This window comes from Chinchilla lanigera, unplaced genomic scaffold, assembly GCF_000276665.1.
Source record: "Chinchilla lanigera isolate Chin_1 unplaced genomic scaffold, ChiLan1.0 scaffold00028, whole genome shotgun sequence".
NCBI classification, from domain to species: Eukaryota; Metazoa; Chordata; class Mammalia; order Rodentia; family Chinchillidae; genus Chinchilla; species Chinchilla lanigera.
Window position 1 is genome coordinate 18,655,902 of NW_004955429.1, and position 140,111 is coordinate 18,796,012.

Consider the following 140,111-nt stretch of genomic DNA (forward strand, 5'->3'; position numbering starts at 1 on the left):
GTTGCAGTGAGCCTCTTTTCTAGAGCCTTCCCCAACCCTTAACAGATATGATTTGGCTAGAGAGAGACATTTCTTAAAGCTCATTGGTCTGAAACAGTAGCATATTCTGTATGGCTCCCTTGGTTTGCAAGGTCTTTCATTTTTAAGGGAAATTTGAACTCTTGATTTTCAGGTAAAGTCTACTGATTGCTATCTGTTGCAACTGGTTAAAAATTTAAAACATGATATAGACCAAATAAAACATCTGTGGGGTAGATATGGTCTGAAGATGCCAGATTGTGGCACTTGCTTTGTGTAATAAGGGCACAGGGTTATCCTTTGAGGGCTGCCATGATTATAAAGCAGGACAGACAGGTTGCTGTGGAAGTGTCTGGACAAAGACAGTTGATGTGCTGTGAACTTAGGAAATCATCATAAGGAGGTTGTGAGAGCGAATTGAGACGTTAGGAACTGGTTATTGCCTGTATACCTTTCTAGTCTGTGTCTCTGTCTCAGGTATGGGAACACACTCACCTCTCCTATGCCCCTTGAGCAAAGGTAGACTTTGCCTGAGAGGCAATATGAGGCATGGAGTCAGAGCTGGGAAGATTGGATCAGGTGGGTGCCAAGCAGATTTCCTATTCTCCATTTTCCCATCTGTATATTAAGGAATTTCCCCCTGTGGGCAGTTAGCAAGTATTTATTGCAGGCATTCTGCAGGCAGAGTTGCCAGACCATTCCCCCAACTGTGGGGAAGATAAAGGGGAACCTGTCTGATGTGCTTTGAACTCCTCAGGAAGGAGAAGGGACTTGAAGATGCGACATTGCTCCATGGTCTCCCCAGGTGACAGCCGTGACATATGAGCTTTAAGAAATATGGCTCGAGAGGGAAATAAACACCTTGTGTTATTTATTATTTATTAAAAAAACAAAGCTGTTCTCAGTTGGGAGGTTTCAGATCACTGACAGTGTCAGGGCCAATTTTTCCCCATTAATAACAGATTGGCATGCTGCCGCGTGTGTCGGCAGCCTCTGTCACATGTCTGGTGTGCCTCCACTGTTCGCTGGCTGCTAGAGAAGACGGTAATGGCTGAGTGCGAGCCCTGTGCCTGAGCCCTTGCCTCCCTCCTCTCATGCCACCCACTCCATGATGGGGAGGATAGGGTAGCAGGTAGGAGCTCCAGTGGTTGGGAGTGAGATGGCCATGTCTTTGGGTGGGGGGTGGACTCAAGGTGAGACTTGGCTTGTAAGAGTCGAGTGGAATCCAGGGATCAAGAGCAGTTGTCACAGTGGATAGGGGAAGTAATGGGAACTGGACTGGAGATGGATGGAGGAGAAGGGGATGAAGTGAAGGCCTCAGCTGAAGTGAGGTCTAGGTGACTTGGGGGCTACCACCTTTTGACCTGAGTAACTGTAGTATTGGTAAGGACAGTGGAGTGCCATGCAAGGTTGAGTATGAGTCTCCTCATTGAGCCACCTAGCAAGTAGGTAGGGAAGGGCAGAGCAGATTTTATTTCTGCTGAATTTAGGTAGGTTCAAGAATGTAGGTTTTGAAGCCAGACAGATCTGAGTTCATGCACAGCCTTGGTACCTTGACTCATCTATTTAACCTCTGAACCCTACTTTCTCCATCTGTTCAATGGGAAAACCAACACTTACCTCTCAAGGTATTTTGTAAGGTATAAAAACCTGAAATGTTTTTGGTACATAGTAGACACTGACTAATGAAGAGCAACTTCTGTTTGTCAGTACAGACTAAGAAACTGAGATTAGAAAGGCCATGTGTCTCACCTGAGCTCACCTGGCAACTAGCCTAGGCCTGAGCTGAGCTTGCGGACTCCTTAGGCCCTGTCCTCCCATTCTCTGAGCATCCCTGGGCCCTTCCCGCCCCCTCCCTGGTCATCAGGATGCTCAGCAGATGTTGGCAGGCAGGCAACACTGCCGTCCAGTATGTGTTGGTGCCTGAGCTGTACGTACAGGCTGTGTCCCACATGATTATAGGGTGCTGAAGGAGCAGCATATCCTGATAAAAGTGGGAAGTGAAAATGAACCAGTGCTTTTGTACACCCGAGCGAATCCATTGTGTCTTTCTCCCCTTCTCCACCCCTCCCTTTATCTACTTAAAAAAAAAAAAGAAAGAAAGAAATGGAAAAGATGAAGGGCTGTCAGCACTGGATCACAACATGGGCTCCAGGAATTGGCGGCTTTTCAGTGCCTGTAGAGTTCCTTCTTACTTTCCTCAGCTAAGTCTGATTAAGATAAATCTGAGCACACTTAGACGTGCAGTTTCCTATGTCCCTGTCTCCCACTGAAGCAGGTCCCTTGGTTAACACCCTGTCCCGTGAATGCCTCAAACAAGAACTATTGAAGTGGTGCCCTCTTGTCCACTACTGTGGCTAGGACATCGTTCCTCCGGCACCTCTTGGGTCATGTCACACTCCTGCTCTGGAGCCTTGAGTGGCTCCTCTCAAGGCAGTACTTCTCAGTGTAGCACACAAACCTCTCCAGAGTTGACCTCAGGCTGCCTTTCCTTTGTTATCCCCCACTGTGCCTTGTATAAAGCATATGCTTCCACTGTACCGGCCAACTTGCTATTTCCTGAACAGATCTGGAATTACCTGCATTTGTGCCTTTGGTCACGTGGCCCCTTTTGCTTGGAAAACCTTCACCCTGGTGGAATTAGGCCCACTTTTCAAGGATTAGCTGAAGTGCCAACTCTTCTGAAAACTGCATCTTGCTCAGGAGCGTGCTCCCACTTACCCTGGCACATGAGAGAGGTGGAGTTTGTGTTGCATTTGCTTATGGACCCTCTGCTTGTCACTGTGCTGGTCTCTTCCAGGGCCTCCTCAGAGCCTCGCTGTCTACGCTTCCCCTCCCCTCAAGCAGAGAGCGTATTTGCACTTTAATTGCACATGATCTAAGTTCATAGGCATTTTTCTTTTTAAATTTAAAGCTTTCTTACTTTTCCCATCATTGTCCTGTTTCTGAGCCTCAAAGCCTGGGGTGGCAGGAGTTCGTAGCATAGAGCACTGGGCTTGACTAGGGGCTCTGCCTTCTGCTCTCAGACCTGCCTCTGGCCAGTTGTGATCTTCGGTGAATAGTGTCCCCTTTTGGAGTTCAGTTCCCTACCTGTCAAGCAAGGGGTTCGACGAGCTGATCTTCAGGATTTATGAATGGAACTCTTTTTTGGGAACTGGGAATCGAACTCAGGACATTGCTCTTGCCAGGCAGGTGCTATGCCGCTGAGCTATATCCCCAGCTATGAATGGAATTTTTAAGATCAGAATTACTGACATATAATTCACATACCATAAACTCTCCTGTTGCTGTGGACTGAATTGTGTCCCCTCAAATTCATATGTTGAAGTTCTAATTTCTTGTGCCTCAGAGAGTGGGTGTATTTGGAGACTGGGTCTTTAAAGGGTCATTAAGGTGAAATGAGGTCATGTGGGTGGACTGTGACCCATTCAATATGACTGGTGTTCTCCATTCCACAAACGGTTCAGGATTGAGACATAAACAGAAGTATCATGTGAAGACAAAGGAAGAAGATGGCCATCTATAAGCCAACGAGAGAGAGGAAGTAGACAAGGTCTGTCCTGCTGACACCTTGACCTTGAATTCCTTGCCTCCAGAGCCATGAGAAAATAATTTCTGTTATTTAAGCAGCCAGGACTGTAGTAGTTTATGGTAGCGCTAACAAAATGATACAAATATTTAGTGTAGAACTCAGTGGCTCAATGTGTTTAGAGTTCTATAACTGTCACCATAGTCTATTTTTGAACATGTTTATCACTCCCAAAAGAAACTCTATACTCACTAGCAGTTATTTCACATTTCCTCCCAACCCTGACCCCACCCCTACCTCTGAACAGTCATCAGTCTACATTCTGTCTCGGTAGAGTTACCTATTCTGGGGATTTCTTACAAATGAAATCCTACAGTATGTGGTGTTTTGTGTCTGGCTTTTTATCTTATGTAATGTTTTCAAGGCTCATCCAGTTGTAGCATATACCAATTCTTCATTTCTCTTTATTACTGAATAATATTTCATGACATAGGTATATGCCACATTTTGTTTATCCATTCATAACTTTTGGAGGGACATTTGGATAATTTTAGTATTTTAGCTTTTATGAACAGGGCTGCAAACATTGGTGTACTGGGTTTTGTGTAGGCATGTTATCCTTTCTCTTGGCATATACCTAGGAGTGGAATTGCTGGGTTACATGGTACAGTACTGCCTGTTTAACTTGCTGAGGAGCTATCACACTGTTTTCCAAAGTGGCTGCGTTATTTGCATCCCTGCCAGCATTGTCTAGAGGATTCTAGTCCAGTTTCTCTACACTCTTGTCCATACTTACTGTATCTTCTTTTTTAAACCATCTTTATGGTTGTGAACTGGTATCTCATTGTAGTTTTGATTTGCTTTTCGTTTTGGGGGAATGATGTTCAGCATCTGTTCATGCACTTTCCACGTGTATATGGAAAGTAAATCTGTCTGAAAGTAAGACATTTCTTTCTTTGAAGAAATGTCTATTCGTATACTTCAGCCATTTTATGGTTTGTTGGTTTTTTTTTTTTTTTTTTTGAGACAGGGTCTCACTATGTAGTTCAGGCTGGTCTTTTTTTTTTTTTTTTTTTTTTTGGTTTTTCTCCGGTACCGGGAACCGAACTCACAACCTTGTGCTTGCCAGGCAGGCGCTTTTGCCACTGAGCTAAATCCCCAGCCCCCAGGCTGGTCTTAAACTATGCTGCCCAGGCTGGCCTCAAACTCACAGCAATCCTCTTGCCTCGGCCTCCTGAGTGCTGGGATTCCAGGTGTGTAACACCATACCCGGTGTACTTTGGCCATTTTAAACTGAGTATTTATTGAAAGCTTCATTACTGAGTTGTAAGAACTATATATATTCTGGTTGTAAGCCTCTTAATGCATGTGTGACTTGTAAATATTTTCTTGTATTCTGTGGGTTTCACTTTCTTGATAGTCTCACTTGCAATATGGAAGTTTTTAATTTTGATGAAGTCTAACTTACTGAGTTTCTTTTAATTGTACTTTTGATGTTATATCTAAGACACCATCACCTAACACAAGGTCACAAAGACTTAACCTTGTATTTTTTTCTGATAGTGCTATAGTTTGTGCTCCTACATTTGGGTCCATGGTCCATTTTCAGTTAATTCTTGGTTGTGGTGTGAGCTAGGGGTCCTCCTTCACTTCATGCAAGTGCATATGCAGGAGGCCCAGCATGGTTTGTTGAAATGGATGGGACCCTAAAGGATACCTGGAGCCCTTTAAACTCACCAGTCGAAGGGAAGGAGGCATGGAGAGTGCCTAGTGTGGGGCTGGCCTGGGGAAATGCTCTTGGCTGCCTTGCCCATTCCCCTGCAACAGCCTTGTGAACAGCTCCCCAGCCCCTGCGTGCTGCTTTTGTATTGAGATTTTATAATTATATGTTTGTTTAACTTGCTCTTCAACTCTCAGAATGGTGCTATGTGCGGCTGAATGCTGAATAATTGATCCAGGTGATGGTGAAAGTCATTACAAGGGGACACAGGGCTTTCATCACAGCAGGGTGTCCCTGACTGAAGACACTTGCTGGAACCAGCAACAGAGGGTTATCAATCCTTCTCCCACCTGGAGTAGTATTTGAGGGCCCCTGGGCCCAGGGGATGGGGCCTTTGCAGGAGCTTGATCAGGTTGGAGAGGAGAAGATGGTGACAGTTGAGACCAGAGGTGATGAATGTTTGGGATAAAAAGAAAGAGGAAATTTTCAGATTTTTGGCTCCTTTAATCCTGTCCTGCTTTAGGCCTTAGGAGAACTGTTTTCTTTTCTCTCAGCACTTTTTCAGAAGGACTAATAGGTCCCTCAGGTGGATTTAAGGGAAGTTAGTGTGACAAGTTACGGTTATTCCAGGCTCGGGGGTACGTGTTGCCCTTGTCTCCCCAGGCCTCTTGGGCTGAAGTGCAAGGAGCCATGCCCCCAAGATCTCAGGAATCGGGCAGCTTGCTGGCTGGAGTGCTGGTTTAAGCAGTGGCACCATAGAGGATGCAGGCCTTCTACTTCCTCTCCTGAATCTCTGGGAAGCAGAGGGTCTTGCTAGGCATTGGCAGATCTCCCTGGTAGCTCCAGTGCTCTTCTGCAAACCTATTCCCAAAATGGTTTGGCATTATCAATGGTTAGTGATAATGAATGAGGGAGTGAATGAATCAGTGAAGGAAAGAAAGGAAGGATTTTCCTCCTTGAGCACAACTTTTTTCTTTCACTTCATTCCCCATCACTCCTGGCTGTTATCAAAAGCCTAACAACTGTTCATGGACCAGGTTGAATATTTTTTCTGTCAGCTCCATAACTGGATATGCTGATCCATTCATCTGTCTTGTTTCTCCCTTTGTGTTTCTACTTCTGCACTCTGGTAAAATGTTGTTGTACATGTCTTAACCCCAGGATTGAGACCCCATATATGGGGTAGGGACCGTGGTGTTTTCAGTTTGTGTTTTACTCCATTCTCCTCCCTTCTACTCTGCCACACCTAGGATGGTGTTTTGTGGACATTTGCCCCCTAGGAAAGTCTGCTAACTACAGTGCCTGCGCTACAGTTCTTATGGTTGGCCTGTGACTCCCAGGTTAATATTCTGCCTGCAGCTTTTGTTGTCCAGAGCATCTGCACGGTTGTCACATGCTGGAGTGAGAAGTGTGTGAGAGATACATGGCGGTCCCTATGTATTGTGTGCAATCTGCATCTCTGTGTAGCTACTATAGCATCAACATGACTGTGTTGCTGAGGTGTTACACTTGACTTCTGGCAGAAAGAGCTAGAGCTGATAACATGTCCTGGTAATCTCGTACTCTGCCCTGGAGGATACAGAAACTCTTTAGTGCATGCTGCTGCCTATGGATATGAGAGACTCAGTTGATCTCCTGAACTGTGAACATCCTCGCTGGCCTCTCCCTCCAGTTGACACAGCCACTCTTCCCTGTTTTCTCCATTTCAAAGGCCCTACAGGTTGTAGGCCTCTCCCTCCATAGGCCTGGCCCAGAGGGCAATGCTATGTGGGAGGGTGGTGCTGGGAATGCCCAGTTGTAGAGGGCCCCTGGGGAGGCTAGTGGTGCTGGGGCTGAGCACCAGGTGGGTGCAGAGCCCCTGTGGAGAAAAGGGCAGGAAGGAACACTGGTTGTGTTTTATATGTGTAGGGGACTTGCTTTCTTCTGATGCACTTTCACATCAGGCCTCACAGCAGTCCTGCGAGATGTGTTTATGTTTTTCTCTGACACAGGGTCTGCAGAGCAGAGAAGATGGTGCTGTGTTAATGGAGTCAGTAGCAGAGGCAGAAGAGAGCTCACTTTCCAATGCATGGCCTATAGCACTGGGTCAGGAAGTTCTGCTGTCCCTGCACACAGTGGGCATTTGATGCATATTTATCTGATGAGTGCACAGTGGACAGTAAATGATTGACAGTTTGAAATAGAAGTGAAGTTTTCTGGATTTTGCTCTCAACTCCGTCTGGTCTTCTTCATTTTTCGACTCAGTCTCTTCTCTTCCTCATAAGGATACTATTTCTTCTTACTGGCTCTGTGCATTTCCTAGGCCTGCAAGGGAAGAATGACACCCAGGTATTTCTGGATCAAGGTTCTGGAGTACCCTCCTGGGATGAGATGCAGTGGTGTAGTGGCAGGTTGGCAAACACTAACTGTACAACCCTCATCCTTAGCTCCCAGTGGGTATTAATAATGGGTCACAGCTCTTCTGCTCCACACTTACCTAAGCAGTCTGCCCCATACAGCACTCCAGGCTGCCACTCCCATGGGCCAAGATGGTGTTTGGGGTGCAAGCGGGCTTTGTCTTGGGTATAGTGAAGGTCAGAGGACCACATGCTGAATCCTGGCATTTCCATTTCTGCTCTGTGACCTTGGGATATTCCTGGAAATTTCAGGGCCTTGAACTTGTTGGCTTCTCAAATCCTGTACAGCCCTGAAATTCTAGGATTCAGTGGTTCCTTCACTGGGAAGGAGTCTTGTCGTCTTGTGGCCCGGCTGTGGAGGGGTTGGATTAACCTCTGGGTCAGCGAGCTTGCCGAGCTCAGGAAATGCCTCTGTGCGATCCGTATTTGATCCAGAGACAGGTGGTGGAGCTAGAGCTGGAGGAGGGGAATTGCACTGGCAGCCTGAGGCCTGACTCAGCTGCTTGCTTCTAAGAGGATGGTCTTCAGCCTGAGTCCTCAGCGCAGACGGTCTTAGCAAAGAAGCTGGACCCTGTGAATTAACTCTCCCAACCCGGCTACTTGGGCACTACCACCGTCACTCAGTCTGGCAGCAGTTGCGGGTATCTTATTCCTGATGAATTTGGGCTTGCTGGGAATCAGGGTTCATTCTCTCATTTTTCAGTAAACTTTACAGAATGCCCACTCCTGAGGCAGGTGTTGGTCTGTGGGCTTGCAGCATGACCTCTACAAAACTGCTTCCTTTGAGCCATTATTTCCCATGCTTTCTTGTTTGGTGGAGGAGAAGGATTTAAAGTGTTAGCAAAAGAGCTCTTTTGTCACCACTGCCATGGAGGAGGGCCGTGGAGCATGTCTCCCCCTTGTACAAGAAGGAGATACTGAGGTCCAAAGAGAGACCCCCACAGAGTTGTAATTCTGCTGGCTGGCAGGAGAGAGGTGCCTGTGTTTATAAGCTCCCACGGCTGTGAATGAGCTTTGCTTGATCTGTTTGTATATTTGTGAGGCGCCCGTGAGATTAGCCACCGGGTAGAAGTTTTATTTATGATATGCCTAGAATTCCCACCCCACTGCCATCATCGGCCATGCTGAGCTCCCAGGAGTATCTTAATTCTCCATAGTAATCTGGAAGTAATCTGTGTGTCAGTCAAGTACGAAGCCACCTCCCGCAGAGCCTGGTCATCAGGCTTGGGGGACTGAATGCTTCAGTCAGCTGAGGGGGGGCAGGGATTGGGGCCGATAGATAGCTCAGTCAATGTGACCCTCACGAAGCTCTAATTTGGTCACTTCAAGTAGAGCAGATGTAATAATCAGACATTCATAACTCCTGGTTGAAAATGGTTTACAGGAGGACCTACCCTGGGTAGACACAGGATTTTAGTAATACTCAAGCAATTTCAAGTAGTGTCAGCTTAAAGTATTATATTTTTTTCATTAACCTCAATTTAGTAGACATTTAGATTTCAATTTGTAATGTGCTTAGTTCTTGAAACCAGTAACACTGTTAGTCTTTAAACAATGTTCCGTATTTTGTACTTTTCACTAATTTGGGAAGGATTTCTTATTACTGATTAATGAGGTTTTACTAAGAATAGGATCAGAGCATTATATTACCAAGAGCTGGGCTGCTCCTTAGAGATTACCTCATATTCTTCATTTTAGAGATGAAAAGCATGACTATTGCACTTATAGGTGATCGGTGACTTACATGAACAGCTCTGCTTCTTTCTGTGAAAGGGCTACAGGAGTAGATGAATAGAAGCAATATCATTCTAACCTTCTGTTGGAATGTTAGATGCATACAAAAAATGCAGCATTCAGTGAATTTTTACAAAGTGAATGCATTCATGGGGCCAGAGTAAGAAACAATATAACCAGCACCCCTGAAGTTATCAGCACACTCCTTTCCAGCCAACCAAAGTTAAGGGTATCCTCCATCCTGACATCTAATAACATAGATTAGTTTTTGAACTTCACATAAGTGACATCATGTAGTATGTTCCTTTTCTCATCTGGCTTCAAAAAGAACTTTTTTTTTTTTTAAATGAGACTCATTCATGCTGCAAGTGGCTATAGTTTATTAATTTTTGTGATTGCATAGTATTCTACCATGGATCTGTACCACAATTGACTTAGTCTTTGATTTGTTGATGCTCCTTCTAGATTTTGGTTATTTTAAAGAAATTGTCTATGAACATTTTGATACACCTCATTTTTTTAAAAAATCAGAACCTATTTCTATTGGTTTACAGCAAAGAGTGGAATTATTGAAAAAGAGATTATGGGCATATAGTATTCTACTTCTGTAAGTATCACCAGTTTTCCAGAATGGGCTTGCTAGGAATCAGGTTGTGCCAGTTTTTACTCACAACAACAATGTGTGAAAGTACTAGATGACCACTTGTTCTGTTTTTTTTTAGGCATTCTGGTGAGTGTGCTGTGATGTCTTGCCATGATTTCACTGATGACCAGTGAGGTTGAGTACTAAGAATGGGATTTTTAGCATCGGCTGGGGTTCTTAGCTCTTCCATCAAGGAAGCTACTGTATGCCAGTCAACAAGGACACAGAGATACTAAAACATACATTAAGGGTCATAAATACAGTGTAACTTTGGGGTCGTACTGGTCAGCTTAGAATAGGAAAATCTACAAGCTCCTAGACTAGATTGGGGTCAAATATTATGTACTTTGTACCCCTTTTTGTCCTAAATGTTCAGGTACCTTAGTGTCCTTAGTGTTAGGCACACAGGTGCTCAGTAAAGGCTAGTGGTGGGATCTACCCAAGGCTCAGCTGGGGCGTGATGATGGAGATGGGCTGGAATGGATATGGAGTAGGCTGATCCTGGGGCATGCACAGCCATCTCAATGTGGCTCCAAGTCCAGGTATCCATTGCCTAAGTGCTGTTAGTGTGGCTTCCTCTGGTCACCTCTGCAAGCTTGGGATGGCCAGGGCTAGGAGCTGCTGGAGCAGAGATGTGGCTGTCCATCTGGAAGGGAGGGACCAGGCCTGATTAATTTTCCTGCAGGGCCCTTGGACGTGTAGAGTTCCTGTCTGGGGCAGTGTGACCACTTGTACTGAGCATGGTCCTAGGCCCATCCCTCTGCTTCCTTTGAGAATCCTGGGCCTGATTCTATAGGGTCAGATCATGGGCAGCTCGCCAGGAGAGAGTGAAACCTGCAGGATTGAGGCCTTTGTAGAAGAAGATATGGTCTGGGGCCCAGGGATAGAGCAGCAGCAGGAGGCAGCCTTCATGTACACAGACTGTACCACAAAGTGCTCTGAAGCTCAGGCCTGGAAGACTCCACAACAGCACTGGCTCTGCTTGCTTTGAGGCATTGGCAGCATCAGACATCCATGTCAGAGAACCATTTCCTCGTTTATCGTAGAAAAATCCCCATGGCTCTATACTGCACCAACTCCTTCCATATGCTTCAAATCTATTTAGTTGATAAGAGCACCATAAAAATCACATCCCCCTTATTATGAGTCTTTGAATTCAAGATCAGAAGGAAAGCCAGCTTGGATGAATTCCTAACATGTGTCAGATGCTGCAGGGCCACTGGGTGAACAGGACATGGAACAGAACATGAATTTAGGTAACACAGTTAGGACTCAGTCTCCTAAGACGGTACGAGGACGGGAAAGAAGAGTGTCACATACTTGGAGTTGCCAGAGCTAGGGAAACACAACTTATTTTCTGTCTCTTTTCGCTACACCTCTTCCATGACCTTCCATGACTTCCCTTCTGTCCTCTAATCAGTAATACTTGCTCATGAGGTGCTATGTCCATCTCTTTATTGATGGCTATCTCAAGAGTGATTACAGGGACTTGGGAAGAACTGGGTTCTGGGTGGGGAGGACTTGGTAAGCCTCCATTCTCTTCGTGGGCCAGGCCCTGTCTCTCTGGGAAGCTGAGGCATCTGCCCACCCCCACCCTCCCCTCTGTATTTCAGTAAAGGACTGTTTGGGAAAATGAATAAGATGTGGTGCGCTGACATTCCCACCTCCTCTCCTGGCCAGCATTGATGTGCAGATGGATGAGCTCAGGTTTGGATGTGACTCAGGAGGAAGGTAGTGGGAAATGGAAGGTGGTGATCTCATGTGGCATTCAACAGAGCCGGAACATGAAGTGTATGTGTGCTTATCTTGTCATTTCTCTGCTCATTCCAGACCCTCTGGAAATAGACTTCCTGGACTCCTTACGAAGTGTAGTCAGAGAAGAGAAAGCTGGCTCAGTTTCCACCTGCTTAGGCGTTTTCACCGGGTGTTATAGCTCCTCCCTGAGGAGTGATGGAGAGGGGCAGAGACTCTCGCCACACAGGCTGCCTCCATTCTGCACAGGGCTGTCGCATGGCTGGGGTCAGGTTGGCCTTGAGACTGGGTGGGGTGAGGGGGTCTGTGTGCCTTTGACCCCACTAACAGGAGGATGAGAAGATGCTTCTGCTCTGGGAAATTGGGCAGAGGGAGGGTTTCTTCTGGTCTGTTAAGGAAGACTGTGGTCTGGAAATGAGAAGCTCTGATCCAGGTGTTAATTGGTGTCCTTGGAAAAGTCCTTTATTCTCCTGTGTTAGTCTGCTTTGCGGTACTGTAAGAAAATACTTGAGATAACCAATCTCATAAGGGAACAGATTGATTTTGACTCACAGTTTCAGGGGCTTCAGCCCATGGTTGGTTGGCCTGTTGCTTTGGGCCTATGGTAAGGCAGCACATTATGGTGAGAGTGTATGGTATGGTGGCTGAGATGCAGACAGAGATAGGATGGCCAGTTTGCAGTATTCCCTCAAGGCCACCACCCTCAGTGACTCAACTTCTTCCCACGAGGACCCACTTCCTAAAGGGTCTTCCACCTCAAAGTTGTGCCCCAGGCTGGGCACTGAGCCTTTACACATGGACGTTCAGTATCTCTGTATCCTGGTTTCTTTGCTTGTCCTTCTATTCACACTGGTGAGAAGGACCATGTGAGTTACCAGCATGACTGCCAAGAGAGGTGAGATGTGTCTCATGACAGTAATACGATGTCATTATTGCAAGTCCTGTGGGCACTCAGAGCCACAGGTACCATGCAGGATGTATGGGATTAAACTGGTGACTTCTGTAGGTCCAAGAGTTGAGTGTCTGCAGTGTAGACTCAGAATTTGGGAGGTACTCCTAAGCCCATTAGCTGTTTGGAAGAGGCTGAGCCAAGTGAACAAGTAGGTTTGGAAGACTGGTAAAGGAAGTGGTTTTGGATAATATTAGAAGGCAAGAAGATGACCATGTCAGCAGTCATGATAGGCAGGGGGATTTCCCTTCATTCCTGAGGCAGTGGGGAGGTAAAGGGTACCACAGAACCTTGGACCTGACGTGGGCCCAGGGCAGGGTGGTGGCAGAAAGAGCTCCAAGTTGCCAGTTGGGATGTCTTGGGCTAGGGTGGAGTGAGGGGCATTCTAAGCCCTGTCTCCACTGTTTTCTAGCTGTTGTGACCTTGAACAAGTAGCTGTCCTTCTTGAAGTTATATGTCCTGTATCTGAAAATAATAATTCCTGTCTCATGGGGTTGCTGAGAGAATTGAGTGCAGCAGAACAACTGGGAAATAGAAGGTGCTCAATAAATGTCACTTCAAGCTGAATTTCTCTTCCATTTGTCTCATTTATAATGTGCATAGGAATATTCTAGAGCCTTTGACAATGTCTGTATTGGTGGGGCTGGAGCTCAGTATTTTTCTTCTTTGCAGTTACTCTAGTTTTCTTCTTATAACCTATATTCCTGTGTTGGATACACCTATTTGTGTCCAGCTTGGATTCTGCATGTAATATATGTTCATGGAGAAAACCAGACTCCAAAGGCAACCTCTATGAAAACAACTTTTAAAAGCAGATGTTTCTCTGTCTTCTTGTCAGCAAAATGACATTGCTAGGAATGAATTCTTTTTTGGTAGCTCTGTGGGACAGAGAAGACGTCACTGAGCTCAGCGCTGCTGGCAGCCAGAAAATAGCCATGGGAAATCAAATGGTTTCTTCTGGCCTCAGACTACCTCCTCTGTAGAGTGGATGGCTGCATAGATCAGACCTCTATACCTGAGCTAAGTAGGAGTCCTGGGGATGGGGACCTGAACCCCTGAGTAGAGTAGAAGTAGGGCACCCTCCAAGGAGCTACCAGGTAAGGCTTTGGGGTCACTGCTGTATCACTGTCTGCTGGTAAGGACTCCTGCTTAAGATCCTCAGTGTCTCTTCATTTTAGAAGTTCTTGACTCAACATCATGGGATATACATTTCCACTTGGATGACTAGTAGATGTCCTAATGTGTTGAAAGCATACTTCTCATCCTCCACCCAGCCTGTTTCCTTTATAGATCAGCCTCCCTTTACTACTTCTGCTTCTGTGACCCCAGTCCAGCCACCATCCCTCTCCCTCTCTTTCTTTTTCTTCACTGTTGCCCCTGGGTCCTCAAATCAAAATGCAGGCAGTATGAGGGTGAGGGTTTGTCTTTTTTTTTTTCTTTCTCACTTCAGGTTTTATGTGCTGCTATAATCCCAGTGACTAGAACATATAGCTAATTCATAATCTTTAGAAACTGTTTGCCATCAGTCTAAGGATTACTATCCGACCTCTTGTTTTCTTCGATGTCAGCACTGATTCTAAGAATCCCCTGACCCTGGGTGTCCTGATAGTCCCTTACCCATTATACCCATTTTATTCTTTCTGTGTTGTCAGTTCTCATCCCTGTTTGTCTCTATGAGTAGATCTAGTAGATAAGATAAATGAGGATCGGTCATACTCTTCTAACCCCCTTGCCCAGCATAGATCTAATATGTGTAGTTGTCCTTCAGTATCCATTGGGGGTGGTTCCAGGAATCCCTGTTGGATACCAAAATTCATAGACTCTTAAGTCCCTCTTGTCAAATTGCATAGTATTTGCATATAACCTACACACATTTCCTTTACACTTTATTTTTTTTGTGGGGGGGATTTCCGGTACTGGGAACCGAACTCAAGACCTTGCGTTTGCCAGGCAGGCGCTGTGCCGCTGAGCTAAATCCCCATCCCCTCCTTTACACTTTAAATCATGTCTAGATTATTTATATTATCTCATACGATGTAAACATTATGCAAATAATCATTATACTGTATTCTAGGGACTGGTGACAAGAAAAAAGTTTGCATGTGTTCATTACAGATGCAATATTTTTCAAGCATTTTTGATCTGAGGTTGGCTGAATCTGTGGATGTAGAACCCAAGGATACAGAGGACTGACTCTAATAGACAATGCTCAATAAACCCAGCAGTCATTCATTTACTGGCATACATTTTAATGAATTGCTATTGACAGATGACTAAAATGCTCTGGGGCTTTGGATGGTGTGTTATGGGCCTGAAAAGGAGCAGTGATCAGATAGATGATGGTTTTACACTGGTATCGAGGGTGTGGGTGGTCCAAGTTCTGAGGTGAATTTCTGGGAGTGTGTCTGCTTCCATAGTAGCCAGAGTCCCCAGGGAATAGAGACTCCACCTGTTTCTTTAAATATCCATGGAGGGTCGAAGCTGCTCCTTGAGATTTTAAAATATGCTGCACAGTCCTGATGGTGTCAACTAGCTAGTTTATGGGTCCCGTCCTGGTTGTGATAACTCAGGCTAAGCCGGATAATAAACGAAAGTGGGGCAGAGCTGCAGGATAAATATTGCTACAGGGCATCTCAAGCAGCACAAATCAAGGGAAAATATCTCCCAGCCTTTTCATTTCTTCTTTCCCTCCCTGGCCTTCTGGTAGCAGCCGGCAAAGCAGGGTCCATCTATCAGTTGCCCTGCTTGCAGCCAGCCTCTGCTGTCAGCGCACTGCTGCAGAAGGCAGCATGCAGGTTGCTTCTGATGCAGGCTTTGCACTGCCTTCCTGCCCACCTCTGAGCAAGGCTGAGGAGCCAGCTGGACAGGATCGGGCTTCCCTTCTGCGGTCAGTCCTAACTGTGACACTGCCTGGCTCTGCAGACTTGCCTGTTCTTCTCCACAAAAAGAGTGTAGTAATTGATGTTGCCAGTGTGCCATGACCATTCCTGTCACCTGGGGAATTTAGCTTGTAGAGCTTACCCAAGTATATGGAATTCATGTCGTGGAAGTCTAGCTTTGAGGGTCTCTTGCTTGTTTCCTCTGGCTTCTGCTTTGGGGTTCCCATGCCCATTTCTGTGAACCACTGTCTTTCAGGTGAAGATTGTGAGACAGGCCATGGGCTAGGTAGTCAGACAGGCCAGTTTGTGGGGCTGTGATCCACTCTTGTACCAGACCCATCAGGACCATCACTTAAGAAGCTTTGGAAGCTTGCTTGTTCAGCTTTGGAAGCTTGCTTGCTTTGTAACCAGTCACCTGGCATTGATGGAGCCCATGGGGAATACAGATCTATCTCAGCAGAAAAGGGAAGGTAAGTAACCCCTCGTGGCAGGCGGGGTAGCACCCTGCCAGACCCTGCTGACTTGAGTAATGAAGCAGGCTTTACGTCCACCTCGTCTCTTAATCCTCCTTTCCCAGTTGAGGCATTCAGTGTGTCTTAGCTGAATACTGCAACAGCTTCCTAATTAGTGCCTTGCCATCATGCAGAGTGGCCGCGCTCACTGATCTGATCATCCTAACTCACCCTTTGCTGTCCTGCAAAGTAGCCAGGCTCACTGACATGGACCCCTGTGCTCACCACAACACTTGGGTGGGTTAACTTCAGTGGTCACCTGTCTCTTCAAGAGACAGCAGACTTGGTGTGGCAGTGGCTCTGCCCTGTGGCCCTTACAGGCTGTCTACACTGACCATGCTGCTCTTCCTGCACATTTGTGAGTCTTCTACCTGCTGTCAGTCCTCTATGTCTCACCCCTGCTGCTGTTCTCCCTGGGATGCCCTTTCTCCCCTGCTCACCACCAGGCCAGAGTGGGTGCCTCCCAGATGGAAGAATTCACCACTGCATGTAAGCCCTCATTGATTTGGAAGCACTTATCATATTCTTGTGCTATCTAAAAATGGGTAAGTTGTTGAAAACCTGCCCACCTTTTCTCCCTCAACCCCTAAAAATTATAAACTGATTAAAAACAAGGACCAATTATGTCTTAAGGTGAGCCACATGCCAAGTATAGCACCTGGCAGACCACTGCCTGATAAATGTCTGTCCAGTAAGTGGGGTGTAGTAAGAAGGCCATCGATCAGGGAAAAAGGAAACAGGGTTTTTTTGTACTTACTGTGTTACCATCTAGCTGGATGACCCCAGTGAGGTTAATTCCTCCTCTGAAACCTCATTTTCCCCTCATTTATAAAGAGGGTTTATGCCTGAATGATTTCTAGGCTGCCTTCTGATTCTGGCATCCTGTGCTCTGTGTTAGGAAATGAAGAGATGGATGTGTATCTATTGTCATGAGCCTGTGTGTCCTGCTGTGTTTGGGCACAGGGCCTTCCTGTAACTGGCCCAGCAGCCCAGTTGGTCAGCTGTGGTTTTCACTGATGGGACTGAGACCCATGGAATCCCTGATTTGATGGTGTAGAAAGGCTGCTTCCCATCTTTCCTTCCTTGTTTCCTGAGGAGATAGCCTGGAGGAACTCTTAAGGTTTTGCACTGGCTTTATGCCTTGTATGGTGTGGGGTGTTGGGGGCTATGCCTCTGACTTCTGTGGTCTGTCACTGAACTCTGTGCATGCTGCTCCTGAGAGACATAGGAGCAGGGCAGCACCTTCTGAGGGGTGACAGCAGAAAGGCAGAGCTAGGAGAGGGATTTTCCTTGGCCCTGGCCACAGAGGATCAGGGTGTCTGCACTCCTGGGCACCTGGAGGGTGAGTCAGAGACAGAAAGGGTGGACCTACAGCTGAGAGTGCTTCCTGGGACAGGCTGTGGCAAGAGGCAGCAGCATGCCAGAAAGGTTGGAGCCTGGGTGTTGGAAGCCAGATTCCTTGTGCAGGGCTTCTGGTCTCTCTGGGTTCCTTTCTCTGTCCAGCTTTGGCTGTGCACATAGGCCAGGAGCCTCTGCTGAGGGCCCCATGTCACTAAGGAAACACTCTGGGGCACAAACACTTACATGAACATCTTGTTCACTGACCTCAGTTTCTCCTTCTGTCTCACTCTGCCCCACCTCCATGGATGAGTTGGGATGGCGCTGTACCTCTGCAGTGCAAGTTGCTTATAAATAGAAAGATACTTAACACCGACCCTGGGCTCCATCAGGGAGGGTGGCTGTAGGCAGCACTGTTTTTAAAATGAACATTGATTTCTGGGAATCTGCACACTGCATATTAAGGAGACGCATGATGGTGCCCAGGCCCCAGTAAGCTCTGGGTCCTTTTTTTTTTTTTGCCTTTTCTTTCTGAATGCATGCTCCCTGACCTGGCCCTCAGGAATCTGAAGAGCCTTGGTTGGGCATTTGTCCCCCACTTCACCTCTGGGTATTTCCTGCTGGAGTGCTTCTTATGGGTGGATGTCTGTCCACTGGTTTGTTCATTCATTCCTGTGTCGCCATTCGGGAGCCAGGCATTGTGCTGGGTGCTGAGATTCAGGAATCATCCTGTCCCCTTTCCTCATCAGTCTCAGCATGAAGACTCAGAGAACAGTGTGCAGTGAGAGCCTTCTTTGGGAGCTCAGTGGGTGGAGGACAGAGTGTCCAGTTTTGGCTGATGTGGGATGTCTACCCAGAGAACTGAGAGTGCCTGGAGCAGGCTGAATTCCTCACAGGGAACAGAAGGTGCAAGGGCATGAGAAAACCTGGCAGTGTACAAGTGTACAAGTAGCTGGTGTGCACCTAACCTTTCATGGCACCTGTTGGAACGTACGCTGGGATGGCAGTGCCTGCATACTGTGCCTGCCCTCCTCTGTTAGCATTCTGTGTTCTTAAGGGATGCCACTTAGTGTCTATTGATTGACTAAAATATTTTGTTTCTTATAGACTAGTGGAAGGGGATCGGGGAGGAGTATGAGGGAAAGGTAGGGTAATAGGGGATGATATTAGATATGTTAAATGCATGTATGACAATGCCATAGTGAAATAATATTTTATAAAATTAATATGCATTACTAAACATTGGGGATATTGGGGCTGGGTGTGGAGTTGCACACCTGTAATCCTAGCACTTGGGAGGCTGAGGGAGGAGGATTGTAGTGAATTTTAGTCCAGCCTGGTTTACAAAGTGAGTTCAAGGCCAGCCTGAATGCTTTGTGAAACCCTGTCTCAAAAAGAAGCAAAACAAAAAATCATTATAAAATATACTTTGTTTCTTTATCCAACCACAATTAAAAGTTAATTAAAAGAAGACTAAATATTTGAGTAACTTTCCCACCACAGAGACATGCTTGCTTTTCATTTGATGTTTTGGACTCCATTCTGGGATCTAGTCACAATGAAGAAGGTATCAGTTCAGTGCCAGAGAAACTCCAAGAAACACTTGTGCCAGACCTCTCATCTTTATATTATACCTAGCTCCAGCCGCCCCTGGCCCCATGGCTTGGCTGAGAATTGTAGGGTTAGGCTCTGCCGAGTCCTGGCCAGCTTTTGAGGTGCACACCTAGTTTTTCTTTACGTACTCCATGACAGCTGGGGTGGTGTAGTTCTTCAGCAGGGAGTGAAATGCATGGAGTGGAGTGTTAGGAACACACTGGCAAAGAGGGCCCTGGACTGGAGGGACCAGGCCAGGGAAGGGAAGAGTCTCCTGTGAGCCTCGGAGTGAGAGGTATGGGGAGGAGGTGGTTCTGGGGGGGATCTGAGGAGAGGCCCCATACCCTTGACACCACACTCTTGCCAGGGAAGCCTTGTTTTGCCTTTTTTTTTTTTTTAAACCTGCTAGGCTAACCATGAAGGCTTGGTTGGTTTGTTGTAATTTCCCATGACTTCCAACAGTCTCAAGTTTTTGACAGCTAAGAAACAAAGTAGCTCAGTGGTAGAACAATTGCCTTGTTTGTGGGAGGCCATGAGTTCCATCCTCAGCACTGTAAAACAAAATGAAAAACAAGAAAGAAAAGAGGCAGAGTGGTGAAATTCCTCATCATGAAAGTGATTCAGAGGTCCCTCCGTTGGAGATATGATGGTGAGCAGGTAGTAGCCACTGTTTGTCTCTCTGGAAGCTTGGATTGCTGCATATGGAGGGTGCTGAGCCTGCGGAGGAGTCTCTAGGCCAGTCGTGACTGTGAGCAAGGTGTCCTCGGCCTGTCCTCCTCTCTGCAGACAGCATAGTGCTGTGTGGCTGTGGGGTGCTGTGTCTTCCTGTAGTGGTAGGGATCAGGCTGGGCTGTGACAGTACCTCCCACTCTCTTTCTGTCTGTTCCCTGACCTGCCCCTTTTCCTGCCCCTTTTCCTGCACAAACTCACATTGTGTGTTTTTCTCCCCCTTTACATTTTTCTTTTCTACGTGGTGACCGCAGGAGTGAAGAGGTCCCTGACATCCTTCCTGACACTAGGCACTCTTCTGGAGCTTCTCTTCCCTTTCCTGAGGGCTTAGCTGAACTTCTCATGAAGTGCTAGGGAGATGGTGGTGTAGACAGTGATACTTAGGAAGCGGCTGTCTGTGTCCAGGGTACCCAGAGGCTCTTGTTGCTCACATTTGTGTGTGGCCACTGTATCTGGAGGGTGAGTTTCCCCAGGGTGGGATAGGCAAGCTTTCTGGGCCTGTCTATATATCTGCTGTGGCAGATCTGTTGGACAATGTGGAGACGCCCTGTAACTGCACCTGCCAATCCCCCTTTGTCCCCATCCATGGAGGGATCTGGTTGCTCATCCTCTGATGTGGTTTCTTCTGGGAGGGGGGAGGTATGAGAGTTATTCAGTAGCTTTTCATGAAGAGGAATGTGTGATTTGAACAATGCTGGGCCCAGGATGCCCTGGATTCTTCCAAAGATGTTGGCATTAAACAGGAACTGTCAGGAGCTGGAAATAGGCCTTGGGCCCTGGGGGGAGGTCTGATTGTTTGTGGCAACCCCATAGCTATCACCCTGCCCCATCCTGAAACTAGGGATGCCACAGACAGGAAGGCACCTCCCAAAGTCATCTAGGAAGGAAGGGACTGAGCAGCCCTGCAGTCACTTTACACACCCTGACACACTGGCCCCAGGTGGGGCAGGCTTAACTGGCCTGGGGGGAGGTAGCAGGCTCCTGCTTGGCTCACCTGTTCTTGTCTTTAACAGCTCCCTTCTGCAGGCTTCCTGTTGCATTTTAAGCCCATTCCTCTCATTCTGCCCTGAATGAAACAAGAGCTGGGGCCCTCATCATCAACACTGAGCCTTGAGATGAAGGAGGGCATGTACTTGGCCTTCTGTTGTGGAGAACTAGTGGAAGGTGGGGTCTGCGATAACCAGATGAGGCAGGCTGAGTGGAATTTGTAGTGGGTAAAATATTGGCTCAATTTCGAATGGTTTTCTCTAATAGCTTAGGAAGGTATAGTTCTGTGCTGAGCTCACTTCATGCCTTTTATTTTAAAGCCAACTTTGATTTGTTTCAGCAATCAAGTGATGAATACATGAATAAAGAGTCCACGTTATATATTGTGCATTTGAGATTTGGGGCATTGTTCTTCTCATTTTGTAGACAAGCACCTTAAGCCCAAATTCCTAGCCAGGGTTCTGCCTGGTGGGTGCTGTTGCCCAGGGGGCCATTTCCGCACTGACAAGACTCTCTCTGTCTCTTCTCATGGCACAGTGACTTTTTGGCATCCAGTGTGGAGAGTGAACCTGAGTGTATTTCCTGCAGCTGTGTAAGCCTTCCAGGCCAGGTGTGGCCCCCTGCAGAAGGTGGCCAGCTCTGAATTTCATGCTTAGAAACTGTATACTGTATTCTCACAGGCTGGCAAGCTGTGTTCTGAGACTCTGAAACTCATGTGGGCTATCCATGTCACATTAAAGATGCAGGGACTTGTTTCTCACACTGTGATTCAGTATATACACCCACACACATGCACATGCACACACCTGAAAAAAGTGTTCTGTGAAGTGATTCTTATCCTTACTGTGAGTACATTCATGTATTTTCTGTTTCATTTATTTTTATTTTTGGTCTCCTTCCCTCCCTTTTGTACTGTGGGAACTGCTTCATTGCCAACTCCCTGTGGGCACAGAGGCCAGGAAATGGTTGGGGGCTACAGTTTGTTCTGACATGGGACAGTCTGAGAGACTTGGGGGCAGAGGCCTACCGAAATCAAACCCAGGCATTTGTCCTATTTTTAAAGAAATACTCTGCTGACCTACTCAGCTGATTTCATCTAATGAACAGGTCACAACCCTGCAGTTTGAAAAACATCGATCTGGGGGTTGCTGCAGATTAAAGCAAATGGAAACAATTAAAAGATTAATTCATTTGGGTCATAGTCACATGTCTATTATAACTCAGGTTCTTTATTTCTTAAAATTGGTTTTTCTCCACCTTATTGTCAGTGATGCCTGTGAAGTAAGTGCTTGTTGACCAAGAAGTGTGGACTTCACACACCATTTAGCGTAAGTGTCTTAGCTGTCTCAGTCAGTATCTTGGCATTACCTCTCTAAAGGAAACTTAACCTTTAGGCGAGATGCAGGTCTTTCCTTAGGTTAACAGAGAGTTCTTTAATACTAAAATTATACATGGAGGCCTGACTGTAAATTCAATAATTTCCTCAACAATGTTCGTTGAGTGTTTTTAAGGTTGAGTAATTAGCAAGTTGAATAAATGAGAAAATTCATGACTAAGAAATGGAGGTTTGGAAATGTGCTCTACTCAAGGAGCTCACCTTGAAAAAGCAGCAGAAATCACAAAGGAAAGGCAGAGTGAGAAGGGCTGTGCCAGGTGCAGGCCAGCAAAACCAGGAGGAAGTCAGGAGAGGAGCAGCCAAACAGGAGGAGCGGAGCTTTGAGTTGGGTCTCACAGAACCTTCAGGAGTTTGAGTGGAAGAGCCTGCCAGTTTGCGTAGAGATTATTTGTACTCCACAGTTGGAAATAAAACTTCACAATTGGGAATAAAACTAAGTTGGGACAGCATAAGGTCAAATTTGTTTTAAAAGATAATGGCAAGGGCAAATGTATTTGAAAGTGTTCAAGAACTGGGAAGGAACTGAGGAAATAGCAGGTGGGAGGTTTTGGTGACGGTCTGGAGAGATGGATTGAGGAGGTTGGCTGAGGGAACAGTGTCAGGAGGAGCACTGGGGGATGGATTCTGGATGTAGGGGCTTGCTGTGGGAGTTGTTCTAGGTTTCTAGTTTAAGTGACTTAAGTTACTGTCAGTGCTGTTAACAGTGTAGAAAAATATCAAAGGAAGAATGGTTAGGTATAAGGAAGGGAAGCGGAGGCATTTAGATTGAGACTTGTCAGAGACATTGCTCAGTTGGACATCTGACTACAGATGTTCAGTGGCCTTGAGACAGAAGTCAGGGAGGGCCTCAAGGAGTAAGAGCAGGTTCCTCTCCTCGCCTGGACATGTGCCTATGGTTTGTGTGACCAGGACAAGCTACCAAAACTTGCATTTCTCACATCTGTCTAATGGGGAAAGCAGTGTCTATCTCACTTGGTTATTATGAGGGTTGGACATGATAGATATTAAAATCCCGATGTTTTATTGAATTATTATTAGTGATTTGAGCTAAGAGGAAGAAAGTAATTTGCCATAAAATTACATGTGTCCTTGGGTGTGTTTCTTCAGTACTGTGTGCCTCAGTTTCCTCATTTGGCTATGGAGGGTGCCAAATTTGATAATCTATAACATCCATTTCTAGTGCAGAATTTCTATAATGTTCTGAAAGTTCAGAGAATTTGCCAATACATTGGATGATAGAATTGGGACTTTAAATACAAACACATGGTAATAATGGAGCAGAACTAATAAGAATAACGTAATGGGCAAGTGTCACCCATCACTGAAGTTCTACATGTGGGTTTAGGAAACTGCACTATTCAAAGAAGGGCTCTAGTTCCATTGAGGTGCTGAATGTGAGAGAGCCAGGTGGCCCTGCTCAGGCTCTGCTGCCAACGTGGCCGATGTGTGGTGAAGGGAGCCCGGCTGCAAGGGTATAGAAACAGTGTTCTGATGAACCAGTGTCACAGCCTGCTGCCCTTTGCAGTTTCAGATTCCCTGGAGGAGAGCATGAAGCTTATTCATTGACCACTTGGTCACCAGATGTTTTGTGCACCTGTTGAGCGCCACCTGCTGTGGTGGGTGCTGGAGGGCCTGAGGGAGTCAGATGGGGGAGTTCAGGGCATGCAGGTTAGGGAGGGTGTTGGCAGGTCAGCAGAGGTGGGGGGTGCAGAGTGCTGAGGGTCTGTGGCTGCCCTTGAGTAACTGCAGAGAGAAGTGTGAGTGCATGCTTGGGGAGAGGAGGATGTGGGGACACGTGCTGCTGTCTCCTTCTGTGGGAGAGGCTCTACCTGGAAGGAGAATTAGACCTGTGCTTTACTGCTCTGAAGGGAAGAGTTAATTCCGTTTGCCAGGATAAGGCAGATGATAATTAAAAGAAATATTCTCTACCATTTGTTCAGTGCAGTGTGTGCCAGGCACTGAATCAGGCACTGTGTACACATACATCCTTGACTGTCAATATGAGTCATTCATTGTACTGTATTGCAGATGAGAAGACTGCAGTACCAAGAGGGTAAGTAACTTGTCAAGGGGCAGAGCTGGGGTCTGAATGCTGGTGGGACTGACTTGCACTCCATCTCCCCACCACCTGATCCTCATTGCCAAGGTAGAAAGTGGAGGCAGGCATATGGGAGCTCACAGTAAAGAAGAGCTGTGAGGTAGTGAGCACTGGGATCCAGCAGCGTGGCTGTCTGGAGAGCCCAGCCCAGTGGAGTCTACACAGTATAATTGCTGTCAGAGCAGGTCTCCTTGGGAGTTTCTGCCGGGGGAGGAAGGGGACATAAGTCAGTGAGCACATGCTGTCTCAGGACAGCCCTGTGGGGAGAAAGGCTCTGTGCTTATTTTGTAGCTGAAGCTTCTAGGATCTAGTGACAGAGGCTAGTAACTTGCCCAAAGTCAGTGGTCTCTAAGAAGCAAAACTGAGACTGTACTAGGTCTTCTGACTCCATAACCTGTGCCCTTTCTCCACTGTCTGCCTCTCAGGCCATAGCAACCTTATAGCCTGTGACTTGCCTCATCTTTCCCCCAGATTCTTTCCATCTGCTCTTTGGCTGAATCTGTCAGGTCTCTGTAGTGTCCCATGGGAGGGTGAGCTCAAAACCAGCCACATCAGGAATATAAGCTGCTTGGGTGATATTGCCATAGTTGATGCCATGCCTGGGTGTTTGTCTATGTGTATGTGTGCATAGTTGTGTGTTAGAAGGCCATGTTTCTTGGAAAGTCATGGCAGGGACTTGGAAGTCTTTGGTAGGCTGTGTGTGATGTGGGGTAGACTGGACTTCCTGGCAATGAGGGGCTGGTGGAGAAAGTCACAGGTTTCTGCCCCTAGATCTGCTAGGTAGGAGTGCTGCCTCCCTTCCTGAAAGGTGGATTGGGAGGGAGCAGACTAGCAAAGTTCATGGCTCAATTAATGCATCTGGATCAGACAGGCTTTCTGCCAGGGAGATGTTTGCGGATGGAATACAGAGATTGCTAAGTGGCTCATTCTGGTTACCGAGAGAGGGTAGAGACTTGGAAGGCGGGAAAGCTGTGGGTGCTCTCCCAGACTCCTGGGGCCTGTGGGCCTCTTAAGTAATGATGGCCGTGTTCTTGGCCTGTGTGACTGAGTTCTTTCTATTTTTGTCTCTTCCTGTGATTCCTCCCACCCCCCTTTTAAAAACCTGTACTAGCTACCAGCAGGACAGTTGGATGGGCTACATGTCTTTATTCTACCCATCCGTCCATCCATCCATTCATCTGTCCATCTGTCCCTCCTGCCTCTGTCCATCCATCTATCAACAGTGCTTACTAAATGGCATGTGACTAGGACATGGTTGGTGCTGAAGGAGACTTGACTAGCACCCTATCCTCTGCAGTTAACTATCCACTGGGAAAGACAAACGGTGCCACTCTGGCTGTCCAGAATGACTCAGTGAGGCCACGTGACAGGGGCAGTGATGGGAACAGCACAGGGAGGAAGTGCATGTTGGGGCTGTGAGGAGGTGGGGGTCTGTAACTGGGTTGTCAGCCCAAGGAGTCTGCCTGCCAAGGGAGGGCAAGCTGCTTGGAGGCTAGAAGTGGAGCAGGAGGGTGGGACAGCCAGACAGGGGCTGGGTCAGAGACAGAATGGAGGAGACAGGTCAGAGTGGTGTGGTGGAGACAGATGATGTCTGAGAATAGGCTGAAAGCTGTTTAGGAGCTGATGTCAGGAACACGAGTGTCTGCTTCGCTGGCTTTGCGGAAGGTGTGTGTGTGTGTGTGTGTGTGTGTGTGTGTGTGTGTGTGTGTGTGTGTTTGAGACAGAGTCTCGCTATGCCCTTCAGGCTGGCCTTGAGCTCACTTTGTAGCCCAGGCTGGCCTCAGACTTGCAATGATCCTCCTGCCTCAGCCTACTGAGTGCTGGGATTACAGCATGTGCCACCATGCCTGGCTCCTTTGCTGAACTTTTGAGTGGATTTGATAGCAAATAATTAAAGGCAGAACCCTGAATTCTACTCTGAGGATCTGCAAGTGAGGAAGAGAGCCCACGGGCCATGGATCAGAGAAGGCTTCTGGAAGATGGAGGCTCTTAGTGCACAGAAGAAAGGCACCTGGAGATATGTCATCCTGTTATCCTGCTCTTCCTTGTGTTCTCCCACACCCGTCTTCATTCGGTGTATCTTGAGTGAGGCTTGGTCTGAGCAGAGGACTATGGCAGATACATTCCTTCTCAAGACAGGGAGGGGAGGGTTTGGCCAGGATTCTCTGCCCAGCTGGTATGACTCAGACCATTGCCAGAAATGTCTCAGGGGCACCTCAAGGGGTTATGTGCAAATGTACTTTCAGGAGATAAACATTGGTGGCCCTGCTCAGAGTCTGTAGTTGGGGAGGGCTTGCTGGAAGTGATGGGACATCAGCTGTTGCTTATATGGAGAGGAGGAGCCACTTTAATCCAACCAGCAGCCTCTAAGCAGTGGCCCTCAACTTACATTGGATTTAGAACTCCCTGGAGAGTTTTTAACTAGGCAGGTTGTCAAGGCCCTGCTTCCTGATACTGACTCAGGCTGTTGTGGGGTTAGGGATTGGCATTGGTTGTCTGTAGTGCCCAAAGGTGCGGAGGGAGGTGGCTTCAGAACCACACTTAGTATAATGCTGTTTTATAGGGAGCTCAGCATTTTGGAATGAGCATAGGAATAAGAATCTGAAGACCTGGGCTCTGGTCTACTTAACGACTGGCCTCAGGGGCATCCCCCCTGCTTTTTTTTTCTTCTTGAGACAGGGTCTCACTATGCAGTTCAGGCTGGCCTTGAACTCACTTTGTAGCCCAGGCTGGCCTCGAATTCAAAGCAGTCCTCCTGCATCAGCCCCCCAAGTGCTGGGATTACAGGTGTGCACCACTACGCCCAGGGGCAGCCTTTTTGCAGACCGGTAGATGATATCTGCTTCCTAGGACTTCGCAGGGAGGAGCATGCAGATGAACTCCCTTTGAGCAGCATCTTTTCTGTAAAATCATTGCTTTTGTACCTTTAACAGAAATGTGCAGAAGAGTCTGGATGGACTGAAGCCAGGGAAGGGAGGGATAAGCAGACGACACGATCTCTGAAGCTTTTGGGATCTTCCACCAACAAGAAAGTTCAAGGACTATCCCTCCAAATCAGAGAATCTATTTCTTTAAGGTGTGCATGGCCTGTTCTGTCATGAGATAGATGGGTAGCAAGGAGAGAGGTCCCAGAGCTCCCTAATTACAGCACCTGCTGGCTCTCTTTCCCCTGCTCCTCAATGCTGATGTTGCTTAAACTGAGCAATTAGAGCTGTAAGATGCTTCTGGTCGCCCAAGCACAAGTGACCTATCCTGTCCTGGGTGATTCTGCAGATGTCCTGCAGCATGAGGTTGGGATGGGAATAGCTTGTACCTGGAGTTCCTGTGCATCCCTTCTCAAGCCAGGGCTGGTTGCTTGGGTGGTCTATGGTGACCGGTGGTTTCACACAGGGCCACCATTTTGTACATCCTCTGGGGCAGGTGTCATAGAAAATACCGAATAACTGCCTTACCATAATTGTCCAGTGGCAGATCTCTGTGAAAAGCAGGATTTTGTTACTAAAGTCCCTTGGTTCTTTTGCTGTATAATCCTTTTTTTTTTTTTTCTCAGTTTTGGTGACCAGTGAGGTGAGTGGAAATGTAGACAGTAATGATCATAGTAATGAAGGCCAGGTTATCCTAGACCATCTTTGTCATATTTGGCTTTAGACTGCATTTAGAAACTGTCATGTAATCAAAAGTCTTTGTTGAGTGTGGCTGTGTACCTAGCACATGTGTGGTACCAGAGAGGAACGGGTGAGAGAGGGAATAAGGAGGGACTCAGTGGATAAGCCAGTCTCAGATAACAGAGGGCTGTCTTGCAGCCTGCATTTTTGCTGCCTGTCTCATGTTATCAGGACCTGGAAGTTGGGTACTGTGCTAGCTCTCAGTGATTTGGAAGTTTGTGGGGGATTGGCAAGGTGGGGCTAGCTAGCAGTCATTTTGTTGCAGAGTCAGGGTCACATTCAGGCATGGAATCTGGGCACGCCCAGTGCAGCTCCTGACTCATTTTCCCCATGGCTAGTGGGTTGGAGAGGACGACTGGGAGTTTCTGGTCTCTGTAGAGAAGGCTAGTGTGAAGGGGATGACTGGTGCCCCCTCTGGGAGCTGCCCAAGTCAGCACTCCTTAGTGAGTGAGCTTCTCAACCTCCTACTAGGCCGCCAGCCCAATGTGGCTACGTGCTACAGCTGCGCCTGCAGAGCCTAAAATAGCACTATGAGCTGGTCCCTTGGTAGATAGGGAGCCCGCCTGAGGCGTGACGGGGTCTGGGCTCCATTGGCTCTAACCACTGGGCGGAGAGCATTCTTTGGGGATTTCTTCTAGGCCCAGAGCTGTGGAATAGGGAATGGATATGGTGCGGACATAGTGTGGAAATAGGGATGGATAGGTGTGGCTGGTGCAGAGGGGTATTAAAGGATTTAGCCCTTTTAAGGGAATGTCTTGAACCTGATCTTAGGTCTTCCCACTGCAGAGCTAAAAAGCCTTCAGACTTGGTATACTGTGTGACCTTCACACTGGCCCATGGTACTGCCAAAACTTGGCCATGTAGGGTCTCATTACAGCTGAGATGAAGAGAAAAAATGAAGGGCAGAGTTGGGATGCAGGGCATGGCTGTGCCAGATCATAGGAGGCAGGGCTAGGGCAAGAACATAGGCATCTAAAATGGCATTAACCACTGGACTCCGTTATGCCCCAGCTGCCTCTTCTTAGGAACCAAGATGGCACCCAAAGGAATTGGCAGAGGCCACCTCTAGGCATCCATTGGTTGATTAAAAAGTACATACCGCACACTGACCATGTGAAAGCTCTGTTCCTGGCCATTGAAATAAAACAATAAATGAAACTGACCCAAATCCCTGCCCTCATAAAGCTTCACTCTAGTGGGTGGAGATGTCATACATTATCTATGTAATAAAAAAGTAAATTATATACTGGGGTAAGTGCGATGGAAAAGCAGAACAGGGTAAGAGGTGGAATGTACCAGGGGAAGGGCAGCATTAAATGGACAGCGATGGAAGGGCTTTTTGAGAAGGTGATATTTGAGTAACTATTTTCAAGCAAGGGCTCTCTGACACTGTGCCACATCCTCAGCCCTTTTTGTTTTTCTGAGACAAGATCTTACTGTGTTACCCAGGCTGGCCTTGAACTTGCAATCTGTTGCCTGAGCATCCTGACAAGCTGGCATTACAGACATGTACCGGTGCGCCCAGATTGAATGAGAGTTTAAAGGCGGTGAGTTTGCAATGCAGAGGTGGTAGAAGAACACTTCAGGCAGAGGGCACAGCCAACGTAAAGGCTCTGATGAAGAACAGCAAGGAGGACCATGTGGGTAGAGTGGAGAGTGAGTGGGATAACATAAATGTATATGTGTGTGTGTGTGTGTGTGTGTGTGTTGTGCAGATTATTAGGAGAACTTTGTCTCACTCCAAGGTGATAGGAATCATTAGAGTTTTGTGCAGTGCAGTGACCTGGTCTGACTCATGCAACAGGATCACTATAGTATGGGAGCTAATTTCACTTCTTTCTCTGGGTATTACGCTGCTGTGAGGAGGCCCCAGGGGACCAGGTGGTGGCTGCTGTATATTTTCTTGTCATTTGTCCAGCTTTCATGCTGTTCCACAAACCCTAACCACTATAACTTTCACTGCTGGGGATGAGGGGCAGGATGATGCTTCTTCCCCCTGCCTTAGAGTTTATTTTGAAGCCAAGAGGGATGGTTTGCAGTGCTTTTCTATAGTCTACTTGAACTCTTGAGAGCCTATTAATAAGTAATCAGAAAGTTATCCAGCTTGTTGTTGAACCATTTATTGTGATTGGCCATGGTGGGAATGTGTACACCATGACCATTGTCAAGCACCAGAAATCGGGATATCCCCAGAGAGCTGGTCACTAAAACTTTACCAGCCCACCACTGGTTTGTCATCTTCACTACACCTGGCCATAGTAGTGGGCAGGGTCTTTGCTGTTATTTGTCAGAGAACCTGTGTTCGTACTGCAGGAAGTCAGAAGGAGCATGGGGGGCATCGAATGGGGGTGATGAAGGTTGGTGTGTGTTTGGTGGCGTGGTATGTTTTTTAGGATTGACAGAGCTTGTCCCATTGTGTTATGATGTGGAGGTTGTGTTTTTCCTGGCTGAGTAATCCTAATGCATGATCTCTTTCTTGTTTTCTTCCTTTTCCTTGTCTTCCTTCATGCATATAGGATACATTTGTGTATGACTCCATAGGAGTCAGTTTTATGCATTAAAGTATGGCCCAGCACTTGGCCACTGGATGTAGGGAAAAATCTCTGTTTTGGAAGTCAAGAGATATAGGTTCCAGCCTCAGCTCTATTAACTACTATAGATAAGACTTCTCCTTTCTTTGGGCCTCTGTTTCTCATTTATAAACAAAGACATTTTCCATGCGTATCATGCAAGGGTGTGAGGATCGGATGTGATTGTGAGTATGCAAGTTCCCTGAGAAAAGTGGAGTCACAAGGAACGTGCCTTTGCGTTCAGGTACCTGGCACTCCCTCTCCTCCTTCTGTACAGATGCTTGTGCATGCCTGGCCTATGCCCCACCTTTTCTAAGAAGCCTTCTTGGTGGGCTAGCCCTCCCTGGAGCAGGCTTCTGAGCACTTGCCCATTCTTGTTCTTCCCAAGATGCAGATGGAGCAGAATGCTTCTCAGTAGTATCCACAGTAATGAATCCAGGTTCAACACAGGATGGATGCTAAGGAGCTCTGTAGAGATCCATTAATCAGCAGGGAGCCCTTTGGTTTTCTTGAACTCCTATGAGATGTGCTGACTGGCAAGATTGTGTGTGGATGGAAGGTTCTGAAGATAGTGCCTTCCATCTCATAAAGTAGTTTCCCAGACATTGCCTCAGTTGTGTCTCAAGATCATGCTTAACGCCATTTTATGGGTGAGGAAACAGAAGTGTACGCTCTCGGTCATTCATTCAGCATATGTATCCTCTGCTCAGAGGGCTGCAAGTCTTCTTCCCAAGTGATACACTGTTGGGACTGGGTCCCAGTTCTTCATGCTGTATGCCTTCTACCATCTGGGTATGCTTGTCTTGTGCTCATTCTTATGAGAAGCAAATGGGGCAATGGGGTGGACTCTGCATTTGTGGAAGGATGGCAGATGGGCCAGAGTGCTGGTCTGTCTCAGGCCTAGGAGGTGGAGGAAGGGAGGGGGAGTTCAGTGTTCCAGTTGGCCATGGCTGTGTGCTGGCATTTCCTCTGGCAGTGGTGTGAGGGAGGGGAGAAGCAGGTGTGCCCTGGCACCTGGCTTAGCTGAGATATGGAAGTGCCTCTTGGGGCCAGAGCTTGGGGGATGAGTAACATGCAGCTGCTGAGACACACTGGACCTCACAGAGTCCGGCCATGTACTCTGAGCTCCAGGCTGGACTCTTGAACTTCCCCACCCTCACTGTGGTTTCAGTAGATGGTGACTCTGCTGGGGGACCCTAGAGGGGGCCTCTAGAGAGAGGAAAAAATGGCAGTAATCTATCAAGGCGAATGACTACCAGTTAGGCAGAGGGCAGTATCAGAGAGTCTAATGCATGGGTTGAGGTAAGTATGTGCAGTGAGGTGGGGAAGGCTTGGGGGCTCTGCACTGTGGGAAAGATCAAGTTAATTTCCTTTCATTCTTGAGTGTCCACCATGATCAGATTGAGCTGCTGAGTTCATTCTGTGTGAAGTTTCTTCAGGTCTTGCTATCCAGATAACCATGATACAAGGCAGAGTAAATTTGGACCATGTATGATGTCGAAGTCTCCAACAAGTTTGAATATTTGTGTTTAAATCCCTAGCAAGCCAATGAAGACTGTTGGGGAGGGAGTGTAGTATGTCCCGAGCACTGTCTTGGGACAGTAATGGTGGCAGCAGGTGTCAGGGTGAATAAGGAGCAGGACTGGCACAGGGAGCCCAGACTATCAGGAAGGAGTCTGTGATGGAGCTCATACACGTGTATGATGTGTATGTGGCATGTGTGTGTGGCATCTGCATTCTAGGCATGTGTTGAGAAGTATGGGTTGGTAAATCATGACTGGGTACCCATCATGTATGATTGGGTTACAATAGGAATGGATCACTGCCAGAGTAACCTGAGACACTGCAGAAAGAACTTCGTAGAACTGTTTTAAGTTTTGATAACCCAAATAGTTGAATAAAGGGTGTGGTTTGTAACCATTTGCCCTCAAGGTGAGAAAAAATACCTCCAAGTATGGTGTAAGTGGGGTGCTTTTAGGAGGCTCCCTTCAGCTGGAGGCATCTTGAAGGATGAGGACCAGCCCAGGTGGGAGAAGAGGAGAGAGACCAAATGAGGTGATGACTGGGGCTATGCGGCAGTCCATGGACGTTCAGAGTGGTTGTGCACTGTGAGACTCGTGAGTCATAAGATACCAGTAGGGAGCCCACATTTGCCCTTCCCCACCCAGCCAGACACTCTATCAGCAGTGTGGAACATGACAGGTTCCCCTTTGATGGCTTCTAAGCAGGGTGCAATCCCAGGCTCTTTTCTCCTATCTTAACTTTACAGCATTGCCCAGTGTTACTTATGTTCTGTTCTTCCCCACAGTCCCAAACCCTATAGCTCCCAGGCTCAACACATTAAGAAAGGGGAAGGAGGGCAACAGCTCCTGGAATTAGCAGAAGGGTCCCAGATGCCCCACAGGCTTTGTTGGAAGGCTGACTGCTAGGTCAGAGAGCACTGTCCCAGCTTGCAAGTCTGCGTCCTCCATGGAGTAGTTAGGAATATTGGATTTGCTGGGTCAGTACATTTCCACTGGTGTGTGGCAATAAACCTTGGGCTTGGTCATACTTCCCTGTGCTCAACCATTTGCCTTATCTCATCCTCCTGGAGCCACCTGCCCTCTTTGATAAGTACTCTTAACAAATGCTTTCTTTCTCCTCTTTCCCAGGAGTGAATAGCTCAGTGTGGGCATGTATACGGGTGCAGATTCATCTGTCCATCCAACACAATGCCTCCTACCCCAGGCCTTCCGGGGATCTGACAGGGATGCTGATTAGCTTGTGGGTGAAAGATGGGGCTTGTTTGGAGCTTTCCTGGAAGAAATGCCTGAGAGCCCAGGGTGCATGATTCTTTGTCCAGGCAGCCTAGAAGCTTGTACTTCCCAGTAGCTTGCCTGAACCGTGTCTGTGAACTGCTGGAATAGGTTAGTGTCAATAGAAGTCTCAATTCTTCTTGCTTTGCAGAAAGCCTCCCCTGCTCCAAGCAAAGACTCAGTTGTTTTCTTTTTTTTTTTTAATTTTTAAAATTTTTTTATTTTTATTTGAGACAGGATCTCACTATGCAGTTCAAACTGGTCTTGAGCTCACTTTGTAGCCCAGGCTGGTCTCAAACTTGCAACGATCCTCCTGCCTCAGCCTCCCGAGTGCTGGGATTACAGGTGTGCGCCACCACGCCTGGCTCAAAGACTCAGTTTTGCAAGAAGCTGCTTCCATCCTTGCTCCAGGTCCCCATGGAGGTACTCACTGCAGTCACTGCTGCATTCAGTGTAGGTTCAGAACACCCAGTGCTAGGCACCAGCCATGGGCTGGCAGACAAGCACGATGGGCAGTCCTTGCCTTCCAGGACCTCACAGTCTGGGCTTGGGAGGGCTGTGAACAGGTAGTGTCTTGTCAGATTGAACTTGGAATATTACTGCTGCTCTAAGGAGACTGCATGGAGAAGGCAGTGGCCTTGATGTTGCCCACTGGATGGTGGACAGGAGCTGAAAAGGGGCTTGGGGAAAGGGGACTTCAGGCAAGGGAATAGCTAGCGCAAAGTCTAACTGTGTGGAAGAGTTTGATGCAGGTTCATTTTGGTGTGAGTGTTAGCTGAGAAAGGTGTAGGGGATGGAGCTGTGAGAGGAGGACAGATGACAAGCATTTATGCAGATTTCTAATGGCACTCTGTCATCTGTGCAGTGCCCCAGCCCACCTTCCTCTCAGGGTCACTTTCTGTGCAGCTTCACTTCAGCTGGGCATGTGGGTGTACCCTCCTGACATGCTTGACCCTCTTCTGTGTGTCTCTTTTGCCTAGCCTTTCCCTCCCAGGATGCTCCTCCTCCTCCCCTCTGCACACCCAGCACTTATCCCCAATAGTTAAGCCAGTCCTGTTTCATAAGGGCTCACGGATCTGAGAGAACCAGCTAGTCCAGCCTCTTCATTTTATAGTTGGGGAATGGATACAAATAGTTGTTGACCTTAGGTTCTGTTTCTTGGGGAGTCAGAGGTGTCCACATCACCAGGAGGCCCACTACTCTTTCCTAGATCACAAGGAACCAGAAAGGAATCCTGCCCCATGTGCACAGTCCTCTGAGCTCCCTGTGCCCCATGTGCATACTCCTCTGAGCTCCTGTTCATTTGTTCATCAAGTATCTTGGATTTCTGTGTAGTTCAGGCATAATGCTGGGCAGTGGGTACACAACAGTGAGAGAGACAGGCTAGTTCCTCTTGCTTGGGGTATATGATCTAATGGAAAAAATCAGACAGTAAACTGGACTGAGAGAAACATGGACTTTCTAGCTTTGATGGCTGCTGTGGGAGGAAAAGGCCAGTCATGCTTTGGGAACGTATAATGGTCGTAGTGGTGCTTAATTTGGACTGTGGGGGCCAGCAAACCAGAAAAGACCTTTGCGAAGGATTCCTGGGAGCTCAGGGGCTAGGAGAGTAGAACTGGGCTGCAGGCTAGGGAAGAGCATCTAGACAAGGAATAGGTGAGAGTGGCTGGGAATGGGTTGGAGAGGTAGGCAGGATTCCTCAGGTTGAACCATCAAAGTTGTAAGGAAGCCACTGGAGCGGGGTGGGCGGTCGGGTATGGGAGGGTTCAGGTGAGAAGTTGGCCTGGGCTGCAGTGTGCCAATGGGCAGCCTTTCGGTGGCCATGAGGGCTGGGGTGAGCAGTGAGAGGGGGTTGAGTAGGGTGGTGTCTTGTGGAACCATGAGAAGTGGAGGGGCATGGCTAGGAAAACCATTGGAAAGGCATTGACATTGGAAAATGAATGTGAGGCTTCTGGCTTGAGCCACAAGGTCAACATTTTGCCTGTTTATTGAGAAGTGAGGGGGGTAGTGCCAGGGGATGGAGTCTGGAGCAAGGGTGGTCTCTTAGGGCACTTGAAACTAGAGCTGCCTGTGAGCCAGACAGGTGGGGAGGACAGACAAGAGCTGGCATGTATGCTGGGATCAGAAGACAAGTGAAGGTCAGGTAGACATCTCCATGTCACAGGGAATCTGGGCCACAGGATGTTACATGTTGACAAGGGCTGTCTTTTTTCTCTGTTCAGCAACGTGGTAATTAGACAGGGACCAGGGGCCTTTTTACCTAATATTTACTAATTGTTGCTGTTGATAATGATAATGGTCCCTTCTTCCACTGGACATTTTCTGTGACCCAGAATTTTTGCTATGCTGTGGCATTCATAATCTTTTATCTATTTCTTTATGTGGTGCTTGGGGAGGCTGGAGAGATGCAGATTACAGGTTTCTGCAGGTGACTCTAGGCTACGGAGCAGTTGGGTAACTCATTCCAGACGCATCAGTCTCAAAGTCCTGGGGGTTTCCCATTGTGTTGTTTTGCCAGAGCTGTGCTCTTGGGACTGGGCTGGGCACAGGATCAGTGGAAATGTCTGAGCCTGTGTTACTCTCCTCACATCCCCAGGCCCAGCCGACCCACAGTCATTAGAGATTTCAGGGGAGAGGAGAGGTTGGCTTTGTGACCGTCTGTCCACACCTCCTTCCTGGCTTCTTATGATCTAGAAGGTATGATCTTCTTATGATCTATGGTACGAAAGTACCGTAGCTGGTATAGAGCTTTGCCCTTGTTTCTTCCAGCCAGAGGTACAGTACAAATAGGGAGCCCACACTCAGCCAGAGGTCTCTACACAGCCACAACTTGCTTCGTAGCCAGGCCTCTGACAAGGCTGACTACAGCCAGGAAGCAGCTTTGCTTGTGGGCTTTGAGACTTCACACACAACACTCAGGCATTTGTACCAGGTCCCAGTAATGGGAGTGACAGGTGTGTGCCCCTGCCTACCCGTCTGTAGGGCTCTTCCACAGGCTTGCTTCACCCACAACCGGAAGAGTTCCAGGATAGCTTCATCTTCTGTCTTGCTCCAGTCTCAGTCCCCAATTTTTTTTTCCACCTTCTTTGAGTCTTCCTCAAAAATTGCTCTGTGTGTGTCTGTCTGTACCGGGGAGGTGGCTGTAAACAAATCAGCTGACTGCTAACATTTTCACTCTGTTATCTGCTGGGGATTTAAGTTTCCTGGGCTCTCTCATCTGGTTCTGATGACCTCAGATAGCCTGCTTTCCAGGAACAGTTCCTAAGATGCCTGGATTGGGTCTCATCCTTTGGAGGCATGAAGGTGGGGCTCTCAGGCTGTCCTTGAGGAGAATTTAAGGCTTGGGTAGGGAGGTCTTCCTTTTGCTTTCTCCTCCTTCACTTTCTGAGCACCAGCCCTGTGGTGGTCACTGTCATGGGCCCTGGGGGTGGAGAATGGAATGACCAAGACATTGCTTTTGCCATGTTTTACAAGTCCAGGGACCAAGCAGGGGCAGTGGGAAAACTTTCATCACAGTCCAAACAGTGTGCTAGGAAGGGGGATGGAGCCACCCTCTATCCAGAAGAGGTTGTGCAGCAGTCCTACTGCCTCAGCCTCCCAACTGCTGGGATTACTGGAGTGTGCCACCATGCCTGGCACTCCATACATCTTCTGTGGCCGCATTTATGAGTGGTTTACTCAGTGATTGAAGTATTTCCTGTACAGCCAAAGACTGAACACCCAAATTTGGAGTTTAACGCTGGGGTGAGGTATGCTTCTCAACAGTGGTCCATCTCGAACATTCTTTTGTAAAGCAGATGCTGCTTGGGGGTTCCGACTCTGGTGTCATGGTGAGGCTGCCTCATTTGCAGCCTAGAGGCATGAGGTGCTGCATGCTGCACACAGTGTGACATACAGGATTATTCAGCGCACGTCAGAAAGGGGACCTGGCTTGGCCCTTCTGCTCTGATTGTGTGTGGTTGAGGCACAGAGCGTGGCACTTCCTCAGAAGCCCACACCTCTCAGGCTGCCAGTCAGCAGAGATGTTACATGTTGATTGCACACACTCACCCTCCCACGCCAAGGATTCTCTAGTGGCTTCACTTTTTTGTTTAAAAAGGGGAGGGGAAGCAAAGTAGTTCTGCCTTGTCTGCATCTTGGAGATCCCCTCAAGGGCAGATGTACCCCTAGCTCTCCTGAGCCTGATGACGATGGGGACGTGCAGGAGAGATGTCTTATATCACCTTTTCTGCCTGATTCTTCCTTCTGCACCCCAAGTCTAAGGAACTGAGGCAGCCACTGTAGCTGGCTTCACTACCTCTCACCTCCCTTCCCATGCTTCTGAATCCATCTTCCTCAGGCCCCACGGTGGTCCTTCAAAGCCTCGAAAAGTAGCTCTGCACTGACTGCCAGGCTCTTGAGCAGGCTACATGCAGGTGTCCTGGTGTGCCTTCTCTCCTCTACCACAGGGAGAGCCTTTCTGCCATGACAGGCTGTGGGACAGCTCCTTGCCAGTCCTGTGTGGGTGTGCTTTATTCCTCTGCTAGGTGCTTCTTGGTACCATCATGGGGTGGGGCAGCAGATAGTTGTTCTGCTGCTGTGAGCTCTGAGGCTCACAGCCTGTCTCACCATCCTGGTGCTATCTGGGTCCTTGCTCAGGGTCCTGCCCACAATGAAGAGTTTCTCACCAATGGAAAGAGGTGAGGGAAGGATGTGTTCTGGCTAAACCCACCTTCTTGAGGCTCCTTTGCTGCCCTTTTCTAAGACAGGATAAGCACCCTGTCCTCCACACTCAATACTCCTGCACCATCTTCCTCCTTCACCCTCCCTGAGATCCCTCAAGGTGTCTCCGTGGTAACTCACCTTTGCTAGTTAGCGGTCCAGAGGCACAAGCCCAGCCACATCTATGCCTTTTGCCCCTCAGTCAGGGTCCTTTTACATGATGATCTGTCATCAGGATGTGCTATGTGTTTCCTGTTGTGCTTTCAAATTGTTAGACTGGAAGGTTCCCATGGGCAAGAGGTATGTTTAGAGTCCAAGAAAATATGTAGCACTTAGGCTTTAAAAATCAGTGTTTCCTTTTCTATAAAATGGAATAACCACCCCATCCTGTTGTGCTGTTTCGAGGATTGAATGAGTTACTGTGAGTGAAGCTTAGTCCCTGAGACATACAGAGGCATATCCATTGACACTGGTCGATTATTCTGGTAGTGACTAAGCTGGGTGTCACTGCGTCTTTAAGAACTGCCAAGTGGGACTTCAGTGCCATTTTGACAGCTGTGATCAGAAGGGAGCAGAGCTATGACCCTGGGTAGCCTCTTCTGCTTCTATCCCCTGCTTCCTCCCCCAGGCCCTTCAGGCCCTCAACCTTCTGAGGAAGTAGCGGCAGTCATTCATCTATGACCAGACATGGAGGTGGACAGTGGGGAGACAGTTCTGACTGGACCAGTGTGAGTTGGGGAGAAGAGGGATGGAGAAAGATCAGAAAGGAGAGGGGCCAGATGGACAGCCCTAGGTGACCCTCCCTCTGTAACAGCATCTCTGCATGTGCAGTGCTCACCCTTGGTTGGACTGACCACACCCCTACTCACTCACTGCACATTCACAGCACCTCCGAAGGGCTCTTGAGCCCCACGCAGAGGAGAAGGCAGCAGCTAGAAAGAGCTGCAAGGGGAAGCTGGTCTACTGACCCCAGCCAGTGGGCAGTGGGTCTCTCCTCACATCCAGCTGTGCTGTAAGAATGTAAGTCCCCTGAAGCTGCCAGTGAGGTGATAAGGACGGAGGCACGTAGTTGTGCTGCCAGGTGCCAGCTGACCTCTGCCCCTTATCTGTAGATAGCACCCACAGAGCCACTGTGCCACGTGGGAGGGCAAAGTTGTGTCTGCAGTTCACACCAGGCTTTATTTTGGGGCTGTTCACCTGAGGTGAAAGAGGATCAGACGGCACACTTGGAAATTCCTCTGAAGACAACAAGCTGTGGTTACAGCCTTTAGGATGCAAGCCTGGAGGAGTCAGCAGTGTCCCCACAGAGGGTTGTCCTGGGGGTCCTCATGTCCCTCTGGCTGGAGTTAATGTCTCCTGTCTCCTCAGCCTCGCCATTTGTAGCGGTTCTGTGCTGCCCATCTGCTTGCCTTGGTGACCCATGCCTTCTGGTCTTTTCGACTGAAGAGTGGGTGGCTGACTGGCAGGGAGCAGCACATCTCATATCCGTTTCCACAGGGTGCTCAGCATATCGCACAGGTGTGCAACAAACGCTGAGAGTGGTCCAGGGCGGATGTGGCACACCCACTTTGGTAGGCAGGGATCCTGCTATCCAGCCAGCCCATCTAGTGCCACCTAAAGCTTCTGGGGTTATGAAGCCCAGTACAACTCGGTTCCTGCTGGAGGGTGCTGTCTGCACCCTTCTGCTGAACCACAGGGACGGTGGCAGAGAACAGCTAGGATCTGGACTCCCAAGTGCAGACTTCTGCCCAAGCCCAAGGAAGGCCAGCCTGGTGGCAGGGTTTCACAGGAGGATAAAGGGCGGCACTGGGTGTTCCCAGCTTGGGGCAAGCGCCCTCACCTACTGTTCCTCTGATAGCCAGCCCTCCCTCCAGGCACTCCTGGGCTCCGGGCGACACAGCCTGTGGCTCAGGGCACTGTTACATCCCGTCGCGCTTGGCATAGTCAGGCGATGGAGGAGCGTGGCCGGTCCCCTCTTCTGCCCCCTGGCCCCCGCAGTCTGCCGGAGCCCCAGCCAGCTTGCATCCCACACAGGCACGCGGAGCCGGGTCTCGCGCAGCTGCAGGAGCTTTGCGGAGCTACGTGTGCGTGCGCGCGCGCGGGGGGGCGGGGAACGGAGGGCGCGCGCGCCCAGCGGAGCCGAGTGCTTTCTCACCCGCGCGCTTCGGTTGCGGACCCCTTCACCCTCGCACGGTAGCTCGCCCCAGGTGCACGCGGCGTGGGGTGCGTGCGGTTGTGGCCGGGAGGCCGTGTGTCCCGGGCTGGACAGGCCCAGCCGAGGGGGCAGCGGGCCACACTTCCGTCCCTTTCCAGTCCTCCCAGACTTCTCCTCTGTTTCTTGGGTCGCCGGTACCTCTAGCCATCCTCCTCCTCTAGCCACTCTCTTCCTCGCGGGAGAGCAGCACCTTCCAACGAAGCCTGGGTCCCCCCAGCCCGGGCCCTGGAGTTTAGCGAGTGCTGGTGCACTGGTGTAGGCACACAGCCGAGCGTGCATCCTATTCGAGACTCTGTCATGGGGGGCGTTCTGCAGGGCCGCGCAGCCGCGTGCCCATTGGCCAAATGCAAACCAGGGGCGGGGCCGAGGCGGGGAAGGGGCTCCGGGGTTTCAGAGCCCGAGTCGGGAGAGGGTTCCGCAGGGAAAGCCAGGCGGTGCAGCTGCCGCGACCCCAGCCTGTGCCTGCCGCACGCCGCAGCCCTGCCCGCGGCAGCTCCGCAGAGTCGGAGCAGGGGAGGCGGGCGCTTGTGAGGCTCGGCTCACTGTGGGCTGGGCTGGGAGAGGTGTGTGTAGGGATCCTGGATCCCGGCGGCCTTTGGCCGGCGTGAGCGGCTGCCCTGTAAAGAGCGATCAGACAGCAGCCTCCCCAGACGCCCAGTCGCACTGCGAGCCGGTGCCCAGAGCGCTAGAGCGAAGAGCCGCGTGGTGGCGCAGAGCCGCGCGGGCCCGGCTGGCCGGGAGCGGGCCCCGTCCCGCAGCAGCTGGGCTCAGGCTCGGGCTCAGGCTCGGGCTCACGCTCGCTGCGAGTGCACCCGCCGGGGCCGAGGTCGCGTGCGGACGCCGCGCCTGCCCGTACCCGGGTGTCCCTTCTCCCCTACTCCGGGAGCGATGCCCCCCGCCCCCCGCATCCCCCGAGAACGACGCGAGCATGGAGAAGTCGAGTAGTGAGGACTCTTCGATCCACCGGAGTCCATCTTTGGACAGCAAGGACTCGGACTTCGCCAAGCCATCCACCTCTGGCCGCCCGTTCGGTCACGGCTTCACGGCCGGCGCCTTCTACGGCACCGCGGGCTCCCGGGGCCAGAGTCGCGCCGAGGCCGGCGTGAAAACCGACAAGTACAATGCACCTAAAGGCAGCAAGTACGTGGTGTTTTACCTGGACCTGTCCTTTGTGTTCCTCCTAGAATTTAAGAAGTGCAACATGGCCAGGGGCTGCCTCTGCTGCTTGAAGTACATGATGTTCCTCTTCAATTTAATATTCTGGGTGAGTCCTTGCGTCCGTTCCCCTCTACTCTCTTCTCCAGCGTAGTAGCCTGAATACCTGCTCCACTCAGCTCAGTCTTTATGCTGCATCGCTCTGGTAAGTGCTTTATTACACTAGTCCCCCACCCCCTTTAATGCATATCTGTCTTTCTCCCTTCCCTCGTGGCTGAATGGAGGCTCCAACTTGCCTGTCTTCCAGGAGAGTCTCGCCCTACTCCTGGGAGGGTGGCAAAGGTTGTCACCCTTTCCACCCCCATTTAGAAAACCCGTGTGGGAAGTGCCTCAGGCCCCCCACCACACCTGCAGCACTGGTAGGGTCAGGATTTGTAGCAGCTGTGACCCTGTGCTGGCCGAGGACATGCGCGAGGAGAGTGTTATGAGTTTCGTCCTGTATTGCTCTGAATGCACAGGAGTTCAATCTGCAGCGTTTAACGGGCTGGATGGCAGGAGTGTAGAGGTCTTACCCCTGTGTCTTTAGCGACTCCTGGGAGGGGGAGATACCCTTGTTCCAAGCTCAGCTGGGGCTGGTGTAAGGAGGGTGGGCTGGGGGCATGTTGCCATCGGGCGTCTGCTGCTGCTTTTGAAGGATTGTAGTGGACTGGGCAGGGAGCAGGCTGCCACATGCTCCCAGGCTCTGGGACCAGAAGGGACAAAGGGAGACAGCGGTGCTCTGTCCTTGGTGAGGTTGTTTTCTGGAGAAAGTGTCAGTAGATGGGGTGGCTTGGGATTGTTCTGTGCTCTCTGGAGGCTGCTGGAGGCTGTGTGTGCATAAGAAATAACAGGCAAATTTGGTGAAAACTTCTTGAATATGTCTCTGACTGTTTTTTTATCTTGACTGCTGCCTCTGCCTTCCTTTACTGGACCCCGGACACCACCAGCACAGATGTTTGGCTCAGTCCCAGGACTCATCCTGCCCGCTGGAGGCTGTCAGCCACAGCTTCCTGGGCACGGTCTAGGAAGAGCACGGGGGCAGGAGAGCCATTTCAAGTGGGGTTGGGTGGAAGCCGTTGAGCTGCGTTCAGCCTCTGTGTGGGTGACTGCAGTTGAAGAACTTTGTGTGGTGTGTGCGAAGGGAGAGCGCCCTGCCGCTAAGGGAGAGGACAGGCTTCTGGTCTTGCTCTGCATCGGCTTCGGTGAGATCTTGGCTGCTCAATGTGTACCTTACAGTCTGGGCTCCCTGTCCCGTGCCAGGAGGGCCACGTGACGTCTCTTCACTGTCCCCTTAGGCTCCCGTGTAATATCTTGGCCGGGGCAGCGAGGTACCTGAGTGCACTTCCTTTTCCAAAATGGTCTGAGATTCCTTGGGTTGGGCTTCCCCTATAGGCTGGAACCTTCCACCACTGCAGTTAGAATTTTCCTGTCATGTGGCTAGGGTTCTTTGGAAGGTGAGGCAGATATTCTGATTTCTTTTCCTGGTGGCAAAAACCTTTGAATGTCAAGGAGGACTCTGTAGCTGTGGTGTGGTAAGTGCCTCCTGATCCCTTGCCTTCTGTGCCAGCGTCACATTTCCAGTGCCTTTGGTCTGCGTGAATGCCGTTATTTGTGTTGCTCACTGCTTCTTTCTCTGACCTTTTTCATGGTCTCAGCCTGCTCATTTCTTTAGTTCCAGATTGTGTTGTATATGAACACTTATATTAAGAGAGTTGAGGGATGCTCAGTGCCTTTGGCCGTAGCTCCCACTCAGCTGCGTTTGCTTCTCCCCCACCCCACTCTGCCACCTGCTGGCTGAAGTTGGTATAACTGCTTGTGGTGACTTCAGGAAGGTTCCAACTTGGTTTGGGGACCTCCTGAAATAGTGTCTGTGCCCTGCACAGAGCAGGCGCTCATGACATGTTTGTGAGTGAATGAATAGATGGCCAGAGCTGTGAGTCACAGCGTATGATTATGTGGTAGGGATACCCAAGTCTCATTTGATAGGGACAAGAAGTTACATATCAAACTTGACTGTATAAGCTCTCCTAGATCTTAGGTAGGACAAGTGACAAGTGACTCTCTTCCCTTAAGAGAGTGGCAGCAGTTAATGAACTAGCTGATGAAATGTCCTTCCTTTATGGTCTATAGTGAGAAAACTTGCTGTCTTGTCCCAGCTAGTATTGACAGTGCTCTTGTAAGACAAGGAGTTGCACCTTCCAGGTCCCTGACTTTTTAATTACTTTATATTTTCATAATTCCCATGGCAAGCTATGAGCCAGGAGAAATCAAGACCCAATTCTTTTATGCTAGTAGCATGTGAGATAGTAAAATAAGACATAGACCTTGGGAAAGATGGGAGATTTAGCAGAGAAGAAATGGGCGCTTATGTATGTGTTTGTGGGGAGCTTGAGGATGGTATGTCAGTGTGTTTCACACAGGTGAAGACTTCCTGCAGGCAGGAGCTCCTCAGCCTGTTGTGGGGAAGGGACGGAGAAGGGGCTGATTGAGAGGGGAAGGGCTGTGGAGGTGTGACTGCAGCAAGGCCCCCATAGGCCTCTGCTGTTGCCCTGGGCTCACTTAAATGGTGGGTAGGGTGGGATGGGAGAGTGAGGGAAAGGCTCAGGAGAAGGTGAGGGAGAGGGTAGGACCCCAGGAGAGGGAGAGGGACAAACCCAGGAGCAATTGTTAGAAGTTACGTAGCCATCACTTGTTTTAGTCTTGTGGCTCAGATCCCAAAAAGAGGCTTTTCTGAGGCATTACAGTTGGCCTCGAGACCTGCAGTCAATAGACAGAGTTCTTTCCATAGATCCAGAGCCTACCTGGTAGTTCTCCGAACCTCCCACTGCCGCCACACCCTCTGCCTCTTACAAGCCCTTCCAGAGGATCCCTGGCCTGGAAGAGAGGTGCATCAGATTGCAGTCCCTCACAGGCCTGCTGAGTACCTGCTTCCTGGCCACTGGGTGGAGCTTTGAGGGTGTTGGTATTGGTGAGAGCCTGGTGACATCACCAGGAGGCAGGATGGGAGGTGGAGCTGTGCAGCCAGCACTCCTCCTTACTAAGAAAAGGGCAGGTGCCTCCCAGGCTGCTGGGTGCCTGCCTGCTGGTGGTGGTCCAGGTCTACTGCTGGAACGTTGACTGCAGATACTGCTAGCCACATTGGCAGCCCAGTGCACTATGGGGGCTTGGGGCACCTAGGAGGGCAGCATTTCTGGGAGCCTGATACAGCTGGAGCCGGTGGTCACTCCTGACCAAGTCTCTTCCTCTTTGTTCCCTGAATCCCCACCTCGATTCTTAGGGCCAAAGAGAATGCTAGCTTCTTGGTTAATGGGCTAGGCCTCAACTGGGACAGGACATTCCCCATACTGTTCACCACTAATGAAATCCATCCCAAAGTATTTCTTCCAGCAGAGGAAGCCATTTGAGGCATTTTCCTCAGTTACCCCATCTCTGGATCCTCCCGCAGCAGTCTGGTACAACACTCAAGGTAGAGATGAAGTGAATCTAAACTTCTGTGGAGTGTGGAGGAGGCTCAGAGCCTTTGACTGTAAGGAAAGGGAGGGAGAGCATATGAGGAGGGCTGCAAAGGGGACTTCTAAGTGCAGGGGCCCATGTCCTCGTTGTGGATGGCAAATCACAATCTACCCTAGTTCCTCCAAACCTCAAGTCAAGTTTCTGTGTGATACAGAGGGGCAGGGACTGGTTGCTGCCATAATTGCCACTTGGAATAATGATCACTTTTCACACTGGCCATCAGGGCTGTTCCATCACTTTAAATCATAGTTGGCAGAGTGGTGACATTCTGGCCCCACTAGAAAGTCTATTCCTTGTGGATTGCTCCCATAATAAAGGTCAGTTAGCCGAGGAGGTAGTGTTCAGTGAGCCTGTTGGAACGTAGGAAGGGTTGGCATGGGGCAGCCACAGGCAGAGAGCTGAGCGGATCTTCATTAACTTCCGTAAGTGGGGTCAGGCCCTTCAGGCTGCCCCTGCCTCTGTGTGCAAGGCGGTTGTGTTGGTGGTGTGTGTTCCTTAACTGGTCTGGCTCTGGGCTCTGGGCTGGGGTCTGTGCAGCTTGAGCACCATGGGGATGTCTGTAGGGTGCTTTCTTTTGATGAATAGGGTAGAGGGGTCTCAGCTGGGAGCTCAGGTTCAGACATAGTCCCTCTGAGAAGAGGGGATACAGGCTGGACCAGGCCCAAGAAGCACTTGGGGCTTCCCAGAGTCTCAGGGTGAGGGATGCAGGCTGGCTCCCCACAGGGATGCTACAGACCAATCTCCTGGGTGAGTCAGGCCTGACTCTGCTTGGAGGCAGGGGGACAGGATGAAGGGCTGGGTAGATACCCCGAGAGACTCCTGGAATGTGGCCGAGAAAGAATGCCAGATGTATGTTTGCTTCCTTTCTAAAGCATTAAAAATTAAACTTCCTTGTCTTAATGTCTATTTTTAAATCGTGTCAGAGCCAGCATTGGTGTCAGTCAAGAGGGAGTGGGGAAGAGGGGGTGGGGGAAAGGCAGCCCCGGCTGAAACAGCGTAAGGGCTCTCCACCTTGAGGAGAGGGCCCTGGGCCTGCCTGGCCTGCCTGCAAGAACACAGCGAACAGCAGCCGGCCTCTTCGCACTCTGTGTGCCTGGCTGCCCTTGGCTGAACTTGATGGCAGGCCCAGTGGCCCTCGGCCTTCTGTGGCTTGCTAGGGTGTGGGGGCCCCAATCGAGTCCATTCACTCACGCCACAACTATTTGCTGAATGCCCGCTGCGTGCACCAGAGCCTCCAGTTGGTAAGGACAGGGCTCGACTGGGCTGCACAACCGTATCAGTTTTCCCCAGCCAGGAAGTCGTGGAATTGGGAGGTCATCTGGCCTGCCCTGTGCCCAGCACTTGAACACAGGCCTGAGAGCCTCTTCCTTCTTCCCCAGCATTCTAGGACCTGGCATCCAAGCAGCCTGTTCTGACTTGTTCTCTCCTCACCTGCTTTCTGAAATGTTTGCTGATATCAGAAAGAAGTGGAGAAATGGAGGAAAAAAGAGCCTCAGGGTTTTTCTTCTTTTTCGTTTGGAAAAAATCAGTGACTATATGATTTTTCTGTTTTTCTCCTATTAAAAGGACTAGCGGATGCCCTGTATCCAGTGTGTACTGTTTACTTACTGAGCACTCACCATAAGCAAGGCCACTGAGCTGCTCAGAGTTCCATGGAGGAATAAGACACATAAACAGATAATTAGTTTTGAGCGGCAAGTGCTTAATAGAGCTCTTTTTTTAATAGGATAAATAATTCTGCTTTGAGATTAGAAACAGAGCCAAGTAGAGCAAGCAATGCTTGGATTTTGAAGGATAAATAGGAGTTTGCTAAGAAGATGAGATTAGGGGTCCAGGCAAGGGGGAAGTGTGTGGAGAGTCAGAGAATAAATTGGTCTAGAGTCTATATCAGAGAGAGCTGGCAACTTGATGGGAGAGGCAGAATCTCTTGTACCTGGAAGCGGGCCGAACAGAGAAACTGAGGGGTGCATGGACTAGGTGGTAGAGGCTGGGATGGCTTGAGCTTGAGCTGCCTGTGGGATGTTTCTCAGTGCGTCTCCAGGCTCCTAGGCAAGTGCTCGTGACAGGTCTCGCTGTGTCACCCAGGCTGCAAGCTGTTGCTGTAGGTAATCCAGCTTTAGAGAGATGCACTATTCTCTCCCCTTTCCGGCCTCTCCCTTCCCGCTGTGATGTGCCCGCTTATTTGGTCCCAGTTAGGAAGCTTTGAAGCCAGGCTAAACCCGTCGGGCAGAGTTAAGTCTTCTGAGCCAGCTTTGTCCCTGCTCACATTTGAAGCTAATCTACCAGCAGATGTGGTGGGGGGTGGGGGCCGACCCTGGCAGGGATGTTAAGAACGGCACGCGGTCAGGCGGGTGAGCGGATCTGCCGTGGGAAGCAGCACAAGGTTGAGATCTGGCTTCCACGCCCTGCTCTTTGTCTACCTAGCCCTCAAATTTCTTCTAACTCAGAGAGTCCCTGGTTTGCATCAGATGTGGTCTGTTTCTTCTTCCTGTGGGTCCCAGCAAGCTTTGGATGCTGTCATGAGCGCTGAAGAATCCCCTGGGAGTGCCCTTCAGGAGGTGCCACATCAGTGGGGTCACTATCCCAGGAAGAGAGAGCCTTTCTCTCTGCTCCAGGGACCCGTGCTAGGGTGCACATGCAAAGCAGCCAGGCAGCTTTTCCCACGACCAGATCCCACAGCCATCTATGACCTACTGAGGTAGCATCTCCAGTGATGAGGCCCATGCTCAGAAAGTAACCCTAACCTGTGGATGCCGCTTTCCTCCTTTGTGACCACACAGCTGTCCTGCAGGACCGTGCTAGGCCTATGTGAGACAGTGTAAGCTCTGTGTGTGTGTGTGCTGCTAGCAGGGCACCTGGCAGTGGCTCCTATGGATGCTGATTGCAGTTAGAATTCCTTCAGTTTGCACAGTGAGAGCTGGGCATGGGCAGTAGAATGGAGCTCTTGGATGAGGTCTATGGAACTCTGGAAAGAGCCCCAGTGTCTCTCTGGCTGGGGATTGTTCCAGAAACTCTCTGGTCCTAGGAGAATGTAGAGAAACAGGGAAAGCAGGAAAGGTCCAGGGAAGGCGAGGAGAGGCGGGGAGAGGACTGTCTGTGACCCTAGCCACACGCTCCCAGCAAAGAAAGCCCATTGCTTTCCCTGGCGCCCCTTGTGCTTGGTGTAATGGGTGAGGTAAGGACCAGGTTAGCTGGCTGGTGGTGATGTCACTGGGCACCCCAGGTCTCCTGGACTTTCAGTGCCTGGCACATGTTGGACTCAGCTGGGCTTCTTGGCTTGTGACCTGGACTAAGAGACAGGGAACAGGAGGCTCCAGGTTCAGGTCACATCTTTCTCTAGAAATGCACTGCAGGGTTTCCATATTGTCAAGTGGAGCATCTGTAAATTTATGTAGTTTAAAAGTGATTAAATAGGGCCAGGGATATAGCTCAGTGGCACAAGTGCCTGCCTGGCAAGTACAAGGTCCTGAGTTTGATTCCTGGTACAAAAAAAAAGTGATTAAACTAACGCATATCCCCTACCTCTTAGGAAATGGAGCATTGGTGGGTGTGGTGATGCATATCTATAATTCTAATATTCAGGAGGTTGAGGCAGGAGGATCACCATGAGTTCAAAGCCAGCGTGGGCCACATAGTGAGTTCAAGACCAGCCTGAACTATATAGTGAGACCTTGTCTCAAAAAAAAAAAAAAAAGAAAGAAAAGAAAAAGGAACAAAAAATGAAATGGAGCATTGCATTGAAATGGAGATGTGTGCAGTGCTCCATTTCATGGTGTGAAGTGTATTCCATTTGGACGGGCATCCTTCAACACCACATCTTTTGGTTTGGTTAATTTTGAAACTTTTGATAGATGCAGCCAGGTGTGTGAACACAAACCTGTAATCCTGGCACTCTGGGAGGTTGAGGCAGTAGGATGCTACGTTTGAGCCCAGACTGGGCAACTTACTGGCTTAGTGAGATTCTGTCAAAAAATAGAAAGGCCGGGGATGTAGCTCAGTGCAGAGGCCCTGGGTTTAAAACCAGTACTGAAAACACACACATACACACACACACCCCCAAACCAAACAAAACAAAAACTTTAGACATACGGAATACGCTGAATGTTTTTTAAAAAATTCAGCACTATGCTTTTTGATGCTTTCACATTGGTAGGTGTGGCTGTGGTGCACTTGTCTTCACTGCTCTGTAGTATTCCATTGTGCAGATGTGCTGCATGCATTCTCCTGGTGGTAAGCATTTGGTTATATTCTTTCTGGGGGATTGGTACACACGTATAACGTATCTTGACCAATTTTGATCCCCTTTTTCTCCCCTCCCTAAGTCCCCATCCCACCCCATATTCTCCTACTGTGCATGTTACAGTCTCCAATCTAGAGCTTCCAGAAGTATCTGTGATGTGGGACCAGCTTTTATATTTCCAGTTCTGGGAGTGGTTCTGGTATGCATGATTAATTCACAGCTCCAACCAATCACATGTGACTCACCTGACAACTGGGCAGCACCTGCAGGAGTCAGTGGTCATGAGTTGGGACAGTCTGGCTGTAGCACATTGCTGTAAGAATTTCTAAACATTAGCATTGCCGTGGACCACACTTTGAGAATCACTGTCACAGGTCTGCCTCAGGAATGACTCTGCCAGGCTTTAGGACGTATGCATTTCAGCTTTACTAGATAGGGACAAGTTGTTTTCCAGTGTGGATCAGTTGACATTTCCACCATGGGGTGGCAATTGAAAATGGGAAAAAATTGGCATTCTCTAATACAGTGGGTGTAAAATGCTGTGTTATAATGATTTTAATTTGCATGTTGCTGATTACTAGTGAACAGCTTTTCAGATGTTTGTCAGCCATTCTTTCCTCTTCTGTGAATGTCTGATTATGTCTCTGTCCATTTTTCTATTGAGTTGTTTACTTTTCCTGTTAATTTTTGGGAGTTTTGTTTGTTTTAAAAATAGTTGTAAATTAAATGTATTTGACATAGTTCACTTTTTCACTTTCTTAATGGAGTCTCTTGATAAACAGAAACACATCATTGTAATGTAGTTGATTTTATCAGTTTCTTTCGTTAGATTGTACATTTTATATACCATTTAAAAATATATGTCCCATGGATGTGTTTATATACTGGTATTAGGACAGTAGCCATCACAACATAATAAGCACTTAAATTGTTGAATGAATAAATAAGGATGACACGTTTATTTCTTAAAGCTTTTAGTTTTAGATTTAAGTCAATACCTGGAGTTAATATGAAATGGGGTTCTGACTTCTTTTTTTCTGCTATGTATCAGTTGTCCTAGCTCCATTGATTGACCTGGCTACGTGTTCCTCACAGATGTACAATTTTTTCTGTGTTTCCATATATGCCTGGGCCTCTTGATTGGGCTGTCTCTCCTAGTGGTATACTATTTATCACAACTATACTAAGTCTTGACTTGGGAGGGCAGATATTCTTATCTTACATGTTTTGAGAGTGTTTGGCTGTTCTTGGCTGTTTGTTCTTTTGCATAAATTCTGAAATCAGTTCAAATAGTTTCACCAAAAGCCGATCATTCAGTTTCCCCTTTTTCCCCTTTCCTTCCCAGCCCTGTTGGTATTTTCATTAGTTGGCCTTTTATCAGTTCTGTTGGTCTACTTAAGGAGAATGGCTATCTTTTTGCTCATTTGTGAATAGAAATTGTGTTTTGCTTATGCATTTCTATCCATGAACATTTTATATTTGTTTATACATTAGACCTTCTTTAATGTCTTCCCACTTGCTTTTATAATGTCTTCCGTGGAGATCTGTTATTGTGTAGGGACTTCTGATCTTCTGTCCTTGATTACTTACCCTCCTCCTCAAGTTTCATTTGAGCTGGGGCACACAGAAGACAGAGAGGACCTACAGCTGCTCCTCATTATGGTGTGGAGAAGGAAGGTAGTGCCTGGTGTTGGTTGTCATGTGGGACATTTCCCTGGGCTGTCTCGCTGCTCTTATAACCCCTGATGAGGGTAGGGGGTGCTGTTTGACTTTTGCCTCTGGGGAAATGCATGCTTGGAGAGGTGAAGGATTTTCCCCCAAGTCATAAGCTACAAAGTGGCTCTGCCACTTTCAGTTGAACCCCAAAGGCAATATTCTTTCCATGACCCTTTCTGGAGAATCATCCTGAGACAGCCCTTCTCCCCTCAGCTCTGACTGTGCTTTCCTTGGGTCTGTGCTTCTAATTTAGTGCAAGGTAGCCCTGTGAGGGCAGAACCGTGGTCATGCAGGTGTGGATATGATGCCATTGAGAGTGTGTGCCTGTCTTCTCTCAGTCCCAGCTTCAAACAAAAGTGAGTCAGAAACTAGCCATCGGGAATCTTCAGGGACTGTTTCAGTTTAATAGGCCACCAGTTATATACATTTTGAGCTGTGTGAGCTACTTTTGTGACCTTTGTGAGAATATACCAGACTGAAAATACTGTTTCCCAGCCTCCCAGCAGCATGACCCTGCATACTATTGACCCTCTGTACTATTTTGGACTCCTTTACCTCCCATGACAGGGTTTGCTGTTTCCACTGTACAGTCTTGTGCATCTTCTAAGCACTAAGTCTTTGCAGGCCCTGTGGGTGGGAGGTGGGGTCTGTTGTGTGGCTGAGCTCAGTGACTATCTCACCTAAGGCTTTGAGCAGGAGGAGTGACTGTGCTTGGGAGTCTTTGTCTTCTCATCCTTCCTTGCTTGCTCACAGTATGTGCTCTGCAAGTGTGTATAGGTTTGTGAACTGTGCAGCAGTGTTAGGTAAGGGGCAGGGCCTGGGTGGCACCCTTCCAGGTCATGCCTATTAAATAACAGTTTCAGGGCAATCTAAGAGAGGCTTCATGCTCTGAGAATGGGGAACCTCTGGCCTGAAATTGAAATAGCTCCCTTAGCTAAATGGGACTCCTGCAGGCACCCATGCTCTCTGCCTGGGAAGATGGCCCCCTCTCCTTGTTCTTGCCTTGGAATCTGGCCCCAGACAGACCTTTGATGCTGGTCCTGACTGCTCAGTCACTCAATGGCAATTGATATAAATGTGGAGAAGTCCATAAGCCACTTTCTGCCTTAGTTTCCCTTTCTACAGTTTCTAGGAATTCTGGTCTCAGAGAGAGGTGGGAAGAGCCTGTGAAAGGAAAGGAAGCGAGGCATGGTGGCACATGCCTATAATCCTGGCACTTGGGAGGCTGAAGCAGGAGAATCACTGTGAGTTCAAGGCTAACCTGAGCTATATAGCAAGTTCTAGGCCAGATTGGTCTACACAGCAAGAGCCTGTCTCAAAAAACCAAACCAACCAACTAAACAAATAAACAAACAAAAAGGAAAAAGATTTGTCTTTGACATAAAAAGGAGGTAATAGAATAGGACTGAATTTTGTTTCTCTCAGTTTCTGAGATGTGTGTGTGTGTGTGTATGTGTGTGTGTATGGGTATGTGAGGGGGCTGCCAGCCAAATCAATAGAGACCCCAAATAAGGCCCTGTGTGCTCCCATGCCAGGGTCAGCTGGTGTACCTGCTCCTGGGCTCCTTCTGGCTGGGGTCTTATTCAGGTGCTGGTATGTGGTATGCTCTGATGTGCAGTTCACCCTCCTGGTGCAGGGTCCTTTGGCTGCAGAGTAAAAACTTGCAGGAAGAACTGGAAGGAAAGGGCAGGCAGGCCCATGTCTGTGTGTCCAGTTGCAGGCTGCTTGGGGTGGAGGACATTCCTGAGCTGATTTCCTTTGTCTCCTAGTGGTCTGGTTCCATACTTGCACCTTCCCTGTGAAATCCCAAAGCTCCTTACACACACACACACACACACACACACACACGCACCTGTGTGTACATATATGTACATACATTATGTTGTATATGTGTGTGTTTGTGTACATACTCACACGCAGTGTTCATTGCAGTCCATTCAGACTACTTTACAGAGCAGTGTGTAGCCTGTGTGGCTTGTGTACAGCAGGAATTTTTGTTCCCATAGTTCTGGAGGCTGAAGTCTGAGATCAACTTAACAGCGTGATGGGACTCCTTTTGTTGTGTCCCCACACAACAGAAAAGGCAGGAGAGTTCTCTGAAAAGAAAGGGGAATCCCATTAGTGAGGGTGCCACCCTCCCGAAGGCCCCTCAGGGGGTTATGATTTCTTTCTTTTTTTTTTGTCTTTTTGAGACAGGGTCTCGCTGTGCAGTTCAGGCCGGCCTTGAACTCACTTTGTAGCCCAGGCTGGTCTTGAACTCGCAATAATCCTCCTGCCTCAGCCTCCTGAGTGCTGGGATTACAGGTGTTAGCCACCAAGCCTGGCAGGGTGGGGTAATGATTTCAACACATGAATTACGGGGGGATGAAAACATCCCTTACTCTCCCATGATTGTATGTAAATATGTGTGACTGTGAATATATATGTAAGTATGTTTATAAGGTATTAGAAACATTTACAGTGTAAATATGTTTATATATGAATATGAATATGTGTGTCTACATAGATTTCTTTGTGTGTGTTGCATCAGCTGGCATCCTCATTTTAAGCAAGCCATTCCTTACATGGATTCTGGATAAGTTAGGGCTCATGGATGATAAGTACTATACCACCACTCTTGGCTAACTGAGGAAACAGACCTAGGTCTCCCAATTTCCCTATCTGTGAACAGATCCCACAGTCCCTTTTGGCATTTTGGGGAGAGGGGTGTTTTAGCAGACCTCTCATTTTTCTGGTCCAACTTTCTCATTACTTCTCTTGCTATCAACACCTCTCTTTTCCTATATGTGGATCTTTCCAGCCTGTGAAGTTGCTCACAGGCTGGAAAGAAAAGCTGAGCCATAAGCTGGGGCAGTCATGGGGCAGGGATGCCTGAGGAGTCCAGGAACAGGGTCACTGATGAATTCCGTCACTTCCACCCTAGCAGGATGCTTCCACTTCTGCTGCTTGGGCTCTTGAGTCTCACCGCTCGAGAGTTGGCTTCTCAGGAGAGAGGGTCTGGCTGGTCCCATGCCCGTCTTTGGCCAGAGTGAGCAGAGTACCAGAGCACAAGGTCTTCTGCAGTTGCTCAGAGGTGGGCAGTGCTGATACCAGGAGAAAGGAGGAGGCAGATGATCGGTCGGAGGTGACTTGCTTCTAGCTGCCAGGCTGTGGTGCACTGCCTAAAGTCTGTCCACCTGGAGATGCACCCTCTCTGCTCCTCTGCAGAGCTGCCAGGAGCAGATGGAGAGGCTGAGGCTCAGGAGGCAGAACAGTAACTCCCTGGCCATCCTGGAGCTCTGGTATTTGCATGGACCCTTCCAACTATGAGGTTAGAGACATGGCACCCTGTCTTCTGTACTCAGTGCCTGCTTGGGCTGCAAGAGGTTTGAGTCCCTTAGAGGGAAGGAGTTCCAGGTCCCCCAAGCCAGGACACCTTTTGGGACAGCTCCTGGCAGACCATGGTGATAGAGTCAGTGTACCAGTCGCTTGTCCTTACTCATCTCTAGTGCCGGCCCTGAGTCTGCTTACTGGCAGGAGTAACCGACGCCTCTGTTCAGCACCACCTTGGAGTTAGTCCGCATTTCTTACTTGACAGGCTCCGCATTCCCTGAAATGTGTCCTCAGTGTTCAACCAGCAAGTCCACGTGCACCAAGCCCTGGTCACCTAGTGCAGGAGAGATGTCAATTCACTCTACTTGTTCTCTGGAGTTTGCAGTCAGTTGAGAAGATCCAGCACCTAAATATTTAGGAAGGTAGTGTAGCCTACAGAAAGAGCCTACCCTTGCATTAGGTCAGGCCAGGGGCTGTGCTTTTCCTGAGCTCTTCATACTCTGATCCTCAGGCTGGTCCTCTATCATTAGGAAGCAGAGGTTTAGATGGGATGTATGAGTTTCTCTGCCCTACTTCTCACTCATAAAAGGCACACATAAGCTGTGCATATTGCCACACAAGCCATTGTGTTTCCCCGTTTGCTTTGGCTTCCAGGAGGCTCAGCACTAGGCTTTCTCTTTCCCTGTAGTCTCTTTCTTTAATCAGCATTGTCTTGTTAATTTTACTTTGTCTTTATGATCCTGTTTTTTCTGGATCTCTGTAAGTACTTTTTGGAAGTGAGGGCAACTACAACAAAAGGCTTGGAACACAACAGTGAGAAAACTGCAGGAGTGAAGGGATGAGGTGACCACTCTGGGAGCAGCAGTGGTTCAGGGATGGGCTGGTGATGGATAGGCTGTGTGCAAGAGATGGGACTTGAACTAGTGGGACAGGGCACCCAAAGTCTGCAGGCTGAGCACTGGGAACAGGACCAGCTGCTCTGTCTGCGGGTGACTTCCCAACACTGTTCACTGCCTTCCTAAGCACAGACTTGGTGAATGAGTGAGGCACGCTGGCGAGAGCTGGGGGAGAGCAGAGCTCGTGTGTAGGGTGAGCCCTGTACCTGGTGCTGATCGCTGGCCCAGCCTGAGGTAGTGTGAGTGTTCGTGTCCTGTGCTCACTGCCATCTGATGGGAGCAGGCTTTGAAGAGGAGGCCGGCTCTGCAGGGAGTCTGGATGGCAGAGGGAGAGGGCTGCAGGGTCTTGAGGGTGGGAGATGCACGACTTGGGAGAAGGCTAGGAGGTGGGAGAGGAGGCCTGCCATCAGCAGAGGGGATGGGGAGGCTGGAGGAGGAGGAGACAGGAGAAATAAAGAGACAGGTGAAGCAAAGGCCTTGAAGCAGACCTGTGGCATGCAGGGAGCTGCTTGGTGGAGTCTTGCTGTCTGGAGAGGTGCCTCTTAGCAGTCGCACTTTGGGTCCTACCAGGAAGGGCATTGCGTGCTGCGGTTGGGGGAGGTCGAAGAGCATGCGGCTTGGCTGGCTGGGTCTGTGGACTTGGGAAGTCTGTTTGTGGGGGTCCTTTTGGAGATGCTAAGGTCCTGAGCCTTCTGTTCTCACACACTGAGATCAGATGCAATCTGAAGTCAGACTCTGACCACAAACCTGTTTATTGGCAAGAGCCTGTTGGGCCCAAATCAGAACGACAGCTTGCCAGGCTGATGAGCCTGGTCTCTGAGCAGGCGCTCTGTGATGTCAGAGCCATTTAGGACACCCATCCTGACTGATCCCTGAGGCCCCTAGCCCAGGCTGGGGAGGAATTTGGAGGCTCCCTGAAGAGGAGCTGGGGAGGAAGGCAGATTTGGCAGTCAGCAGAGGAGCTACATGCACAAGGTGCCCCATTCATTACCATTTATGGCAGCCACAGGGAACTGTGGGAGGCTGCCCCCTCCCCCCTCAGCCTCCTGCTAGGAGGAGGGGAGTCCGTGTGAAAAGTGCATGTTTCACAAAAGCCACTCATAAAGGGCTGCAGTCTGAATCAGGCTCTGGGAGGAACACTGATGGGATTCTAGGGGTACTGGTTTGTTTTTTCTCTTCACTCCTAAATGGAGACAGCTCTCAACCTGTTGGTGGATGAGGCCAGGCTGGTCGGCTCTCCAGCAGCTCGGAGGCCCTAGGTAACCAGCTGTCCCCTCCACTTCTGCAAGTGCAGGGACCCCGCTTTTCTCAGAGTCAGGTAACAGCCTGCTGTACCTGGAATCAAAGTGGCAATGGAGAAGGGCGAGGGATTGTTCCACATACCCGACTTTCATCCCAGGTGTGTCACTAGCTGGTTATGTGACCCTGGGCAGGTCAGGTCCTTTCTTGGGCTTCATTTTCCATCTGCAGAAAATAGCAGACCTGTCCAGTTCACTGCTGAGGTCTGGTTCAGGCTGTGACATTCTGTGCTTTTACACATAGACTTGGCTCAGTTTGTGTTTTTAAAGAGCCAGCGTTTAAAATGCTTAGTTGTCCTTATCTCACAGTAGCATTGGTAGAGTGACAGACCAGGGATAATTCCTTTATATCTCGTAAGTGGGGAAACTGAGGCCTACAGGGAGGGGAAGACCTGCTGGACAGGACGGGTGCTGGAGATCTGTTCCTGAACATCCTGAAATTGTTCAGGTTCTGCCAGTAGCCTGGGTCCAAGGGGCAGGAACTGCTGGTTCTCAGGCTGGACATTGGCCCTATGGGCTTCTGGACACCCCTAGGCCTCAGAGTCCATGCTTAGTACCAGGGAGAAAATCCTTTCTCTTACCTGTTACCCTCTGGGTCTGAGGAGGAGATGGGGACTCCATTCCTGTCACAGTGAACTGGCTCTACCCCATCCTGCCCCTGTCAGGGAGGCTGTGGCTGAGCAAGTAATGAGGGGGCGTGTTGCTTTATTAAGCACCCTCACAGTGAGAGAAATTCGGCACCTTGTGTGACACAGAGCTGTCGAGGCTCCTTTCTTATTGTTAGAAGCCTTCATTGTGATTGTTCCAGTTCCTCCCTCCAGCAGTCATCATTAGGAACAGCTTTCTGCTTCCTTCAGGGGTGCCCAAACCCCCTGAAGGGGTCCTCCCTGCACTGTGTGGTCTCCCACCCCTGCCTCCACCCTCTAGTCACCCACTTCTATCTAGGGCAGCTCCAGCGGAGGGCAGGTGACAGCTGCTGCCCTCATCCTCTGGTCTTGGCTTGTACCTCAGCTGCCACCCTTTTAGAAGACAAATACCCACCCCTGTGCCTGCAAAAAGATATTCCCACTAAACTCATGGCTCAGAGCTGGGCTGGTTGACCACCTTTGAGATTGCTTCTAACTGTGCTTCAGGAGCCTGTCCTGCTGTGTCTGTGTGGTCATGAGAAGGTGCTATTGCTGACCCCTTCTGTCTCAGCCCTGCGTCTGTGCAAGGGACATGGGCTTCAAGGAGGGACACTTGAGCAGAGAGGGCAGTGCCTGGCCTCCCCTCCATGTGGATGTTTCATTTCACTCTCATCTCTAAAATGGGAAGCAAGCCGTAGCACTTGACGGGTCAGCCAGGAAAAATCACTGGGAGGATACAGAGGTGAAGTTCATGATAGTTCTCTGGAGTCTCCAAAGGGCAGTACTAATACAGATTGGGAGCATTGTCTTGTTTTTCCTTCTGTTATTCCATATTCTGTCTGCTATGGTGTCACCTGTCTGCCTTCCCATGCCTGAGGGGGTGCTAGAGCTACACTGAGCTTTGTTCCCTGGGATATTTCCTCATTGTCAGCCTACAGAGTCTGCCATTGAGGTTTCTGCATTTATCTGCCAAGGCGTCCCCTAGGGTTTGACACCTCAGGGCCCCGGAATCTGCACTCCCAGATGGTGTGGTGGTGGGGGGGCTTCTCCATCTCCATGTTCGGGTGGATTGTTGTGCATATTCTGCTGGGACACGTCTTCCTTTCTGTCTGGGGTTTGCTAAACGACCATGGAAAACTCTCTCATCCTGAATTGTGCAGCACTGGCTGAATGTTACTAGTTGTGGCCTATTATCTGCTCCTGTCCTTAGGGTGCCTGCTGTACCCATCCCCAGTTCTGGGCAGGGAAATAGCCTCAGGCGGGGGTTAGGGCTTGCTACCTCCAGCCCGGTTCCAGGGCTGGGGCTGATCTCCCAGCTGGATGTCTGGTGCTTTTATTGGTAGGAATTGGAGCAGATTTGCTGGCTTGGGCTTTTCTGCTGTCTGGGGACAATCCAGGTGGATAGTTCTCTGGCTGGCTTCTACTTTAGCTGCCAGGATGTGGAAGTAGAGCCAGGCATGGTGGCACACAGCTGTAATCCCAGCACTGGGGAGGCAGGAAGGCAGACCATGAGTTCAAGGCCAACCAGGGTTAAATAGTGAGACTCTGTTTCAGAAAACAAAAATTAAAAATGTGCAAGTAGGTTCTGAGGCCTTAAGTGGTACTCTCACACTTGCCACACTGCTGCAAACCCATATCTTTGCCTTCCCTCGGAGGTATCCAGATCCAGACAGGACGCGTACTGTCAGGCTGTTGCAGGGAGTCTGCCATGAGCAGGGGCCAGGTAGGAAGACATGGAGCACTCTGGCAGCCCCGTGGTTCCCTAGACAGTGTTCAGTTTTTGAGGTAAACTGTCAAACACATCTCTGCAGGAAGTTTCTCTAGAGGGTAAATGGTCTTGTTTTGCTTTTAGGGAGACTGAGTTACAGGGAGAGAAGGTAACGTGTCCAGTGTCCAGGTCACACGAGTATCACCATGGCCATGGTGGAGCCCACGGGAGCCATAGTCACCTTGGTGGAGATTGGAAACCTGTTTGTCCTAGGGATGGTCAGTAGGTGATCGTGGTTTCCAGACCCAGCCACGAGGATCCCCAAGGTACCCTGCCTTGCTTTCCAAGGCTGAGTGCTGGGGCTGGCCTTCTAGGAGCTGCAGCCCCTAGGGAAGAAGGAGCCTCTTTCTTGAGGCCCTGGCCCCTCCGCTGGGCCTGCTGTAGACTCCCAAACCAGGTGATCCCGGCCCTGTCCCACCCACTGTCCTGGCAGAAGCTAAGCTCCCAGAATGCTTCCCGCCTCTGAACTTTGGGTGGCAGAAGTGCTGAGAGGAGAGGGCATGGGGTGCAAGGGCTGAGAAGTACTGCTCAGAAGGCAGTCTGGTCTCTGCTGTTTCATTCACTGGCGTTGTTGCCTCTTTGTGGTTTTGTTGTACCCATCCTTACTTGGGCTCTCTCCTTCCCTGGTTCTTTTTACCCTCACTGTAACTGGAGGATAACTCAGGAATAAGACTCCACCTGCCCCATCTGGAGGACGCTAGGGACTAAGGAGTGAAAGCAGGTCACTGACTTGGTTGGGGCTGAGCATAGAGCTTGCATTCAAGGTGACTGACGGGAGGGCGGCGAGACACAGTCCCACACTTTCCGTGCCTGTTGTCTCTTATGTCTGCTTTGATGTCTGTGGGAGGCCTGCCAAGTTCTGCAAGGATGAGCTAGTGTAGACTCCAGAGGCCCCATGTCATTGAGGCAGCTGGGAGGGCCCCTTTGGGTGAGGGCCTGTCTGAGAGGTGGGACCTCCTGCTGTTGTTCAGGCACATTTCTTCCCCTGTGCTCTCCCCAGGAGACCCAGAGACCTTGCCTTGCGGAGGGAAGAAAATTCTGAGGCAGCAGACACTGAGACTCTCGCATTTACACCATCCCCCTTCTCCAGGGCCTGTCAGGTGCCTGGCTTGGGCAGGGAGAGGTAACAGTGAACAGGGCCAGCAAGCTAACTGTGATTCTCGGCATCTGCTCACAGTCAGAACAGTGCTGAGCAAAATGCACACTGTGGGCTGGGTATAGTTGGAAGCACATATCCCATTACAGCTGTGTGGAGAGATGGCATAGAATCTCTCAGAGGAGGGGCTTCTGGTGGTACACACCTGTAACCTCAGTACTCTGAGAAGCCAAGACAGGAGGATCACCGGTTCAAACCCAGCCTGGGCAACTTAGTGACTTAGCAAGACCCTGTCTCAAAGCAAAAATAAATTTAAAAAAAGAGCTGGGAAGGGCTAGGGGTATAGCTCAGCAGAAGAGCACTTGCCTCACATGAGGCCCTGGGTTCCATCCCCAGCACTGGAAAAAAGAAAAACAGAAGAAATGGGGATGTTGCTCAGTGCAGAGGCTGTGGGTTCAGTCCTCAAAACAGCTGTGGCAGTCTTGGTCACTGAGGGACCAGACTAAGGTGGTCTCTGGGAGCCCTGCACTCTCTCCAGAGCCCACCCTTGAGCCACTCCCCCAATTTATTTAGAGGTGGGCTCTTTTCTCACATATACTACTGCTGTTGTGGTGCCCTTGGCCCTGAGGTCCTCACCAGAGCCAGGCCAATGCTGGCACCTTACCCTTGAGCTGCCAGAATGGGCAGTTTGATAAATATCTCTTCTTTATAAAGTTAGCTTGCCTCAGGTATTTTATTACAGTCAAGACAAAATTGATGGATGCAGTGGTTGACTCTTAGAGCCCGACCTCCTGGTATAATACTACTACGTGCTTTCTGGGTCAGCCCAGGGAGTAACAGAAGCAGTGCAAGATGTAGCTTTGCCTCATTGTCTGGCGTCTGGAAGGTACACTGGGCCTGGTGAATTTTGCTAGGGCTGACGATGCCCGCTGGGGCAGCATCACCGAGATCCTTGGCAGGACATGTGGGAAGTGTGTGTGCAGACTAGGGTGTGGTTTCTCTTCTCTACCCACTCCCTTACCTGGGCCTCATTTTCTTTAGGCTTTGTCTTGGCTTTCTCTTCCCTGCCCCACTGCTTCCTTCAGGGCAGGGCTAGGAGGAGGCTTAAGGAGTAAGCTCATAGCCACTGATCTAATAGTGGAGGTAGGAGAGGAGACTGAAGGTCTCCACAGGGTGCCTGTGCTTTTAGGATGCCCCCCCAGGTTACATGTTTACACCAGCTTCAACCCCTTTCTGATCTCTTAGGAGAGGCCTACCTCATCTACAAGAGCCAGGGGCCTGGGCCAGGGTTGGGTGGGGGTCGTGGGAGGGTCAGGCTGATTTCCTGCCTTTCAAAGGCACATCTGTGGGGAGGCTGCTGCCAGCACAGGGCCTTGGCAGTGATGGAGTGGAAGATAAAAGCAGGACCTGGAGATGAGGAGAGGTGGTAGAGAGGAGGGGAGAAAGCACACGGATGGCGAGTGGGACACGGCAGCCCTGGATGTCTCAGGTAGCCAGCTCTGGGTGGTGAAGCTATCTGGTCAGTGCCTCGGGCCCCTCTGCCTTCCTGTCTACAGTGATTAAGACTTTGCCAGCTGCTGCATTCTCAGCTCTGCTGGCTCTCTGCTGCCAATAACAAATGCATCTGGCTGGAAACTGGGTCATTAAAAAAACAACCTTGTATTTCTCTTCTTTCACCCCCCGGCAATCTGTCTCCTAGACCAGAGCTGGAACCCCCAATAAAGGGGTCAGGAGGTACAGGGAGCCCCAGTGGACTTGTTGGCTGTCAGGGCCACTCAGCTAACCAGATGGCTGCCCCTGCTCAAAGTCTGATTTCTGTTGCATTTGTGATGTTGTGGTGTGAAGGCCCTCGTGGAGAGTGATGTGCTGGGGATGAAGGTTTCACAGGTACTGTTCCCTCCTGTCTCTGGCTCAGGAGGCTGAGGTGGGACAGTGGCCGCCTTCAGTAGGCATGTTTCCTCCTGTGGACAGCGACTCTGTCCCACAGCTTGCCTGTGGGACTGTCAAGGGGACATGCAGGTGATATCGGGCGCAGCACTCCAGAAAGGCGGCTGTTGCCTCACTTTGTCATGCTGATGCATCTGTTGAGTGGCATCTCATGAGGGAGCTGGGTCTGCTCAAGCACAGTGCCGCCTTGGGCTGGCCACCTGACCAAGGCCAGCTGTCCATGAGGGCGGAGGCAGGATGTTAGCCCTCTCTTGTCAGGAGCTGACTCAGCCAGTGGGCAGCTTTCTAACATCATGATCCCTTTAAAGACTGCAGATTTGTGTGTCTCTCTTTCTCTAGGACTGGGAGGTGTGGATGAGCAGGGAAGAATGGGGGGTGGTGGAAAGGATGAATGTAGGACATTTCCTGAAGGAGGCCTTCATAATGTTTACCTTTATAAGAGTTACTGTTTCTCAGCGCCTGCCTGTGCTGGTTGCTGGTGTAGTATGCTCTCTGTGCTCTCTCACATCTGACTGATCCTCAAGCCCTTCATGCTCCTAACCACTGCCTTGCTGTCCTCTCCACACTGGTCACAGACCAGAGTGAAGCCCTCTCAGGGCAAACAGACCTGAGGCCTCCTTTCTGCTGTCCTTCAGGGGTCTATAGCAGGTGGTACCTGGCTGGTAGGCTGCAGGTTACCTGGATGGCATGCCAGAGGATGAGCCTCACTGCTTCCAGTTTGTCCAGCAGCACAACCACCATCTGTGGCACAGAGGAGCTCAGAAAGTGTTGGCAGATGTTGGCCTAGAGTCTGTCTTGGAGCCAGCACAGCAGGTACTGTGTGCCTCAGGCTTAACCTGGGTCATTTGCCTGGAAGTGGGGGATGGAGGGTGTTAAAGAATGGGGTATTGAAGTGTTTCCTGTGACTGCCAGGAGGGCTGTAGCCTGGAGACTGAGTCATGTTGCCTTGACCTGTGGTCAGGCCCTGCTTTATGCTCTGGGGGCTCTCGGTGTCACATGGGACCACTTCCTGTGCACTGGGGAGAGCACACAGTGCTGCCCAGCAGGTAGCCCTGGGTGGGCTGGTAGGGCCAGGAATGACTGTCACCTCTGCGTGATGCTCTCCAAAGGCCAGGCCCTGCCCATCTGAAGGAACATGCTGGCCTTTTCCTGTGAAACGTCCTGACTTAGGAGCAATCCTGCAGCCCTTGCTCTTTTCCAAAGATGCAGGGAGATATTTCAAGTCACCTTTTATGGCCTGATGGCAGGAGAGCCCTGGAGACTCAGCATCAGGCTGACCTTTTGCAAGTCTGCTGGCTCTTGTGGGGTGGAGGAGGGGAGGGAAGCCAAAGGGACATGTGACTAGTTCAGCACCCTGAGGACAAGCTGGCACTTCTAGGGTGCTCCCAAATCACAGGTGGTTGGTAGGACAGTCACCCCTTTGGGACCACTCTCTAGGTTTTATACTCCATCCTGTATCCTGTCTCTCTGTCTCTTACCTACTTATACTGGGAAAGACAAAAGCAAGGCTGGAACAGTCCTTAGCTTGTTCTAGCTAGTCTATCTTGTTATATTAAGGTAGGTTACTTTGAGTTAAAGAAACAGCATTGAAGATATCTGGGCACCTGATCAATTTTTCTTTTGACGTCCTAAACCCACGCTGTTTAAAGACCGAGGTCTATATGGCAGACAGTAAGCACTGTCTCTGATGCTCTGCTGTGAACATACTTCCTTAGACCGTTGCAGAGTTCTGTACTGTGTTCCCTGAAAATTCTTCCAGTAAGCAGATACTGAATTTTCACTGTGCTCGAGAGGCAGCATTGAGCTCAGCCCTGTCAGGGGTGCCATGAAGTTGGGCACAGTATGACTGCAGCTGTGCTGCTGTAGGATGGGGTATGTAAGAGGGACCCCTACATGCTGCGCACATGGCCCTGCACACATGGCTGGCGGCTTAGATGTCTGCGCAGGTTGGACTGCGATGAAGATAGGGGGATAGCAGATGTCCAGAACATTCTCCTGAATGTTCACCAGCACAGATGTCCAGGCCCAAGCCTTCCCCTTGCTAGGTAAACAGGACACTGATCCTCTGTGGAGCTGTGTCCACATGGACCCTAGGGGTTTTGACCTTCGCCTCCGTTTACTCCTATACCCAGCTGCCTCCCCCAAGCTTGCTGCCAGCAGAGGTGCTACTGGATGGCTTGTGTGTAAAGCCCTCTGTGCTGGTTAGCTTGTTTTGTGTCCTGGCTCTGTAGGCCCACATTCTAAGGTATGCCAAGAGCATATCTTAACGCACGGCTTTCTCCAGTGTGCTTTCAGTAAGTATGGAGTCACAGCCAGGACCAGACCCTGAGCTTTATTGTGCCCCTTCTTCTGGTCCTTGTTCTCTCACGATTTATAGCTCTCTCAGATCATCCCCCAGGCCTCATGCTGGGACGCAGGGTCAGCTGACCCCTGTCCTCCCTCCCTCCCTGTGGGCTGTGTCCTGCAGCAGAGAGCCAGAGGGGGGCCTTTAGTCACAGCTGTGGCCACCAGGCCCAGGAGCCACCACCAGCCAGTGCCATCAGGCCCAGACGGAGGGGCGCACTGTGGGCAGAGACAGTCCATGGAGCCCTGTGCCCTAGCTGCCCCCCTCCCCATTAACTCTCCATTATTATGCAGCAGCAGTGTTGTCTCTAACAGTTTGATTTATGTCACCACGGTTTTGCTTACAAATTAGAAACTGCTATTGTGCTAAGTCGGCTTTAAAATCGATGTGGAGTAATTGCAGTACATGGGTAGTTGGACGACATTAACATGAAAAATGTGCTACAGTCGTCATCCTTGGAACAAATATGACCAATTACAGTGAAATTCTGTGCCTGGTACCCAGGATGTTTGAACACAGCTTAGCACCCAGGCCTCACCCAGCACAGTTAGCCCTGGGTCACACACAGGTTTGTCAGGAGTGGTGCTGGACGCTGTCATGCCGAGGACCTGTGGAGTGTGGGACTGAGGCCTCATTTCATTCATGGCCTGTTCCACCCCTGGCTTCTGTAGTTTGTTTTCCATGCAGTTCTGTGGCAGTGCTTTAGGCCCAGAGTGACAGCCCTAGGCAGTGTCGTGTGGGTCTGTGCTGTGGTCTGTATGTCCTCGCCCAAGAGTGGGAAAGGTATGAGGCCAGCTCCCCTTCCTTCATGCGCCGCCTCCTCAGCAGTTCCTCACTTATAAGGTGTAGGGAGAGGAATACTGTGGGGGTCTCTGGCACTGAAGGAGAGGCTGCGACTCCCAAGTGTGTTTCAGGCTGTAGCATGAATTGAGCAGCGGTGGTGACAGCAGCAGGAGCAGTAGCTTGTTGGCAGAATGATTAGCCTAGGAGCTGATGGGCAGACAGGCAGCTGAATAGTTCTCCATCTTCTCTGTACGTGAGAGTCCTGTAGGAGACTTAACATAAAATATAGATGCTGACTTTCATCTTAAGATATTCTGCTTTAATTGGTCTTTAGTACAGCCCAGCACCTGGCTATTTGAAAGCTCCCCAGAGGATCTCACATAGTCAGGGTTGAAAACTGCTATTTGGTCTGTTCTGTGTTCAGACCTGTACTTCTGTAGGTGGGACCCATTCTAATCAGCAATAAAGATTTCTGCAAAAGAAATTTATTTTTTCAAGTTAGTAGGCAGGAAGTGCCTCCTCCATCTAACTAGAATTCCCACATTTTTCAGGGTTGATCAGCTCGCTTTTGTTAACTGAGATGTGGTATCAGATCCCCCAGGCGGGGGCGTCAGGCAGCCTGGTTTCCTTGGGACTCCTGCTCACTGATACATGGGACTGTCCAGCTTTCTCGTGCTGTGGATTGTGCTGTTTTCCTGGTCACCTTCCTGAGCTGGGGATGTGCATCAGGAGAATGTCCAGGGGAGTGCAGAGTACAAGGAATTTGTCTTTCTTTTGTTTTATTGTTATGAAAATCTTTTTATTTTTATTAATATGTATTTGCCATATGTGATGGTCACATTCATTGTAGTGGCTTTGTACCTGAACAGAATATGCCTTAATTCTTTTTTTCCCCATTCCCCTCCCTTCCCTTCAGTCCTTCTTCCCCTCCCCATTTACAAAAGCTTTGTTTCCATTTTCTGCTTCCATTCTCTTTTTTGAAATTCTTTTTCCCTGACTTCCCTCCCTCAATTGTTCCCCTCCCATTTGAACATGTTCTCTCTACTTCCCAGTGTCTGCCCTCTGTTCTCCTTATTTATGCTTTCTCACAAAAGAGAAACAATACAATATTTAAACTTGTGTGTCTGACTTATTTCACTTAATATTATGTTCTCCAGGTACATCTGTTTACCTGAAAATGACAAGTTAATGCTTTTTATGGCAGAGTAGTACTCCATTGGATATAAACACCATGTTTTCTTTATCCATTCGTTTATTGATGGGCATATGGGCTGTTTCTAAGATTTAGGTATTATGAATTGTGCTGCTGTAAACATAGGTATGCATATATCATTGTGGTATGGTGCTTTTAACTATTTTGGGAAGATACCTAGAAGGGGCACAGTTGGGTCAGATGGAACCTCTAGTTTTAGTTTTTTGAGGAATCTCCATACTGATTTCTGTATTGGTTATAACAATTTACATTCCCACCAGCAATGGGGAAGGGTTCCTTCTTCCCCACAGAGGGTTCCTTTTTCCCCACAGCCTCACCAGGATTTATTATTGGTTTGTTTCTTGATGATAGCCATTCTTTCTGGAGTGAGATGGAATCTCAGTGTTTTAATTTGCATTCTTGAATACCAGTAATGTTGAACATTTTTTCATGTATTTATTTGCTGTTTGTACTTCTTTATCTGAGAAGTGTCTATTCATTTCAAAATGCTCATTTTTGGATTTGGTCTTTCAACTTGAGTGGTCTGATTTTTTAAAAAGTTTAAAAAATATATTCTAGATGTTAGTCCTTTGAGGAGTAGGTGGTAAAAATAATTTTTTCCATTCTGTGGGTTGTCTCTTCACTCTGCTGGTGGTATATTTTGCTGTGCAGAGCTTTTTAATTTGATGTTCCCAGTTGTTGATTCTTTGTAGTATTTCCTGTGTGATTGGGGTTTGTTCATAAAATCTTTGCCTATACTTGTGTCCTTGAGAGTTTTACTTATTCTGTTGTCTCCTTCTTTGCCCAGGGACAGAAAAGGACTTGTCCAGGAAATTGCAGTAAGTTGATGGCAGAGGTAGGAGTGGAACCCCAGTCTGGCTCATTGTTTTCCACACTGTGGAGCCCAGCTAGAGAAGTCACCCCAGGCTCTCTCTGAGGGGGCTGTGCCCAGGGGGGCAGGGTCTGGCAGATAGCTCTGTGCATCGAGGAGGGTAGACAAGACTGAGGCACAAGTACTGTGTCAGGATGGCCGCTCATGACGGGCTGGGGATGACAGCTGTCAGGTCTGGTTTGATGTCAGCACAGCCCCCTGACAGATTCCCCCGTTCTGTCAGCTCTGCTTCAGCAGCAGCTTCCTGTGTGGGGAAAGCTGGTCCACCTTGGATATGTCAGCCCAACCTGGGGGTGGGAGCAGAGCTGTGGTCCCCGTTACAAGGAGTCATGGGGAGTGGTGCTCATCCCCAGGGCTGGTCAGAGTTTCAGAATGATTCATTCCTTTGTTCAGTAGATGTGACTTCTGCCTTTGTGTCAGGTTCTGTACAGGCACAGAAATGGGCAAAGGAGATATACCCCCTGTTGTCACAGAGCTTCCCTTTTAGTAGAAAGAGACAACCAAGGAGTCAGTCAGCATCCATGGTACAGCAAGACCTGCATTGGAAGTAAACAGAGGAAGCTAATAGCATCCCGGAGGGATACCCAGTCTAACACTGGGGGACTCTAGGCATGTGCTCACCTGATTCGGGGTGAACAGAGATGGCTGGCTGCAAGCCTTCTCTAGCTTCTTTCCTGCAATCTCTGGGGTCGTAGCACCCCTGGGGCCTGCCCAGGGAGCCCAGCAGGAAGGGACATCCTGGTATGCACAGGAGGAGCCGGTCTTGGGCTATGGAGGTCAGCAGCGTCTTCTGCATAATCTTTAGAAGTGAGGGCTTCTCAGAAGCCCTAAGAGGGTAGGTGGTCCAGTAAGATGTGGCGGCCTCAGAGCAGAGCAGAAGTCACGTGTGTAGGCACTGGTTTGGGGGCAGTTTTTAGGTAGCTGCCAACCACAACTGGTATGTGTGGGTTGCTGGTCCTTGGTTTCATTCTCATGGGAAGATAAGGAATGTATCCATGCATGCTGCCTGACTCATGCTTGTTGGAGCTTAAAAGAGGTGGGAAAACATTTTCTTCCTTTCCACAAGAGTGCGGGACAAAGTGGTTTTCTTAAGTTTGGGTAAGCAGAAGGGCCTTTTTTTCCAAATAGGTTATGCTTATGTGAGGATCTGTGCCAGGTTCAGTCCTTACTCCTGGGCTACCAGGCCAAATTCCCAGGACAGGTGGACTGTTCTTCGTCAGCTAGAAGGATAAGCAGAGTCTACCTTTGAGCGCTAGTACCTAAGCCTCTGCCCTGAGCCCCGAAGCATATTCAGGATCTGTATGCCGGAACAGCAACACAGCGGGCAAATCTGAGTGATTGTTTAGTTGCAAAAAACTAAAATTCAGAGATGGAAGCCAATGCCATTTTAACCAACACAGGGTGAGTATGAGCTGCAGAGAAGCTTTAAAAATTGTCTGGGCTGAATGTGTGCATAGCCTGGGCTGATTCATGCAAGGGCACAGATCTGGAAAGTCACCTCATCCTCCTGACAAGGGCTGACCTTGGAGCACTCTGGGGTGGTCTGTATCGTGCTTGGTTCCCATAGCCTGTGCATCACTGGCCTTGCTGATGCACCAAGGTCAGATGCCTGAAGGGACAGAGCTGTGTGTAGTGAGGGACTCCCCAGTGCAGGTGACGTTGGCATGGAGTGTCTGGAGAGCAGCAAGTTAACCCTGTCAGCAGCCACAGGGAACAGGGTAGCTGAAAGCAGGAGAAAAGCTCACAGCGGGTGTTGTGTGGCAGCTTGGCTTGTGTGCTGGGCCAGTCCTGCCCTCCCTCCTCTCGTGCCTTTCATTCCACCTTACCCCCCTTTCTCTACCTGGGCTATGTCTTCCTCATGCCAGACTGTGAATCAGAGGACTTTGGTGTTCACTTGGAGGGGGTGCCTGACATTCTAGGGAGATTCGAAGGTGGCAGGAGGCCCTGCGGCAGGCCCTCAGGACCTTTGTAACCAGGATGACTTGTCCTGCTCTTGTGGGCCAGGGTGGGGGAAAGTGTGGCTTCTGTAGAAGTTGTAATAATGACCTAAAAGTGACTGGCATGTACATTTTTCATTTGATCCTGGCGGCCCCTCTCAAGGGTGTAATAGTGGTGGCTAATATTTATTGAGCAGTTATTATGCTTAGCTTGCATTTCAAAAATATGCTGTCCTCACAACCACTTTGTGACACAGCACAGTAAAATGTCTGTGTTATCCGTGAGATGCAGGGCAACAGTGTCGCATCAACAGTCAGAGGGTGTTGCAGGACCCAAAGGGAGTGTCCAGCTCAAAGCAGAGCAGTTGATGCTGTTGAGCTGTCGGGGAGAGGCTGTCTGCTCTCCTCTCGGTTCAGGTTAGAGTTGATGGCCAGGTGCAGGCTACTTGGAGGTGTATTGGTTTCCTGGAGCTGTTGGAACAACTTGATGACTTAAAACAGCAGAAATGCATCTCTCACAGTTCCGGTGGTAGAAGTCTGGACTAGAGGTTCTGGGAGGACCCTTCCTTGCCTCTTCTGAGTTTCAGCATTCCTTGACCTGTGGCTGCATTACTGAATCACTGTCCATGGTCTTGTCACCTTGTCCTTTGTAGGCCTGTCTCCCTCTGCCTTTCTTTTATAAGGATATATGCCATGGTGCTTAGAACCCACGCAGGTCACCCAGTGTTATCGCCTCACCTTGAGATCCTTAACCTGCAAGAAACCATTTCCACAGAAGGTAATAGCCACAGGTTTTAGGGACCAGAATGTGCACCTGTCTGGCTGCCACTCAGCCCACTTCACAGGGCATCGTAGGTGCAGTGGGCATGGGAGGCAGGACTTGTCCCACCCCAGACCCAGGGGTGGTGGGCAGAGATTGCCCAGCCTTTATTCCTGGCTCGCCCTTGGGCATGATGTAGGCTGAGCTGGCATTGGGTGTGATTTCTCTCTGCCTTCTTCCCCTTCATCCCTGTCCCCTTGAAGTGGCTCGACTTAGCATCCTGCTTAGTTTCCTCAGCAGATGCCATGTACTCCTGCTTTCCCCTCTGATGGTCAGGCACTTTTTCCTCACCTCTGGCCTGTGTGGCACTTGCTGACAAGCAGCTTCACCAGGATCTGGTTGTGAAGTTGAGTCTTGGCGAAATGGAAAGTGGCAGTGGGAGTGCTTTGTGGGGTGGCCTTGGAGATGGCGCGGTTGTTGTTTCTGCTGCGTTTGGCTGCATGCGGATGAAGCCCCTTCCTGGCTTTTCAGGCCTGTCCAGAAGGCTTCTTTCTGGCAGGCTGCATTGGTGACCCCAGCTTCTATTCTAGAGATGGCCATAAGACCCTGGGCCAGGTGCGTCTGCCTCTCATGGCTGAGGAGCATCCAGGGTGGGTTCCTAAGTAGGAGATAAGGACACAACTGAGCAGTCTGGGGTCCTCTGTTCTCTCAGTTTATTCCTGCGTCCCTTCCTTTCCTCCTGTCATCTAGCTGGCACTTCTGTCTGTGTGGCAGATAACCTCCGGCTGGTTGGGTCCCGTGTCAGTTTACCAAAGCACCCTTATCACCTGTCTCCTCCCTAGGACTATCCTGGAACCTGCTTGGATCTTGGTTGGAGATGTTTGGGAGGCTGGGCACAGGTTCAGGCATCACAGATTGTCCAGGTGGATGGACAGTTTCAGAGTTCAGGACATAGGTTTAATTTTAGGCCTTCCTAATACTCAGCTGGAAAAGTGGATGAAGATACCTTTATTCTAAGCCTTGGCTCTAAAGCCAAACTTTTCTTTCCCTTGTGAGCCTGCATTCTTCATCCCCATCTTACTAGCTGCCTTTCCCCCTCCTTGTCCCTTTTTTCTGTCACAGATAAGCAGTCTTTTCTGTTGTAGAGTAGCACCCACCAGGGGCTTCATGCCCTGGAACTGATATATGAGAATAGAATCCTATGGCTCTGCATGTGTAGGTGCCTACCAAGTGCTTTTTAGCCTTGTGGAGTGTGGTGTCCTAGGTGGAGTAAGGGGTGTTTCTCAGCTCCTGGAGACTCTGCCTCCTGTCCTTGCTTGGGTTTTCCTCAGACCCCTCTGGGAATAGGGGTAGGGTCTACCCCAGCCTGATCTCCAGCATGCTGCCCTCTTTTCTCACAAAGGAAACACCACATTCTTGGAAGGCTTATCCGTTCTTGATCACCCTGGATTCCCTTAAGGATCCCATGGCACTTCCCTAGTCCCCTTTTGGTGGTCACAATGTAGTAATGTCTGTGTGTCCCTCACTGTCTGCCAGTGTAGGTGGAGAAAAAGAGAGAGAGAGAGAGAGACAGACAGACAGACAGACAGACAGGCAGAGAGAAAGAGAGAAAGAGACAGAGAAGGGTGCTACAATCTAGTAAGGTCTGTGTACTGTAGACATGGAGTGTGTGTGCCTGGGTGTGTGTGTGTGTGGGGGGGGTTGCTACAAAGGGCCCAGCATGACCTGCATCATCTCCTACCCAGGGAGAGAAGGATGCCTCTAAGTGGGAGCAGTGCTTACTCAAGAGTGTATAAAGATTGTGGTTTTTAAAAATAATTAGAATTTCTCACCAGAGAATGCTGTACATTCTTTGCCTCTTTCCCCTGTGGAGTTTCTTAGCCTCAGAGCAGGCAGCAGAGCAGCAGGTGCAGAAACAAGAGCAGCAGAGGACAGCAGGGAGAGGGGCAGGCCCAGGTTCCTGGCTCTCTGCTGCAGGCCCTGTTGCTGTCCATGCCTCAGGGTTCCCTCTGTGCACCTGATAGGATTCCTCCAGGTGGAAGGTTCTGGCTCCACTGCCACTGCTGCAGACCACAAGCACATTTGAGATGTCGAGTCTGTCCACGTCCTCAGGCCATTAGATGTGGTGGCACCACCTTGTAGGGCCCTGACAGTCCCTGGCCAGAGCCCCTCTGCACCGAGGAGAGATGCTGCAGGTGAGGACTGGAAACAAGCAGCTTGCCAAGTCAGCACATCATAGCTGACCACTGTGCTGCATGCCAGCCCACCCTGAACATGTCAACCTCGAGGGCCGGAGGCTGGTGCTGCGAGGGGCGGGAGGTGGAAGTTCACATGGAACTGGCCTGCCATGGTGCCAGGGTGACAGATGTTTGCTATGGTCCTGGATGTGGCTTGCTCCAGGGTATGGGCGGGCGGTGCCTTCAGATGATCTCCCAGCTCAGGTTTCTCGTTGGCGCTGGGCAGCCTTTCACTCTGGGGGTTGTACGGCCTCCAAGATTCCTCACACTGCTGTGCCATGTGTGCCCAGCCAGCAGACTTGGCCACCCAGCCCGGCACCATGTGCCCTGCCTGGGCTGACTCATGGTGGGGCTGTCTGGCCAGTGCCATTTTTCCCCTCCACCTGGAGCACCTGCTCAGGACAAAGGCAGCGGACAGTTAAGGTGCCTGGAAGGAATGGGGCTCTGTAGGTCTCGGGCATGTAGTGCTAGACATTTCAATGTGATTCTTACTGGCTGAGGGATGGCAAGCTGCCTTGGCCCATGGCATCTGTCCCCATTCAAGACTGATTATCACCTATTCCTTGTCTCTGGTCAGTGCCATCCCTAGCCCATTCCCTGGCCTCCCCCTGCAGAAGGTACCCTTTACTAATGGTATTTTAATGAGTCTTTTGCCTTTTTTATTAATTTTGTCACTCACATATATCCCCAAATAGTGCATTCTGTAGATTGACTTACTTTTAAGCTGTATAAAATTGTGCTATATGTAGCTTTCTGTAATACCATTTCTTTTACTAAGATTATGTTTCTAAGATTCATCCGTGTGGTGTTTGCACTTGCAGCTCTTTTGTCTTTCTTGTGTGTAGTGGTATTTCATTGTCAGTCCGATGTTCCCAGCATTTTGCTCTCATGAGCAAGGCTGTTGTGAGCATTGCCAACTGCGTATTTGCCCTGTGCACATGTGTGAGAGCTTCTCTTAGGCATGCACCTGGGGTCCCGGTCAAGGACAGTTTCACTGAGAATTCATTAGGTCTCAGAGAAAGAAAGAAGTCATCCTTATTGGGCTGCCTGAGGTGTGGCTTCCTCTGACATCTGGGGCTGAAGAGTCTGCCATGCTAGCTGGTGAGCAGCCTGGCCCCTGCAGGGGATGGTAGCTACAGAGCTGGGAGCCCATTCTTTCCAGCACCCCCAACTCTGAGCCTGCAGCACTGTTACTTAGCAGTAATGGGGATGAATGGATTGTGCATAAGCCTGAAGGCTGAGATGTTCTCACAGATCTCATTTAATGCTCTGCTTTCCCACCCTGAAGCCTTAGCCAAAGGCCTAGGAGAAAGGTGACATATTTAGCTAAGATTGGAGAAGGAAGGATCAAGGCAGGCTTTTGCATTAGCCATGGTGCTGAGAAGGTGGCTTGGCAAGTTCCTCGTATGCTGTCCCAGATTGAAGTACTGGCCATTCTCCAATGTCTAGTGTAAATTCCATAAAATCTTACGTTGTCCCCACTTGCAAGCTCCTTGTTTTCCTGAGTTTCTCAGGTGCACTTGCCTCTGTGCTGACGATGAGCCTGTAGTGCCTCTCCTTCCAGGGCACGATGAGATGTATATCTCCTTCCCTCAACCAAACCACTTGTCCTGGAAGGCAGGGCCTTTGTTTCCTGCTCTGTTGTGGGCCTGCCCTGCCCTATGCTGTAGCACCAGGCATAGTAATAAGGTGCCTGATAAATACCATCGTTAATTGGCTCAGTGCATCTGCCTTTGAGCTGAGTAAAAGCTGCTTTACGTCTTTCTCATTTCTTGCCTCAAACCACTTCCTAAAATAATAGTGTAAGAGTTGTGTTTCTGGGAGGCTCGGCTATCTTTTATAAGAAGGCTCTTGTGTAGCAGAGGGACAAGTTCTAGGCCAGGCCTGCAGTTTGAGCAGAGTGTGGAGTAGTCTGCGATGCTCTCAGCGCTCTCTCCAGGCCAAGCTGCTGACTCTGCATCAGCTCTGTGTGTAGGGCTTGTAGAAGAGCTGGATCCTGGCAGCTCTATGGAAAAAGAAAAATATCACTGTAGCTGCTGGGTTTTCTGGGGCAGTAGGAGAGGGTGGTAACGGGTAAACAGCCCAGAGAGTTGTGAGCTTTAACAGTTTAGGAAGAAAATAGAATTGAGCAAATGAAGGAATGAATGGAATGAGGGTGAATGAGTGAGGACACAAATCGCACAGGAGCAGAAAGAATCACTCTGTAGCAGAAAGAACCTGGCCGGGAGGCTGAGGACCAGGGTTTGTGTCCTAGCATTTCCTTTACTGTGTGTGTGACACTGGAGAGTATCCTAAGTCTTCTCAGCTTCCACATCTGTAAAATGGACCCAAAGTATGCACTCCCAGGATGGCCACAAAGATCGGAGGAAAAGGCCCTGGTTCCCTGGAGGCCTATCGTCTGTCACTGGGTCTGGGGACAACACAAGGGAGTGATGGGCACTTACGTGGTTTTTCCCCACTAAGTGGGTTTGGAAAGTGCCCTATGCCTCCTGTCTCCCATCTTCAGAGATGGTGTCTTGATTATTTTTCTCTCGTTCCTGAGAGAGAAAATACCTGACTCCCAAAATTAAGGAAGGAAAGGTTTATTTAGTTCACAGTCTGTGGAAGTTTCAGTCCATAATCAGCTGGCTTCAAGGCAGGGTGGCATGGCAGAAGAGCAACAGTTCAAGGCAGTGGGAGACAGCAAAAGCAATAAGAGCAAAAAGGGAGGAATGCGGGAGGAGATTCTTTCTGTCCCTTATATTGTATGTAGGCGACCCCCCTAGGGTGGGTGTACCATTCACACCCATAATCCCAGCACTAAAAAATGAATCAGTCACAAACTCTAGAAGCCCGTACCCAAGACTGCATGAGGCTTTGGGGGGACATCTAGACACAGACCGTAACAGATGGCTGGCTCTTTGTGAGTACAGAAGCAGTGTCCTCTGGGCTGGATTTGCCCTGCAGCTGGAGTTTTGAAGACTGCTGCTTTGGGAGCTGGGGTGTACAGGCCCCAGGGTGCATGTATGAAAAGGCAGGGGTAGTCTGATTAGCTTTGGGGGCTTGGCCTACCTGCCTGTGACAGCACTTGGTCTAGGGGAGACCAGCCAGGCTTCTGAGAAGAAGACTAATGGTCCAGGATTCCTGGGGGGCTGCTGAGGCTGTGCAGAGATGGAAGCATCTGACCAGAGGCCACATAGCTGCTTTGTTCCTGTGAATTGAGACTCCAAGCTCCCCAGGACTGAGGGGACCCTGACCTTTTGTGCCCCTTTCTGTCCTCTGCAAGTCTGTGGTGTGGAGTGTATATCTCAGGTTAGCATGTGTAGCTTTCAGTTCTGCTGCTGCCTCCTGGGTGGCAGCAGCTCTGTGACTCTGAACTGGCTACCCAGTTTCCCTGGGTGTCACCCTCCTTATTGGTAGAGAGAAAATAGTGACACCTATCTTAAGGAATTGGTGCAAACGTGTCATACTACCATTCGCTGTGGACTTTCCAGGAGCAGCCAGACACTTTGTAAGCATTGTTTCAGCAGTGAACCCAAGAAAGGTGGCAGGCCTACCTGTTTACTGATGGGACAGCTGACGCTCAGAGAGGTGACGTCACTTCCCCAGGCCACGCATTTGGAGCTGTCCACATCAGCCTCTGCCTCAGAGGCTTGTGCTCACCCCTGTCGCCATATTTGTTTCCCTGGGAATGAAGTAACCTTGTGAAGAGTGTCTGGCATGTGTCTGGTTGGGTCTGAGTCTCACACAGCTGTGGTATTTAGTGAGAGGATAGATGGAAATCATTGGGGTCTGGAAAAAGTGGGGGTGGCAGCAGAGAAGAGATTAGCCAGCCCTGTCTGTACTCCACAACTTCACAGGGCAGGCATTGATGAGTCCAGGCCTTGATGTAGTTTCGATGGGAGGTGGGGAACACTTCTCCAGGTGCCACAGGTGGCAGAGGGTGGGCAGGTATGCATAGGGACCCTGCTCATGCTGCGTGTTTATGAAAAGCTCTGTAGGCTCTGCTTCTGTCTTTGAGGTCATCATTGGGCACTCTCTAGGTTCTTCATACTTCAGGGAACCTTAGGGAACCATCCCCCATAGGGAGCACTGATTGTCAGTGTGACTAGGTGGCACAGCTAAGACCTCGAGAAGCACAGTGTGGTGCTTGTGGCAGGACTGCCATTTCTAGCAGGGCACTAAGGTGGGTTTCCTGGGGTAGCAGGGCTGCTGCTGAGGTAGGGTAGGACAAGGCAAGGAGAGAAGGAGAAGGGCTGAGGCAGTGGGATGTGTCAGAGGGCTCACCTTGAATTTTCCCAAGGGCTCATTGGCCAACACTGTGCCCTTTATCACATTTTAAAAGTGTTTTGTAGTGGCTGCTCTCATAGAAAGTCGATGACATAGCTAGTGCTGAGACCTTGCCTCCCAATGGCTTTGTGAGCAGGTAGCATGCTGGATGCTCCTGTATATGACTTGTGACCCACAGAGCACCGAGTCTGCCAGGGTGAGCAGGTCTGTGTCTCCCTCTACCCCTTCTCCTTATATTAGGGTTACCTGTTGGCCTCAAAATCTCAGATGTGGCTCTGCAGAGTCCCTCTCCTCCTTCGTCTTCAAAGGCACTCCAGGCTAGACTGTCAAGCCCACATGGCCCTGTCCCACCTGAAAAGGCACTCTGACCCCTGCCCGTACTGCTGTCTCTGAGTGTGTGACCTGCCCTGCTGCGGGCCTGGAGGGAGAACCTAGTGGTTCTCTCTGGAGTTAAGGAGAGGCTTAGGGTAAGGATTTTGGCTTTTGGGAAGACTCTCTTCCCACGTGCAGAGCCCCTGCACAGGCCTAAGCACAGCTTCCCCAGCTGTTCCTGAGTCCACACAGCCAGCTGTTACTGCAGTGGAAGGGTGTCACTACCGCCATCTGCGGTTTATTCTGCTGGCATGAATTTTGTGAACAGTATTTTTAACCGTGTTTATGAACTCCACGTCCAGTTGCGGAAGGTTGAGTTCTCTGCGATGATGAAAAGGCTCAGCTGTAAAGCCAGTGCGTCTGGTTCCACCGACTGCCTCATGGTGGTCCTTCCACTGCTTTCCCTCGTCTTCCTCTTTCCTCCTCCTCATATCTTCAAGAGGACGAGAGTGTTCCCTTAGTTTTTTCCCCCATGCTACTTAGAGTTTACAACGCACTTTTTGTCTCCTGTTTTCCTCTTTCTGCAGTTAAGAAAGGTGGGTGAGCTGCCCAGGGGTTGTGTTAGAAGCTGCTGAGCTGATCTTGAACCCTCGCCTAGAGTCTGCATCCTTTCCTGTTCTTGCTTCCTAAGCTCGAACAATCAGTCTGGCACGACAGACTCTTCCCCAGCATCTTTTATAATCCTCTCCTGCCCCTGGGGACCCGTGGGCTGAATAGTCTGCAGCTGCCAGGGCTGGCCTGCCTTGTGCTGAATGGTGGTTTGTGGCTTTGGTGTTCTCACTGTGCCCTTTGTGAATGTCATTGAGTTTCTCAACCAAGCCACCAGGAGTGTTGCTCCCCAGAAAACATTGCCACCTCTCCTATGCTTTGTGTGCTAAGCCTTGACGGGGAGTCGGGAATCCTGGGTTTAGATCCCCAGCCCAACACTCTTTTATTCCCTGCTCTAGGGTAAAGTCACATGCCCTCATTTCCCCACTCAGAAAGTGGGGTGAGAAGCACAGCTTCAAATCCCAGTTCCTAGAGGAGCCATGGAGGGCACTTTGTGGGAAGTCAGCAGAAAGAGGCCTTTCAGCAGCAGAGCAAGTGCACTGCTTGATGCCGTGCTATGGGCGAACGTGGTCCCTGATGCTGGCTGTGTACTCAGAAGTGATGAGTTGTGGTTCTTTTGCTTAACGTGATGTGATGGTTAAGCCATCAACTTCTTGGCCTGGGAGTCACCTTGGGTTAGTAAAAAACACTTCTGGGTGTGTCTGGATGAGTCGCTGAGGTTCAGTGACTGTAGGGTCTACATCTGGTTCCTGGTGGGCCCCTTCTTCCCTGGCACTGTTCCCTGCTTTGCTTCCTGGTCATGATGAACTAAGCCGCTGTGCTCTGCCACACTCTTCTGTCATGATGTTTCTGCCTTGGAGTCAGCTGAACTTGGACTGAGTCCTTTGACATCACGAGGCAGACAAACCTCTCTTCAAGTTGCAGGTGTCAGATATTTTGTTCAGCAATGGAAAAGCTGACTGATATATGGAATGACCTCCAGTTTCATCCATTTTCCTGTGACAGGATTTCATTCTTCTTTATGGCTGAATAATACTCCATTGTTTATATAAACTACATTTTAAAATGTATTCATCTGTTGACAGATGTGGGCTGATTGCGTATCGTTATGGCTTGTATCTAGATGTCTCCCTAAAACCTCATGCAGTCATAAGTGGGGCTTCTTCAGAGGTGGCTGAATCTAGAGTGTGTGATTGATTCATGGTACAATGCTAGAATTAAGCGTGCTGAGATTAAGGGTGGATGATTACTAAATCAGTCCACTGATTTGGCATGGCCTTAATCCCAGTAGCCTAGGTAGAATGTAAAAGGGGCAGAAAAAAGGCTGCTAAGGTCTCTTGCTTACTTTGCCATCTTCTGCCTGCCATGAGCTGTTTCTCCTCTGCAACACCTGTCTGCGTGCCACGCTGCCTTAGAGCCAGCCATTATGGACTGAACCCTGTACAAACTGTGAGCTAAATAAACCTTCCCTCCTTTAACTTTGGGTTTTGGGTATTTTGTCTCAGCAATGAGAAAGGTAACTAAGATACGTATCTTGGCTATTGGAATAGTGAGCAGGCTTGTGTTTTGCTTAAAGTGCATATCTAGGGCCAAAGTGACTTTGTGATTGTCCCTTGTCCAGGTCTCTTCCCTCTTGCCAAGGTGGAGGTGGTCCCTCCACCAGGTATCCTGGTGGGCACACTCATTTTATCCCTGGAGGGTGAGGGATGTGTTTTTTTGCCCTGGTTGCAGTGCAGTAGGAGCCAAGGCTTGGGGCTTCCTGGTCTCGATGTGAGTTAGCTCTCAATTTGGGAGCAGTGTGTGCTTCTTGCAGCCAGCCGCGTGGACGGGAGGCCAAGTGTGGGGCTGCTTCCATGTCTTACATTTCTCTGATGGCTTCCCTTGCAGCCTCCCAGGCACAGCAGCCTCTTCCCTGGGGGGTTCTCAGTTTGCCTCAGCCCTCCCCTTCCCCCTCCTTTCTTCCTTTGGGACTAAGCCTCCCACAGGGCTGGGAACTGCCTGAGTCCCAGGAGACTGTCCATCAAGCCTCCTGCTGCCTTTAGAGGCTCATGGTGATGCCCAGCTTTTTGCTGGTCTCCTGGGGAGGGAAAGCCCAGAGCCACAGGGTCCAGTTTCATGCCTTCCCATAGGGAGCTCCCAAAGGATATGTGTCCTCTTTGTAAAGTGGACCCCACAGGAAAACTCTCTGACAGGTTCTTTTGGACACCAGGCTATAATTTAGCCTCTTAACAGTACAGCCCAGGGTTACTGGCATCTTCCCCTCAGGGTGGGGCTTTGCCTGTCAGGCCACTCAGTAGTGTCTACTATGGACCTGTGGCCTGTTGATGACACTGCAGGTGTGTGGTCATACCCGGGGCCTCCCCTGCATTTGCTGGCTGCCTTTCAAGGTAGTTACTACTGCAGATAATACCTAGGTCACACATTAGGACGGGAAGGAGTGGGCCTTCCTTTAAACCCATGGCCATCTGACTCAAATCTGGTCACTCAGGACGCTGTCAACCTGTCTCAACAGCACTGTGCTGTTAAGTACAAGTGTAATGTTAACTGCTGGGATTTAATGTGTATTTTGTATATTGCAGTAGCGCTAAAATGCCATGGACATTTGAGAGTTGTGGTTTGCCGGCTGCTGTAATTGTTTGTATGAGAAGAAATATTAGTGATCACCGAACATGAGAAAGAATGCATAACATTGCCAGTAAACAAAGAAGTCCAAATGATGACAACAGTAATATGCTGTTTTCTTGCCTTACAAGTGTGCAGAGGTTTGTGTTCTGGTTGTGGTGCTGCAGACCGAGCTCATGGCCTCACAAAGCTAAAGATGCCCCGCCACTGAGCTGGACCCCATGCCATGTATGCAGAGAACTTAAGACTGATGGTTGCTAACTGGGTAGCAGACAACTCTGCAGCCTGCACCAGGAGCCTTACAAACAGACCTGTCCTGTGATCAGCAACGCAGCCTGAGGAACGATCAGAAATGTGCCAGACATGTCAGTGTGTGCATCACAAAGCAGTTTATCGTAAAAGAGAATTAGAGGCAGTTTAATTGTTCTACATTAGAGGAACAGTCAAAGTGTGATATGTTATAGATGAGTACGTTTGGGAACTTATTAAAGGACATGGGGAAAATGTTCGTAACATAGTCTTTTACATCCTGCAGAGTTTACTTTTGGTATTCTCTGAGTTTTGAAAACCACATACACTATTCTTTCTCCCTATTATTTGCTTTTTGCTTTCAGTGGTTTCAGCTACCTAAAGCTAACTGTGGTCAAAAACTATTACTAGAGTGCAGTGATTAAAGTAAGATATTTTGAGGGAGAAACCACATCCACATAACTTTTATTATTGTTATAATTGTTCTGTTATTACTGTTGTTAATCTCTTACTATGCCTAATTTGTAAGTGAGCTTCACCATAACTTTGTACATACAGAAAATAACACAGTACATACAGGGTTTGGGGCTACCATGGTGAACACATGACCAAAGATAAAGGAGGACTGCCATTCAGTTGTGTAACTTCCAACCACACAATATTATTTTAAGTAGGGAAAACTACTATACAGTTTATTTCTAAATTTTACCTTTTTGTTTTGAGATGGGCTTTTGCTATGTTGCCCAGGCTGGCCCCAACATGGGCTCAAGCGATCCTCCTGCCTCAGCCTCCTAAGTAGCTGGGAGTGTAGGCATGAGCCATGGTGTCTGGCTATATTCCCAGATTTTAAAGACTGTATATATATGATTACATATGGCGGGAAGGACATCACTAAAAGATGACCAAACTAGGGGGCCCTGCCTTAGTGGCCCTGGAGAAATGGCCAGTATTCTCCTCTGGCCCTGGTTGTATCCCATGGGTACCCTCACTCCAGTTGCAGTCTGTGTGGCAGGTGTGGGTGCTGGCCTGCATGGCTCTGACCTCTAGTGCAGGTCCAGTATTGGCTGTGTGCCCAGTGAGGCCGGGGCAGCAGGCAAAGCATTGCCAGCCCAGGGCCCTGGTGTGTGTCACTCGGCTCAGGATAGAACGGAATGCTGCTGGCTGGGCTGTGTCCTATGCGCCATGGAGGGCAGAGTCCTCTTCCTTGTCCTTACCATCCCTCCCAGGCTCCTGCTCAGGAACCAGGGTTCTGGAGATGGAGAAGAGTCCCTCAGTTTTCCTAGAGATCTAGAATCCCTGCCTCCTCTTCTGAACTAGGCCAGCTAAACAAAGGAGATGTTCTGGTGTCCAGCTCACTTGCCTCTTGTTTTTGCCTCTGGTGTTCCCAGGCAGCTTCCTCTGAGGCCTCCCCTCTGGCTTAGGGGATTCTCACCTAAGAATCAGGTCCTAGGGGATTCTCTGAGTCTTAATTTGTTCCCAGTGGAATGGCTCACCAGCAGACAGGGAGAAACCTGCACAGTAGTTATTCTAAGCATCTGCAGGCAAATCCAGCAAAGTCCTGAGTCTAGCAGGGATGGAGACTGTTGCTTCTCCATCCTGTGGGACTCTTCCTGCCATCTGGGAGGGCACCTTGTACTCTCTAGATGGGAGTGGGTGTGGCCGAGGCCTTGGGCATCCTTCTGATTCCCACGACCTGGGGTACCAGCTAGCCTGCCCCTCAGTGCTGAGCTTTCCCCTACCCCTGCCTCCAGCAGGATTACAGATTTTAGCCACCAGCAGAGCAGAGCTCTGATATAGGCACAGCCTGCCCACACTCCACGAGAGTCCAGAGGAGAATCCAGTCCCTGATGGCTGGGCATTTTCTGACCCCTGTACCTGCCACCTACCTGCAGGAGGGACTGTCCCCACCTTTCTCTGTGTTTCCCAGCTGACAACCCAGCAAGGGCCCTGTGCCAAGGACATAATGAGCCAATGAGGGGCTCCACGGTCATCTAACTTGACCCGCACCCTGGGCAGAGGGCATGTTGATGGACCAGGGAACGCCAGCTCTACTTTGCTCTTGGGTGAGTTATATTCTTTCTGGGCCTTGGCTCCCTTGACTGTATATGACCTCTAAGAGCCCTCCCAGACCTGTATGGCTGCAGTCTGCACCTCACTGCAGTTCCTTCTGTCCTTAGCAGGTCATATGCAGAGCATCCAGGCAGCAGCTGTGGAGAACTAGGTCCCCAGGCCTCTTGTCACATCCTCTGAGCCAGCCTGAGGAAGTGGAGAGGTGGGTGGATGGATAGATTTGGGGGAATGAGCAGACAGGTAGGGTTTCATCATAGGCCTTAAAATCTAATGTAGAAAAATTAACCCTTGCCCAGTGTGTTGGCACATATACCTGAATTCTAGCTACTTAGGAGGCTGAGGCAGGAGGACTGTTTGAGGCCAGGCTGGGCAATATCTCAAAAATAAATAAATAAATAAATAAATAAATAAATAAATAAATAAATTAAAAAAACCAACCCAATTTGGCAGCATCCTGAAGCCCATCCTGGTGGTGTGTCATTTCCCAGGGACTTTTTTGCCCTGCTCTTGTGCCTGACCATCTGCTGGAGTAATGTCTTGTCGCCACCAATTGTGAGGCACCTCCAGCCCAGGCACGGAGCCAGGGGGTGGGTGCTTCTTCCCAGGACTATCCTGGGAGATAGGGCTCTGTTACCCTTTATTTTGCACAAAAAGAAACTCAGAGAGGTTGGGTAATTTACTCGACTTTGCACAGGTGTTGACTCGGGGCTGTGCTCTTCTTCAGGACTGCACTGCCCCCTTGCTGCTGTGCAGCTGAGCCTTGAGCTGTGGAGGTAGGGCTGCTGGTTAAGCAGCTTAGTGTGGGGCTAGATCACACTCAGAGGAAGCCTCTTTCAGGGATCCAGACGGTGGGGCAGGCAGCTAGGCATCAGGCCCTACCTCTGCCCCTCCCTGGCTCCCACTGCAGAGGCTGGCCTCACCCAGCCTGGCTGAGGAGGGCAACATAGGCCCCGTTGCTTTCCTGTCTCCTCAGATGTGGCTGGTAGGTGGTCTGTGAGGCCAGCTCACTAGCCCATGGGCAGAGTGACTGAGTCTGAGGCCCCAAGAAGCATTCTGGGATTGTGTGGCTTCTGGCAGCATCGTGGTGACCCTCTGTCCCCATGTGCCCTCTAGTTCCTGTCCCCCGGGGAAGCAGAAGTTTCCTGGACAGGCCTTGGCCTTCAGCTGTAAATCCTAGGGCCTGGGCTCTGGGGCCAGGCTGTCCTTGAACTTGCCTGTCAGTGGGCTGCTCACGGCATATGAGCTTACGCTGCAGCTGTGTGTGGAGCGCTTAGCCCAAACGGTACATTGAGGTGAGGGCTGCTCACATGATGCTTCTTTCAACACCAGCAGTGTTCTTAGAGCCAGGAAGATGGCTTTGCCTCGTACTCCATCTTTTAACCCAGATGCTTATTCCCTCCCCGAGAGGCCCAGCTATGCTGACCCTGGTCTTCATGGATGAGTGACCTGGGCCTCTCACTCCTCCAAGCCTGTGTGTGTCTTGGGTGGTGATGGGAAGGAGGCCCCCACTGGGAGGAGGCCAGGTCCTTGTTCTCTGCAGCCACGGTCCTGGAGCTGGTCCTCTCCCCAGATGGTGCAAAGTACTTGGATGAGGCAAGAGACAGCTGGCAGTGTGTGGGGCCCCTGAGGAGTGGCCTGGCGCTCAGGAGAATACTCTCAAGTCCGCTATCCCCTGCTGGACCCTGCATGCAGGCAGAAAGCCAGCACCAGTGGCAGCAGGTCCTGCCAGATGGTGAGCCCCCGCCACCCCTAGAGGGGACCATGTGGCTGATGGTCCTTTAGTCATGGATGTGGGAGCCTGGGTAATGGGGGAGAAAGGGCTGGCAGGAACAAGACTGCTGGAGTCAACAGCAGAGAAGGGAGGGTGTGTGGTCCAGAGTTTGCACCCCACGGGTAGGCTCTGGAGCCTTCTTTGCCCCAACAGTCAGGAGCCGTGAGGGCTTCCCTGCCAGGTGCTGTTCCTCCTGAGGACAGTTGGTCCAGCTTCGTCAGTTGCGTCCAGAGCCATGCTGCCTACTGCTGCCACACAGCCCTCTCCCTCTGAGCCTGGGCTGCTCAGCTCTGGGCACTCCAGTCTTCCCACAGGTCTGTGTGCTGGGCTGCCTTGTCTAGGTGTTTAGAGTTCCTGGGAAGAAGAGGGGAAAACTGAGCCCCTACACTCCCGGTGCCACCGCTTAGCCCTCCAGCCCCAACAGGTGCTGTTCCTCTGCTTCTTGCTAGCAGCACCTGGTTCTGGGTCTCCACATCGCTCTGATCGGACCATCCTGGGGCACGTGAGCCGATGCCTGGACCAAGGCATGTTTCTTATGTCTGCTAGGTGCAGGAGGAGCTCAGGAGGTGTCAGGCCTATTTCTGGCTCTCAGGTCTCTGCCCAGGCAGGTGCCTAGGGGCTCAAAAAAATTGTCCTCGGAACTGCTCCCAGGCTTCTACCCTGCAAATGGAAAGAGGAAACTGATCCTACAACAGTAGAGAAATGTTTCCCAGTTCCTTTTTCTTCAGCCTCTTACAAGCTGCAAAGGAGGAATACATGTTGAATGGTGCCCTAGATGTGCTGGAGTGGAAGGAGTAGGGTAGGGGCAGGGTTTGCCCTTGATTCATCTTGTGACTTGGACACATCTTTGGGCCCAGCCATCTGTAGACTGAGCAGGGGAAGGACTGCTGGCCCCTTGTCCTCTACGGCCAACCACCTGCATTAGGTTAGAAGACTCAAGCCACCACAGCAGTCAAAAAGAGGGGTGGTGCAGGCCCAGGCTGCATCTGCCAACCCCCATCAGCCTTGCTTACAGCACCTGGGTGAGGCAGGCAGTGCTGCAGGATCCTTCTGCACCTTATTTGTGCATTTTGCAGTTGGAAGAGGGCATCAGGTTTCATGTCCTAGAGTCTTTGCTGGGCACACTCGAGTGTTCTCAAAAGTATATGGAGTACTAGGACCATCGTCCCACTGTCTTCTGATGGTAGGGCCTTCGGCTGCCTCGCCAGGCTCCTGATGAGCTCGTGGCAGCCGTGCTGGACTCAGCACTGCAGCTGCGTCTGGCAGAAGGGCTCTAACATTGTGTACCTATGAGGATGTGTCCCTGCAGTGGAGAGAGAAGCAGGCAGATGGACACTGGGCAGAACTGCCACTAGATTCTAGGATTCTATGCCCATTCCATTAGTGCCAGGGAATGGTAGCCCCAAACCTGAGTTCTCTAGGTCAGAGTGCCTGTATCCTTCCTGACCAAGACCATCTCATGCCTGGGCCCACTGATAGCCACATTTGGGGTAGGGAAGAGCAAAATTGGAGGTAGTAGCTGTTCAGAACAGTCTGGCATCTTGCCCAGCTCCTCTCTCCAATTATCACTCAGCCGTGCTCCCCGCCACCATCCATTTGGCTCACAGAACCCATCCCGAGCCAGGTGGTGAGACCTGCCTGGAGCACTCCTTTGCTTTTTGTGGGCACTGCCCATCTGTGGCCAGTGTGTAGTTTCCTGGTGAAGTGGAGCAGTTCCCAGACAGGAATTCTGCAGGGTGTCCATGGCTCCCAGGAGGCCCAGTATTCGGAAGACAGTAGCAGGTGGGTGGCTGCAACAGAATGGTTTGTTCAGGGCAGAGAAAAAGAGCACCTTTCCTGTAAGCACGTACATGGAAGGTGTTTACTGAACCTTCACTGTGTCAAAGGTCATCTAGGAATCTCCATATTGATTTCCTTTGCGGTTGTACCAGCTTACAAACCCGACTGACAGTGTAGAAGGATCCCCAACCCCCAGCCTTGCCAACTTTTGTTACTGTTGGAATTTTTGAATAAGATGATGTCTGTGTGGTTTTCATTTGCGTTTCTTTTTTTTTAATTTGCATTTCCATAATGCCAAGTGATGTTGAGCATTTTTTCACGTATTTAATGCAACTTATACTACTACATTTCTGAGAAGTATCGGTTCATTTCACTTGCTCATTGTTGACTGGGTCTTTTAGATCTTTTGCAAATTGGAAAGGGATCTAGGTATTGAAGGAAAGAGGACAGGGGAAAGGGAATAAAAAAATTATGATACATTAAGTACATGTATCTATTCCCTACACTGAATGTAAACATTTCTGCAAACCTGTACTAATAAAAAATTTTTTAGGGGCTGGGGATATAGCTCAGTGGCATAAGCACCTGCTTAAGCACAAGGTTGTGAGTTCAATCCCTGATACCACCAAATTTTTTTTTTTTAAAATTTAACTATAAAATTTTAATTTAAAAAATTGAATTTATTGAAAAGCCATCTTGGGAATGACCATGAGCTTGTTTTAGACCCTGAGCAGTCAAAGCTGTAGCAGAAGTGATTTGATAATGACCCTTGGAATTTGCTAAAGGAAGAGACAGAGAGGAGAGATCAGTTACCGCTGGTGACAACTTCACAGATGTTGCCTACTTGCCCCCGAAGGATAGAGTGGCTCATTCACGACCTGTGGTGTTGCAGTCCAGTCTGGTGTGGGGCAGAAGGTGGGCCCTAAAGGCTCTTGGTGCTCTTCGCTGCTTCTGACCCTTGGGGGTCCTGAGAGAGTCTGGCAAGGTCACAAAGGCTCTTCAGGGCCAAATGGTAAGGGAAAGAGAAATGGGGTTTTCCATTCTGCAGAGCATCCCTCCTGGAGCAGCCTAGGGTCAGACTGCCTGTCTACCTGCCCCTTTCCTGCAGATGTGCTCGACCTCTCTGGGTTAGAGCAGCAGCCACTTAATTTTAATCAGGAGCTAATGGCTCTCTGAATGCCTCTTTCATGGTGATGGCTGTTCCCTGGGGATTCTTGCCTTGTGGACACTGGACACTCATACCCCTTGTTACCTTCCAGACCTTGTCAAAGTTCTGGTCTCCCTCCCTGACCCACACTGCACTTGCTTCACCTTCCCCACTGCCTTCCCTGGACAGATCTAGAAGAACTATTTATTGTGGACTGACATTATATGGTACTGGCAGAGGCTGGCAGCTCTGATGCACAGTAGGGCTGCTGAAGATGACTGGCACATAGCTGGAGCTATGGCCTGTGAAGATACTCCTTACTTCTTGATATGTGAGATACAGTACTCTCTGGTTGTTTCTGCCTCTGCCTTTTCCAGGGCTGCTGCTTGCCTTGGGCCTAGCGTTTCTGCAGTTCATGTCTTAACCCTCCCTGCACATCCTCTCTCTGTCCTTGTCCAGCCTCTGGTCCCAGGTCTGTGCTCTGGTAATAGCACCTTACAATTATAAAGTGCTTTTGTAGTTTCCTGAGCACCTTCACATTCATGTTTTTGCTCCTGACAATAGGCCTGTGTGAAGTAATTCATTTAGGTTTGGATGATAGACCGAGACACAAAATGATCAAGCCACAATTTGGTTGCAATCCCACTCCCAAAGGATTTGACTTTGACTTTGCACAGTTCATGGCTGAGCCACAGAAAGAGCCTCCCTCACCCACTTCTGCCATACCCACGTCACGTTCCCACCACTCCACCTGCATCTTCCGCTGTTCCTGTGTCACAAGCCCTCCTTTGTCCTATCATGTTTCTGACCTTTACACCTCCCAGACTGGAAACCTCTCCATGCTGCATCCTCCTTGTCCCAACGGTCCATCTCTACTACCATTTCCTGGGTCAGGCCCCGTGGTTCTTCCTCGATTTCCCTGTCCTTGGTTGCTCTCAATCCATTTGCCATGCAGCTGCCAAGTTCTTCCCAGGGCCTCAGTCTTGTGAATAGTGCCCCCTCTGCTCCCACACAAGGTGCCACCACTGTCCGCAGAAGCCAGCAGAGTTATGCTCCTTTGCCAGTGTCACCTGGGCCTTTAGCCTGCACTCACTCTACAATGAGCCCAAGCACCCTGAGAGCCAGTCAGATGAGCCCTCACTGTTCTTCATTCCAGCCTGTCTCACAGAGCACTCAGGGCGGCCAGCGGAAAGTGTTCTGATGTCATTTCCTGTCCCTCTTCCTTTCTGCATGCTTTTCTTCCTGCCCATAATTCCTTCCAGACCAATTATCTGTGCCATAGGCCTGTCCCCTTTTCAAGGTTCCATCTATAATCCCCTTCCTCCCAGCTCCTGAAGCAGGAATCTCTCAACTCTACTTGGTGTTTTATTACCAACCTACCACCCCAACTCTGCCTGCTCATGCCTTGGTCATGTGTGTGCGCCTGATGTTCTGAGGGCAGAGTCCATGCCTGATTGATCCACCAGGTAAATAGGGACTGTGGTTAGCAGATATTTGCCAAGCACCTCCTGACAGGTGCTATCCAGGGGATCACGCATGCTATTTGGCCTGGTCATCAGATCGTTCCTCTAAGAGTGACAGTCTTCATTTCGTGAGTGTGGAAACATTCTCAGAAGTCACCTGATTTACTAGAAGCCTCCAAGCAGCTGACAGAGCTAGGCTTGAGCTCTGGATGTCTGACTCCACACTCTACATACTTTTCTCACACTGTGTCTTGGGTGAGTGCTGGTGACTGTTCCTTGTCCTGTCACCTTGCACATGAGTAGAGCTAGCTGAAATGATGTCATTTGGTTTTATTTTGATGGTGTAATGCTGGGGAAGAAGCCCAGGGTCACATGTGTGCTAGACAAGCATACTCTCTAGCCCTGAGCTATAGCCCCAGCCTGGGGAGCTTCATTTTAAATAAGGACTTCATTTTAAAGAAATTTAAATGTCTGGTTGTATGGTGAGGACCACCTTTACTAGGTCTGCAGCCCCTCCACGGCACTGACGTGGCACATCTTCTTGCACACGGTTATCTGTGAAGGTCAGGTACATGCCAGCCTCCCTTCAGACCCCCACAGCTCACTAAGGTGATCCCATCTGGATTTATCTGCGTCTCCTCCGTCCCACGCGTTGTTTTCATTCTGTGCTGCCTAGGTGGTATGCATCCTTGTCTTTGACTGCTGTATAAAGCACACTTGTCTTTGCTTGTCTCAGGTGCTTCTTTCTGGCTTCAGGCGATACCTGAGGTTTTGTTCCAGGGTCTGTAAGGCAGATCTACGTCAGCACTATCATAGGCCTTCGTGGCTTCACAGACTTTGATCCAATTCCATAGCAATCCTGCTTTTCCAGAATGGAGGTCACGGCATTTTCCAAGTCATCATCATGTCTTACTTTTCCCTTGTCTTCACTTTAGAGTTGGAGTGTCTAGAGGGTGGGGCATTGCTCCCCTCCCCTAGATCTGCTATTGTGGTGCACACAGGAAAATGTCCCCTCTGCAGAGAAGCCATGAGAAGCCCTGTCTCTGCACCCACACCCAGGTCCAGCCTGCCCATGCTGAGGTCAGCTTCTCAGCAGCCTCAGCTGTCATCCACCCCACGCTGGCTGGCTCAGGTGCCATGTCCATGACCAGAGTCTTTTCTTGGTGTTATGATGGAGCACTGGAGGTATGTAGAGCTTGGCGCTCCCATTCTTGTGCCCACCGGGGGCTGCCAGGCCCATTAATGGCTGTGATAGGCACATCAGTCTGCCCTTAAGAAAAGACTTAGCCCCCAGGAGGGACTAAAGTCAGACCAAAGGGGCCAGTGGGCCATGTGGCCCTGAACTTGGTTCTGTGCCCTCTATTATCTTCTCTTGGCCCCCTTTGGGCCTCCTGCATATTTCTCTGTCCCTTCCCCCATGCTTTGGGAATTGCCTCATTTCTACCCCATCTCAGGTCAGAGTTTGGACAGGCTCTGTGATTCTTGGTCTCCTGTTGTCTGGGGTTACCCAGCGGTGGTGGACACTGGAAAGATGAAAGGACGTGTTCGGAGATGGTTAGGGAGGCTTGGTGCTGTGGCTGCAGAGCTCTGAAAGGCTGATCTTCACAAATGATGGGTGTGCCAGAGAAGGGAGAAATAAGTTGGTTCTTTAAAAAAAAGTTTATTTTTTATCACAAAACTAATATGTAGTCATTGAGAATACTGGAAAGAATAGAGAGGTACAAAATTAGCATAAATTGACGTCATTCATAGTGTCATGCTCCAGAGAAAACCACTGTTCACCTTTCAGTGTATAGGGGCCTGTGTGGGCGGAGGTCCTGTGCAAAGGACACCTATAGTTTTAAGGACAGAGGGATGTGGAATGAGGATTCTCAGGGCCTCTGGCTGCCTGGGGCCTCCCAGTGCTGGCTGTGAGCACCAGCTGTCCACTGTGGAGGACTGGACAGCCAGTCAGCACCATACTCAGGTGCAGAGTATGATGGCAGTGCCAACCTGGGAAGGACCTGCTCTGGGAGTGTGGTAGGACTTGGAAGCAGCGGGCAGATAGTGGCTGGGATCACACAGCTCTGTGACAGCCCCTACCCAGAGCAGTGCCCAGCAGAGGGCCCAGGCATTCCTCCCAGTCCTTGGCCAACACGACAGGTGGCTGTGGTCATGGGGTGCGTGAGGCTGCAGGATTGCGGTTTACCTTGTAGGCTTTACCATGGTCCTTGTTCTGCCTCCAAGACCACATGGGATGAACACAGCCCCTGTAAGTTTTGTCGATCCTTCCAACACTTGAAACTTGCCCACAGCTGCCTTGCCATGTGCCCCAGACCTCTCAGGCCAGCCCTTTCATTCATGAAACAGCTCCTTGTGGTGCTACACTTCCCCGAGCTTGGTTGCTGGTGCCACCAGAGACAGGCAGAGCCTCTGGCTGGGCTTCTGCAGCAGGTGAGGCCAGCACAGTGCTGGGAGGGTATTGTGATGGCTGTGAGAAGGGGTAGCCCATTCCAGGCGGGGAATGGCATGCAGGAATGCTCACCCCAGCAGGTGTGTGCACATGCCTGCATGAGAGCCGAGGCCAGAGCGAAACCCCAGCCCCCTGGGCTCCCCCAAGCCCCAGGCCCTTATATAGCCATCCCTATGCTCCCAGAGCCTGGGGGCGGGGCCGGAGCCCCTCCTACTGTACACAGCAGGGCACTGGCTGGGGCTGGGCTGACTCCCAGGACCGTCTTGTCATCATAGCAGGAGTCAGCTGTTGGTTTGGGATGCCTTCCCTGGTTGGGCCTTCAGCGTAGCCAGAAATATAATCGTGCTGTTTGCCAAGATTGGATCTTGGCAGGCATCCTTGTGGCCTATTTTAAACTAAAAGGAGCAAAGTAAAGTGCCTCCCGGGCCGAGCCGAGGACCCTTCCTTTGAGGGGTGTTGTGGGCTTGCCAGTGAACACCTGTGGGCGGGGGCTCAGGGCAACCTGGAAGCAGGATTAACAGTTACGTAGCGTGTCCTGAGCTGGCACTTGGAGCGCCTCTCTGTCCTGTTCCCCCAGTGATTGCTGTGTGTGCTCAGCTGTGCAGAAAACAAAGGCTCAGACTTGCCTGGCAGCCTCTCCAAGGTGCTCTCTGACCTCAGAGGGTAGTTTGCCTGCCACAGAGCCTACTCTAAGCAGACCCCAGTTCCTAAGGAAGCCAAATAAAAAGATGACAAGAAAACAGGCGTGGAAGGTCATTCACTCTGTTAGGCCTTGCCTTGCTTCTTTTGGATGTGGAGCCTGTGAGCTCAGAGGACAAAGTAGGTGGCTCATGAAGGATGCAGTGTGACCTGGTGATTAAAGCTTAGACTCCAGCCTTGGCCCACCAAGCTTCTCACTTGACGAGTTCTTGTTTCTTTCTTTCTTTTTTTTTCTTTTTCCTGTTTTCTTGAGAGACCTGGGGCAGCGGGAGGGTTGAGACAGGGTCTCACTATGTAGTGCAGAATGGCCTTGAACTCACTTATGTAGCCCAGGCTGGCCACGAACTCAGTGATCCTCCTGCCTCTCAAGTGCTGGGATTATAGGCGTGCACCACCATACCTGGCCACTTGAATAAGTTCTTTAATCCAGGTAAATAGGGATGGTGATGCTGCCTGTGCTGAGGGGGTGGTGAGCCTACAGGGAAGACAGGTGCCTGTCACAGCCTTTGTAGCTTGTACTGCAACAGTACCCAAGCTCACAGAGCACAGGCCCTTGATGAGCCCAATGTGAGCTTACCTGGGAACTCAGCTCTTCATTGAAATTCCTCAGAACAATAGGGGATCGGGATCTCTAGTCACTGCCCCCAAGACCCTAATGAGATGCTAGTGACAGCAGAGTGTTCATGAGTGGGTGGGAGTGGTGCAGGATGTCAGTGTTCAAGGGCAGCATGTTCCAAGGAGGGTTTCTGCCTGCGGTGGCCTGGCCCAGTGGAGTGCCTCCTGGCTGGGCATCCCATCTCAGACCCAGCCGTGTGGAGACAGCTCTGTGGGTGCTGATGCCCAGCAGGAAAATGGAGGGATCGGGATGGTGAGGCCAGAGCTGGGAATGAATGCTGGCCTTTATTGGTCTGTTACCCCTGTGGGTAACAGTGCCCACCTCTTAGGACAGGTGTGAGGCTCAGTGGAATAATGTACAACAGCCCCAGCCTGGTGCCTTGAGCACAGGTCTTGTTTCATAAATGTGGGAGGGGGGCTTGGCTGGGCCACTCTGCTTCTTTTGGGTTGGGTATGGGCTGCCTGTGGAGGTCTTTAATCACCAGCTTCTTTTCCATCCCTTTTCGGTGTTCAGATGCCCTCTTCCTGGCCATCACCCTCCTTTCTGTGCATCCTAAATCAGAGGGGTCTTCTCACTGCAGAGGTGCAGGGAAGCAAGGGAGAAGCCCCGCAGGTCAGCAGAGAACTGAGCACAGTGCCCACAGTGCCTCCTCACTGGGTCAGGCTGATAACTGCTACAGCAGCCTGGTGCCCAAAGTCCAGGTGGCATGCCCAACACACCTCTTTACAAAAAACAACTAAAATGAGCAGCACCTGGGCTTTCTTTTGTCCGTGCTGCTACTGCTGCTGACAATGTCCAGCATCTGTGGCCCATTTAGTAGACAGCGGGCGCCATTTTTAAGTGCTTCTGTTACATTGTTTAGCTTTGTGATGGCATTGGTGGGGACGCTGCAGGTAAACCCCTTTAACCCTGTGGAGAACGAGTGGCAGATGAGCTGAGCTGCTGAGGAGCTGCCTTCTCCCTGTCCTGTCCGTGCCCACAGTGACCACTAGTGACGACATGTGTGGGCCCCGTATTTTCTCCTGGCGGTTCTCTTTGCATGTGCAGCCGCACACAGGATGCGTGCTTGTGCACAGTGTGTTGACTGTTGAGCAGACTGTATTTATTGGTTTCCAGGGGACGAGGGAGAGACTGGACCAAAGGTGGCAGCTGCTCTGTCACCAGGAGAACTGCTCTGACGCCTGCCTGCTCACCCTGTGGGCTTCCTGTTATGGCCACCAGCTCCCCTCTGTCCCCCCAGAGCCCAAAATAGCAGTCTGTAGTCAGGAGAGGCAGTGAGGAGCACGGCATGTGGCTGGGGCGGTCAGCCTTGGGGCTTCTGGCCTGGCTGTGGCCCACCAGCACGGGCTTTTTATAGAGGCGGTTAGGCGAGCCCGAGTACACTGTGCATGGGCCCATCTGACTGTGGCATGTTGATGCGCAGCAGTATCCTGGGGAGACACGGCCCCCATGCTGACCTGGGTTTGAGTCTCCCAGCAGCTGACTCGTGGAGCCCATAGCTATGTAGTGCACTGGGAGCAACCACTCAGGTGACTGGAAAAGGAGACAGCCCGTGCCCAACCTAGCTCTGTTTATTAGACTTTTCTCTAGCACTTTCTCCTCCCTTAGCCCTTTGCCCCCGTATCTCTGATACTGTTCCTGTGTCACCCCAAATGCGGTCCTTATGAGCTACTGCAGGGAGGACTGCACCCGGCTGGTGTTAGTTTCCTGGAACCACCAGTGTGCTGTCTGTCTCTGTTTCTGGTTGGTGGCAGAAGGGTGACAAGTTTTCAGAACAGACCTCTTGGGGTGTCTAGCATGGTAACCCAGAAACCAAAAGGCCCTTTTCTTTAGGCAACCCTGAGCATAAGATGAGAATCTGTGGACAAATAAGCTTTAGATGAGGTCTTCATACAGGCCAATAAGTCCACACTGGAGGGTGGGTGCTGTTTAGAATTCTTAGAAGTCTTGTTGGCTTCACGGGGAGAGTAAGGCGCAGTATGAGTAACCGATAAATTGTGTGGGAATGAACCAAGCTGCCCTTTGTGTCTCTGGCATGAGAGGTACCAGTCATAAGGGCAGATGCCTCTCAGCTTCCTTGAGTTGAGGAGCAGTTTATCTCCTGCCCTCTGAGCCCTTGTAGGCATGGGTGCTAGCTGGTCACCTTCCTCCTCTGCAGTACCACCTGTACCCACAACTGGACCGGTACCCGTGTACATAACTGTTTTTCTGCACTTCTTCAGGTGTGTTGGGTTGTCAGGAACAGAGAGGTGAGAAAGGAGGAGCCGACGGGGAGTGGCAGCTGAACTAGGATGGGGGTACTCAGCACTGAGTTGGTGCAAAAGCTGCAGGAACCACATTGCATCTGGTAGCAGGCCTGAGTCTCTCTAAGAGCCTCCTGGAAGAGGAGAGGCTGTGTTGAATGTGGCCTCTGTGTATCCGTGGTGACAATGCAGAGCCCCCTGGCACCCAGGAAAGGCACTTCCGGCTCCTGAGCAGCCTGTATGGTGGAGTCCCTGAGGCCAAGGCCACCAGCCTGCTACTTGGCAGGGCACCGAGCTATGATGGGAGTTGGCTAGTGCCCCCCGCCCCCGCCCGCCATGGCAGCTTATAAATAGCCTATGACGGCTGCAGTGAGCACTGCTTCTAACGTAATTGTCGATTTTGGGAGTGCCCTGGCTGGGGTTAGGGGGATGGCCGAGGTTAAATTTGGCCTGCCTGGCTAATTGGCATTTCTTGAGCCGGATGCTAAGCCCTTCAGGAGGTCAGATAAGCTCCCCTGTGGTGCCCCTGATCTTGACTTTGGAGGCCAGGCTCTTTCAGGAAAACCCCCAAAGTCATGACCATGCTGCCTGGCCTAAAACATGGTGTACTTTGAGAGGGACCATTGAGGGCGTACATGGTGGACTCCACTGTGGCCGTTTCTCATAAGGCTGTTACACGGAGAGAGCTGTCCTGGACAGGCCTGGGGTTACGAAGAAAGCAGCTGCTTCTCCCTGGGGAGGACCTGGCTTTGTGAATACGGGGCGAGTGGACAGGAGGCCCCAGGCAGGCAACACTGAAGGTTGGGTGCTCCTTTTCCTTACCCTGTCAAGCCCCACACAGTTTGGGAAGTCAGGAGACCCCTCTCCTCAAGCATTTGGTGACTGTAGTGTTGATTTCTAGTGCGGTGAGGAAAAGCAGAAGGCTCCAGCTCTGTCGTCCTTGGGCTTTTGTGCCCCCTCATCCCAGTCCAGTCAGCAGGTAGCTTGATCACCTACTTGATCTGCAGAGGGTGGGGTAGGCTTCTGACCCTCCCCCAGGGCCGAGGGGCAGCAGTGGGCAGTGCTCAGCTCCTTTTCCTTCGTGCCCTGGTGTCTTGACCTAGTTTTCTCTCCTAGTCTCCCTGTGCCCACTTCCTCTCTTGTGTGCAGGATCCTGCTCCACTTCGTGCAAATTTATAGCCTTGCTCATGGATTTCTTGGAACCTTTTCTTTCCAAGACTGAAGCCTGGTCCCTGTGGAGGGTTGCAGCCCCCATCGGGCTGTCTGCAGCTTTATGGCTGCATTGCTCTGTGCCTCACACTCCCCCGTCACAGAACCAGGGCATCCAAGAGCAACAATGACTGCTTGCTCCTCTATAAACTCAACTAGCTGAAATCTGCTGAGGCATTGTAGAGATAAATTATGCCCAACAAGCTCTCCTGTTAAAAGCCAGCCCCTCTGGTGCCGCCTCCTGTTTTCCTTCCTGCTAGCATCGTGGGCTCCCCGAGGTAGCCCATTGTCTGTCCCATTCTCATAACCTTCTTCCATCCCAGATGCCTTCTTCCTGACTACCAGCTGTGCCAAGTCAGGAGACTTGAGACAGGTGGCTCATGCAGAGGAGCCCAGAGATGGAGCAGATCCATTAGTTCCTTCCTTTTCCTCATGCTCCTCACTAGAGAAAGATGCTCTGAAAGTGCATCTTCTTGAACCCTGAGTCCAGAGCTGTGCTTTCCCTAATGGCCCAGGCCCAAGGTTCAGTTATTGGGTGGAAGGATAAAGAGACCCAGCCCTGAGATAGAGGTCACTGTGGGGGAAACACATTTTCCCAGGAGAGGAAGACAGATGCTATGCAGAAGGCACTGTTCAGAGTAGGTCTCACACACAGGTAGGAAATACTTTTGGTGCAAGCAGGACTTCTGGATTTTGGACATTTTGATTTGTGGCAGTTTTGGTGCCTGTTTGGGAATGTGTGACCACCTTCTCCTGATGCGCTGGGAAAGGCAGGCCCGAGGTTAGCTTGGGTCTGTGCACCTGGTGCTGGTAGACAAGACCGAGTCACGTCTGGGTTTCTAGCTCCTGATGTCCTGCTCACAGGCTGACAGCGCAGGGCTTTGTGTGGTTGTCGAAATTCCTGATGTGGACTTATACCCCTCCATAGAAGTGGTCTCTGCCTCTCTTTGGCCTGCTGGATAGTGGTTGCTTTCTGTGTTTGTTGATATGCCTTCTGCCGAAGGAGTAGACTCTGCAGGATTACCTTGGAGATTTGGCAAAGGAGATTAGAGTTTTTTAAAAGTCAGACATGAGCTCCCCTGAGCAGTGGGTGCCAGGAATCTTGAAGATTGCATCTCTGAGTAAAACCTGTTTTCTTCTCTCTTTTTAAAAAAGTAATTTCTACTCCCAGAGACACAAAGCTGCCAAGTAGACGGGATGGCACCTCTGTTAGTTTGAGGTTGTCTGTTTTGTGGGTACCTTGGAGGCAGCGCCCTGAATCCTTCTACTCACAGTGTTATTCCTTCTGACTCCTGTGCCAGCCCATATGTCAAAAAACACTCTTTTGAGAGCTTAAGGGAGATGTGGAGCCACAAAGTGCAAGCGTCTGCATTCTGCTGTGTCCTCCTCCTCTCTCCCAGGCTACTGCTCTTTTTTTTCTCCTATTTCTGTTGAATAAGCAAAAGCAAAACCAAATTTATTCCTTGGATCTCATATGAAAATGCATAGTAATTGTTTCTTTTTGCTATTGTCAATATGTTTCTGTTCAGTTCATTGAACTTTCCTCATTTCCTCCCGCCAGCTCATGCTTTAACTTGTATAGGTTGTCCTCGCCCTCTTTTACCTTTTTGGAAGTGGCATCATTTTCCCTCTGCAGGCCTTGGTGGTGGGAGCGAGGTTCCCCGCTGTGGGGGAGATGGGGCTGCTGGGGTCTGCTGATGCCCTCTGAGCCTCTCCTGATTCTCACCTGACTCTGCCCCTTCTGGTATGGGAAGTACGGGGACTCAGAAGTCATTGATCCTGACTTATATCCAGGTTGAGGTGTGATTAACACTCTTGATTTAATGTCACTGTGGCCTGAAACCTTACCATCACCCCTCACTGAGTTTGTGTGCATTTCAGGGTTCACTGTCTGGGCCAGGGTAGTAAACTGACTGGGATCCTAAGTACGTTGTATGTCTGACCTTTGTTTCCTTAGCCAGGGGGTTGGGCTATGATGTCATCTCAAAGGGGCTAATGGTAAATGACACCACATAGGTCAGCCTGGCACACCTGGCATTTGATATGCACCTTTTCCTTCCTACTGCCTTCCCTGAATGCAGTGAGGCTACTCTATTGGCAGTAGGGGTCCTGGTTCCAGCCTCCTAGTCCATGGACAGGTCACGTAGCTTTGGGCGGTTGGTGGTCTCAGTTTGCTTGCCTGTAAGATGGGATGAAAGCAGCTGTTTTACTTGTCTTCTCGGGTTAGAGTGCTGATCAGTGGATGTTTAGTCATAGGCTCTTAGGGCTGGAAGGACTTTGAATGTTATTCATTTCACCCCTTGTGGGTTTGTTCATTGGGGGTGGGCGGAGTACTGGAGATTAAATCCAGGACCTTGCATTGAGCTACATTTCTAGCAACCCTCCCCTTCAATTTTTTTTTAATTTTGCGACGGGGTCTCACTAAGTTGCCCAGACTGGCCTCAAACTTGCCTCAGCCTGTGGAGCAGCTGGGATTCCAGGCCTGGGCCTTGTGTGGTTCACCCTTTGTTTTACAAATGGGAAAACGGAGACAGAGAGGAATCAGACTTGCTCCAGGCCTTGTAGACAGTGAGCAGCATCTGATCTGTGTGCCTTCCGGCTTCCTCATGGTGCTTTACCTGAAGGCTCACCTGTCTATTAACCCGCAAGCATATGTGAGGTGCGCACCTCCCTGTGTGTAGTGGTGGACAGACAGATGGCCTTTCTCCTGCCATATGCTGTGGCCTGCTCAGGGCCTCAGGGACTAGAGGAGGCTTTGAACCCATGCATCAGGGAGGAAGTACCCCTGTGAGGCCCCCTTCCCTCCTTTGCTTGTGCTCCTGGAGTTGATATTTGGCTCTTTCCAAATGAGGGAGGCCCTATGTCCAGGCATTGTGCTCCACGCTAGTGGGGTGCATGGAGAGGTCTGAAGGGGACTCCTACCTGTGCAGCCATCTGTAGGCAGAGCATGCACCCAGCAAAGGCCAACACTGGCAGGTGGGAGCGTGGTCTGGTGTGATGAGTGGTGCAGGCAGTGGGACCCCTGCAGAGTAGGTGAGGGCATGGGCAGTCCTGTCAGGAAGCTGCAGCTTTGGCTGGACTTTAAAGGTCCTGGAGGGGATGGAGAGAGTGCTGTAGGGAAGAGGAAAGTGTTCCAGTCAGGAGAAAGGCTGAGCAAGCTCTGGAGGCAGAGGTGTGGCAGGTGCACTTGGGGACTGAAGTTCACCCCGAGGAGGGGTAGACTCTGCAAGAACAAGGTTTTTATTTTTGGAGGTGGCTACACAGTGTCAGTAATTGGGCAGGCAAGTGTTGGAGTGATTTAGGTCATCTAATAGAAACTGAGCACCACGGTGGCTCAGATCCTTGAGCAGGGCCTGCCTTTACCTGTTGCCATAAACTTGGCTCACCTGCTGGTGGACACAAGCAGGCCAGGGGGAGGCATGGAGCCTTCCTGAATCGCCACCTCTCTGAGAAGTCCTTGTGGCGTGGGGCACCTGTGACCCAGTGAGAGGGGGTGAGAGACCCAGGCTGGCTGTGGATTTGCTCTGGCCCCTTCTGGGTCACAGAGCAACTTTGTACCCTCCCGTCTACCGGCCTCAGCCCGCCTCCTCTCAAGCTGGCTTTCCGCTTATCTTAATTTATTGATGAAAACTTGTTTTACGGTCCAGAGCACAGATGGCAGCAGCTCCCTGCCAAAAGAAAGCATGCTGCAAATCAGGAAAGCGAGCTGCCTCCCAGAGATGGGTGGCTGGGGACTGGGAGGCTGGGAGTGAGGTGATGAGGGCTGCGGAAGCCGGTGCACTGGCCACCTGGCCACCTGGCACTAGGGCTGGGGCAGCCCGGGGTCCAGCCCAGCAGGGCTTCTCCACCTTGTTCCAATGCTGGCTCCGGGTGTACAGCTGTTCTGCCTGGTCTCTATTACCTGGGTGAGGGAGGTGGGCAGACCATAAATACTAACAGTGGCTCCCCTTTATAGCTATGTACAAGGCACCATGCTAGGAAGTTTATTTTCACGGATCTCATTTAATTCTGACTATAACTGTATGTGGTAGGCACTGTTAATCCCAATTTAAAAAACAAGCACTTGCAAATTCCCCAGCTAGTAAATGAGGAAAGTGGGAACTTGAACCTGGTCTACCTGAGTCTCCCACAGCCTTCCCTGACCATCTCTGGCTGATGTTCTTCTCTGTACTCTGGCTGCTTCCCAACCTGGTCTTGTAGGTCCACCTGGCTTGAGTGTCCTGGAGTGGAACCCCAGCTCATCCTGTGCTGCAGAAGCCAGCATGTGCCTTCCCCAAACTGGATAGTTTTGAGTTGCTTCTGTGTCTTCCTCAAAACTCTGTCTTTGAGTATATTGTTCATGTCCCTGCTTACCGCATAACTACCAGATTCCAATAAGCTGTAGTCCTCATCTACAAAATAGGATGACAGCTCCCTGGAAGATTGCTGCGACCCTTTGCCAGTATAGCATGCATGGAAGGCTCTGGAAAATAAATGGTGGAGGACTATGATTTGTGCATGTTCTTCTGTTTCTGGAGATAGGGGCGGGGGTTCCACGCTAACTTGTTTTGCCCCTGCTTCCCATTGTAGAGGTATAGTGTACCATTTTCACAGCTCTGGTACACAGTCGGTAAAGTAGGGGACTCTCTGGGCTGGATCACCACAGCCTGCGACCCGTGCATGCATGTGTACCCTGTCCACACTTGTCCTCTCCTGCTGGTCCCAGGTCACTTGTAGCCCTGCTGGCTTCCCCTATCCTGGGATGTTTCTGGCCACTGACCCCCCCAACTCCTTGGCAATTCATTCTCACCTCCTCCGACTCAAACTGAGGCAGAAGGTGTTGAAAAAGTTCACTAAAATGAAGTTTGGGGGTTTTCTGAGGTCTGTAGGAAACACGAAGATCACAAAATTGGGAGTCATAGCAAACTGGATTAAAATTCCAGCTCTGCCAACTCCATATCTGAATTTCAACAACACACTCAACCTCTCCATCCTTAATGTCCCCATTTCTGCAGTGGGGGAAGTGACCACCTCAGATGGTTCCTGGGGAGTGTACCTGAGAGGTATACCATAGCTCAGTTGGTCCTGGCTTCATCGTCACCACTGTCATCCTCCTTACCTCTGCATCACTTCCACTGTGGTCAGCAGCACTGCTTGTTTGTACTCGCTACTAGTCCTTATGGCCCTACACAAGACTGCTGTGCTGGCCTGAACGAGTCCTGGGAGGCTGCCCTGCCACAGAGCCTACTTGTGCAGAGTGCACTGTAGCTGGCCTCCCTGTGTCCAGTAGGACCTTTGCTGCTGTATTGATAAGAAGTGTGGCTGGTGGTTTGAGGCCTCAGCAGAACAGTGTGATGTTAAGAACATGACTTTGGAGTCAGATTTCTTAGGCTCCTTTGCTGCTTAATTTTTCCATGCTTTTGCGGTGTCATGTATACGATAGGGAAGACAAAAGCACCACCCCCCCAGGTTGGAAGGATTAAAGGGAACAACAGAGGCAAAGCAGTCAGATGGAGCTGGGCGCATGGTCAGACCTCACGAGTGCTTGAGTGTCACCCGCTGCAGCAGAGCAGGGAGATGGAACATCAGACCAAGGGTGTATCCAGCAAAGCATGGCTGCACATGCGTCTGTGACCTTGGACAAGTATGTCTGGTGACACTGCAGACAGGCGGTTTTCAGCAGAGTACCCATGATGCAGGGTGAGTGTTGTATATCAGAAGGTAGACCCCAGTCTCCCCTCCTGCCTGGAGCACCAAGAGGCAGCACAGCTTGGCGCAGTGGGGTGGAATCTCAGGTTGTCACTTAGGTTAGTGTTGAGAGCATCTTTGGCAGAGACACCTGAACTTAACCAGCTTATATCTTCCACAAAGGATGACAGATCTGCCAGAGTCCCGGTGTGAGTGGACATGGCTCCCTGTGGGCAGTATCAGTAATTAGGCTATGGGAATGGGATCCCTAGGGAGAAGACAAACTAGGCATCAGCCACATCAAAGGCAAAGGCCACATCTAGCAAAGGTGTGTGTGGGTGGCCATCTTGGAGCCAGAGAGGGGCCTGGTTGTCAGCCACAATCTTTCCCAGCATCTTCCTATGTAATTATGGAGCATAATTTGCTGAACTTGAGCTGTTGAAGAGTCATCTCATTTTATTATTAAAAGGGCCTCCCCTCTGTGATCTGTGGATGCAGACAGCAGAGCAGAATGAAGGCAGTCGGTAACAAAGCACTTTTATCCTGTGACTCTTCTTTATGCTCGGGGGACCTCCTTCCCCAAAACAGGAGCATGGTCTCCATCCCTGCCTCTGTCCTGGAGGCTGAATTGCAGTGTCTCAGGTTACTGAGCTCTTTGCCAGAAAACTGAGATGTGGATTCAGGGCATCCTTATCCTGTCATGTTCCTTGCTCTTCATTTTCCAAGAAGTTTGAGCAGCCGCACAGAACCTGATATTTATGTTCCAGGGAACACAGTAGTAGCAGGGGTTACCCTGCTCACCCTTGCAGTGTCCCCCGCTTGATCTTTCAGCAGAGCAACAGCTCAGAAGGGTCAGATGGCCTTCTGGGATGCATAGCACCTCAGTGCCCTGGCTCTAGTCCTGCACTCTGAGCTACTGGTGGTCCGGCCTTTCCGCCTGCCGGCTCCCAGCTCCATGGTAGTCCTTGAAGGCTGGTTTTTTAGCCCATCTTGCGTTCCCCTGCAGCTTGACTGTAGTAGTTCTCTGTGCTTTGGTGTTGTCAGAAATGAATGCCTTGCTCCCCAGATGCATGAAATAAAACAAATGCAGAGAGGGAAGGTCTGCTGATGATTGGAAAATCCATTCTCCAGAGCCCTCTGACAAGCTCTTCTGAATCCTCAGCCTCTCTCTCGACCTCATGACGACCTTGGGTGTTGAGCTGGTACCTCATACTGAAGTCCCAGGCTGTCTGCTCATGTCCTCCCTCCGCGCAGTAGCTCAGGCGACAGGGCTGTGGGGCACAGTGATGAAAGCTGGGTCTGTCACCCTAGTCCTGCCCCAAGGTAGAGAGCACCCACCCAGTGCCAGTGCCAGTGCCAGGGCCAGGACTGTTACTCTGTTTGGGTGGCCTGAGCCCCATGTTTTTTCCTTAGTGTGGGACAAGGTATGTCCAGGGACCCTCATGTCCCCACTGTCTCAGCAGAGGGCCATCCTCAGACAAGCTCAGAGAGCAGAGCCCTCTGTAGGGCTGTGCCAGTTGTTATCAGCCTCTCCTGGGGTGCTAGTCTCCGTGCCTGCCCTGGCAGTGCCCACCCAATGGGACGGGAAGGAGCTGTGTCCTCTCGCTTCTTGGTCTGGCCACGGCCTGGAGCTGGGTCTTGCAGTCTGGGGTTCTGTCCTTTCGCAAAGAACAGTGAGCACAGACTGGCCAGGGGGAGTCTGGGAGCCTGGAGCCCCCAGTGTGCTTTGTATGTTCTTTGGACCCTGAGACCCATTTCTTTTGTATATTATGCATCAGCAGTGTGGTACTGGCTCCCTGGCCCACTGCCAGGCCTGGAATGTGTCAGCCTCTGGAGAAAGTTTGGTGCCACCCAGTGCATGGCTGCCCTGGAAGGGAATCGATCTTTAGGGGCCAGTAAGGGATCGTTGTCCCTTTATGAGGCTGGCAGGCTCTCTGCATCATCACTGCTCTGTGGCTTATTGGCCGCAGTCGTGCTGTGGTCTCTCTGGGCTGTTCTTCAGGTTTGCTCCTTGGGCAGACACAGCCCTGCGCAGGGCCCCTTAGGGGTTCTGAACTTGCCTCCACTTCTATTCCGGGAAGTAGCTTGGGGTCAGTTTGAGAAGGAGAGATGCTGGCTCCTGAGAAAGCTGACCCAGGTCTGAGAGTGGGTACGTGGAGCTCGGGTTGTCTGGCAGCAGGGCGCGTGTGAGGTCTGCAGAGCTTTCTCCCCTTCTGGACAGAGGAAGGAGCTGTAGAGGGGCCATCAGCACAACACAGCATAGGACACGCAGCAGGAGCTCTTGCCCCCTTGCAGCATTGGGACTGACATCTCTCTGACCTCCCTGTCTCTGGGCCTGCTCCACCTTAGAGTCCCACAGATACTGTGGTTGGAGTGAGGTCCTAAACAAGGTGGGTCCCCTGGCCCAGGCCAGGCCAGGAAGCCCAGGCAGATGGGTCCTGCTGCAGTGAGCCAGCCATGCCCTTGCCAGTGAGGAGAGGCCACTAGGCCATGGGTGTAGCCAGCAGGAGGCCAGGGCTGCTGGCATTTGGGCACATACCTTACCTGGAGCCCTTAATGCCCTGGGGGTGGGACAGAGCAGTACGGGGCCCAGAGCAGTAGAGGGCCTTCCTCACACGAGGCCTCTCATCTCCATGTATTCTGTGGCTTTAGGTTACAAGAGATGGAAGTGTCTTAACAGGACTGGCTTCCATCTGAGAAGGGTTTTAGGGGAAATGGGGAAGGGGTGACAAAGTTCACTTACTCAAATTGTAATTGAAGAGTTTTATTAACCTTAGACTTGCACCTCCAAGCACAATACCCCTTATGTTTGTCTAGGCTTAAACACTGTCTCTCAGAACCATCTTATATAGAAAATAACGTTTTAGAATGATCAAAATGTAACTGGGTTGTAGATATGCAAATGTTTTGCGTTATATTTATTTGGAGGAAAATTAGGCTCAGGAATATGGTGTGATCTCTGTCACCTACAAGCTGGTGATATTGGGAGCTGCATAGAGGAACTGTGAAGAAATTGGAGGCTTTGAGAGAAAAAGAATGACCAAGGAATGATGCCATTTGGTTTTAAATGACCACCCAGGCTCAGTGTGAGACAGAACTGTGCTGTGGCTATCAGCCAAGCTGCTGGGGCTTAGGCCGGATTATGAGAAGTATACAGCTCACAGTATGGGAGGGGAGAGTGGTGTCTTTGTACTCTGTGATGGCCCTACCATTGCTAAAGTCGGACTTTCAGTTTGAGACGGGGTTGGGGTGTGGAGAGTAAAAGCCCCTTAGGCTAGGAGAGATAAGAGAGGTGAGAGATGTAAAAGCCCCTTAGGCTAGGAGACTTGAGAAAGGACATTGTTAGATGCACATCTTCAAATATTAAAGGCCTGTCACACTTGTTCTTGGTGAGCTTCTTGGCGAAACCAGGCCTGATGTATGGAAGCCGCAGGGAGGTGGGTTCTGGAGTCAGTGGAGAGACTTCTTCCTAGAGTTATGCAGGGACGGGGAGCCTGTCACATGGCGAGCACTGAGAGCTGCTCCCCTCTGCGGGGCTGAGCTGTAGTCAGTCCTCCTGCTGGGCGACTTTGGCAAAGACTCTCCTGACTTTGTCCCTTTGTTTCCCTCCATACAGAGTTGTGGCCGGCACTCGCTTCTTCCTGTAGCCTGTCTGGGTTATTGCTGTGAGGACGAATGAGCATGGGGCCCCTTGGAGGTGAAGGCATCTGAAATACAAAGTAGCAGCCTCTCCTGGCATTGATGTATTATCTCTTGCTTCCCAGGATGAAGTTCCTGGCAGGTTGGCCTCTCCCAGGGCTGCCAGAGTCATTACCAGTCAGCATGTCAGGCTGTGAAATTAAAGCCGTTTTGATTTCATCTTTTATTTTCCATATCCACTAATTTATTAAATGCCATTAAATGTTGGGCCTGGCTCCGGCTCATAGAGTGTGCTGGGGACTGCTGAGACCTGGTGTTTAAAAATCTCCTGCAAGCACAGATGGGCTGCAGGGTGGAAGGACACTGACCTCTAACCCCGGGGTCTAGTGGGCTCTGCTGCTGCAGATGGCATAGGGTTAGCGTGACCAGAGGGCATAGTGGGTCTGATGGGGCTGGGTGGTGGCTCATACCAGGTCAGGAGGAGCTCAGATGGGTGGCGGGGATTGGGAGGGTGGGCTGCGTGGGGGTTGCTTTTCCAAGTGGACATGAGTCTCTGGGTGTGGTCTTGTTCCTTCATTTCTTCACTCACCCATCTATCCATCCATTTGTTGAGCAATATTCAGTATTCCAGGCACATTATCGCCCTATGGTGGGAGAAGCACAGATAAGCTGTAATCCTGGCCCTGGTAGAATATGTCTTTTTGTGAGGGTGGGCAACAAGTCTACACAGAAGCCTGGGACCCCGGATGTGCCCCTCTGGCCCCACCCTGGCCCAGCTCGCTCATGTGGGAGGAGGCAGAAGCTCAGGAGGGAGGGCGATGGAGGGGACTGTGGGCCCAGCCCTAGAGGAGCGGTACCTGTGCAGACAGGCATGGCACTGGCAGAAGCACACGGCAAAGCTGTAGTCAGTGTGGTTCACACTGAAGATAAGGAGCAATGCTATGGGATGTCAGGCTGATCGGCTCTGACTTAGTCAATGAGCGGGTGTGGAGAACTGGCCTGAGATAGTTCGGGTCTCTCTGAGCCTCAGTTTACTTGCTGTACTTGTGTGGAGTGGCCCAACAGATGAGGAGGACCCTGTGTGGGCTGTGGGTGTGAGGGCTCGTGTGTGTACCGAGGGGCCTGGGTCTTCTCCCTCCAGCAGGCCACAGGTAGCCCCCCAGTAGCACACATCTGAAGTCTGGGTTTCCTGGAGGCTGTGGGCACATGTAGGAATCTGTCTACATTTGGATGCGGCTATTTGGAGCCCTGAGTTGAAGCTATTTCTAAATGGCTCAGCTGGGGAACAGGCAAGGGGCAAGGAAGCCTCAACCTGTCCCTGCTTAGAGAAAGGTACCGGCCAGGCCCAGGCCACACCAGGGCGGTGTCACCTCTGGCTAGCTGGGCCCCGATCCCCTGAGTCACCCTGCTTTGCCCCAGATTCTTCAGCCTAGAGCTTGATGGTAGCTTGGTCATCTCTGCTGAGACAGCCCTCTGGTTTGGGAAGGGAATTTTCCCAAATGCCACCTGCTGAGCTCTCCATCCGGAGCCCTGGCGTGCCACTCCCAGGCCTTGCATCCCTCTCCCTTGTCACCCCTGCCACACCCTCCTGCCCCCTGCTCAGGCTTCGCGGCCAGCTTCCTGTCCTCTTGCTCTCCGATCTGTCTGGGAAAGGCCTTGTTCTCCAACTCTGCAGTAAATCTGTTTCTGCTGCCAACTCCTCCCAATTGCTCACTGCCACCTGCCAGGCCTGAGCTCTTAGTCACTCGTGCCCAGCCTTTCCACTCCGCTGGAGGCCTCTGAGCACCTCTCCCATGAATGCCATCCCTTCCAGAGCCAGCACTGTCTTCAGCCGTCCCAGGGATCATGCCAAGCCCTTCCCCAGGGGCAGTGATGCCTGGCCTGAGGATGGGCCCAGGGCAGGGTTTCTCAGCCTCTGTCAACATTTGTTGACAGCAGTTCTTTATTGCAGGGTTTGTGTAGGGTTAGCAGCATCCCTGGACTCTCCCCACTGCATGCCAGGGACACTGCCTGCCTCAGCTCTGACAAATATCTGCAGATATTCTGTGGTCTCCTGGGGAGCAAAATTGCCTCTGGTTGAGAACCACTCATCATTGAACATTGTCTAAGAGCTGTACCTGTTAGGCAAGGACTGTGCTGGAAGGGATTGGAGAAGGAATCCAGCCCAAATCCTACAGTTTATAGGAAATGGGGCCTGGGAGAGCTGCAGAATCTTAGGTCACACAAGGGAGCCTTGTGATGAAAGAGGTGTTTTGGAAAAGGATTCAGGCAGCTCTGTGCAAGCTGCACTGAGAACAGAGCACAGAGGTAGCGAGGGCTGTGAGTACGCTGAGTAGAGGCTCGGGGCTGAGGCAGGTGTCTTGGTACCTGTCACCTGTCAGTCACCTGTCAGACACCACACTCACAGGTCTCCCGGGAAGGAGAAGGTATAGAAGACTGCACCCAAATGCAAAAGGCAGGGACTTAGCCTAGCATTGTGGCCAGGTACCAACTGCCCCCCTTGGTTTCCTCGTCTGTTCTGCGTGTTTTTGTGACAGGGCCTGACATACCTGTAGGTAGCAGGCTTTGCCTGGCTCTCACTTGGGGGCTGGTGGGGCCTGGGGGCGGAGGTGAGAAAGGAAACAGGTGGGGGGCTGGGGATTTAGCTCAGCGGCAAAAGCGCCTGCCTGGCAAGCGCAAGGTCGTGAGTTCGGTTCCCGGTACCGGAGAAAAAAAGAAAGGAAACAGGGTTCTGGCTCCGTTGTCTTCCTGGTGGAGGGAAGCAACAGGAGGGTGTTGGGAGGCTCATGGATGGACCTCATCAGAGGTATACAGTGGGGTGGTGGCCAGCCTGAGAGGGGCTGGGCTCTGTCCCCAGGGAGCAGTGGCTTCTGCAGAAGGCTGTGCGCTGGGGGGGTCCAGGGACCCAGCAGCCGGGTGGGAGGCACCCTGCAGCTCCACGCTCCTTTCTCCTCTTGTTCAAGCACCCGCTGCTGTGGGGTTTCTACCTACGCATTCTGGGTCTGGCTTTTAGAGCTATAAATCTTCAGCCTGAAGAGCGTGCATTTTTCAGGCTATGATTAATGAAAGAAAAATTGAGACGGCAGCATAGAAATGGACTAAGTTTGAAGAAAGTCAGGGACAAGTTGTATGCAAATTTCAGCGTGTCATGGGTGAACCCAAAGAGCTTCTGAACCATGCTGAGGGGCCATCTAGTGGTTGCGGAAGGTGGCAGCACCCACTCCCCTTGGATTGCTTTGTGAGTCGTCTGGGTGCATGCAGGTCTGCAGGTGCTGTTCTTTGGACACCTTTGACCTAGTTCCACCCAAGGCTGCTCCAGGGCAGAGGAGGTACTTGACCACTCTCTGCAGCATGGGGACCCGGCAGATGCTTGATTTATCTGACTTCCCCCAGCTCTGGTTTCCTACTCTATGCAAGGATCTCCCACCATTTCTTTTTCTCATGCATGGTCCTGGGGGGGCACTCTTGTGTTTCTGCATTAATCAAAGTCTTGCTCCTCCCTCGAAGCCCAGCAAGCCTTGTCAGCATGCCGCAGCTTGCACTGGACCTTTTCTCACCGTCCTTCCTAACGGTGTGCTGCGGCGTCTGTCGTACCCACTGCCACTGGCTGCCGCTCCACTCCCTCCAGAGCTCTCCTGTTAGGACTGCAGCTGCAGTGATGTACAGGAAACCAGTGGGACTGTGTCACTACCCTGCCCTGGGACAACCTGGACATTTTCCTACCTGCAGGCCCTTTTCTCTGTCCCCACTGAGTGTCATCTTACCCGTTCTTACCCATCTTACCAGTGTTGTGGCCACACTGCCACCTGGCTGGCCAGGCTGCTTCCAGCTCCAGGCCTCTGTGCCGGCTGCACTGCTGTCTAGAGCACCCCCACTATTTGTGAAGTCCCTCATCCCTCGTCTGACACTACCCTGTCTCCAGGTACTTTGTAACCCGTACATGCCCTTAGTGTTCCTCCTGTGTCAGCACCTGAAGTTCTGTCAGTGCTCACCCGTCACATTGGTGTCCCCACAAGATCCTCTTCATGACAGCAGAATCTTTGCTGGGTGTTCACCACGGCCTCCCTGTGTACCAGGCAGTGTCCCCAAAGGAGATGAGATCCTCCCCCCAGCTGCCCCCTCTCTGCCCAGTTGTGGTTGGCCTCATCTCAGCCAGCACATCTGTGTGTCCTCCCCAAGCAGAGCAGCTGGAGAGCAGGGGCTGTGTTCACATCAGGGATCACAGCCGCCTGCATTTATTTTGCGCCAGTGTATTGCTGGGGTGGGGTGCATGCTGTGTTTCACTGCCTTGTCCATCCAGAGTGGAGGCCCCTGGAAGGCAGGTCCCTAAAGTAGCTGTAGCTGCTCTGGCAGTGGCTGTTGCACCCTGTAGGTGCTCAGTAAATTCTGGTTGACCGATGGGCTTCTCAGACGCAGCACACTTCGCTGGAGCCAGCAGAGGGAGTAGGGCAGTATCTGATATATGGAACATAAAATAGGCAGATGTGGGGCTGGCACAAGTGAAAGAGGAGCTTCCCTAGGTGGAGCAACTGGCGTCATCAGCACCCAGGGTGCTGGGAGGAGAATCAGCTGTAGGCCCTGCATGCTGGCCGCTGGCCAGGGCAGCCATGGCCTCCCCACCCTGTACCACCGCCACCCCTCCACCAGCCCCATTCATGCTGCTCTTCCTCTGCCTATGGGCTTTGTTCTTCAGCCTCCTCGGACAGGGCAATGGGCTGCAGCCCCCGAAAGTCCAGGCTCTGAGAGCGCAAGCTCCACATTCCCCTCTGCTCCCCAAGACCGGTCCTAACTTGCTAGCTCTCCCCTGCAGCCCTTCAGCCTTCATCCTAAACACTGGGTCTCTGTAGCTGCCTCTTTGTGCCTTGTACATTCTGCATGTTTGCTTTGTGCTTCTGTCTCTGACTCCTTACCAGGACCCTATGAGGTTCATGAAGTGTCTCTACTCCTGTTCATCAGATGGGGAGACTGAGGCACAGAGAGGGGGAGGATTTGTCATGGTCACCTGCTTCGGGTCTGAGGCCCAGTTCTCCCCCGTGTGGTCCCAGGGCTGGCGTAAGGAACGTGCAGGCTTCTAGGTTTCAGGCACAGGAGGTGAGAGCAGCGCTGGTCTAATAGCTCTTCTTTCTCTCCAGCTCTGTGGCTGTGGGCTGCTTGGAGTAGGCATCTGGCTGTCCGTGTCCCAGGGCAACTTTGCCACCTTCTCCCCCAGCTTCCCTTCGCTCTCTGCAGCCAACCTCGTCATCGCCATTGGCACCATCGTTATGGTGACCGGCTTCCTCGGTTGCCTTGGGGCCATCAAAGAAAACAAGTGCCTCCTGCTCAGCGTGAGTTGGACCCCAGTCCCGACCCCAGGGGACTGCATTGCACCATGTGTGGGTTGGTGAGGCAGGCAGGCCCTGGCAAAGCCGGGGCCCAACCCTAGCCCAGGGCAGTCACTCCTAGCATGTTGTGTGCTTGGCCTCATCCCAGCCCTACTGTCCTCCTGGGTTTCCCCAGGAGTCGTGGCCCCTCTCAGGCCTGGAAGCCCTGCCAGGTCGGGCCTGCCCTCTGCCCCCACCACTCTGCATTTGTACTGTCCCTGGCTATTGCCATTACCCCGTGCCCATGCCTGGACCTTTTCTTCCTAGTTTTTCATCGTCCTGTTGATCATCCTCCTCACGGAACTGATCTTGCTCATCCTCTTCTTTGTCTACATGGACAAGGTAAGCTTTGCAGCACGGGAACAGTGGGAGTTGTGGCCCTGGGGTTGGGCCAAACTAAGGCAGGTTCTGTTTTGTTTTGTTTTTCTGGTACTGGGAATCGAACTCACGACCTTGCGCTAGCCAGGCAGGCGCTGTGCCGCTGAACTAAATCCCCAGCCCCTAAGGCAGGTTCTTTCTCAGGCCAGAAGAGAAGCCTTGGCAGGGAGCCCCATAGAGAAAGGAGTATGAGATTGGGAGAGCTAGGATGGCCAGCCAGGAGAGACCCTGGTGGAAGGTTTTGTGGTAATAGCATGGAGAAAGCAAGTTTGGGGACAGTGAGGGAGTTTGTTACCTGGTGCAGTCTTAGAAAATGGGATGCCTGAATGACATAGAGATGGCCTTGGTGAGCTCCCATCACTGGAATTGTGTGTAACAACCACGTGGAGTGGAGATTCACACCTCACTTGTGCTTGGCTACTACCCTTGGATGATCTAAGAGTGACCCATCTGAAACAAGAAGGCCTGTCCCGGCCACCCTGATGGGGTAGGCCTGACAGTGAGGGGCAGCTGCATTCCTTCTCACTGACCTTCAAGGATTCCTAGGAAGATGACCTGAGCAGCCCCAGCCTCTGCACTAGCTGGACCATTTGCAACCACATTGAGACTTTTGAGTGACTACAGAGGAGGCCCAGGCATGCTCTTGGGCCCTCAGAACTTAGCCAGCCTGGGCTCCTCTGCTCCCTGGAACTATGTATAACGTGTCCCTAGGTGCCAGGCCATACAGACAGCGGGAGGCATTAGCAGGACTCCAAACCACAAGTCTTCAGTTCTGTACTTGTGGAAGAGAGGAGAAGTAACCACACTGAGAAGTTGCTCTGTGAGCCCTGTGCTTGGCTGTTCGTAGGAATTGCTTCCTTTTATTCTCACAAAATCCTCAAGAGGTGCAGATCTTATTATTCCAGTGGAACAGGGGACAGAGATGAGAGAGCAGCCGCATTGCTCTTTAATGAGAGGCGGACATAAGGGCAGAGGTCTCTCTCCCTCTCGATCCCAGGGTGTCTGGGAGGGGTGGCCTGTAGGGAAGGTATGGGAGGGCAGAGTGGCCAGCAACACAGCTGCCCCTGGGCCAGGCTGGCAGCAGGTGATTTGTCTCTTCGCCTGGTAGGACTGTAGCTCTGGCCCTAAGAGTTTAGCTGTGCCACAGGCAGTGGGCCATCAGTGCATACTACAGCCTGAAGCCAGGGTGCCACCACCCCTCCCCGCCTTGGGCCCATTGATCCCTGCACTGCGGGGAGCTGCTCCCACCACAGCCCTCACTGCTGGCCGGGGTCAGGGAGGGGCCGCACTGTGGGCCCGGTGACCTGCAGTGCTTACCTCACCCATCCAGGTGAATGAGAACGCCAAGCAGGACCTGAAGGAAGGGCTGCTTCTCTATAACACTGAGAACAACGTGGGGCTCAAGAACGCCTGGAACATTATCCAGGCCGAGGTGAGTCACCGGGCCTCTGGGATTTAGCCAGCAGTGGGGACCAGCAGCAGACGTGCTCACATGAGACGGACCAGTTGGTGACGGAGGCTGGCGAGCCTGGATGTTGGAGTAGCCGGCAGAGGGGCTGTGGGGTGGGTGAGAGTCGAGAGGACAGTAGGTGTGTGCTGCCAGACCTGCTCACAGGAGGCAGCAGGAAGTGCATCCGGCAGCCACTTGGAATGCAAAGCTGCCCGGCGCTGGTGACAGTCTGAGGGGTGATGTGTTGCTGTCTCCCCACCTGGTCCCAAGGAAGGAGCAGTCATTTGTCTCCCAAAGAAGGGACAAGAAGAAGGGCCCCTGTCTCCTACCCTGAGCTCCAGGGTGGCTGCTTCAGTGGCTGGGGTTGGCCTCCGCGGGAGGCCTGCGAGCCGTGGTGAGGCTGACCAAGCCTTTCCATCTTGCCTGGCAGATGCGATGCTGCGGGGTCACTGACTACAGAGATTGGTACCCGGTGCTGGGGGAGAACACAGTGCCTGACCGTTGCTGTATGGAGAACTCCCAGGGCTGTGGGCGGAACAGCACTACGCCTCTGTGGGAAACGGTGAGGCCGGGCGCTGCTCCCTGGGGTCTGTGTGTGTCGGCCTGGCCAGAGGAGAGCTGCCAAGGCCATGGCTCACTGCGGAGGTCGGTGGTGCGCGTACGTGTGTCCGTGCACGTGTGTGTCCGAGGGCACGCTGGACCCACATTTGGGAGTCAGGGAGGGACTGAGTGGGGTCTGTGGCTGTGCAGCTGGCCTTGTGGGGAACCTGGGAGCAGCCTGTGTGCAGGGAGGAGCAGGGCTGGAGGTCAGCAGGGCTGGGGCTGCAGGGCAGGGGAGGCTGGAGACGTCACGGTCATGCTGTGCTTCACTCTCCAGGGCTGCTATGAGAAGGTGAAGATATGGTTTGACGAGAATAAGCACGTGCTCGGCACCGTGGGAATGTGTATCCTCATCATGCAGGTACAGAGGGGCGGCTCAAGGAAAGCCAGAGGAGGGAGAGACGCAGAGAGGCCTCCCAGCCTGTCCGTGCCTGCTGGGGTGTCTGGGATCCACCTAGAGCTTTCAGGCCTGGCAGCCAAGGCTTCTGTCACAGCACAGCTCTGGTGTGGGGTCTCGCCCTGCAAGCAGGATGGTGCTAGGCACTGAGCGGGCTGGCAGGTGCAGGTGCCACCAGGTGCCTTTCCGTTGCTCTCCAGCCTCTGCCTGTGCCTGGGAGGAAGGCGCCCGCCAATGCCCTGCTCGCTGCCGGACAGCCTGAGTGTGAGGTGCACTCAGCGTGGTGACGGGAAGCCACAGCCTGTCCCTTCCTGCAGCGTATCTCTGGATCCTTTTCAGGGTTCAGGTTGAGGAACAGAAACAAGCACCAGTACTGTCCTAGGCATATACTGTATGTCCAAAACATGTCCAAAAACAAGTGCGCTAGAAATAAACAGGAACAACTCAGCTCGATTTCCATGACCCCCACTTCCTCCTTCAGATCCCTCCTGGGGCAGGCTCCACGCAGCAGGCCCTGCGGTGTCCGCAGCCAGGAAGCCGTGGAGAGGGGCCGTGGTGTTCCGGGTGCACAGCTCTGCCTGTGTGTGACCCCAGGGTGCACCATCTCCTGTCTGTCGTGCTTTCCCAGCACCCTGAGGCTGTGCCACTCACGCCAGGGGCCGGGTGACAGCCAAGGCGTGAGAGGCGAGCCAGGGCCCAAGCTGCCATATGAGACCCTTCTCTTGTCTTCCAGATCCTGGGCATGGCCTTCTCCATGACCCTGTTCCAGCACATCCACCGGACGGGGAAGAAGTACGATGCGTGAGCAGGCTGGCAGAGGCCCCGCCCACTGGACACTGGAGGGAAGAGGGCTGTCTCCGGCCTGTACCCTCCCTGCGGCCACCGCCCCCCTCTCCCCTCCTGCCACCCACCTCAGCGTGGATTCTCAGCGGCAGAGGGCTGGGGAGGAGGCACACGCAGAGACTGCGGAGCGCTGGGCACTGGACTCCTGCATCTGCGAATTTGCCAAAGACCACGGGGTGGTTGGGGGTGTTAGGAGAAGGCCTGGCACTGATGGGTTTCTGCCCTGCCCTGCCCTTCCTCACACTGACATGTTGTCCCCGAGTGGGTAGGGAGCGGGGTGCTCCCCGGGGCAGCACTGTCCCCCACACAGGCCACTGCCGTCTGTGTCCGCCCAGCGGGGTCTGCCCCTGCCAAGCAAGGCCCTGAGCATTGTGCCCAGGCTTTTTATACCTGACAGTGTAACTTTTTTATTTTACTCTGATTACGATTATTCAGGAATATTATCTCAGATAAGTTTAGGGTTAGCTTTCTGATTTATAACTTTTTACTCTGTTGATTTCCTTAACGGTGTGAGTTTCCCTTCCTGTGAGTGGGGATGGGTCGGGAAGAAGACATCGTCCATCCACTTTGCTTCAGGACACACCCGTGTGACTCTTGAGTGGCTGTAGGGTGAGACATGCCAGGTCTTCTGGAGTGCATCCAAAGGGGCAGATGTGTCTGGGATGAGGCCCCTGCCAGGCCTGGCACCCATGGACAAGGGGCCAAGGAGCATGAGGAGTGTGGCAGGGCACCCTGCAGGAGGTTGACAGCAGAGAGCCCAGCGCAGTGGGGAGTGTGGGGGCAGGGCACTGGCGAAACACTGACGAGCTCGGTGCGAGCCGGCAGGGTCCTTGCCCTTTCTGACAGTGAGCAGTGTGTGGTCTACTGCTGGGTGCTGTCCGCAAGCAAGTAACCATGAGCCCCACGACTTCCAGACATTCCTGCGGTAGACTCTCACATGGACACCTCCAGTCCTGGCCTGGATCCATCTTCACCTTGCTGTGAGACAGGGAAGCAGTCCTCGTGTCTGGCTGCTTGGATGACAGCAGGGGACCCAGAAGCCTCAGGAGGGGGTGGCAGAAGTTTCTCAGGGCCGCTGACTGCCCTGCTCGAATCTCCTTCCCGGTACCCACTGCCGTCAGCAGGGGTCTAAGTGGCCGCCACATCCTGTGTGATCTCACAAAGTACAGAAAACCCACCAGGCCAGGTCAACCTGTCACAGCATTTCTGGGGAGAAAGCAACGGGGCGTGAACAGTGGGGGAAGCGGTTGAGGTGCAGTGGATACCCCGTCAGAATTAGAGGGGCTGAGCTTGGAAGGGCTGCAACCACCAGGTGGAGATTGGGTCTTCATCGGACAGCTGCCTTTGCCCACCAGGGCAGGTCTGCTCGAGCTGCTGCCTACCTCTCCTTGGGTTGAGACCCACCCACCACCCTAAGATCCACCACCACACTTAAGTAACACGCACGTCAGGACCAGGGTGACTTGGGGGTCGGGAGTTGAAGAGGAGGGTGGTCTCACTGGTGGGGCAGAGTCAGGACTGCAGTGTGTGTGGAGGTGCTGAGAAGGATGGGGCAAGTGCACATTTGAACGAAGTCGCCCTTGCCTGAACTCCGGTGTGTTTTCCTGGTAAGGAGCAACAGCTGCCTCTCTCCGGACTCCAGAACAAGAGGGCGGCACAGACCTGTCACTGCAGGCACCTGGCAAACAAGTGGTGTTGCACAGAGGACTGGTGTGTGATGTTTTTGCTGAGGGTGGGTGGGTTTTTTTTTATGCCTATCGATGCAATTTTTAATAGCAGCAGCAGAAGCAGTGGAGGCACATAGCCTCCCTGGCTTCTTAGGTTTCTGGAGCCTTTGCCACAGCCATCCTCTGCCCCGCCTCATCCATCCGTCCCAGACCCTCGTCTACAAGCTGCCTTCTTGCCCCGCTGAGTGTAGCTGCTGAGTTGTTGGGCCGAGGCTGCACAAGGTAGAGTCTCCAGGCACAGGGTAGGTGTTCTCATGAGCCCCTGCCCATCCCAGACCACCTGGAAGGTTACGCGGAGTGATGCCATAGGAGATGGCTCAGCATCTCCGGTTTCTCCTGACCGTGATCTCCCTGGGGCCGAATTCCAGGGTGATGCACTCACTTTCGGCTCCCCTGGCCACAGGAGTTCCGTTCCATCAGGGCTGATGCAAGCAGTTGACAGACTTGACTCGGAAAGTCCCTTTGGATTTGTAGGTGACTTCCAGGGAATGCCTGACATAGACTAGGCCTCTCTCTGCGGCACCTTGTGGAGGGCTGAGGGGGCAGGGCTGAGGACTGCCCTGGAGTGACTGGCAGCAGGTGGCAGCCACCCGTCACCCAGCCAGCCTGTGCCTGCCCCTTGCACCCTCACCCTGGCGAGGTTGCTAACCCCGTGCACGGTTCTGGTTTGATGTGGAGCTAGGTGGCCATGCCTCCAGGCCACGGTGGTCACAAAGCAGTCCAGGTGGCTGGAAGTGAGTGTGCCCTCTCCTCTGGCCCCCCGCCCACCCTCTGGTGGAGGTGCTAATTAGCAGGGACATAGCACAGGGTGGGAGCCAAGTGCTGGCTGCTTGGGGCTTGTTCTCGGTCCCTCAGCCCTTCAGCATCTGATGGCTCCCTGGTGTCCCTGTCCCCTCATCTTCCCCTCTGCTGCAGTGAGGCCGCCGTCCAGGGTGTGTCCTGGCCTCCCCGCCCCTCGGCCCTGCCCATGCCCCGAGCACCTGCCTGCCCAGGGCAGTGTGGGGGAGCCAGAGCGCACGCTTGCTGGTTTCCGATGCACTTTCTGCTTGTGATGCCTGTCTGTACATCACCTCATCCCAGTCCTGGCTTTATTGGACTCCATGTTTTTAGCATGTTTTTAAATAAAAATGGATAATGTGTCAAAAACACAAGCAGGCGGCCCCTGAGTGGTGTGTTCTTCCCACTACGATGACTTATTTCACATGGTAGTTGTCATAAGGGACTTGGGGTGGGAGTGGGGATCAGGCCCTGGTCTTCACCTTTGTCCTAGACACTCCCGAGAGCAGGGACCTCATCTTCCTCCCAGGGCCCAGGTGAGAGAGACGCTGGGGTGGGGTTGGGACCTCGTTTCCCTCCCAGGGCCCAGGTGAGAGAGATGCCGGGGTGTTGGGAGTCTCAGTCTCCTGCCTAGGAGCCTGAGGCATGCCGACACCCCTGCTTCCATCTCTTGAGCTGATGAAGCTTGATCGGGGTCAGCCTTAAGTGGCTGCGTGAGAAGGCCTTGGCTCACCTTGATGGCTGCTTCCCAGTCAGTGCCCAGGCCTGTGTGTGGGAGGAGGGGAGGACACATGAGCAGCTCCCTGCAGGGGCAGGGTTATCACACTAGGTAGTCTCTCCCCAGCCCGTCTAATATTTTTGGTGCTCCTGTGAGCCTGACAGATGCCCCAGGAGTGCAAGGTCTGCATGGTATTGCTCAGCAAGAGCCACCTTCCAGGGTCCTGTGAATGGGCCTCTGGGGAAGGCTGGGGTCGTGTTAGAGGATGGTTGTGACAAAGAAGGCCCTCTGCTGGCTGGGCCCCTGTCTCGCCACCTCATGGGAGTGGAAGGCTCAGTTGGGATCTGGCTGTCTTAGTCCCTGTCACAAGTCACAGCTGCAGATGAGGGAAGCTCCTAGTTCTTGCCCTAGGTAACTGCTGTGCCACTGTCCCTGGGTGGAGGCAGGGATGAAGAGTGAACGTGCCCAAGGACCTGGAGGCCGTCGAAGGTGGCGCAGCTCCCAACCTGAAGGGCGGCCTCTCTCCCCACAGGAGTAGCCAAGTTGACGGGAAATCTTCCCAAAGTCTCAACCTGTGGGACCCCATCCTGCAGCAGGCGTGGAGACTGCAAAGGGCAGGTGACCTCTCCAAGGTCCAGCTGGAGTGGGCCTCTGAGGTCCTCCCAGGAGATGCACTGAGAGGGCCTTTGTGGATATAGGGTCAGGAGCAGTTGGCTGGAGTGGTTCAGCCATGATTATCTGTTGAGGACCACCCAGGTCATAGGAATTTGGGCAGAAGCCACTTTGCCTTTGCCCATTCTTGCTCTCGGCCCTGGGCCCCAGGGTGTGGACACATGCTGAAGCGCCCACTGATTAGCATGCGGGCTATCAGTGACTCTGTTCTGGAAGGTGGGCTGGACAGAGGGGCTTTTTTCCTTGGGTCTTCTAATGATGAGGCTAGAGCCTTTTGGCATGGGTTTTGGGTTCTTTAGCACCCAGGGGAGGGAGTGGCCAAAACGATTATGGGGGGTCCTCTTGTGCTGCCCCAGTCCCGTGTGATGTGGGAGAATGCCCAGCAAAGGCAAGCGGGCAAGCATTCTGCCAGAGCAGTGCTGGCACAGATGAGTGAGTACATGGTCACTCAGGGACCTAGCGAGTGCTGACTCCTGCCAGGCACCGAGACTACAGCTGGGGGTGCCCCCCATCCCACCCTGGTGCACAGGAATCTAATGGGGACTGCGGGAAAGGACCTGCAATCACAGCTCAGTGCTGATTGAGACTCGGGGCCACGGTAGCTATGCAGGTCAGGTATGGCCCCAACTTGGGCGAGAGAAGCCCCGCAAAACTAAGCTGAGGATAGGAGGAGTAGCCTGGCCAGGAGAATCAAAAGTTGTGTCCTAGGATGGCTGGGTGCAGGTGGTGAGGAGCATAAGTAGAAGAGGCCGAGCTGCCGCCAGCAGCAACGGGAGCCACTGAGAGGCCGGGAGCCCAGTGGCTGTGGGCTCGGGGAGGATGCCTGGCACAGGGAGAGCAGTCGGCGAGACAGAGTGGCTGCAGGGAGGCCAGGCTCGAGCTGCCCCAGTGATGTGCACAGGAGCCGATGGGCTACAGGAAGCAGCGGTGAGGTGGATCTGAGGCGCAGGGGACCGACAAGCCGAGGTGGTTAATTAGATTTATGGGGGCGGGAGGGCGCACATTCTTGCTGCTCACCTAGCCCATGCCCTGCGCCTGCACGGGTAGGTGACTAATTGTTTGAACAGGTGGATGGGGGAGTGTGTCCTCTGCAGGTGAGGGGCAGAGAGCAGCGCGGCACGATTAAGACTGCAGCAAACTTCACAGCTTGCAGGTGCTTTTATAAATGTCTGCTGGGTTCCTTCTGACCAAAACTGTCTTCTTGGCTGTCTCAACACTTGAACTTAGGGATGTACGTGGTGTGGGTGGTGAAAGATCCAGGCTTGATACCCACTCCAGGGGTACTTGATACCCAGGTGAGTCCCAGCAGACACAGGACTTGTCTTGATTTTGCCACCCTCGTAGTGAGGATAATGCCAATTTTCAGCCCTGCTGAGGTTCGTAAAGGACCATCTAGCTTGTTCCCAAGGACAAATGTAGGTTCTTGGCAAGAAATTGGTGGAATGTGGCTCCCCAAACTAAAGGCCGGACCCCAGGGATGAGCACTGCTCAGGCTGGAAGCTGGGGACACCCGTGAGAGGCCGAGGAGGGAGTAGATGCGTGGGGTAGGGGAGTGAGCTGCCAGGCAGAGGTCGAAGACAAGCTTCCCAGTGCCACTCTGCTGGGCTGGCTCAGCAGCAGCATTCGATAATCCACAGATGCAAGAGGGAAGCCAGATCAAATCAATGCCATTTTGGACACAAAAATATCGGTGTTGTGATGGTCCCCTCTTAAACTATTCAGCAAAGATCGGGAGACTATTGATTTAGCCATTTGGGTTTTGCTGAGTTTAAGCACAGCTGTAAGATGGACCATTGTCTCTTTAGCTAATGAAAATAACAATGAGGTGCACCTGAGCTGATTCTGTCTACCCGGAGTGTCCCCCTTCATATCCCTAGGGACCAACAGTGCTGGGGTGAGCCTGGGGCACTGACCATCTCCCTTGATGCCCCTGGGGTCAGAGGAGAGATGGACGGGCAGAGGAGCCTGTGCCTGGGCTTGTGGTCAGCACCTGTTGCTTGAGATTTTTTTTTTTCTGGTTACAGAGTTCTGGAATTAGCCTGGCCTGATGTCCACAGCACTGCCCTCCAGCAGGTGGCAGCCTGTGGTTTGTGACATCAGGAAGCCCCTTGCCTTGGCTTCTCTATCCCACCCAACTTCACCGAATCCTCAGAGGGGCAGGATATCCTCAATGCATTCTCTTCTCTGACAAGAGACCCCAGTCCCTGAAAGGACTCAGCCTTCTTATCCACCACTTGACCACCCGAAGAGCATGCTGGTCCCTAACGTGGGGTTCTCTAAAATAGAATTTGTGAGGCATGAGCTGCTCTCAGTATTTTAAAAGCGCCATGGACACTGGTCACCAGCCTCTCTCAGAAACACTAACCCTCTTGGCTTGGGCTGGCTTTACCGGGTCCTCAGTGCAGAGGTGTTGACTGCATCTGGCTGATGGACAGCTGGAACTCCACACCCACTCTCTCTCGGGCATCTCCTTCCGGCCAGGCCACTGGCAGCCTGAGCATTAACTAGAAATGGAGGCAGGAAGGAAAGACAGCGAGGGCTTCCTGGTTACTTGTTTAAAGAAGAAAATAAGGGCTTTGTCCCTGTGTCCCCTGCTCCTGGCCAGTAGCCTCTATTTTTCACTGTGGGGAGTGAGTGGGGACTTGGGACAACCCAGCCCTTGGGGCTGCTGGGAAGGGGTAGCAGCTGACAGACCACCCAGCAGGCACCAAGATGACTTGCGTTGCTTAGCACTCTCCAGAGCCTGCCTGCCTGCCTGCAAGCACCCTTGCTGGCTGCCAGGCCACATAGGCAGCAGTGAGGCCACCAGCACTGCTGCTGCCTTGCAGGCAGGAAAGGTGTGGATGGTGCTGGTCCCTCCTTGGCGTGCGGTGCCCTTTGGCATGCACGCGCACGCACGGTGGTGGTGCAGGTGAGCAGATGTCCGTGTCTCCCGGAGAGCAGGCTGGGTCAGCAGAGTGCCCAGCATGGCGGGTCCCTGCCGGGCGACTTCCTCATGGGATCAGTCTGCCGACACAGCCATTGGCCAGGACCCCTTGGAATTCATACAGGCAAGGGTTCTGCTCCCAGCTGCCCCCGGACCACACCCTCCCGGGTGTCTGTCTTGGGGTTCCCTAGAGCCCAGCTTACCCGGGTAGTAGTCTCTGGTTCCAAGCAGACCCCACGAAATTTTCTAGAAGGAACAGTGAATCAAAGAGCAGTGTTTTTCATCATGAAAGACAAAGTGTTTGGCTCCCTTTAGCTCTGAACTGGAGAGCTGGTACCCTAAGCAGAGACTCATCTGTGTGCATTGAAAAGGTTTTCAACTTGGACGTGGGGATGAGGACCAAGTCGCTGGTACCAGGTGGAGAAATACCAGCAGATACACAGGAGGGCTGGGGTCCAGCAGCAGCAGGGAAGTGAGTCCAGCCTCACGCCCATGCCTCACCACCTCGTGCATCTGTTGCAGCCAGTGGGGAGGGGAGCGGCAGCAGGGAAAAGTGGTGCGCACGCTCATCAGTGGCCGAGCCCTGAAGAGGGTGAAGCACTGACTGAGAAGGCAGGAAGCTGGGAGTGGGGCCCAAGGCGAGCACCCTTGTTTGAGCCTGGCTTTGCCCAATGCCAGCCGTGAGCAGATCTCTCTTCAGCCAAGTAGGTGTCGAGAGCAGATGGAGGGGGGGAACAGGACCCTAATGAATGTGGCCTCAGGTTTACTAATAGGGGAGCCGTGATCGCACACCCTCGAGGCCTCAGCAGGCTCGCAGTGCCTTTGGGGAAACCACGACCTAAGATTTCCTTGCAGAGGAGCAAAACGCAGATCTGCGGAAAGTAGTCCCAGATACAAGCCCTTTATTACCACGCCCTCAGCACTCCAGGCTTACACAGATCAGCAAGGACGCGCCGGTTTGCAGTGAGCAGAGATTCCCTACATGCAGTACGGAAGGCAACTTCTCCACTCCTGCTACATGTGATGACCCGGTCCAGGGCCAGTCGGTTCCAGGGCCCAGGTGGCCTCCTGCCCGTTGGGCTGCCTGGCGTTTGTAGTGGCACCCTGCGAGGTGTGCGTGTGTGTGTGGGGGGGAGGGGCGAGTACGGCAGGCGCATGCGCAGGAGGGAGGGCTCTATGTATACGGCTGGGCATTGTGCTGAAATAGACATGGGAATGAAAAGGACGCACAAGGGTTGATTAAGGCACACAGACGGTGGGCAGAGGAGGAGGACCCAGGCAGCCAGTCCACCGGCAAAATCACCGCCTGCCAGGGCGGGGGCTGTAGGAACGCACAGGAGGCTGAGGTGAGCTTCCTCCTACCCCCAACAGCGCGGCGACAGTGGGAACAGCCTCAAGCTGCTGTGAGCAGAAGCCAAGCCAGACAGCCTGGGAGACTTGGCCCCTGAGGTTGTGACATCTGAGGGAACGTGGCAATGACTCCTTGTGGTGTGGTCCAAAGCAGTGGACCTCAAAGTGGTTGCAGGGCCAGCAGCGCCAGCACCCTTGGGAACTGTTATTCGCCATCTCTCGGGAAAAGCCCCTAAGTGATTGCCAGGTACCAGCAAATTAGAGAACTGCTTGTCTGGACACTGATCGGTACTATCCTCGGCCGACGTGAGCGCCGCCAAGCGGCCACACCGAGTACTGCTGTCCCTGCCCGGTCTCTCCCAGGCGTAGGCAGGGCTTGCAAGGCTGGGTAGTGCGGTAGGTGCTGAAGGTAACCGTTCCAATTCACTCTCCCTACTCAGAACCTCGAGGGAGACGCAGAGCGACACCCTCCAGGACCAGATCCCAGGGCCCAACAACAGTGTGTGTGTGGCAAGAGGCAGGCAGAAAAAGTCTATCTGAAGGCATGGCACCCACACCACCACGCAGGGCACCTTCTCTAGCCAGGCCACTATCTGCTCTAACCCTGTCAGGGCAGACGGTGCCCAGGGCAGGACTCTGCTAAGCCAGTCCCGTCACGCCGGCTCACCCAACCTGTGGGCCCAGGGCTGGGGAATCAGGTGTTCCTCCCCCACCTTGGTGACAGGGACCGGCTGTGCGAGTGGTGCCTGCTCGCTCCGTCAGCTCCGTCCCCCATGTCCCAGAGAAGGCAGGGAGACCCCTTGGGCAATCATGCAAGGCTTAGCATCTCCCTGTCCACCGCTACCTCCCTCGGGGCTTCTGTGGGCAGAGCCCGGATCCAGCCAGGCATCTCTCCTCCGCAGGTGTGGAGTTGTGATTCTGGACAATCTGCTGGGATCCCCAGAAGTCAGAGATGATCAAGTTCCACCATTTCCTGGCTGTGGTACGGAACGGGGCTGCTGGGGAAGCCCGTCTACTTTTGAATGAATTTTCCTCGGCAACCCCCAGACTTCTATAGGCAGATGGGAAAAGCCAGCCCAGGCTCCAGGGAGCCCCCGGAGGGCCCCTCCGTTCTCACGGCTCTTCCCGCCGTGGAGACGCAGCTTAGGTGACGGCAGCGAGTGTGGGCGAGGACACCTTCCCTAGGACTGAGCCTGGGCATCAGAGCTGGGCTCGCCAGGCACGACCAGGTCAGGCGGGGCGAGGTGTGACCTCCCGTGGCCTTACCTCAGCGTGGCACGGTGTCGCCGTCCATGTGGGAGGGTAAAATCATCCCCACCACGGGGAGAAGTGCAGGACGAGGGAAAGATGGAAGCCAGGAGTGGGGGTCTTGTGTTAGGACCTGCCACAAAACAGTCCCTCAGAGGGGCCCCAGGCTATGTTCCGAGTTGACACCTTCTCTACCCCTATTCTCCAGTGTCTTCTTTCTGTCCTCCCTTAGCGTCTGGGAGGGGTCTTCCAGAACATTCCCTGCTCCCCTCAGTGACAAAAGAGAACCAAAGAAAGGGACGGCGTCCACTCTGGGACAGTAGAAAAGTAGAGCAGGGATCTTAGGAGCAGCATGGTCACATGGTTAGGGAGAGGGTGTCCAGGAAAAGTGGGGTGCTGGGAGCCCTCCACCCAAAGCTCCTCCTTCTCAGGGTCCCTTCTCTGACTTTGCAGGCTGGGGTTTGGTCCCCTTGGGGAGGAGTTTTACATCTAGGAACATGTATAGCCCGGCAATCCTGAGAATCTGGCTTGGACCAGGTGATCCTTAGGGGAAGGGATAGGCGGGGGCTCAGGCCATGTCTCGGGGGCGATGTGCAGGGCTCTGTCCCTGGTGTGGCACCTGCTGCTGTGGTAACTTGGCCCGGGCCCCTGCCTGGTGGCTCAGCCATCACTGGCATGGAGGCCTCTCAGGAGAACCCAGCGGGCAGGCCACTACTCTCCAGTGAGAGGGCGTGGGCAAGTCCAAGGGCTCGCTTGTACCCACCCTCCCTGCCCTACCATGGTGCTACTGTAGGGGGAGAGCAGATGGGGGCCGATCCCTGGCCAGTGCAGGGGTTCCACAGGGACCCTGTTTTCAGCCCTGCGTTCCGGTTCCAGTGCCGGGAGGAGGCCAAGAGCCCAGCCCTCACCCTTCCGTCGTCCAGGGTACCCACCCTGGGGGAAGAGTCTGGCTGTCTCCTGGCAGAGTCATCTCTGCCCCGGGCTTGGGCAGCGAGTACGAAGAATGAGGAGGTTCCTGCTGGATAAGGCACTTGGGTTCGCAGGAGGAGTCCGTGACCCCGGTTGGGCTGGGGCTGAGTCTGCAGGCCTGGTGCACACGTGGCCTGGGATGTGGGCCTGGTCCGGGTGAGCACGGTCGGAAAGGGACAGAGTTGGCCTTTAATAAAAATGCCGCTGGAGCCTCTGGTGCAAGCAGCAGGTGAGAATCATCCCACAGATCTGCAGGTGGAGAAGATAAGTGAGTGAAATCAGAACCCTCAGGCAGCTGGCTGCACGTGCTGGACAGGCTGCCGGGGCCTCCTGCTCAGAGGGGTGGGGCGTGCATCCCTTCCCTGCTCTGTGCTGGTGCGAGGTGGGGGTCACACCCTGGGCTCTGCTGTCCAGGGCATGGTTTTCACCTAAAGGCACGGATCCCCCGGGGCCTTGCTACTCAGGACCCTGCAGTCCTGAAGGCCCAGGTGGGGGCTGGGGATCTGCATTTTCCACGAGCTCCCCACTGAGGCTACAGAGCTGCAGTCCCAGATCTTCTCTGACATCGCCCGGGTTAACAGACTCCCGGACGGTGGTATTTCCGCTCTGCCAGCAGGGGCGTCTGAAGCACCTTTCTCTAGAATGAATCTGCCTGCATCCTGCTGCCCTCAGACCCCAGAGCAAAACTAAGGTCCAGGTTTGCTGCCCTGGCTGATGTTCAGAAGCCACTGTGGAAGTGGACACAGGGCAAGCCTCTGGGGCATCTGGTCGCCAGCGTGTGCTGTGAACAGCCTGGGATGCAGACACGGGCCCTCGGAGACCTGTGAGAGCCCTGCCCTCAAATCCAGCAGCTACGTACAAGGGGCCCCTGCAATGCGCTGGGAACAATCACTTCCTGTCCGGTTCTCGGCTTCCCATTTGTTCTCTCTGCCCACTCTGCATGGCCCTTCCCCCTCCTCCCCTTCCTCTCCTCCCTCCCACCCAGGGATGCACGGGACACGGGGGTGGGGATGTGACCAAAGAGCTCCCCGGCGGACACCAGATTCTGTGATGACACGGACATGCTAGACCTCCGCTCAGCAGCCCTGTGATGTCTCATGGCACAGGGGCGAAGGCAGACTTCCCTGAAAGCGGGGAGAATGTCCTGACTTCTCCCATGGGCCAGACGTTGGCAGCATGAGCCCGGTGCCCATGGCTCCAGCCAGAGAGGGGCCAGGCTAGCGGGTGTGCGCGGCCAGGAGGTGGCTGCTTGGTCCTCCAGGGCTGGCCCGAGGCGGTGCCCGAGCACGGCCCATCTTTTCCTCCCCAGCCCCTCTCCACGTCAGGCGATGTGGAGCACAGCAGGGACGGCTGCTTTCAACTCAGCCTCTGTGCTAGGAGGAGTGCTGTCGTGGATTGACAGCTGGTGGTCAGCTTATAACCCCCAGCTAAACTGAGTAAACGTGCTGCTGGGGGTGGGAGGCCCACCTGGGGATTGCGGCCAGCAGCATCAGAGGCTAGGCTGTTGGGAGCAAAGGAAAAGGCTTTTGGGAACTAAAGAGGCTGTTGGGAGCTGGTAGAAGCTATAAGGAGCTGTTGTTTGTTTTGGAGGAGCTCGTCATGCTGGCTTTCCTGACGAGCTTAGCTGTTTTCATCCTCCGAGGAGCTCGGGACCTCATTGGCACTCTGGCTTCGGTTCACTTTGGGGGAGCTCTGGTCCTCACCTTGAGCACCACTTCCTGGCTCCGGAGGGGACAATGGTGCACTGCCAGTCTCCTGGAGAAGCTTGCTGCACTGGCTTCCCTGATGGGAACTCAGTCTTCACCATCGGAGGGGCTCGGGACCTCACTGTTGCTGAGGATGGCTGTGGTACATTTCAGGGAGCTCTGGTTCTTACTTTGCGCATCATTTCCTGGCTCCAGTGCAGATCCCTCAGCCCGCTAGCACAGATCCTTCATCCCGCTGGCACAGACTTCCTAGATTCCACCACTGATCCTTGGGCCTTCCCAGCTCAGATCTGTGAAATAGGTCTGCATGAGATGTTGTCGTGGGCTCTGGGCCTCCAGTTGGACTCATGGGAGGCATTGTTATGGGCTCCAGGTCGTCCGCTGGACTCACGCAGGACATTATCACAGGATCCAGGCCCTCAGCTGGATTCCTGGTCTATAGTGTGTGGACAGATTTCCTGCACTCTTTCATATGATTCTTTGGGTGACTATTATAAATAATCTCATAAAATATGTGTCCTGTATTATATTGTTCCCCCTTGCAATATTCCCCAAACCAACACAAGCGCTAATCCATCGGGGACTTGGGCCACAGCCCCCTGGCGGTGTAGAGGATCTCGTCTCCGCCGACTTTCAGCAGGTGGTTGTCAGTCGTCCCACCCAGGGCTCGCGCAGCACACCCTGACCCCACTTTACGCCCTGATGACTCTCCTGGAAAGGCTGCTGGGCTTGGAGACACACTGTAGGCTGTGTCCACATCTCCAGAGAGCACCGCAGCCAGGCGGCCTCCACACGCTTGGATGGGCTGTCTTCCCAGGGCCTCTGAGGAAAGCACAGTAAGGACGGAGCCGCGTGGGCACTCCCCTCCATGTGTGCCCATGCGTGTGCACAAATGCTGAACACAGGCCCCGCCTTGAGTCATGCAGAGGGCTAAGGGACACTTACCCACACATGGGCATGGAACACACACGCACACTCCACGCTGCATCAGGCGGAGGGCTAAGATACGGGCTCATCCGTGTGTGTGCACACGAATACACACGAACACATGCACATACTTCTCGTGCTGAACCATGCAGGGGGTAAAGGACACTTCCACCCACGTGTGCACACATACACACACCCCTGCCCTGAAGCTGTGCCAAGGGTAAAGGACACTGACCCTTGGACCTCAGGGGAGCATCAGCGGGTTCCCCCGGCCCCCGGCAGAGGACCCTGGGAAGCCAGCATAGGCGGTCCAAGCAGCCAGGAGGGGTGCACAGGGACAACACAGGACAGGTCCACTGTGGCCACTGGACAGGCAGAGGCGGGCGGGCCGGGCAGCTTGGCTCTCCCAGGAAGCTGGCTGGCACAGTAACAGGGGCCGAGCGCTCCGCTCCTCGATGTTTCTCCTCTGCTCCTGGCTGACCTCAGGCGGCCCAAGGAGAGGGCCGGGCAGTTCCTGGGCGCTATTCCCAAACGGCCCTCCTGTGTCCCTGAGAGTGACCCGCAGACCCCATGTGAAAGACTGTCTTGTGAGTCTGGGCTTGGAGCCCTGCTTGCACCCTGCGGCAGGGGACGTAGTGTGATGAGCTCCGTTCTAGTACACGTGGGTGGCAGGGGGCTCGATGACCCCCGGCGGGGGAGTTACACCCCTCTCCCAGCCTCACATCTCCCTCCATCACAGAAACCTCCAGCATCTTCCCTGGCCCAGAGCCTGGCCTGGGGAGACATCCTAACGAGGAAGGCCCTTCCCCTCTTGCACCCTGAGTGGGGCTGGCGGAGTCCAGGCCCCGGGGTCCTTCAGTGGAGCCCCCGCTCCCCACCGGCCAGGCCTGTGCCCTTGCGGCCCCTCCCCCCAGCTTGCCTCCTTCTGTCACTTCCTGTCGGACTCCTTCAGGACCCACACGCTTCACTTCCTCCCGGAAGCCCTCCCCGACCCCTGCAGCTGGCTGGGGCCTTCTACAGTTGCTCCTGCAAACCCTACTGTGTGTGCTAACCCTGCGCCTTGGGCTGTGCGGTGGCTGGCAGGGGCTGCCCCGACCTGCTGCCGTGCCCAGCGCAGACGCAGCGCCTGGCACACAGCAGGGCCAGCCTCAAAGCCGACGCAGAGCCCCTCTGCACTTCCAGTGGGTGCCGGGGTCCTTTGTGTGTGCGGAGGACAGCAGGAAAAGACAGCTGGGCTACTGTAATCTTTTCAGTAAACAGTTTCCCAGCCAGAATGTTGTAGAAGTCTCGCCCTCAAGTTCCCTAAACAGACCTCCCGGAAGTTCCTGACAGTGCCTGCAGAGTCCGCCTCAAAACGGGGACCTGGGGGAAGAGTCCCGGGGGTCAGCAGTCCGGCTGGCTCTCCCTTGGGGCTGTGTGACCTTCGGATTTTCATCCTCCTTCACCAGGGAAGCTTACAAAACACCCCACACCACTGCAGTTAGAAGCCGAGGGGCCCTTTCATCAGCGTGGGGTTGTGTTTGGCTGAATGAAGGGAACGACAAACAATGCCGTCCTAATGACCCTCCATGGCTAAGCGTAGGAGGTCGCAGTGCCCACGGCGCCGGGTCATCCACACCGGAGTCAGCGGCATCTGACCCTTCAAATACTGGGCACCTGAGTTACCAAGGTTTCCTCTTCTTCCTTTCTCCCTGTGCCCTTCTGTCTGTCCGGCTGCTACCGTCCCACGATCTTCAGTAAACGTAGCTGCTTTCTTACTACGAGGTGTCCACGCGACAGTTCCTTCCTCGTCCTGCACAAGAACCCGCACTATTTTCGGCTTATTCCACTTTAACACACTGGCCTCGGGCCAGGCAGGCAGGGAGAATCTGGGGAACCCGGGCCTCCGCAATGGTATTTTAAAGATCGGATTTTCGTGGGCGGCTAGGGGTGACCTCGATGGCCGGGTTGGGGGGCGGTCCACGAATAGGGGGGTGATCCACTTCGTCCACGCCCCGGTGCAGGCTGCAGAGGAGGTTGGAGGAGGCCAGGCGCCCTGCGGCAGGAAAAGCCAGGCTCCCTGAGGCACCACCTCAGGCTGGGGGCCTCTCGTGTAGCAGCCTCCGCGAGGGCCACTCCAGGCTCTGCCCTTGTGACAGCGGTCTCCGGTCTGTCCCTGTTGCCCTGTCTTCCAGAAGCCCCCGAGGATAAGTCCCCTCTGCCCCTGTCCCACAGGACTGCCGGGGGCACCGAGTCCGGGGGCAGCAAGAGGAGGTGCCTGGGCGCGGGGCGGGCGTCTTCCCACATTCGGAGGGCGCCGAGCTCCCCGGGACGGGGGCCGGCTCAAGTCCCCAGCGCGGTCCGCCGCAGCAGCCGGGCTCCGGCCGCCGCGCCGCAGCTCCACCCCACGTGCTCCAGGGCCTGCGCGCCCCTGTGAGCTCTCAACGGAGGAGCAGATGCTGTTGCTCTACGAAAGGCTTAATTCCCTCCCGTCTCCTTTTAAAAAGAGGAGCCGAGGGGAAAATGGAACTGGAGCTTTCACAAACACCATGCACCGCGCTGGAGCGGTGGCGGCGGGGGCGGGGTGTGCGCTCTGCGCATGTGCGGGCTCCCCGACTAGCGCAGGCGTAAGTGCCGCGACCATGCACTAAGATAATTAAGCAAACGCTGAAAACACTAAAAACGGCTAAAAACCACCCCGCCCCTCTGTTCTACAGGTGAGAAGACACAGGGGAAGTGGGGCCTCCCCGCCGTCCCCCAAGGGCAAAGCTGGCATCCAGGCCCTCCTTCTGCCAAGCGAGGCTTCCTCCTGGTCCCGGGGGCGGGAACGTCAGCCTGGTCTCCGAGGTCCGCGGGCGGTGCCGGCAGAGGGCGCTCTAAGCCAGGCCTGGCCGCTGCGGGCCTGCCGGGGAGAGCACCGCAAATCCGCAGCTGCGGCCCGGGGACGCGCGGTCTCGGGCCCGCCGTGCGGGGTGGATGTGTCCCGCAGGTCCGCTGCCGTGACCTGGGCTCCGATGTCAGACTCACGCAGCTGGCCTGTGCCACCCTGACCCTGGGCTCAGGGCGCTCGGAACCCTGCTCCCTGCCCGGGGTGCACGACCTTTGCTGTTGCTTCTGCAGACAGAGGGGCCGGAGGGAAACGGACGGAACAGACCAGGCCTGGTCCAGAGAACGGGTTTCTGCCCCTCAGCCGAGCCAGGCGCTGGAGGCGGGGCAGGGGCGGGAGGAGCCGCGCTGAGCCTCCCGGGCTCTGGCGTGCAGGCGCGGGCGCCCGTGGGGGGCAGGTGTCTCCAGCGGGGAGCAGCTGGGGGCTGTCCCGCAGGGCGCTGCCCAGGGAGAAAGTGAGAATGATGCGTCCCTGAGCGCACTCCTGCTCCCTGCTTGGCCTTTGCACACGCGGGGAGCGAGGTGTAGTGAGCCCCTTTGCGAGTGAGCAGCTGGGGCTCAGCGATGAAACCGCCGGCCGAGGCCACAGCGCTCACCGCGGGCAGGACCGAGGCGGGTCGCCCTCCGGGGGCCGGGCGTGCCCTTCCCAGACCCTCGGGCCTTAGGCTCATGTGGGTGGAGCCGCAGGGTCTGCAGAGACCTCTGCCCTGGAGTCTGTCCACGCCGGGGAGCACTGCCGCCCTGGTGCCTCTTTGCCACAGGCCTCTGTGTGGGAAACAAAGGCCCACAGCGCGGGCACCCAGGTGGCGACCCCGGATGAGTCCTCTCTGGCTCCCAGCTTTCTGCTCTGTGAAAGGGGGCAGCAGGCCTCCCCAGCTGGCCCGGGTCTCCTGTCCCCAGGCTCGTATGAACAGCAGCCTCTGAAATACTCCGCAGTCCACAGACAGCCCGAGGCAGTTCCTCCTGACGGTGGCTTTCACACGGGCCCACAGCAGGGCACGTTCTTACGTAGGTGTTCTGAGGTTGGGGAAATGACCCGCTTCTTGCAGACGAGGAAGTAGAAGGACAGGGGCGAGACGTAACTGCGCAGGGCCACACAGCACAGCTAGCACCGGGCTCGGGTGTCTTGCAAAGTCCCTGCCCTCCCCGTAGCTGCTTATAGCACCGGAGGGAGGGGCGCCGGAAGGCTGCAAGAGGCTGCGCTGTGGCGCCTGCGGGGCTCCCCCTGCTGTGTCTAGCCCCGCATAGGTCCCGCCCAGCTCCCAGGAGGGTGGTACTTCCAGGATGGCGGCTGGGGAGGGGTGTGAGGGAAGAAACAGGAGCCAGGGCACTGCTCATGCGCAAGAATACACGCACAAACACTCACACACGTGCCCACACACCCTACACGCACTCCCCCCCCCCAGCACACATACATGCCTTCAGTAACCCAGTTAGACCCAGGAGCATGCAGCCAGGGCTCCGCAGATACCGCCACCCGGGCTGTGCACACCAATACCCCTGCACACGTACGGGGTGCACGCTCACACCTGCGCCCACGTTCACACTCCCCCTAGGCCCCTGATCCTCACAGTTCAAGCTGCCCCGTGTTCTCTGGGGAGAGACTGACCGCAGGGTCCCGCCAGAGTTGCACAGGGAAGGAACGGGAAGAGGGCGGGGCCGCACGACCTCCGTTGCTGTGAGAGAGGTCACAGGGCCTTCCCCACGCCCTTGTGCTGTGCCTCGACCTACTCACCTGCAGGCAGGCCACCCCGATGCCCACTGCCCCCATGAGCAGCAGGTGGTCAGCCAGGAACTGCTCCAGCTTGGTGATGCAGCCGCCCTGGAAGAGAGCGGTGGGTCACGGGCGCCTTGGCCAGGAGCGGCTAAGAGGGGGGAAGACTGGGGTCCTGCTGAGGCCTGAGGAGGCCAGGGATGGAGGGGCCTATACCCCGCCTTTGAACTGCTGCCAGGCTCCTTGGGGGCCCCCGGGGATGCCATGGTCCCTGGGAACCTCTCAGGGAGCCTCTCATCCCCCTGCTCTGAAGAGACCCTCTGAGGCCCTGGGCACTGTGTGTCGGTTTCCTACCCTGCCCACCTGGCCCAGCCCCCATGGGAGCCCAGGCACGCACCTCCACCTTGTAGATGTTGGAGGGGTGCACCCGCTGGCCACAGCGTGCCACCACCGTCTTGCAGCAGCTGTCGGGCACCCGGCGGCCCTGGGCCTCCTGGGACCGGATGTAGGTGCTGTGCTGCCAGTCCGCTGAGCTGTTGCTCCCACAGCACTTGAACTGGATGGAGAGGAGGCAGCTGGAGGTGAGAGGCCTGCTCGGGCCCTTCCCGGGATGCAGGGCACGGTATTCACCCTTTCCTTCCCTGCTGTGAGCACCCTTATCCACAGCCAGGACACCCACGCACAGCCTTGAACGGCCACCCACGTCCTCTGAGGAGGTCAGGACAGCAGTCTAGCGACAGGGAGGGCCTGTGAGATGGGCTGGTACATGGATGCTGGGCTCCTGCCAGAGCGGGGCCGTGGGCCTCTGGTTGTGCAGAGCCTGGGCCCCAGGCGGGACAGACACACAAGGGGAATGTCTCCCGGCCATCCAGGAGGCAGGACCTGGGGACAAGGACCCAGGCTTGCCGGAGGTCCCAGGTGTCCAGCTGGGCACTGAAGCCTCAGAGCCCCCACACTGTAGGGGCGCCAGGAGTGCCCCAGAGCCCCGCCTGCGCAGGCAGGTCAGCATGGGGCCCAGGGGCTGCTGTGAGTGTCGGCAGCACCCCAGGCAGGTGGGGAAACACCCGAGTGGACCCAGGCCACCGCTTGCCCTTGCATGCAGAGGCACTGAGGTCTGAGTCTGCACACAGTCGGGGACCTACTGTGTGCCGAGGGAGGCTGGGGCAGGGCTCAAACGGGGGTAGCTGTCCTGCCTTCAAGCAGCTCATCCCTTACTGTTGTGTAGGAGGAGAGGGGACGGAAACCTGAGGGTGGCCAGGAGTAGGAAGGGCCAGGAGTGGGCCGGGCGGGCACAGGGCCCCAGGCGCCCAGGCAGAACATAAACAGGAGCTCGCAGGCAGAGCGAGGAGCAGCAGGCGCCCCCAGGGTGCTCCTCTTCGGGCCGCTTGTAAAATGAGGACAACAGCTCCCCAACAACCCTCCGAGGTCTGGGGGTCCCGCGTCTACGCTCAGGCTGCTGGCCCCTGCTCTCCCCTCTGCGCCTTGGACCCCGCTTCCTGAAGGAGGAGGAAGCAGCCCTCAGACAGAAGGAGCCGAGATGAGCTCTCCTTCCCGCAAGCCCAGCTTCCTGCCCTGGGAGACCACAGCAGCCAGCGGGGGAAGGAGGGGTGGGAGGCGGCGGCTGGGCAGCCGCAGTGGGAGTGAGGCGGAGGGAGATGAAGCGAGGCGACCAGGCTTCCGGGAAGTCTTTCTGGTGACGGGACATCTAAGACGCCATCGCAGTTACTGCTGTCAGAGGCCCACGTTAGGGTGCAGTGAAAGCTCAGAGAGGGTAAGGAGCTCGCCCGGAGCCACGCGGATGGGAAGGGGAAGGGACCGAGCCTGCGGTGGCTTACGTCCTGCTGCAGACGGTCCATGGAGGCGGTGATCTCTGCGGCCCTCGGCTGCCCGTAATTCTCCGCCAGGGTGCGGTTCAGGTGCTGCTTCAGTTCGTCACTGAGCTGTGGAGGGAGGAGCAAACGTGGGAGCCCTGCCCCCTCCCCTCCAGGTCTGCAGGACCCCTTGGTCTGTGACGCTCTGTGACGGCGGGGGGTCCCAGGTGTGCCAGGAGGCAGTGGGGACGAGGGCCAAGGTGTCCTGGGCACAGCCACAAGGGGCTGGGGAGGGGACAGCTCACACTTCATGGGCCGTGGGCCGGCCACAGGCTGCTTTGTATAGCTGTGGATTTGCACTTTGCTTATGAAGTGATACTCATAATATGGACAGTGGTGGCCCCTTGGGGACCAAAGGGACACCGGCTCCCTGCAGTTATACCATCTCCACCAGCCCAGCATCACCTTGCACATGACCTCACGTCCCCGATTCAGAAGCCCTGGGGTGGGAGGGAACCAGGCCGGTCACCTCTTCCTCCTCCAGCCCAGGCGGGCGAAAGCTGAGCCTGTCTTTCCAGCCTGGTGTTTCTCCCTGGCCCACGCCTCCCCTCAGATGCTGTGACCGACAGCTTTGTCCTCTACCTGTCCTTGGGAGGGACAAGAATGGCCCCAACTCCATGGGAAGGGCCCCGACTCCCGCGTGGACACCTCAGCCGCCGGATGTAGCAGAGCTACTGGCGCCCTGAGGGGAAGCTGGCAGAGCACTGTCAGTCCCTCGAGATGGGACCACCCTGCTTCGGCCTCCCCCTCCCCTGCCACCCAGAGCCCCGGCCCCTTCCACTCACCCGCTGGTAGTACACGTGGGCCAGGACCCCCGCCACCAGCTCCACGAGGAAAATGACAAACAACAGGCAGAAGTACTAGGAGCAAGGAGAGGAGAGAATCACCACCAGGGATTAGGGTGATGAAGATTTGCCCAAGGAGAGGGTGGGACCTGCCGGTGACCCCTCACTCCTGCCATCCTCCTCATACCCCTGCCAGCTTCCTCTGGACCAGCAGCCTCTGCCAGCAGCCGGCACGGACTGTCCACGCCCTTGCTCATGGGTCTGCTGGCTCCAGTCACCCATGTACTGCTCGGCGTGTACTGAGCTTGCTGGACGCCGGATGCCAGGCGCTGGCACCGTAACCAAGACGACCTTTGCCCTCAGTCACTGCAGGTGGGGGACAGATGCGTAAGTGACCACAGCGCTGTTATAAGTGCAGCTACTGGTCAAGACCTAGGGGGATGTGAGGCGGGGGGAGGGCAGGTGCGGAGCCTGGAGTCTGCAGAAAGTGTGGAGTGTTGGGCTCAGAGTGGGTGACTGGGGCTGCTTCCGGCTCAGGAGGAAGCAGAGGCCGAGGTCCGGGCACGTGACCCGTGTGCTGTCTTCCAGCTGGGTGCCCACCTTGCATCTTTCCCGGCCCCCCGGGGCTGTCCTACTGCTGCTCACCATACCCGCCCCCCCGCCCCCCCCACGGGTCAGGCTGCTCTTAGCTGAAGCCTGTGGCAGCTGCCAGCTTCCAGGCCCTGTCCCCTCCCACGGGCCTCTGCACCGGCAGTGAGGCTGCTGGATGCTGCTAGGCCCCTTGGAGGAGCCAGCAGGTCAGACCCTCAGGGATGGGGAGGAGACAGGGAGCAGTGACGAGCAGGGCGGAAGTGGGGAGAGGAAAGAGGAGGGCCACACATGAGCACCTGTCCCCAGACTTCCCAGGGCACTGCCCCCCACTGGCCACATGAGGGACCGGGCTCATGGTCCCAGGGATTATGGCCCAGGCTGTGGGTGAGAGCGGGGCCTCCAGGCCCTGCAGCAGGCGAGGAATTGGGCAGGGGGAGGAGGCAGCTGTCAGGTGCCCGGGAGGCGGGTGGGGATGGTTGGCCTCTGCAGGGGCAGCACTAACCCACGAGCTGAGGCCCTTCCTGGCCTCCTGGTGGATGCTCGGCCAGGGCATGGCACAGCAGGGCTGCAGGAACACCCGAAGGGGATGTTTCTTTTCTTGGGGAAAGAACTGAAGAGCAAAGCTACCTTTCGGATGAAGTCAACACCCCTCCTCCCCCACAGCAATTGTATTCCAGCTTTGGAGCGGCACTGCAGGTCAGGCTCAGTCCCTGAGGAGGGTGCTACCGTCTGGGTCTGAAATGGCCCCAGAGGCTCATGGATTGAGAGCTTGCTCCCAGGGCAGCAGTGTTCAGAGTGACTGGATCCCGTGAGTTTGGGTCATCAGTGGATCATCCACTGATGGACCCATCATTGTGTGGCATCTTGGGAAGTGGTGGAAACTAGGAGGTGGGCCTTGCTGCAGGACGGGGCGTGCCCTAAAGCATCTCTGTCCCTGGCCTGTGTCCCTCCCCACCTTCCTGACTGCTATGAATTGAGCAGCTTCCCTCTGCCACACTCTTCTGCCCAATTTTTTCCTCAGCACCTGTTGAAAACAATGGGGCCGGCTGACCAGGGACTGAAGCCCCTGAAGCCATAAGCCAAAGAGACCTTTCCTTCAAGCTGCCACCCTTGGGTACTGTGCTACAGCGTCAGGAAGCTAACACACGTGGGGGCGGGCCTGCCGTATCACCCAGGGGGCTGCGGTGAACAGGACAAAGGGAGGTCCCTGGCCCCCTTTCCCTCCCTACTCAGGGCCTACACTGCCCCAGGAGAGGCTTTAGCCTGTGAGTACAAGCTCTGTTCACCCCTCCCCAGGGTCAGGCATCTTTTGGCTAAGACAGCAGAGAGGGCTGGGGCCCCAGCCCAGCAGTCCCACACCAGCGGCAGGACACCGGTGGGCTCTGTGTGGAGGTCTGGGCCCTCTGGATAGAGGATGAAGGCCCTGGGTGCCAGGAATGGGGTCTGGGGTAGGAGGAGAAGTTCTAACTTTTTGGCCTTTTGGACTCTTCCCCCACCTGCCTGGGTCTGGGGATGGTCCTCAGTGGACCCACAGGAAGCTGGGGCGGGAGCCCCACAAAACGGTGCATGGCGTGTCTCACTCCACTCTCAGGGGTGGGGCTGAAGGCGCAGGAGGGCTGGGGTGATGCCAGCCAATGGCTGCTGGCTTTGGTCGGGTGGCCACTGCATTTCTAAATTAGAAATGTGGAAGGGTAACAGGTCGAGCAAGGGCTGCACAGGTTGAACTTGGGCCTCTCTGGCTCCTGTGTGTCAGACACAGGCTGGCGGGCAGTGACCCCACCTGTGGGACAGGCCTTCCTTTCCTGGACGGTGGTGGTGGCATTGCCTGCCCTGTCTACTCCCGTGGCAGGAGATCTTGCTTCACAGCGTTCTGCCTCCTTCCTCCAGAGCTTGGGCCAGGGTTGGGAGGGGAGCAGCCCTCGGGAGCCAGAGGCAGGCACCATCGGCCAGGCTGGTACACAGCCCTCCTGGAGCTGCCCCGCTGGACAGAGGATGGCTACCCTGTAGCCCACTCGGGCTGCCCTCACTGTGTCACACTCCCGAGGCTCTGGGAGATGCTGGGCCCAAAGCTGCTCTCACCACCTCCCCCGCTCTGGCCCTGAGACGCCCTGGTCCTGCCACACAGGCCTCCCCGGTCCCCCTGGCTGTGGCCCAGGTGCCCCCCTAGGTGTGAGATAGAGGAAGAGATGATGGGATGCCCATGGCTGTCCGGGACGACCTGGCCGAGGCAGCTCCTTGCCCTGTCTTCCCTTTTCCGCCAGGCCATCAGCTCCGAGTCACACGCGGATGCTAGTCTCGAGATGCGTCTTGCGGCTCCCCTGGGGCCGGCACTGCTACACTTGTGACTGCACAGGCGAAGGAGACGGGAAACGGCATCTGATGTCACAGCAGGCTAGGTGAGTTCACGCAGCCCCCCGGGCACTGGTTCGGGGGCATCCAACGGGCTGTGCGGCCCAGCAGGGTTGTCGGTGGGTGGGTTGTGCCGCTGCTGCGCAGGACTGTCCTCCGAGTAGCACGGAGCCCGGCCTGTGAAGATGGGCCGGGCTGGGTGTGGAGGGAGTCTAGCAGTTCTAGCAGTTCCTGAGGCAGGAGGGCTGCAGTGTATGACTCACCTGGGGGGAGGCGCTGAGTCACAGTTCAAGGGGTGACAGCTCCTGGGAGGCGGGCTGAGAGCTGTGCTCATGGGGTCCCCCAGGTTGGAGGGTGCTGGCAGCCCTGGCCGCGGGGCAGCTGCTGCCGTTCCTGGTGATGCTGTTTTTACCCACATGTGGCCATAGGCTCTAACCAACGCTCCACTCTGCCCTTTCACCCTCCCTTACCCGGGGACCAGCAAAACCATCCTGGGGCTCCTGTGGCACAGCTTCTGCCCCTGCGAATCTGAGGTGCACTGTTTGCAGTCCTTATCCAGTTCCTTCATCCGGGACAGGGTGTCCAGCCTGTCGTACCTCCTCTCCCAGATCCCCCTGCCTGGAGTTCTGGCATCTACTGCACTTCGGTGTCCAGCTCAGCCCTGGCTCCACTAAGCCATCCCTGAATGCCCGCAGCACTTCTGTTGAAGGGATGGGCATAAGACAGAGTCAGCTAGACGCAAAGGAAGAGCGCTTACACCAAGTTAAGAGCTACTTGGCTACTTAGCCATACAGCTAGTTCAACTTAGAAGTGTAAAAGCAAACGCAGGAAAACTGACAAAAAGGGTAAGTGCGCCAGCTTAGTTGATGACTCCTCCTACGTCTGAGCTGGAGCTGGAGAAACTTACAAGTACACAGTAAACGGATTTCCTTTAAACTGAGCCTGCTGAACATCTGATTTGCTTTAGACTCTGTATAACAAAGCCGAAGCTCCAACTGGTTATTCTAAACCCACGAGGCCACTTGTGACAGGGGATCCCTCCATAACTAAACAGGCTTCTGCTCTCCCCTCAACTACACAAGGCCAGGACAAAGAAAACACTCCCTCACCCTATTTTCTGGGCCCCTCCTGGACCCTCACAGGAACTACTTTTCTTCTTGTATTTCTAACGAACACTTTCCCGTTAACCTCCTTTCTGTCCGTGAGTCATTCTTTGAGCTCGTGAGACAGAGCTCTCGGGGTGTACACTCACACTTCCTCTGCCCACCTTCGGCCTCACCTGTTTTTTGCTCACTCCTCCCTCCAGATCAGCCCGCCCCTGTGCCCCTGCCTGCCCGCCCCACCGCCCCTCTGATGAGCGCTCCGTGCAGGATGCCCTTCACCTTCTGCTGCCTTGGCCACTTTGCTGCATGTGTCTGCCACATGTTCCCCCAGAGTGACTGGGTTTCTAGGGAAGCAGGGGCCATATCTTGGCTTCTTCTGGCTCCTGCATGCTGCCTGGGGTGGTGTAGGATGTAGAAGTCCACTTGGGAACACCCTGGTTTAGACGGAGGAGTGTGTGTTCTTACAAAGTATACCTGCACGGTGAGAACCGTGTCGGGGCAGCAGCTTCATCTCTTCTGTCCCACGGAGACTCAGAACTGTTACCTTAGATAGATGTACACGGTGTTTCTCAGCCTGTTGTGACTTTGCCCTGGGAGGTCACCGGCAATGCAAGGAGACATTGTTTCGTTGTCACAACTGGAAGGGAGAGGCCAGGGTGCTGCTGTCCAGCTGCAATGCGTGGGACAGCTCCCACAACAGGGGCTCTTCTGGCCTGAAGCCTCAGTAAGGCCTGATCGATGCGCTGAACTTCACATCCTAAGGCTGATGCTGCCGCCCAGTGGCGTATGTGTCCCTGTGCATTCTGGGAGGCACAGAAAGAGGATCCAAACAATGGTAACTTCGGAGATGCCTAAAACTGATACCAGGAGGGATTTTACTATGTGCGCACCTGGGAGGGCTCTTCTGTGGCTTCAAGTCGTTCACCTTGGCCCAAGTGAGGATCAGGGAAGTCTGCACTGCTTCAGCGCCCATCCCGCAGGGCTTGGAGGAAACACCACGGGGCCAGGACCTCAAAAGCCCGAAGTGGTGGCCTGGGGGGAATCTCTCTTCTGAAGCAGCTGTAGCCCCCTTGCTCTCCTCAGGGAGCGGGGGAAGGGTTTGTGGGAGGTTTGTGTAAGAAGTTAATCCTAGGAAGCATCAACAAAGTTCTTTAAGACCTTTTGCCTTTAGCCTTAAGTTTGATTTGGTATCAATTTTTGAATTATTAAACAAAAGCCAGTAACAAGAAACCCTCAGGTGATGTGTACTTGGAGGCGCTGCACGTCACGTGAGCGTTTATGGGCCCCCGGCTGGCCACGCCAGGAGGCGTCTGTGCTCCACCCACACAGCCCACCCTTCTCTCCAGGGGACGCCGGGCTCAGTGGCCTGAGATGCGCTGGCTTTGTTCTCCAAGTCTGCTGGGAGGGGCACGGCGAGCAGGTTTCCTACAGTGGAAATGATGGAGGGACAACTCTTCCCCTAAAAAAAATAATCACCCTTCCTTGGCAGGGTGAGTGCCTTACTGAGCACCAAAGGGGGTGTTCTTCCCAGGCACCAGCCCCTCTCAAGCCGGTCACATGATCTCTCCTTGCTGCCCTCCGAGACGAGAACTACTGTTGCTCATCACAGCGCCATGCGGGCGTTAGCAGCAGGCTCCTCCTGTGGATGAGGACGTGAGCCTCAGGAAGCTGAGATCACACAGCAAGTCCGTGGCAACTGGACCCAGAGCCTTGGGCTCCTGCCCTCTGCGCCACTGTCCCCGTGTGGATGGTGTCTAGCTCATGTGGAGCCGATTCTGCATGTTGGAGGTAGGCGTGGTTCATGTGGACACGGGGGCTTTGGGTGCTTCCCCCAAAAGACAGGGTGCAGGAAGTTCTCCTGAGAATGAGTGGGTGAAGATGGATGGACAGACCAGCGAAGTCCAGGAAGCCCTCCCTACCTCAGGCGCATCCCTGCTGACACTGGCCCTCCCTGGCCAGCTGTCCTTCCCCATCATCGATGCTGCCACGCTGTCTGCTG

General features: G+C 52.6%; 3 protein-coding genes across 16 annotated transcripts in view; 2 read left to right on the top strand and 1 right to left on the bottom strand.

Annotated features, from left to right (window-relative positions):
- Positions 1–40,626: 40,626 nt before the first annotated feature.
- Tspan9 (tetraspanin 9) lies at positions 40,627–116,692 on the top strand. The gene is made up of 7 exons (XM_005387133.1): positions 40,627–41,483; positions 109,919–110,110; positions 110,414–110,488; positions 111,855–111,956; positions 112,405–112,536; positions 112,852–112,935; positions 113,705–116,692. The coding sequence occupies exons 1-7, from the start codon at positions 41,148–41,150 to the stop codon at positions 113,774–113,776; spliced, it is 993 nt and encodes a 330-aa protein (XP_005387190.1). The 5' UTR covers positions 40,627–41,147; the 3' UTR covers positions 113,777–116,692.
- A 4,827-nt stretch (positions 116,693–121,519) lies between these two features.
- The window catches only part of LOC102028320 (tetraspanin-11), a gene marked incomplete at its 5' end in the record, with an annotated part of 45,409 nt that continues 26,817 nt past the window's right edge, over positions 121,520–140,111 (bottom strand). The window contains 6 exon segments of one of the 6 annotated variants that reach the window (XR_261360.2): positions 121,520–123,365; positions 124,165–124,450; positions 131,435–131,521; positions 131,811–131,969; positions 133,249–133,353; positions 134,070–134,144. Coding sequence is in view for 4 of the 6 variants with exons in the window: in XM_005387138.2 (XP_005387195.1) it covers positions 126,541–126,729; positions 131,435–131,521; positions 131,811–131,969; positions 133,249–133,353; positions 134,070–134,144 (615 nt within the window). 6 annotated transcript variants of the gene reach the window in all.
- The window catches only part of LOC102027884, a 12,655-nt gene continuing 4,526 nt past the window's right edge, over positions 131,983–140,111 (top strand). For 2 of the 9 annotated variants that reach the window (XM_013515459.1, XM_013515463.1), the window contains exons 1-3: positions 131,983–133,184; positions 134,266–134,441; positions 136,922–137,056. In XM_013515459.1, coding sequence (XP_013370913.1) covers positions 132,951–133,184; positions 134,266–134,441; positions 136,922–137,056 — 545 coding nt within the window. In that variant the 5' untranslated portion in view covers positions 131,983–132,950. Of the gene's footprint in view, positions 133,185–134,265; positions 134,442–135,681; positions 135,926–136,921; positions 137,057–137,490; positions 138,399–139,458; positions 139,580–139,601; positions 139,901–140,111 lie in introns of those variants that run through there. The other 7 variants (XR_001234514.1, XR_001234512.1, XR_001234513.1 and 4 more) reach the window with 7 other exon arrangements.

What these genes read in the sequence shown, in the direction of transcription:
- Tspan9 (XM_005387133.1), top strand. Translation starts at nt 41,148, where the DNA reads ATGGAGAAGTCGAGTAGTGAGGACTCTTCGATCCACCGGAGTCCATCT. An exon ending in TCTTTGTCTACATGGACAAG is followed by an intron (nt 110,489 to 111,854) that starts GTAAGCTTTGCA and finishes TCACCCATCCAG; the next exon opens with GTGAATGAGAACGCCAAGCA. An exon ending in TGTGTATCCTCATCATGCAG is followed by an intron (nt 112,936 to 113,704) that starts GTACAGAGGGGC and finishes CTTGTCTTCCAG; the next exon opens with ATCCTGGGCATGGCCTTCTC.